Source organism: Lygodium microphyllum, chromosome 13 (genome assembly GCF_053477565.2).
Source record: "Lygodium microphyllum isolate KBCC chromosome 13, Lygodium_microphyllum_v1.1.10, whole genome shotgun sequence".
NCBI classification, from domain to species: Eukaryota; Viridiplantae; Streptophyta; class Polypodiopsida; order Schizaeales; family Lygodiaceae; genus Lygodium; species Lygodium microphyllum.
This window is the reverse complement of record NC_141147.1, coordinates 12,284,358-12,428,536: the sequence shown is the minus strand read 5'-3', so window position 1 is coordinate 12,428,536 and position 144,179 is coordinate 12,284,358. Positions and strand designations below refer to the sequence as shown.

The 144,179-nt window shown below is 42.2% G+C and overlaps 1 protein-coding gene and 1 non-coding gene across 2 annotated transcripts; one reads left to right on the top strand and one right to left on the bottom strand.

Annotated features, from left to right (window-relative positions):
• The first annotated feature begins 37,380 nt into the window (after positions 1 to 37,380).
• On the top strand, positions 37,381 to 86,505 carry LOC148026346 (uncharacterized). The gene is made up of 4 exons (XM_087690433.1): positions 37,381 to 37,704; positions 40,112 to 40,272; positions 56,662 to 56,802; positions 85,664 to 86,505. The coding sequence occupies exons 1-4, from the start codon at positions 37,606 to 37,608 to the stop codon at positions 86,091 to 86,093; spliced, it is 831 nt and encodes a 276-aa protein (XP_087546559.1). The 5' UTR covers positions 37,381 to 37,605; the 3' UTR covers positions 86,094 to 86,505.
• Positions 86,506 to 137,049: 50,544 nt separating this feature from the next.
• Positions 137,050 to 137,120, bottom strand: TRNAG-CCC (transfer RNA glycine (anticodon CCC)). The gene has a single exon. It is a non-coding gene; the product is annotated as a tRNA-Gly (tRNA).
• Between the last annotated feature and the right edge of the window lie 7,059 nt (positions 137,121 to 144,179).

Here is a 144,179-nt window from a genome sequence, read left to right as displayed (position 1 = left end):
AAGAGCGTCTACCGACAAAGAAGAACCTCAAGCTGAAGATCTTATTCGACGTACCATTGACGCAACTCTTGAAGCTCAAACCATTGGCAAGGAATCAAAGATAAGTAAAAGAAGTTTCAAATTCCGTACTTTCAATGGCATACGAGAAGGAAAAACTGTTCTAGCATTTATTAGTCAGTTTGATGACTATTTCCATGAGGAAACCTATGCAAAAAAAGATAAAATCAAATGTGTCACTAATCATTTAGTAGACAGAGCATCTCTTTGGTGGACTGTAGTACGCAAGAGCATAGAATGTCCTGATACTTGGGAGAATTTCAAGAAGAAGTTAATGCAGAATTTCCTTCCACCACAATTTCATGAGAAAGCTATTAAGCAATGGGATCTTCTCCAGCAACGGGATCGTGAGCCTATACTTCAGTATATAGAGCGTTTTTGGAATGCACTACTCCAGCTATGCATGCTTGAAGACGTTCTAGAAGCGACACACAAGCGCTTGTGAATGCTTCAGTTGATGTGTAGAGATAGCAGCAGTGGCGGAGGAAAGCATTGGAGGATAGCGAGTATTCGATCTATGGATTATATTTTGATAGGCGCCACACCTATATTTTGGCATGCCTATTTATTGAGGCATCGATTATTTATTATTATTTTGTATGCGCACGGGCGCATGGTTATGTTATTTCTATTTGGACATTGTATTGGGCGTGCCAGACTCTTTGGGCACCGTCCATTAGCTTTATTCCTATTTTTTGTGTAAAAACAAACTCAAAAGCTAAAAGCTTGATATATTTTTGTAAATTGGGCTATTATTGAGCATGATGATGAAATATACATAAAATACATGCTTTGTGAAGCGCTCACACAAGGCATGGGGGGAGATTGCACCCAATTGGTCTCTTGCTCTCGTCGTTCATGCTTTTTACCTTGTAACTTGTGCAAAAAGTAGAGTTCATTGTTCTTGGGGACCTTTCGACATTCACTACGCGAGCATACAGCGTCCGATCTGCACACCACTAGCCTACCATTGGATTCAAGATGATTTAGAGAACATCGATATAAATTCAAGTCATGGGAGGTCTCCTTATGCAAGATAATTATCTCTCTCTTGGAGACCTACTTGATGTAGTTCTTGGCCCTGTGTTCATGCTTGGACTTGAGGGTGAGATTATCTCATCTCTTTGATCTAGATAACACATATACAAATTCAAGACATGGAAGTTCTCATTGTGAAATATAGTTATCTCTCTCTTGTAGATCTTATTGGTATGTAGAGATTGGCCTTGTGCTCATGCTTGGACCTAAATATGATATTGTTTCCTCTCTTTGATGCACTCAAGCCTAGTACTAGAGGGAAGATGTTCCAAGTCTTGTTAGATATGTCTAGCCTAGCACTAAGTGCAAGATAGTTTATAGAACAATTATACAAATTCAAGGCATGGGAGCCTTCCTTGTGCAAGATAGTTACCTCTCTCTTGGAGATCCCCTTAGTGCAGACCTTGACCTTGTGCTCATGCCTAGACCTAAGGGTGAGATTGTTTCCTCTCTTTGATGTACTCAAGCGTGGCACTAGGGGCAAGATGTTCTAAGTCTGGCAAGAACAACAACACAAATTCAAGACATGGGAGTATTCTGAGTGTAAGATAGTTCTCTATCTCTTGGAGATCTCCTTGCTATAGCGCTTAGCCCTATGCTCATGCATGGACTTGAGGATTAGATTGTTTCCTGTCTTTGATAACTATCTTGCCCCTATAAAAATTTGGGATATGGGAGTCCTCCTTGTGCAAGATAATTATCTTTCTTTCTCTTGGAGATCTCTTTGGTGTGTAGAGCTTGTCTCCCGACACTCATTCTTGGACCTAAGGGAGAGATTTTTTCCTCTCTTTGATTCACCCAAGCTTGGAAACAGGGGCAAGATGTTCCAAATCTTGTTGGATATCTCTAGCCTTGGCAGTCAATGTAAGATAGTTTAGAGAAGATAGATACAAACTCATGGCATGGGAGTACTCCTTATGCAAGATAATTCTCTCTCTCTCTTGGAAATCTCCTTGGTGTAGAGCTTGGCCCATGATGAGATTGTTTCCACTCTTTGATGCACTCAAGTGTGAAACTAGGGGACAAGATGTTCCAAGTCTGGCAAGAACAACAATATAGATTCAAGACATAGTAGTTCTCCTTGTGCAAGATGGTTATCTCTCTCTTGGAGATCTCCTTGCTGTGTAGAGCTTGGCCATATGCTAATGCCTAGGCATGAGGATAAGATTGTTTCCTCTCTTTTATGCACCGGACAAGATGTTCCTGATCTTGATGGATATCTCTAGCCTGGCACTGTGAATACAAGATAGTTTAGAGAACACCAATACAAGTTTAGGACATGGGAGTCCTCCTTGTGCTTATCTCTCTCTTGGATATCTCCTTGGTATAGAGCTTGGCCTATGCTCAAGCTTGGACCTGAGGGTGAGATTGTTTTCTCTCTTTAGAGAATACTATGTTGGAGATCTCTTTTGTTTGTAGATCTTTCCCATATGCTCAAATCCAACCCTAAGTACAAGGTAATTCAAAATCTATCATGAAGACCTCTTGGGATATAAATATTGGCTATGTTGAATCTTGGAACTCTAAATGTACTTTGTGTTGGATATCTCTTTAGGGGGACCAGAGCTTGTGGCCCTATGCTCAAGCCTAGCAATGACGTTAAGAAAGCTTTACAGAACACCAATATCATTCTACTCTCTCATAATCCTACTCTCTTATAAGATAGTTTGACTCTCTTACACCCAAAGATCTTTCTTGTTGGATGTTGCCCATGTAGTCAAGCTTGGACCTAAGTACAAGATAGTTCAAACTCTATCTTATAGAGCTCTTTGGGTGCACAGCTTGGCCCTATGCTCAAGCTCGTTATTGAGGGCAAGATAATTCAAACTCTATCTGCACAACTTGGCCTTGTGCTCAAGCTTGGGCACTGAAGAAATTGAATATAGTTCTAATCTTAGATAACTCTTTTGGCCCTATGCTCAAGCCTATCACTATAGGCAAGATAGTTCCAAATCTCATTAGAGGCCTCTTTGGTCCACAACTTGTGGCCCTATGCTGAAGCCTAGCACTAAGGGTAAGATAGTTCTCCTAGAGCTCTCTTTGATGCACAACTTAGACCTATGGTCAAGCCACGCATTGAAGGCAAGATAGTTTAGATATAGTTATACTCTCTCATTGGGATCTCCTTTAGGAGTTGGATATCTCTTTGGAAGTAGAGCTTAGACTTGTGCTCAAGTCTAGTAATGAGCCAAGCATTGAGGGAAAGATACTTTGAACTCTATCTTAGAGAGCTCTTTGGGTGCACAACTTGGCCCTACGCTCAAGCTTGGCACTAAAAACATGAATATAGTTCAACTATCTCATGAAGGACTTGATGTCAAGATAGTTCCTTGTTTATCTCAGAGACCTCTTTTGGTCTAGAGCTTGGCCCTACTCTCAAGCTTTTCACTAAGGTCAAGATAATTCCAAACCTCATTAGACAAATGTTTGGTGCACAACTTGGCCTTGTGCTCAAGCTTAGCACTGAGGGTAAGATAGTTCTCCTGGAGCTCTCTATCAAGGTAGACTCCAATATAGTTGTATTGTCTCATTAAGGTAGTTTTGACTCTCTCTTAAACATCTCTTTAATGTAGAGCTCACTATTGTATCATTGCATCCACAATTAAAACATATCATTGTGGCCAAGCTCACTAAACTAGCTTTGAGATTGAAATTTGAAATTTGAAATTCAAAATTTCCTCCTAAGCATGAGGTATAACTCTAGCAAAGCATTTTCTCCTTTTATCATGATTATATTTTGTTGTTTTCCCTCTTCCACACCTTCCCACTAAGGTAAGACTTTCAAGACAAACTTCCACAAGTTCCCGACAAGGTTCGAATTTCAATACAAAGACAAAAAACAAGGAAAATTAAACCATGTGTGTGTTGCATGTTGAATCTTTTAATCTTTATGATGAATCTTTCAACTATAAATAAAAAGAAATCTATTGAGTTTATTTTTGTAGCAAAAAAAAATAGTAGTCTAGTTGGGAAAAAAATCCATTAAGTCGATTTGTGTTCCCAGAAAAATTGTAGTCGAGTTGTCTTGCTTAAACTTTGAAAGCTTGGTTGTGTGGTTGTTGGTAAAATTGTATAAAAGCACACAAATTTATAATTATTATTAATCCATATTATTAAATATTAATGATGAGAGAGAGAGAGAGAGAGAGAGAGAGAGATTGTGTGTGGTTAGACAAATATAGGGAGATAGAGAGAAAGTATGTGTGTCGAAGAATGTGAGAAACAAGAAGATATAGATTAATTAAATATACTCAAAGACAAAGAAAGAGAGATGTTCCCAGACAAAGAAAGAGAGAGATTCACAAAAAAAGAGTAGAGAGAGAGATTAACCTTTTGAGACTCAATAGACAAAGATTATGCATGTTTTGGAGGTTGAGATGATGAAGTCATAGGCTGGTGATAAGCTTGGAGACTCCTTGAAAATGCCCTTACGTTATCTTGTCAAAGCAGTAACGAGAGAGAAATTTGGTTAGTTTAGATAGTTTAGGTTAGTTCATAAAATTTAGGTTAGTTATGCTTCAAAAATCTTTAGGTTAGTTTTAATTATTAAAGAACAGATTTCGCACCTCAATTTATGATTTTGAAACTACTACCAAATATGCAATCTCAGTTATAATAGGATTGGCTTACTCAGTCTTTAGACCTTGAGGGAATAAAAATGTTCTATTTTGTTAGTTGTGTTGTTCGTGATGATCGAGGCGATTGAAGAAAAGCAAGTATTAATAATATAAATATATGGTTTCTTTTCATGACAAGTTTTTCTTTTGCAACACTATTTTCTCATATTTACCTTTGTTTTGGTTGTTGATGTGGTATGATCAATTAATAGCACTTAAATCAAAGTAATTTCTGCATATGTAGCATGACATGGCACAACATAGCGATATAGCATGTTGGCAACATAGCACAACGGTGAATACTTTTACTCATGACAATGACTAGTTTTGCCATGACATAGCGTGATGGCGATGACACTACAGTTTCATACTAATATATATTAGTATGAATATATTTGTGTGAAAAAATTAGTTTTTTATGAGACAAAGCATGATAGAAATCCCTTTGTCTTAATGGGGCTTTATTTGAAGTGTACAAGGCCTTATGAAATGGATGTGGCAATGGTCTTTGCACATATGCCGATGCATGTGTTAATAGAAGAGAACTAGCTAGCTTGTCAATGAAAAGTGCATTAAATTGCTAGCCCAGTCTTTGATAAGGAATAGGCTAAGTCAATAGCATCCTTTAACAATGAGAAATTTGTTATATGGAATCATAACCAAGGCCTTAGTGATTAGAAATAATCCTTGCTTTCTAAAATTTTGCGAAGAACTCAATGTGGCTTCATATATGATTGGAAGATACATGACTCTATCTTGACCCTAGTTGTGGCTTTAGAGTATGCATTAGTGAGGGGTGCGAAGTTTGTTCTCATATATATGGACTTAGGGATGGGTCTTTATTATTACGGCAATGTTCTCATATAGTTAGTATATTTCACATACAACTTCAAAGACTAGCCCCTTCACATGAACAGACCAAACCCAAGGTCAAAGACAAATGATAAAATACACAAGTTATTGGCACATATATAGCTAAATTTGAAAAATATGAGATTCTTATTGTGGTATTTCATGTATAGCCAAGTGGTTTTATAAGTGACTAGGGTCTTCATCATTGAGTAAAACTGTTAAGAAGCAACATTGAGTTGCATTTTGTAGAACCATTGAGGTGCATCCTCTAATGTTTAGAAGAGAGAACATTGAGGTCACTCCTTTAGCTTGAGAAGGCTAGAAGAACAAAATTTAACCATTATCTTATAAAAGCACAATGCATGGTCATGTGAATACCAAAGATTCCTAAACTAAATACACATTGTCAATATGCTTGAGTATAGTATGGCCAACATTGAGATGCATCTTATATCAAGATTTTATTACATTGTGTGGTATTGGAAGGGACAATATTGAGGTGCATATTATAGAAATCTTGATACATGACCCAACAGCTTGGTCCCATGGTCAAGCCAATGCCTATTGGGCCCTAAAATGGCTTGGACACTGGCTCTAGGACTATAGCCGATATGTCTCCTATGCTCACCAAACCACCCTCACGGCCTTGCAACTAGGAGCATCTGGAGGCTACACACTATTCGAGATAGATTACGTGTTTGTATCGATTTGCAATCCAGCAGTTCTTTTCCCTCCCAACTCCAACAGAGGGAGTATCCCAACATACAACTGATGAATACCTTGATTCACATGTACAAAAAGATCCCCCAATAGAGTGTTGTGGCTTCTATAGCTCTCCTACACCTCAAGGATTGGCCCTAGGATGCAATCTTATACGTAGAACATGAACATAGCAAAGTCCTCTCAGAATATAGATGTAATGATCCACGAGATTGTATATGGTCCTCACTTAATCCATTTCCCAAGATATCATACTACCCTATAGCAAAGGGGAATCTTACACTCTCAACGTTGGTCATCACCTAGACATATAATTGCAATGAATCCAAGAAATTATCTTTTGATACAATATTTAGATTGCATGTGTAAAGTGTATGCCATTCTATGCTAAAAAAAACTTAACTATAAACTAGCCAAAACAACCTCTTCATGGTTTCTTTCTACTAGCGTCGTGCTATGTTACTACAAAATAGCATCGGGCTAACCCGTGCTACTGAACCTCTTAAAACTTATATAAATTATTATTTTTATTTCTTTGATTTCTAAGACATGCAAAGTGTGATCCATCACCATACTCATCTTCATGCCATATGAACATCATTCGATGCCCAAAATCCAAGAACAACACCATTTTCCATTAAGTCCCGTGTTTCAAATTTTACAATTTAATTATTTTTCAATATGCGTAAAGAAAAATGAATAAATTTTTGACATTGTAGATATTAGCAAATATATTTCAATCATTTGCAATCATATTTCCATCATATGCATCAATGAATCATCTTAAAAATCAAATAAGAGTCTCTTACTCAAAAATTCGCATACGTACATCTCGTATTTCGAGAAAGTGGAGCCCTTGACGCTATTTTCTAGCCACATTGACACATCCAAATTACCCAATCTATTTGGCAATATGCTTCTGAACCATCATCCATCATCACTCTATCAAATCAATCCTCTCTCTCTCTCTCTCTCTCTCTCTCTCTCTCTCTCTCTCTCTCTCTCTCTCTCTCTCTCTCTCTCTCTCTCTCTCTCTCTCTCTCTCTCTCTCATATACAACCATATGAACAAGGAACAATGAGGAGAGAAAAATATTGAAAATAGATCTCTTCACATTTGCTACATCATTTTGCGTGAGGATTGAAGCGATGGAGAGTGAGAAAATGATGGAACTTAGGTCCCAAAGGGTAGAGGATCATGACAGTTTCAAAAATGACATTTTTTAATGGGAGAAAGGGGCACCAAAAGAACATGCCCCCTCCATATCATGAGTTTTTTGAGCTACAAGCTCTCCAAAATATGATTAAAGCCTTACCTCTAAAGTAACTAGTTCAAATTTTGATGTTCACACTTGGCTATAAGTGGTATCGACCCAGTTGAAGGGAAAAATAGTCTCAGAATCACAATTCGACTAGATGGGTGGCTTTCTCGTAACATTGAAATCTATGAACTAGCCTTTGTCACATGCTTTTCGGCTTTTGAATCGAGTAGTAGCTGCTTCATAATGTCAAACCTTATTGCCATTAAAGGGAAGGTCAAACAGACTTCGATCGATGAATGGATACTTGTATTGGATTCTTGACTTCAAAATACATCTAGAAAAATTCTAGCTCCTTGGTTCGTGATTATTTCATTTTTCACAAAAAATGCCTCTTTTGCAAGTCTCGGGCTACTTTTGTACTTGAATTTTGACTTTAAAAATCCGCTCATTGGCAACCATGGGATAGGGCGACTCATCCTATCAAATCCGCAAACTAATTTGCTCATAGATAAACCATAAAAAGCATAGATTTGCTACAAATAAAATACACAACAGAGCACAAACACAGCTCTCACCCTACCCCTGATTATATCAAGATATGAAGTCCACAAGAGATAGGCCAAGCACAGTCTGACAAAGATCCGAAGCTAGTCACTAACCAATTGCCCCAACACAGATCGGCTAAAAAGAACTATCGAAGAAGTCATCCTAACTGGACTATGAACTCCTACCTCAACGAGATCTCCTATAGCTTGGTCTATAAAAAGTCACATATTTTTCATTTGACCACATTTGTTTCCATTAATACTTTATACTCGAGGGTGTAAAATGAGGAAACTGAGCATATTGTGACCCAAGGAGAATAAGGCATTGGCCTTAGATCCTATCTCAATATCCAAGAACCTACCAAGCTCTCGCAATGCAATATTAAATCCTTTTCTTCCGCTCACTTTTGTTTTCACTCCAACCATCCTTGTTTATTTTTTGGCTAAATGCTAATCTTAGGAAGATAAGGCATCGGACTCATCCCCAAGAACCTACCAGGCCTTTGCAAGGCAATGATTATTTGCTCTTGGAATTTCCCTTCTTTGTGTTCTTATTTCAGGGGTTAGAACCCCTTTTTACACACCTCCATATTTTATATATTTTTACCATTTTTACACACCCTTGTATTTTATATATTTTAAATATACTAATTCGTTTTTCTCTTTTTTATTGGGCAGGCTTCCCTATCTACCTCACAACTGGCAAGAATTCCTAAAAATAGATGCCTAGTAGGCTAGTAGAATAGGGTCACAAAACCTACTCTCAAAAATAGTGCTTAGAGTGCCCGACAATGTCTTTACAGGAGGCGGACAACTGCTCAAACCTCCCCAGATAGACCTAACCTAACCTTGGGACTTCATGCCTCAAAATGATGGTCCCCCACAAAAGAAAAAAAATCCCCACATACATATACACATAAGCATAAAGGGAAAGACCTTGTAAAGGAAGGATATCACTTGGACTTGGCCACAAGAAGCTTCTATGCAGCAAGCGTCTCCTTCCAGGCGCTTCGTCAAATCTGTTTAGTGCAGCACTGAAATAAAAAACCATTTACTGCACCCACACCAAAAAAACAAATGGTCCCCTTGGCAAAATGAGATAATCCATTTCACTACAAAATAAGCAGTCCTCTTGGCCTAATAAAATCAAACAACTCTCCACAAGAACAAAGGGCCCTCTTGGCCTAATGAAATTAACCAATAAAGCATACCATTCAGCATCTTACTGAAAGCAAACCCTTGGACTATACATAAATCGTGTTGAAGCACAAAACCAGACTAAGGGGATGGGTTGCTCATGCTGTGCACTAAATGCATCAAATTATTAGCTAACCCCCTGCATAAATGACAAGGGGTGTTCGATGAATATATCGTTGAATGATTTGAATGCACCACTTGTCAAGGAATCAACTATGTTGTTGCTATTAACATGTCACTATCTCAAAGATCTCAAGGGCAATTGGTTAATCACTAACTACGAGTTTCCTTTCACCAATAACGGGTGAATACTACCACATCTAGCTAGATTTAACCCCATAAGCAAGGCCTTCTATTATGTCATGTTATTTGTAAAAGATATGCCTACATACACTCCCATTTTTAAAACCGTTCAATGATAGGGATCTTTTATGACAACCCCAACACTAAAACCGTTCAATGATAGGGATCTTTTATGACAACCCCAACACTCGCATGTTTAGCAGGTCCTCGAGAAGCTCCATCAAAATATAATGTATAAACCACATCTTCATTTATGTAGCCTTCCATAGCAATTAACTTACTCGTACTTATGATAATTAAAGTCTAACTGAGAGACAGGGTGTAAGATAGGTACAATCCCTTCTTCCTCACTCAACTCAATAGGGATGCTAGTAAGAACTTTACAATAGTGATGGCAGCAATAGACTTGAATGTCCCACATAAAAGATCCGTCTTTCCACTCAGTAATGTCATAAACCTTACTCCACCAGATCACTTTTCCTTGGTAGTAACATTACTCTAAATATGGATGCCCAAGATAAGAAATGATTTTTCCCATCCAATAGGCTTGATACCTTCTACAAGTTTAAGCTAGATCCTGAGTGAAGAACCTACAAATGCACCAAGTCCAACATCAGTCCCTATACATAATAGGGCTTGTTTTTATTGAAATTTACTTTAGTTTTGAACTCTACCCCTTGCAAATCCACTAAAAGGGCTATAGAGCAATTATTTCATATACAAATAATCTTATAAGGACCATCCTTCCAACTTGCCTAGGAATAGGTCACATGGGCATCATAATATAGTACCAATTAATCATTAGCAAATTTATACTTCTTAGTCCAAAGGTCGTGAAATATTTTAATCCAATTCTTCCTTAGTTCTTGATGTAACAAGGCTTGTAATCTAATCTCATCAAGATGTACAAGGGAAATTAGCCTTTCTTGCAATGCTTTCTCTTCTCCTAAGGAATGGTTTAGAGCAAACCTTATTGTAGGCAACTCAATCTCCAAAGGTAAGACACACTCTTTCCCATATACTAATTTAAAAGGGGTGTGGCTTATAGCTCTCTTAAATGTCATATTATAAACCTAAGTAGCCACATATAACTTCTTATCTCAATCACGCTTAGCTTTGGATACAGTCTTTGATAAAATCCCTATAAACTGCTTATTAGTACTCTCTACTTGCCCATTAGCTTGGGCATTATAAGGCATGGTCTTATTAGGTTCAATCTTCAGAGCTTCCATCAAAGCTTCAATCACTTTGTTCAAAAAATGTGTCCCACAGTCAGAACACAAGCTCCTTAGGTGGACCAACACGGCAAATAATTTGCTCCAAAATAAAAGTAGTTGATTCCTTGGCATTACCCTTCATCATAGGGGCTTCAAAGCACATTGTAAAATAGTCTATCACCACAATGATATAATGCTTTTATATAGTTGACGAAGGATGTATAGGTCCAACAAAATCAATGCCACACTTCTCAAATGGTAATATAGCTATATAAAGTATTAGTGGCCGCTTCCTATTCTCCCTATTATCATGCCTTTGATATGTATCACATCTCTTGATATACGTAAATGCATCCTGGAAAATGGATGGCTACCAATACCTGGCTCTCAATGCTCTTTGTATAGTTAATGGTCCAACAAAGTGTCCTCCACAAGCGGAGTCATGACACTCTTTCAAGATAAATGGAACCTCAGCAAGCATAACACATTGGTAATAAACATCGTCGACCCCTTGCCAATATAGTGTTCTTACAATCAAGGCAAATTTCAAGGCTTGTTGCCTAATTTTTTTATTTTTAGCCTTCAATAAAGTGGCTCTAGCCTCTCCTATAGATAGATAGTGCGTTATAGCAATCTACCAAGATGGAATAGATGCCATCTTATTTTTGAATAAATCCTCAAGGTCACTCCCTCCAACTAAGACTTCCTTTGGCTCCCCAAAATCTACAAGACATTCAACGATGCTCTGTGACTTTGGCAATTTACTCCTAATTTGTCAAACTCTTGCAAAGTGATCAGACACTCTGTTAGGTGGTCAAGTGGCTATAACTTATTTAACAATAGTCTCAGCCCTTTTGCCTTTGTATAAAATACCACATTTTCATAAAGATATAGTACATGAATTCTTCATTGCAAAGACCCTCCCAAGGCATAGTTTCTCCATATAAGTATATTTAATCTTAGATACCCCCAATTTGCAATTGGTAAATGCAATTAGATGAAAATTTAGGCTAAATAGCAGCTGATACTATACATCATAGTAGTTGCTGAAAATATATAAAATATCTCTCTTCTTTTAGGTGCTTTCAAAATATGAGCTTTTGCCAATTCTTGCTTCACATCCTCAAAGGATACTTGACATGGATCACTTCAAACAAACAGACAACTGAGGGACAGTACATTTGTCAATAGCAATGTCCTCTTAGCTAGTGCATTATTGAAGCATCAATGTTGTCCAAATAATGATAGAAGGCTATGCACTTCTTTAGGAGTACATGGTGGACTCATAGCGATGATAACCTTTATCTTTTTAGGATTAGTCACAATACCAACTGAGCTAACCACATGGCCCAACAGCAATCCGTAGGGCACTCCAAATACATTTCCTTGGATTGAGAGCAATTCAAAACTGCCTATACTGCTAGAAATATTTTCTTAGAATAATCAATTGTCTCTCCCTTGTGGTGGCTGCCCCCAGATCATCAATAAAGACTTTTAGCTCCTCTAGGGAAATATCACCAAAAGTTTTATTAGCCATATGTTTTTACCGAGACCCTATCGCATTGCATAGGCCAAAAGCCATAACATGATACACAATGGTACCAAATACAATGATAAATGTTGTTTTCAATTTGTCTTCCTCCACAATAGCTAGTTGGTTATACTTAGCAAAGCAATCCATAAACAAATAGATATCTCTATCCGCCACTAACTAATCTAGAATCTAATCAATGAATGGCAATAGATAATAATCTTTAATCATCTATTAAGCTCCCTAAAATCTACACAAATCCAGATTTGATTATTTTTCTTTTTTTTGATAACTACTAGTGAACACCACTCCATGTGTTGTACAAGGAATATCATGCTAGCCTTACACAATTTTTATAACTCAAATAGTTTGTCCCTTAGCTCAAAAGGTATACACATCACTTTTTGTCGAACATGACCGCTACTTGCCTTCTTCAAGGGAATAGTATGCATACCCCTCAGCTCATCATAACTCCAGGAAAAAATATTGCGGAATTATTGGATCAAGGATACGTAGTCATTCCTCTCTTCTAGACTATGCATAGATCCTAATTTAATTAGTCATGGCTCATCCAATGTCCTAAGATCTAGCTCAATGATATCTGCATCTCTGATTCTATCTTGAGCTTCTATCGGCTCATTCAGAGTCACTTGGTAGACATATTCTCTAGTGGATCCCTCTCTTGATTCATCGCTTGATGAAGTCTCATTGCTAGAAAGATCATCTAATGCATCTAATTATGTCAAAGATAAAGGTACACTCTCACTTTGAGGAGATTTAGGATATGCATCTACGATTACATGTCTGACACCTCTACCAAAAATCAAATGACATGCAGGTATATCAACTTGACAATCGAATTGCAATATCCATGGCCTTTCTAATAATACTTGATATCTTTGCTCCCCTACAAACCTAATAGCCCTAAAGTCCAAAATGCATTCCACATTAGTAATAGTCACGTGGACATTGGTAATGCAACCTTTGGGTTGTCTTAAATTGTCATCAACCATTTGAAGGATCGTGGAGGCATCCTTTTGGATTTCTAGTCCTAGCCTTTCCATCTATTCTGAACTCATAATGTTGACAGAGGATCTCGTATCCACAATTGTATGATTCACTAATATGCCATCAACATATGTTGTCACCCTTGGGCAATGCTTCTTAGCATGTTCAAACCAATTATCTCCCACATAGGCTATTCCCAAGGGTTCAATGATATACCTAGTGCAAATAATCTTCTTAAACTCTTTACACACTCATGGAGATAACTTGATTAGCTGTTGCAAGAGATTTACATTAGGCTTTACCTTGTAAGGAGAATTAGCTAAGTCAAATTCATGATAATTAGAAATGGTTCTCTTCTCCCACCAAACCATTCTCTCTCTTGGTCGCTAAACAAGCTTAGGTGCCTCTTTCTTGGCTTTTACCCTCTTCTTTGGCAACTCCTTATTGGAGTTAGCTTTGCCCCTAGTAGCTTTTAGAGGATCAGCTTCCACATCAAAATTAAGGACTTGCATCCCCTTATCATCTTGTTTAGGATTTACCTCAATAGGTTTTACATTATCTCTAACACCTTCTTTAACCTTCTATCATCTTGTAATGGCTCGTAAATTGGAAGCCTTAGTGGTGTTGACACATAAAGCTTTGATAAGGCTAACACCACTACCACTGGGCATCTCTCCTACGATAGCTTTTTCTCTCCATAATATTTGCTTGGGTCACTCATCTTGTTGAAGGTTATTCCCTTGTGCCAATGATTAATTAGACTTGGCTGCTTACTCCCTTTACTGAAGAGAATTGATCTTACTCTAGCAAGTACTAGCTAGATAGTTGGACTTCCAACATATGTCACATTTGATATTAGGGCAGTTTCTCAAAAAGTGTTGACCACTACACCACTTATAGCTAAATCTTGATGGACACCCTCTTTAGGACGTTGACTTCTTATCAAGTTTTACCTCTTCTTGAGGAATTTAATATCTATGGTTATTTATTTGTATTGTTCCATCATCATATCGATATAATGCTTCATCATATCCTTAACTTTGCCAAGAATATTTAACACACTAGACTCAAAACCATTATCGTCCGCTTACCATTCAGTAGAGCTAGCCTAACCACCTGATTAGGGATCAGTTACTCTACTGACTAGTTGGGATGACATTAGGGTTTGTCATTTGGCTTCCATCATTTAATGGAACCATTTGGCTAGCCATCGACATAGCAACATTAAGAGGAGCCAACATCATAGGCACATTGTGCATTATGCTTCTTCTTCTGTTTGAATTGGTCATAGGTGTACTAATCACACCTTGACTTCCATCAAGCAATGCCAATTTATTTCCAGGACCTAGACTCGAATTCAGGTTTACTCTAGATGCATAGGCCACTTGTAAGAGAAACTCTACCTCTTCTACTTGTGTAATAGCCATGTCTATATCAACAAGAGCAACACTACACAACTACACTTGGATATTGAAGTGTAATCCATGTAAAACATATTGCAATTGGGCAGTAGGTGGAATAGAAATAGAGGTTTGCAATTTGCAAAACACCTCTTTCAATTTTTTGGGCATACGCCCAAGAATTCTCATGAGGCTCTTAACGTGTCACATTCGAACCATGCAGCCAATACTGACCAACTCTCTTTGAAAGGCCACAAAGAATAAATCGATCATGGTTATGGTCCCATCTTTCAAGCGATGATACCACATTGTAGCTCTTCCTTTCAAAGTCATGTTGAAAAACATCATGAGATGTCATTTGTCTTGATTTCGACAATTGAACATTAATTTCTAGGACTCACTGATATGAAGTTCCACATCATTCTCTACTAACCAATTAAAGATAAATAGAGGAAAACCTAACATTAGTAAATCTAGCATTCCTATTGCAGGTATTACAATGGGTTGTGCTATCATGGCGATCGGGTTCACTTCTCCTCCCCCTAATGGCCCGACTAGGATATTACTTGGGTCAACAAGACCCCTCTTTTTCAAGGATATTAGACTATTATGCTTAGGAGAATATCTCCTAATGATCTTAGCTCATCGTATAGCCCTTTCGTCTCTTTCTTGCCATCGAATCTTGGCTTGATAGCATTTGTCAGGAAATAATGGATCTATGCTCTTCAGTATACATTGAACAATTGGTCCCTATTAACCAAGATTCGAAAACTGCCACTTATTAGCGGCTCTCGAAAATAGCACCACATGTCGAGACCTAAAATGGGCTCGACATAGGCTCTAGGGCTCTAGCCACGGGCCTCCTATGCTCACCAAACTATCCTCATGACCTTGCGGCTAGGAGCGTCTAGAGGCAACACACTACTCTAGATAGATCACACATTTGTATTGATTTGCAATCTAATGGTTTTTTTCCTTCCCAACTCCAACAGAGGGAGTATCTCAACATATAGGTGAGCAACACCTTGATTCACATACACAAAGAGCTCCCCCTAGCAGAGTGTTATGGCTTCTATGACTCTTATATACCCTAGGGATTGACCCCAGGATGCATTGTCTTACACATAGAATACGAAAGTAACAAAGTTCTCTCATAATATAGATGTAATGATCCAAGCGATTGTATATATTCCTAACTTAATCCATTTTCCAAGATATCCCACTACCCTACAGTAAAGGGGAATCTTACACTCTCAACATTAGTCGTCACCACCTAAACATACAATTGCAATGCATCCAAGTATTTATCTTCTAATATCATATTTAGATTGCATATGCAAAGTGTATGGCATTTTGTGCTCAAACAACTTAACTAAAAACTAGCCAATGTGAAGTGCACAAACAATCTTTTCATGATTTCTTTCTACTAGTGTTGTGCTACGTTGCTAAGGAACAACACTGAGCTAACCTGTGTTTCTGAACCTCTTAAAACTTATATAAATCGTGGCCTATATGCTAAGATATGCAAAGTAATTAGCAACTTAATCAAATATTCTTCCATTTTAGTCCCATATCTCCTACCGTTTATATTTAGATTGCTTACACAAATGTAGGGAGATTTCGTGATAATTTTTCATAAAAACAAGCTCTAAATAGTACTTTTAACATATAAATAAAGGAAAATGGAGGCAAACCTCATGCTTTACCTTCATTACATAATCACAAATTTGAGGACTTAATGAAGTTTCCCCCGAATAGGCTGCATCAAACTGTTGAATAAAGGTCAAAGCTTTCAACCTATCTTGTGCACCACTGAAAGACTCAAACTTCATTGCTTTTTCACCCTCATCATAGTCTTTTATTGCTCCTTTGGGTGTCAAGTTGTCATACATGGGCAGCTGCAAACCTTGTTTGCAAAGCAAGGATGCTAGGGTATGTTCACCACGTAACTATTTTTGACAAGTTAACTAATGAAGCAAAGGCATGGGTGTAAGCGCACAGAAAGCCAATACCCATTCTTGCATGGTACAAGGTACCATTGATTGCACTTGCCCACGTTATGTGGAAGGTAGGTAGTTCTTCAAGCTAACTTAACAATGTTTTTCCTTATGTATTTTTTCCTAATGCAAAGACATTGTTCTTAATTACCAAGTGCAAGACGAGTATGATATGGCAATGCAACCAATCGAATAGAAATGAGCACAGCTCTCTGACTCTAACTTTAGAACCAAATGGGGTGAGGCGTACTATAGTGTTAATGAAAATCTCGCCAAGAAAACTTGATGTTTGCCAATAATTGTAGACCCCAGCCTCGAAGAGAAGTGGTATCAATAAGTTGCTACCTCTTTATACCTGCCATTTATGTACTCAAACTACATTGGTCTAGAATAGCAATGTTTTTGTCAATGTAGAAATGTCTCATGCTTGGAGTGGGGCTCCAAGACGAGGTGTATTTAATGATGAGAGAGTATACACATTCACATTCTCAAAGCTAAACGAGACAGATCATGTAAGGATATTGAAGGCCATAGAGAGTTTTGACAGGAAATTTCGAACGTTGATGGACATGCTTGAACATAGGTTATTCTTGTTCGTCTAAATTATATGCATCATAAGTCTAAAGAATTGGTATTAAATGACAACTTTGATTTGAGTAGATGAAAATGCATCATTTCAAAGTTGGGTAAGACAAGACCTTTTGGGACATGTCGCAAGATGGCGGAAAGAGATTGCTTTTGAGTTGGGAGGACTACTATAACATTTGAGTGGGAGTAGAAAAGCTAGTGTTGATGCTTATAAAGCTAGTATTAAAAGGTAGAGCCCAATTGAAAGCACACAAGTGAAAAGAGTAAGAAAGCTAATGTTGACACTTCTAAGGCTAGATTTAAAATGTAGAGCCTAAGTGGAAGCACACAAGTGGAAGAAAGAGTATAACAAGAGCTATGAGAGAGAGAGAGAGAGAGAGTGTGTGTGTGTGTGTGGGGGGGGGGGGGGGAGGGGAACTCCAATGGTCACAATGTGTGACCAACCTTCCCTTTTTCAATAGTCATTGAAAGAATAAAGTGACAGTGATGGGCACCTACCACCTGTAGTATACAAGTGTGTGGGTACAATGCATAGTGAGTAAATGTGGGCAGCTAGGCACATATGCCTTTACCTCCAACAACGTCCCACTTAAAGGAAAATTTGCCTTAATGAGAAAAAAAGAGAGAAAAATACAACATGTACATAGAGTACAACAAGATAAGGAAGGACATCATCTCATCCTACACCTATTAATCTCCTAAGAAAGATATATCATTCCAATGGGAGACTTTTAGTGAGAAGATCTATAGGATTCATATCTATGGGTATCTTGACAAGCTCAATGGACTTGTCCTCTACCACCTCATTGACAAAGTGATAGTGTACCTCAATGTGCTTTGTCTTTGCATGGAATACTGAATTATGGGCCAACTGAATAGCACTCATCAAATCCAAATATAGTGTAGGAGTCATAGTCATACCAAGATTTGCAAGAAAATAGCCTAACCATAGGGCCTCCTTGCAAGCCTCATTGGTTGCAATGTACTCAACCTCGATAGTAGACAAGGCTATGTATTTCTAAACCTTGGACATCCAAGAGATAGCACCTCCAGTATAGGTAAAGACATATCCAGTGGTGGATTGACTACTGTCTGCATGTCTTGCATAATCTAAATGAGTGTAGCCTATGAGTCATGTATCCTGGTTGCCATAGCAAATGCACATATCTATTGTGCCTTTTAGTTATACCCTTCATGGCATGCCAATGTCACCTACCAAGTGTAGCCATATAGAATGCCACTACAAATGCTATGTGAGGACACGTGGCTATCATGACATACATAAAACTATCCACTACCAATACATATAGAACCTTGGTCATCTCGGCCATCTCATCATCTGATTGTGAACAATCCTCCTAGCTTACCTTCATATGAGAAGATAAAGGGCAACCAATATGCTTACCATCCTATGTATAAAACCACTCAAGTACTCTCTATGTATGTGCTCCTTCTAGGATAAGTAGAGAAGTCCCTAAGAGCAATTGTGTGTAATGCACATACCAAGTATGTGTAAGGCATGTCCCATATTCTTCATCTCAAAGCTCTTTTTAAGTTGAATCTTTAGAGTATCTAACTTAGCATGAGCACTCCCAATGATAAGCATATCATCAACATCAAGCACCAAAGTAATAAGGGTACCATCAAGCCTTCTTCATGTATAAACACAAATGCCTATCATTGCGGGAATACCCCTACAAATGCATGAAAGTATCAAACTTGTAGTAGCACTTGGTGCCTACATAAGCCCATAAGACTCTTCTTCAATTTGCACACTAGGTATTCCCTATCTTTTTATACAAAGCCCTTAAGGTATTGTTATATAAATCTCATCATGCAAGTCTCCATGTAAAAAAGCCATCTTAATGTACATCTAATAAAGATCCATATCCAACTAAGGAACCAAGGCCAAGACTATGTGTAGGATAGTCATCTTGACTACAAGAGAAAAGACTTTATTGAAGTCAACACCATGCTCCTTCTTAAAACCCTTTGCAACCAATCTAGCCTTATATGATGGCTTAGGGTGACCAAGAATACTCTTCAACTTGTACACCCACTTGCATGCCAATGCATGTTTCCCATTAGGCAAGAAAACTAAGTCCCATGTAAAATTCTTCTACAATGAATCAAACTTGGACTGCATAGCCCTCTCCTAAGAGTGAGAATCATCTCTACGCATTGCATCCTCATAGGTAAGTGGCTCAGCAAAATCTATCACCATTACATAATCCATAGAGGGCTCATAGCAATCAGGAGAATGTGAAGCTCTAGCAAAGTCTCTCAAAGCTAGTTGTGGAAAATGTGTGCCACTACAAGTAGGGAGTGAGCCTTGAAGTGGAAGCACGGAGTAGAAGCAAGAGCTATGGTGGAAGGAGCAAGAGCAAGAGCAAGAGAGAGAGAGAGAGAGAGAGAGAGAGAGAGAAAGAGAGAGAGAGAGAGAGAGAGTGTGTGTGTGTGTGTGTGTGTGTGTGGTGTAACGTGTCCATTTGTATCTACAGGACACGTCTTAGCAGCCCATCAGAAAGGGTGTCTAGAAAGCTCTGCCCGGCACTCCCATGGAATGTTACGAGGTTTGCAATCTAGGGCTTTCCACGTCTGCCATGTAGCGGAAGTATTCCGGCCGTTCCCACTTAGGATCGACCTGAATTGGGTTTTTCCTTATCGGTCATTTCCTAACGGCAACTGGCATCGGAACTAAGCGAACTACTTTACGCAGGACGCAAGGTCCAAAGCGGATTCACACTGCACTTGGTTCAAGGAGAATGGGAAACGAGAGGGAGGCAAAGCTCAACCTCACTGCCATAAGGCATAGTCCCATTCCGTTCCCCTAAAACAGCATAAATCGGGTTTAATCATAACTCTAGGTCAACGCTTTAGTTGTTTGTGTTTTTTGACAATCTTCCTGCTGTCCATCGTGAATTTGAGAAAAGTTCCCGGCCAACCGGGACCACCCATCCGTAGCACGGACCTATGGCCCATCCTCCGCACTTTCCTCGGGTTGTTTTAGTTATTTAATTACCTAACACATTAGTTGGACATGTAATAACCAACTTCTTTAATTAACCCATTAGGCACCGGTTCCCTCACGTAATCATATCACTTGACATAGAAAAACAATATCAGACAAGTCTCTTATTAACAGGTTATCATATTTATCTTTGAAATACAAAGAATCCAGCCCATAGGCTTATCCACAATCCACCCGAAAGCTATCCAGCAATCCACAGGGATTACCAATCCAAGTTTCTGCCCATAGACTAGTATAGGGGCCTCGAGATCCAATCCCGAGTCACGTTAGCCTCTTCTGCAGGGCCCGGAAGGTGAGGGATTTACGGCCAGCGCCCCCCTAGCACCCAAGCATCCTCTTGCTCCAAGTAGCGCTCAACGGAAAGACCTCTCGCGGTGGGTTCGGTCCACTTTCCCGGTGCAGTCAACAACCCCCTTGGTTAGGGTTAGGCAGGCAGTCGGGGGTAACTGAAGCTGCCACTCCCTTCAGGTCTTCAACTTGAAGTACAGATATTCATTTATCTTTTAAGTCATTGATCAAACAAAGCCAAACAGTGCTCTAAAATCTGTAGTAAGCACAAATATTTCCGTTGATCGTTTTTGTTGGCAAACTGCTAAGGAATGAATCCTTCCTTACAAATGCACCCAGCACTCGATCCGGGATGACTTGCAACTTGGCAAGATCCCCTATATCCTGGGTCAGGATGTACCCTATTAATCCAACTTGGTCAAACTTTAAGTTCATTGGGTACTTCAGTTTATCGGCTGGTCTTTAGTTTCTAATTAATCTTCTTTACTCAAGAAAGACCACTAAATTAGGATGATTATTCATCCTCTTGCAAGATAACTTGTGTAAGGACATGCCAACTTCATTGCGAGAACTTGGCCATCCCCTTGTGATCCAATCACAAGATCATATGACTCCGCACTTGTTGCGCAAGTGTTGCATCGAACTATGAGTCTATGGAGTCACGAACAATCTGTTTCAGGTTACTAGGCTGATGTCGTTAGACCTAGGGTTTCCAAGTTTCATCTTGTAAGATTCTTAGGGACAAACCCTAGCTCACTTTACAATTTCATTTCACTGTCCCTACATTTAGTGAATGTGGGCAAGTATTTAAGGTATAGGCATTTCTTGGAATTTAACTTATTCCGAACGAGTACTCCGCGGCTTAGGTGTTTTAGTTTTATGCCAATTTGGTTAACTCTAGAAGATAACTTCGAGATTACTTCCACATGATTCGTTGTCTATGCGTAAATTGATTTTTTTAAACCCTAACTTATCGGTTTGGGGTCAGGCATAGGTTAGGTTAATTTCAACTAATCTTCCCTTTTCTTTGCAAACAAAATTCATGCTAAATAAGCAACCTTTTTCTTACTAATTTATGCAGTTGACAACGATAATTTCATAGAGTTTATGCATCGTAAGAATCATTTCATGCTTTGCACTTTCCAAGATGATTCATTGCGATATGGGTTAATAGTGCGAGATGCAGTTTATACTTCTAGGCTTAACCGAAGTATACTATTTTAATGGATAATAATCTAGTCTTATAATTCATTTCAATGCATAAGCTATTTGCTAGAAATGCGTTTATACTTTCTTAATTTTCATGTTTCATTTAAAAGTATTGATGACTAAGTTCATTTGTCGTGAACAACTAGGACGAAAATATATCCTATTTCTAATAATTAACCTTGCATGATTGAATTACAACAATATCAAATACAAATTAGGAAGGAAAAACCTGGGCTTGGGGTGAGATGTCTGGGTGGATGCCCAGAGATGACCCTCCCACGGCTACACCTTGGACTTTCTTAGGAGGCATCGCAATTGTAGTCTTTCAGACGTGGAAGTAGCTTTACAATTCCTCTTTGGAATTCCACCGTCGCTCCCTTGCACGGTCCGTCAGAAGTAGTTTTAGAAGGCTCCTTCTTTAAAGTAGGGATTTCGAACGAAGGGGTGTTTCAAAATCTTTTGCCGAGAAGACCCATTAATGCCATGGGAGGGGCTTAATGGCCTTATAATTGCTCACACAAACGGGAAATAAATAAAATGTGGAATCCCTTACGAGGGTTTTTGAGTGGGAAAGGGAGGTGTTAAAAAAAAACTTTCAACACTCTTCTTCTCTTTTACGAGTGGGGGAAAAAGAACAAAGGCCCAAGGGTATTTTGCATAGGGCAAGGAACGGCCTAAGGGGTTGAACCACAGGGGGGAATGGGGAGTAATCCCTAAGTCCAAGGGAAAGGCCTTAAGGAAATTTATAAAGCACGGGGTTTTCAAAACCCACGGGAAGCATGGGAAGGATAAGGGGAAAAAGGGCTTATGAGCTTTAAACATGGGAGGGGGGGGGGGGGGGGGGGGGTTTCAATATGTCAGAAGGGAAGGGAGATAAGGGATTTTACACACGAGGGGGGGGGGGGGGGGGGGTTCAATATCCACAGGAAAGGGGGCTTAAGGGTTTATAAAACACGGAAAGGGGGCTAAGTGAACTTTAAAAGCACGGGGGAAAAGGGTGGTTTTCCAACATTCATGGGAAAGGGCCTAAGGGCTTGTGAGGGTTTTAAACACGGGGGGGGGGGGGGGGGGGGAGGGTGATAAGCCCAAAAGAAAGGGAGCTTAAAAGGATTTTTAAAACACGGGGGAGGGGATTTGATGAGGCACAGGAAGGGGGCTTAAGAAAGCCCCCTCTTGGAATATTCTGAGCTTCCAGAGCTTTCCACGGGGGGGGGGGGGGGGGGGGGGGTGGTAATAGGGCCGTCTGTCGACGGCGATTGACAGTTGGGGGCGCGGCAATAGGGCCATCTGTCGATGGCGATTGACAGTTGGGGGCGCAGCAGCTCCACGTCGGTGACAGGGCAGCAGCCTCCCTTCATCCTCGTTCAGGCGGCAGTAGGGAAAACTTCTCTCTCACATGGTGGTGGCACTGCACGGCGTTGTGGCGGCAGTGTCGTCCTCTCCATCTCTGGCCTCCCGTCCTCCTTCAGCCGTGTGGCCCCCCCTCCCCCTCAGTTATATAGGGGAGGGGATAAGATCCTCCCCCCTCTTACGTGTCGACGGGCATGCATCCCCCTTGCTCCAAGCTCCAGCAAGGAGCTTAGTGTCCCATGCTTCCCTCCCTCTCCCCCAGCTCGACAATTGGCTGGGGGAAGGAGGAAAAAAATTTGCCTTTATCTAATAAAAATGAATTATCCAAAGCCATATTCACACGTGATAGAATTAGATTGTTACATTCTCTCCCCCTTAAAGAAATCGAGATGTCCTCATCTTGAGATAAACTGGGGATATTGATGGTTGAGAGTGCTTTCATCTATCCAAGTGGCATCCTCCCCGGGATAATCTTTCCACTAGACGAGGCATTCTCTCAGTGTTCTGGATCTTAATTGTCTCTCCCTAACGTCTAAGATCCTGTCAGGCCTTAGTTCAAGGACTCCTTGATTGGGCATTACAACTTGTTGGTCATCGACTACATGGTTAGGATTAGGTACATATTTCTTCAATAGGCTAATATGGAATACATTGTGAACCTTTAGGCTCTCAGGGAGTTGCAATCTGTAAGCATTAGGTCCTAGGCATTTGAGGATCTCTGACCTTGGCTGGGTCCACTGAGATTCCTTCCGCTAATACTATGAATCCCAGGTATTCAATCTGGCGTTTGAAGAATGCACACTTTTTCATCTTAGCATACAGCTTATGTGACCTCATTGTCTCAAGGACAATCCGGAGTTGGGGTTCATGATCTTCTTCATGTTTAGAATAGAATAAAGTGTCGTCAAAGAAGACAAGCACGAAATCATCAAGATATGGCCTAAAGATATCTTGCATTAACCTGTTGAAGGTGGCAGGTGCATTCGTAAGCCCGAATGACATAACTAGGAACTCAAAGTGCCCATATCTTGTATTGAAGGCCGTCTTGGGGATATCTTCTTCCTTGATCCTTATCTGATAATAACCTGACATGAGCTCAATCTTGGAGAAGATCTTTGCACCCTGAAGATGATCAAGAAGCTCATCTATTCTAGAAATAGGGTACTTGTTCTTGACTGTTGATTGATTCAACCCTCGGTAATCAATACATAGTCGAAATGTCCCATCTTTCTTTTTCTGGAATAGTACTGGAGCTCCCCACGGTGAACTGCTAGGCCGGATGTAGCCCTGATCTAGTAGTTGCTTGAGTTGTTCCTTCAGCTCAATTGCTTCTAGTATGGATATTCTATAAGGTCTCTCTGCAATTGGCGCAGCTCATGGTACTAACCTAATCTCATGATCCACTTCTCTTTGAGGCGGGAGTTCTGTTAACTCTTCAGGGAATACGTCCGCATATTCCTTTAGCCAAGAAGGTCCTTCATTAGACTCTTACTTCTGATCTAACTTGTTGAGTTTGATCAAGTAGACAGGTAATCATTTTCTGACTCCTTTTACGATTTGAGATACTTTGGCCAATTGGATTCTTGGCACTCCAGCCTCACCTTGGGTTGTGACTAATTCCCTTTCAGAGTTTTAAAAGGAAACTTGACCCTTTCCACAATGAATGTGGGCGTCATTAGTGTTAAGCCAATCCATTCCGAGTAGACACTCATGGATACCTAAAATCATGACTCTGAATTTAACCAAAGTCTTCTTTCCTCCCAGGAAGAATTCCACCTTAGCAGTTTTCCTGGTACAAGTAACCTCACGACCATTTGCCAATTCCACAAGCAAGGTAGGTGCTTCTACTGTGGCTATTCCTAATCTTTTTGCACAAGCTGGTGAGATAAAGGAATGAGTACTGCCACAATCAATCAAGGTCTTGAAACTTTTACCTTGATAGTCCGACGGTGTCTAAATCACCGAGAACTAGCGATTCGGCCCTTTCTTGTGTAGAGCGGCATGGACTGTCACTCTTTCAAACTCTACTTCCATGGTCGGATCTTATTCTTCTTCTTCTTCTTCTTCTTCTTCTTCTTCTTCTTCGCACATTTGCCTATTGGCAACGCAGGCGGTTTTTCCTCTTTCTCACGTAGCGGCTCCTTGACCACGACCCGTTCCTTGGAAAGGTACTTGGCGGTGTCCCCCACCAAGCTTGGGAGATTGCCTCTTGAAGTGACCGGGTTTGTTGCAGTGGAAACAATGGAGGTTTCGGCCATTGCTTTGAGTAGGAACAAAGTTGTTGATGTTGTTAGTCCTTGCTTTTTTTCTTTGTCGCTGATTATGACCTTGAACTCTCTTCATTTAAGGTCTGAATGCTCCCCTGTTCGGGTCATTATAAGACCAAGTTTTGTTACCCCTTGGTCTAGATTGTACCTCCTGAATTATAGGCGCCACTTGAATGAGTGCATCCTGAAGATCTGATGGACGCATAGATTCGAGATGGGTATTTACTAGTGGATTTAAACCCGCACAAAATTTGGACACCTGCCGTGTCATGTCCATCTGCGGCGCATACTTAAGAAGTGAGACAAATTTGGAATAGTATGCGTCAAGAGTGAGTCCCAACTATTTTAGCTCGTAGAACTCATTCATTTTCTGCGTGCGATATGCAAGTGGTAGGTATCTTCCTTGCACGGCTTTCTTCAGCTTCTCCCAGGTAACGGATCCCTCTACGGTCCCTTGATCCCTACACCATTGCTTCCACCAAAGCCTAGCTTCGCCGGTGAGCTTTAACTTGGCGAGCATAGCCTAATTGGCGGGTGCAATACCGGCTGCTTCGAAGTAATCCTCCATGAATTCAATCCAAATTTTAGCATATCAGCTTGGACGAATCTGCCTCTCCCGTCAAACTCGGGTGGCTTAATATGTTTGAGAAGAAACTTCTTCTCCTGGATTACAGCAGTACTTGATGTAGGAGGCGAACTAGGAAACTGTACCTGGGATTGTGCCTGGATAAAGGTTTCTTAACGTTATTATACGATAATCGTTATTGATTATATTACATCTTCAATTCTGCTATCACGTAAGCAATGTAACTACTTAACTTTTTTATCAATTCTAATGCAGAATTAGACATTGATAGAAAGAAGTCTTATTTGTATTTATATGGGCATAGCCCTTTCGAAATACAACATTTCTTGCGATGATAAGCCAACCGTTACATTTAGTTTGGGGATAACAACGTTGTATTACATTTATCTACAGGAACTGTATAATAGTATGGTTTCGGGTCATGGATCTTCAGGAATCGATAATTCATTGGAAGTTCAGGATATCCTTTCCTTTGGAATCCATTCTTTTCATGGCGCCCTAACACTTTAATCCTGTCGGATGGAGATTACATTAGTTACTTCCTCATATACATATGAGTTCATCTCAACCCTCCGACCTCGAATATGTAAAGTTGAGTTTACGTGAGCTTCCACAAAAATGAACAGCTTCATGACTTTCAGGTCTTCCAACCACTTGATCCTTTTTAGGTTGGTTTGTAGATAAGCAAACCAGTGGGTGGCTATATAGTAGATTCCTGAAGCACCCATCCATCTTCGTTCCATGTACAAAGGTGATGGATTATAGATTTGCTCCAGGATGTTCATCATCCCAACCCTTTGTCGGTAATGCGGAGAATGCATTGCAGTCATAAACATGATTCGAAATACTAAGAACTTGTTCCACACTTCGTAATTCTGCAAGACAGCATTGAAGGTAAGGAAATGTTTGCAACATCAACATTTTCTTTACTTCATCTTATTAAGATTTCAAAAAAAAAATCCGTTGTTGGTTTGCTCTGATACCAACTGTAACGTGTCCACTTGTATCTTCAGGACACGTCTTAGTAGCCCATTGGAAAGGGTGTCTAGAAAGCTCTGCTCGGCACTCCCATGGAATGTTAAGGGGTTTGCAATCAAGGGCTTTCTGCGTTTGCCACGTAGCGGAAGTATTCCGGCCGTTCCCACTTAGGATCGACCTGAATTGGGGTTTTCCTTATTGGTCATTTCCTAACGGCAACTAGCGTCGTACCCAAGCAAATTACTTTATGCAGAAATGTCAGGTCCGAAGCGGATTCACGATGCACTTAGTTCAAGGAGAATGGGAAACGAAAGGGAGGCAAAGCTCAACCTCTCTGCCATAAGGCATAGTCCCATTCCGTTACCCTAAAACAGCGTAAATCGGGTTTAATCATAGCTCTAGGTCAACGCTTTAGTTGTTTGTGTTTTTTGACGATCTTCCTGCTGTCCATCGTGAATTTGAGAAAAGTTCCCGGCCAACCGGGACCACCCATCCGTAGGATGGACCTATGGCCCATCCTCCGCACTTTCCTCGGGTTGTTTTAGTTATTTAATTACCTAACACATTAGTTGGACATGTAACAACCAACTTCTTTAATTAACCCATTAGGCACCGGTTCCCTCACGTAATCATATCACTTGACATAGAAAAACAATATCAAACAAGTTCCTTATTAACAGGTTATCATATTTATCTTTGAAATACAAAGAGTCCAGCCCATAGGCTTATCCACAATCCGCCCGAAGGCTATCCAGCAATCCATAGGGATTACCAATCCAAGTTTTCACTCGTAGACTAGTATGCGGGCCTCGAGATCCAATCCCGAGTCACGTTAGCCTCTTGTGTAGGGCTCGGAAGGTGAGGGATTTACGGCCAAAGCCCCCCTAGCACCCAAGCATCCTCCTGCTCCAAGTAGCGCTCAATGAAGAGACTTCTCACGATGGGTTCGGTCCACTTTCCCGGCACGGTCAACAACCCCCTTGGTTAGGGTTAGGCAGGCAGTCGGGGGTAACTGAAGCTGCCACTCCCTTCAGGCCTTCAACCTGAAGTATAGATATTCATTTATCTTTTAATTCATTGATCAAACAAAGCCAAACAGTGCTCTAAAATCTGTAGCAAGCACAAACATTTCCGTTAATCGTTTTTGTTGGCAAACTGCTAAGGAATGAATCCTTCCTTATGAATGCACCCAGCACTCGATCCGGGATGACTTGCAACTTGGCAAGATCCCCTATATCCTGGGTCAGGGCGTACCCTATTAACCCAACTTGATCAAACCTTAAGTTCATTGGGTACTTCAGTTTATCGAATGGTCTTTAGTTTCCAATCAATCTTCTTTACTCAAGAAAGACCACTAAATTAGAATGATTATTCATCCTCTTGCAAGATAACTTGTGTAAGGACATGCCAACTTCATTGCAAGAACTTGGCCATCCCCTTGTGATCCAATCACAAGATCATATGACTCCGCACTTGTTGCGCAAGTGCTGCATCAAACTATGAGTCTATGAAGTCACGAACAATCTGTTTCAGGTTACTAGGTTGACATCGTTAGACCTAGGGTTTCCAAGTTTCATCTTGTAAGATTCCTAGGGACAAACCCTAGCTCACTTTACGATTTCATTTCACTGTCCCTACATTCAGTGAATGTGGGCAAGTATTTAAGATATAGGCGTTTCTTGGAATTTAACTTATTCCGAACGAGTACTCCGCGGCTTAGGTGTTTTAGTTTTATGTCAATTTGGTTAACTCTAGAAGATAATTTCGAGATTAGTTCCACATGATTCGTTCTCTATGCGTAAATTGATTTTTTTAAGCTTAACTTATCGGTTTGGGGTCAGGCATAGGTTAGGCATAGGTTAGGTTAATTTCAACTAATCTTCCCTTTTCTTTGCAAACAAAATTCATGCTAAATAAGCAACCTTTTTCTTGCTAATTTATGCAGTTGACAACGATAATTTCATAGAGTTTATGCATCGTAAGAATCGTTTCATGCTTTGCACTTTCCAAGATGATTCATTGCGATATGGGTTAATAGTGCGAGATGCAGTTTATACTTCTAGGCTTAACCGAAGTATACTATTTTAATGGATAATAATCTAGTCTTATAATTCATTTCAATGCATAAGCTATTTGCTAGAAATGTGTTTATACTTTCTTTATTTTCATGTTTCATTTAAAAGTATTGATGACTAAGTTCCTTTGTCGTGAACAACTAGGACGAAAATATATCCTATTTCTAAAAAATTAACCTTGCATGATTGAATTACAACAATATCAAATACAAATTAGGAAGGAGAAACCTGGGCTTGGGGTGAGATGTCCAGGTGGATGCCCGGAGATGACCCTCCCGCGGCTACACCTTGGACTTTCTTAGGAGGCATCACAATTGTAGTCTTTCGGATGTGGAAGTAGCTTTACAATTCCTCTTTGGAATTCCACCGTCGCTCCCTTGCACGGTCTGTCGAAAGTAGTTTTAGAAGGCTCCTTCCTTAAAGTAGGGATTTCGAATGAAGGGTTGCTTCAAAATCTTTTGCCGATAAGACCCATTAAAGCCATGGGAGGGGCTTAATGGCCTTATAATGGCTCGCACAAACAGGAAATAAATAAAATGTGGAATCCCTTACGAGGGTTTTTGAGTGGGAAAGGGAGGTGTTAAAAAAAAAACCTTCAACACTCTTCTTCTCTTTTACGAGTGGGGAAAAAGAACAAAGGCCCAAGGGTATTTTGCATAGGGCAAGGAACGGCCTAAGGGGTTGAACCACAGGGGGAAATGGGGAGTAATCCCTAAGTCCAAGGGAAAGGCCTTAAGGAAATTTATAAAGCACGGGGTTTTCAAAAACCATGGGAAGCATGGGAAGGCTAAGGGGAAAAAGGGCTTATGAGCTTTAAATACGAGGGGGGGGGGGTTTGAATATCTCGCAAGGGAAGGGAGATAAGGGATTTTATACACCGGGGGGGGGGGGGGGGGGGGGGGGGGTTCAATATCCACGGGAAAGGGGGCTTAAGGGTTTATAAAACATGGAAAAGGGGGCTTAAGGAAAGGGGGCTAAGTGAACTTTAAAAGCACAGGGGGAAAGGGTGGTTTTCCAACATTCAAGGGAAAGGGCCTAAGGGCTTGTGAGGGTTTTATACACCGGGGGGGAAGGGTGATAAACCCAAAATAAAGGGGGCTTAAAAGGATTTTTAGAACCCAAGGGATGGGTTTTGATGAGGCACATGAAGGGGGCTTAAGAAGGCCCCCCGCCTAGAAGCTTCTGAGCTTCCAGAGCTTTCCACGTGGGGGGGTAATAGGGTCATTTGTCGACAGTGATTTACAGTTGGGGGCGCGGCAATAGGGCCATCTGTCAGGCGATTGACAGTTGGGGGCGCGGCAGCTCCACGTTGGTGACAGGGCGGCAGCCTGCCTTCGTCCTCATTCAGGCGGCAGCAGGGAAAACTTCTCTCTCACATGGTGGCGGCACTGCACGGCGTTGTGGCGGCAGCGTCATCCTCTCCATCTCTGGCCTTCGGTCCTCCTTCGACTGTGCGCCCCCCCCCCCCCCCCCCCCCTTAGTTATATAAGGGAGGGGATAAGATCCTCCCCCCCTCTTACGTGTCGACGGGCATGCATCCCCCTTGCTCCAAGCTCCAGCAAGGAGCTTAGTGTCCCATGCTTCCCTCCCTCTCCCCCAACTCGATAGTCGGTTGGGGGAAGGAGGAAAAAAAATCTGCCTTTATCTAATACAAATGAATTATCCCAAAGCCCTATTCACACGTGATAGAATTAGATTGTTACAGAGAGAGAGAGAGAGAGAGAGAGAGAGAGAGAGAGAGAGAGAGAGAGAGAGAGAGAGAGAGAGAGAGAGAGAGAGAGAGAGAGAGAGAGAGAGAGAGAGAGAGGATGTGGGAACTCCAACAGTCACAATGTGTGATCAATCTTCCCTTTATTCAAATGTCATTGAAAGAATAAAGAATAAAGTGACATTGATGGGCACCCGCCACCTATAAGGTACATGTATGCGGGTAGCTAATACACAATATGGGTACTGTTAGTGTAACTAATACATGGGCAGCTATAGACAAAGGCACTTTTACCCCCAACAAGATATGCACATACATTCGAGGAAGAGCTAGATATGCACATTCAATTAGGGAGGAGCTAGATAAGATTTGAGCACACATTCCAAGTAGAGCCATTAACATTGTGGTACTTAAGCAGAATGATAAAAATTGAGTGCATGTGAATTATAAGAACATAAATAGTACTACAATGAGAGACAACTACCCACTCCCATACACATAACGAATGCTTAAGAATACGCCAGGCAAGAAATTTCATAGCTTTCTCACTGGGTTCTCAAGATATAAGGGCATGTTATAGACTCTCTTTGAACCCCCTAAATTGCTAGGTTTGGGTTATGCACGTATATTTTAGGGCATGTTGTATCAAGGAATGAAATAGTGATTAGTTTTTCCAAAGTTAAGAAATTTCTAGGCTTGGCTTAAGAAAAATATTAGGATATGCATCAAGCAATGGAAAAGTGATCAATTTTTCCAAAGTCAAGGAATTACTTGACTTGGGTTAGGCACAAATATATATTAGGACGTGTTTATTGAGGAATGGAATATTGATTGATTTTTCCAAAGTGATTGATCTTCTACCTCCAACAGACTTGAATGGAGTTTGATGCTTTCTTGACCATACCAAATATTGTAGGCATTTTGTTTTAAACCACACAATCATTGCAATACCTTTATATTTAGTTGCTTATGATCTTTGAGTAGACAATTGGGTGTCACCATGCATATGAAACTTTAAAGAGCTCTTATGGTTGCATCTATGTTAGGAGCCCCAAATTGGATGATAACTTTTCATATTTATGCTAGTGCATCAAAGATTACTATAGAAACAATTTTGTGCCAACTTGTGAGCACAATTGTGAGCTTCGCAAGTAAATGACACCTTGAAGCTGAAATGAATTATTCCACGACTGAGAACAAAGGGTCAAGAATGGTGTATACAGTAAAGAAGGTTTGTTATTATTGATTACAACTCCATTGACCTTTTTCATAGACCATTAGGTATTATTTATTAGTGAACTAGCCATGTGTGACAAGACATATTACTCCATGGCTAGCCTTTCTACTCAAGTTTGATTTCTCTTCAGTTGGTATAAACAAAAATAACACTACATGGCCAATGACAAGTCAAGAGTCATAAGTGGAGAACTTGTCGTGGCAAGAACAATGGATGATCTTCTGAATGCCCACTTGCTCTATATCACTCAAGAGGAAGAGATATTTAGGGTAGCTTTTACCCTCTATTGGGCCAAAAATAATGTACAAATTTTAGAAAAGAGACTTCTACAACACCTAGAAGAAAAGCTAGGCTTAAGCGACTTCTAATTAAGTATCAACTCCATCAAATGGTAAATGGACAATTGTAAAGGTTAGGGTAGGATAATCTCATAAGAAGATGTACTTATGAGTACAAAATGCATGATATGTTGCAAGAAGCATAGAGGAACATCATGTAATCATTCAACTATGACACATCACATAAAAAGTATGTTATGAACAATTGTGGTGGCCAACCTTGTTTAAAGATGTGGCTCATTTTGCGAAGCACTATGTTGAGTGCTAGCACACAAAAGTACCCACTTAAATTGATTGAATGGATTTATCCCCAATGATAGTCAACCCTTCCAAAAGTTGGAGATTGAATTCACTGGATTAATGAGTCCTCTAGCTCTTTCACAAGCATGTTATACCATATTCACTACTAATTATTTAAGTAGATGGGCTCAATCTACAACCACTCAAAAGAATGATGCCAAAACCATGGAAAAATTCTTGTGGGAGAAAATTGTTTCTTGATTTGGACATCCCATCAACATAGTGAGTGAGCTTGGAACTCACTTCATTAGTAAAGTGATTAGACATCTCCTCTCTATCTTCATGGTCATTAATCAAAATTCATCTACAAACTATTTGTGAGGAAATGGCCAAGTAGAGTTTGCAACAAAAAACCTTATCAATGTTAGAACCAATAAAATTTCTTCCTTTATGAGTGATCAGGATAATAAACTCATGGTAGCTTGTGGACATATTACATAGCCTACAAGACTACAATAGGCTAGAGTCCATTTCAATCAACCTATGGCATTAGTGTCACTATGCTTGTTAATTTCTTGATCCTTAGTCTATGAATAGTATGATCCTTAGTCTATGAATAGTATTATAGAATGGTGAAAAGGCAACAAAGCTTGAACCAACTTCCTTATAGAACTTTAGTGACTATATGAACCTATCTTTTAGCTACTCATGCTTTAACATTTGAAAAAGAGAGATAAAAGGCATGGTTTGATAAGCATGTAAAGCAAAAAGGCATTGAGAAAGGAATGTCATAAAGAGGAAATGAAGTTTAGATGCCTCAAACCATTATGTATTAGGCCTTAAGACTCATTGCTCTTACTGCTACTTACAAACCTCACAAAAAAAAAGTGTGTCTTTTGATGATGTTTTGGTTAGAGCTTTAGTTAAAAAACTTCAACCATTCATCAATCACATACTGTAATCATGGATATCATATAGGACTTTGGCACAGATGTGATTTTCTTTAGCTGTATTCAGACCATACTTTCTGCAGTTAATGAAGTTGAAAGTGGCATAAATATACAATCTCTACATATCTTGGTATGGCCAATGCTATCAAACATGTCATACAATTTTTATGAGTGTCCAATGTTCGTGTGTGCAGAAAATGAATTTGAGGTGGCATAGATTTGATTTGCAAGAATCACAATCTCTTTGCAATTGCTATGATTAATGTTCATCCAATTTGGCAAACACTACATACTCATGATATTGATTGTCATTATATCCATATTCATTGATTAAGCAAGTCATATGGTTTTTCTTATCAACGAGACAAATAAGGTTGAGCTTGAAACTTTGGAGTGGAAAGATAGGCCACTTAGATGAAATATGTATCTAGAAGTAGTAACCCACCAAAGCATCTTCAACATGAATCCTTGTGATGAAAGTGTAAGAAATCATTGTTTGAGTAGTGAATATAAGAGATAATGAACCCGAATGATGCACAATTGGTACCATGAGCATATCTTGGGATCAAAGTTATCACAAAGAGAGAGCATGCTCTTGATACTTTCATCAATAAAGACACCAATTTTATCTACTTATACATGATGCTTGGATGAAAATTGGTTAGATAAAACTTGTATCTACAAATGCTACAATTGGCCCATATGGGGGAAAGACATACTCCTTGCTAGGAAAATGCAAAGTTGTGATGAGTATTGAAACTAAAAGCATAGATGTACTATTCTTTGTCTTACCTATTTGAGGGATTTTGGGAAGGAGACCTTGCTTAGCACATATTTTAAATGACAATTGATGTGCAATGTCAAACACCATGCAATGAATTCTCTTTGTCCTACATAGTGTGAAGCTCATAACTAATGTGAGAAAAAGGGAGAAAATTTATGATTGAAAAAGTGAAGGGAAGAGCTCCTTCCACCCATACCATCCATTAGCAAAGGTGATAAATACTTATTCCCTAACCTAATTAAAGTCAACAAGAGAAATAGAAGATCATGATTCAAGTCTTGCAATCAAAAGTGGGTAACCAAAGATTGAGAAGATCCTCATATTTTTAAATCTCCATGATTAATTTCTAAATCGTTAATGTGAGCTTAAGGCTGCTACACTAAAGACTAATGACTTTGGCTACCCAAGCTTCAATAGAAAATCCCTTCTACATCCCAACTTCTTCTAACTCCAACAAAGCAAGTGGCACATATGAGAAAACAAAAATTGACAATAGTGCCAATGACCCTATAAGTTAAGCCAAAAAAAGAGAAAGCAACCAAGAAATCCATCAAACCTGTGGCTGCAAAAGACACCCACAACTAAGTCCAAACCCCTCTCATTGCAAAGTCCAAAGTAAGTGTCTACAAGTAAGGCACTCCTCAACCATGAATCAAAACAAATAGTGGCTCCCCATTGCTACTTGTTCCACATCCTTGGACCCAAAGGTCAACACAAATCCAACATAAATCTAGAGGAGTGACAACTATCAACCATTGCTAACTTTACCAAACCAAATTAGGTGACTTCTTCCAATGTAACCTTCACTTCTTACAAATCGAATTAGGTGACCTTCACTTCTTCCAACATGACCATGAATCCAAGACAACATTAGCCCCCAACTATTGTTACAATTATACCCACAAAGGAAGCCAAGGGATGAACAAACATAGACAAATCTACTCTACAAACTCATGAGCATATTGAGGTAACTAAACTTAAGTATTTTGAATAAGATTTACTAAATCTAAACATCCTCTTGGTTTGAAATCGAAGTTGAAAAATAGATTAATTGTTGAAATAGCAAAGAAGCTTGTTGAGAAAAATGGTCTAACCACAATTCAATGTTCTTAATAAATAGACAAAATGTTTAGTATGCTTGCTCGTAGCTATGGCCTAATAGATATAAAAGGTCTAGAATATGATAAAGCTAAAGCCATAGATGCACTACCAATGAAATGGGAGGAACACGAACATATCTTTAGCAAGCATCCTGCATGTTGGCCTTTATGAGAGCTCAATAGATGGTAGGACTACATGAAACAACTATTCCATCAAGCACACTACTCTTCATAACTCAAGCAAGCTCCCACTTAGTTAGCTCATAACTAATTGGTGTACTTTCTACTCTATCCAAGCTATGGAAGTATACAAGAATAGCTCTATGAGCAAGATGTAGTAGACTCACCCTTTTACTTCTATTTTTATTGTCTAGCTACTAACAAACAATAATGAATGGCCTCATGAACCTTGGTTGATCTCCTCAATCACTGTAATCTCCTTCTCTTCAATTCAATCATTGCTAATGCCACAAGTAAAGAGAGTGATGAAGAAGAAGAAGGGGGGCAACAAGAAGAGATGGAAGGATTCTCCCAAGCTCTCTCCCTCTGTCTCACCTCCGCTTGTTTATGCATTCACTCTCTCTTGCTAATGGCTATGGTGGAAGCAAGAAAAGAAGAAGATAGAAGTAAGAGCCCTCAAGTTTGCATGCACAAAATTGAGTTTTTAATTCATTTTTACATCTATTAGCCTTAATTGGCTAGTTTTAGCAATAACTATTTTCAATAGTTGTTATCCTTGTTAACTTTTGAAAGTTGTGCTTTTAGTGATATCTAGCGCCTTTGGTAGCTCCTCTAATCCTCTGCAATGGCTATTTCCAATAATTAACTAAATTTGGCTAATTATATGCTATGGATTGTTAAATATTTTTGTTTTTGATATAAAAAGGTGATCTTTATAGATCATGCCTTTAGGTTAGATAGAGTAGTTATGATGGTAGCAACTCGAAGCACAATGCATTGAGTTGAGGGGTGTGGGAGTTATCAAGGAGCTCTATTTTGGGGTATGGGGGCTACGAAAGTGGTCCTTGGTTTGGGGGTTTCATGAGGGCCAATGGCCCCCTTGATGGGGTCAGGGGTGCAACGCCCTTGACCTGACGCTAAAGGGAATATTCCTTGCTAACTAGGGAAGGCCTATAACATGGTTGGATAGTTTGACTAGACTACATTCTCAAGCTATAAATGAAAGACGCCTCCAAAGCTATCATCAATCTATCTTTCACCTAATCAAGGTCTTTCTAGTGAGTTTCCAACTAGCCTTAAGCTCTTCGCCTATCATTTGCCTAGGTTGCCATCTAAGCTTCACAATGGAAGCACACAGATTGACAGAGCTATATTTATATTAGTTTGTTTGAAAGTAAACAATGTTTTACTCTTCTTATATTTGCTATGTATTCTCTACTCCTTGTTTAGATTTTGTTTGTTGCGCCGTATAATTCTTTACACTCACATTGTTCATGGTTGGTGTACTTCTTTATGGGGGATTATGGATTAGCAAAGGCACCTTGTGGTGCACTCATCTTTGTCATAGAGGTGGTTTAATCACAACTATATGTAGATGGTGTAAGTTTTCAGTATGCAGATTTGATTGGATCCATCTTGCACATGTCTTGAGAGGGGCTTCTCTACTTGTGGGCTGCTGGAGACTCACGTGCCACTTCTAGCCTATATAAAGGTAACCCTATTTGGCACCCCACAAGTTATGTGCTAAACTCATTGCTGACTTACTCTTTGTTGGTGCTTTACTTGTGGCTCTAGCTTGTTGCGAGCCTTCTTGGTGGCTCAATTTGGGGTAACTCTTGTGTGATCTTTATTATTATTGAGTTACTTTCCATTTGTCCTCATTGGTCTTGTTTATGTTTTATATTGTCTTGGGACTAAGTGCATGATCATGTGATGTTCTAGAACACACACACATTCTCTCTCTCTCTCTCTCTCTCTCTCTCTCTCGTGGAAACACAGATCCACACTCTCTCTCCTCCTTGAAGCGCGCGCACACACACTCGCTCACAACTATACTTCCAACAACAATGAAGATCAAGGGGTCAATAGTTGTACACTTCAGTTGATGCACGGCGCTCCCATCACGCGTAGTTGCAAGAGAACATAACCACTAGAATCTAGCCACATTCTGTCATGGCTTCCTCTGAGGGGACTGGACGACAGGAAGACAAGTACATCCTGACACTCTCTGAGGTGGAAGCTTTCAAGCAGAATGGATACGTCCATCTAAGAGTTAGATCTCTTCCCTCTCTATGCCTGTCGTTTTTCTTTGTTTCTTTCTTCAGTCTCGCAAAACAAATAACCAGACGTCTACAATTAGAGTCGCGGATATTCTTACTCACAACTCAGTAGATGAATATGTCACTCTATAATGCTGAACTAAAAAGAGATTACAAGGTCTCAGTAGAGGGATATGTTACTGTATAGTGCTGAAGTAAAAAGAGAGAACAATGATGGCATCATGTTCATGATTGTTGGGACACCAATTCAGGAGAGCTTGATGTTATTCTATGATGCTGGATAGTAAAGAGATTGCAATGTCAAAATCTTGGTGGCATAGACGACTGTTGGGAAGCCAATCAAGGAGAGTTGTGTGTCAAAAGATGAGGCGTCCTATCATCTTCTGTAAGTATCACCCAGTTCTATCTCATTTCCCCTGGAATAGATATGAGATGACAACTTTTCCTTACACGACTGGAGATGATCTCAGAAAAATTCAGCTGTCTGCTGCCTCAACTTGGCTTCTGTGGCCGGAATTGGTGGGAGCTGCTTGCTGCCTCCACCATGAAAAAACACCGGAAGTTGTTATGTGCAAAGTAAACGACTAAACACTAAAGAAGCAAAGAAGGCAATGCATAATCAACAAAAGCAATTAAGAAGGTTGATAGAGTGGCAGCCCCTGCACATGACATGGTGTGCTTGCATTGAGGATGCTTGGAGTGGAAAAAGACCAAAACGATGGGAGATAAGTGCCAGCAGGCTGTTGGCATATATGACTCAATGACCTAAACCGGTGTGAAAATGTTGTATAGCCCAAATTTAGACCGAGTTTTACCAAAAATGGATTAAAAGGAACATGAATAGACAGAGCTCTCAATGTCCCTCTCACTTACTCAATATAGGGTACACAAACAATGACTGCTAACACCTGCTCTCAAATCTTGGGTGTGCTTGAACTTCGAATGAGTGCAAAAGAGGAAGAATCTATAGCAATGAAAGAGCTTAATGAGAGAAAACGTAGAGAATGTGAGAACACAACTAACATATAACTCAGACAAAAACGCAAATGAAGAAGAGAATAGAGTATGTGCTCAAGGAGCGGAGGACTGCCAACAGTCACAATCGCTTGTGAAAGTGGGCTGAGGGAGGGCATTTGAGATTTTCATCCCCAGGAATGGATCTCGAGTGCAGCAAACCACCAATGCTAGAAGCAGCATGCTTGATCTGAAAGACAGCATAATAAGCTGAAAATGCAAGGGTCTTTAGCTTGGAGAGCAGTTTGGAACAGCTACGCAGCACTAATGTGATTTTGGACTGTAGGCCAGAAGTAGCAGCAGCAAAATGGATGGCCTGGAGGCTGGAGAGAGGGGTGGGAGGCTTTAATGCAGAAAATGCAGCCAGCAGGATGATGGGTGGCAGCTATGGATGCAGGGTGGCAGTTCTCAGATCAGACACAAGGTTGGAGTGGCAAGGCAGCAGCTCCTAGTGATGGGAGAGGATATCCGATCACAGAGAGAAAGTTGGCAATGAGATGATGATGTTGAGAAGATATGTTGGGCATGAGGATTGAAACAACAAGGTGATGTAGGATGATTGGTACTAAAGAGGTAGAATGAGGGATGAAAGTGGGAGTGATCAATGATTCCCTTTTATAGAACTTTGTAAGCCAGCTGTCCTATCAAAGTTCTAGATTGTTGTATTGAAGAAATAATTCTTTGTGGGACTGCTGTAAGGGCTAGAAGAACGCTAGACAGACAAAAGTGGGAGAGTGACTAAAATAGAGAGGGACACAATATCTCAACAAAATCCTAGCCTTATGAGGAAGGTTCCAAAATAAAGGTGGAGATTGAAGGACCTGAACACCTTTAGGTCTACAATGTGAACACTCGGACCAATGGGTGGGAACTGTGAACACTCAGACCAATGGGTGGGAACCTTCAACTTAAATCCATAATGGCATGAACAGAGTAAGATAAGTGACCTCCAAGGAAGGAGAGGTATGGACTCCCAAGTCCCACCAACTCGTGATAAACAATGTCATTACTTGTTCTTTGTGTTCAAAGGGAAGTGTAACTTTGATCATACATGTGGTTACATTACTTGCATTCATTTAGAAGACAAAAGTGTTAACTGGTTTTGGGTATTCACATAACTAGATTCGTTGTGTAGATTCAAATTTTCATTTGTTTCACTGCAGTTGGCTGCATGACATGTAGCTTCAAACTGGTCACTTTATCTATATTGATGAATGAAGTTAATATTGTACACAATTATGCACAAAAGAGAGTTCTAGTATGGATTGTACTGCTGCATATGTATTTTACCTTCAAGTTCCCTGATATGTTGTTACTTTTATGGTTAGCAAGCAGTGATTTAGAGCCTTACCTTCTGCTTTACTTCAACTGCTGGCTGCATGTAGGGAGTTCTAAATGAGGAGGAAATAGCTGCCTTAGAGGAGGAGTATATGAAGTTCTTACGGCGTGAAGTTCGAGTAGAAGGTCGAGATTTTTGTGACATGTCTGGTGATTATGCAAGGCCAGTTGAGGAGTTCTCCATCATAAATATAATGCTACCATCAAGGTCTGTTTCAAATCTCATTGTATTGTTGATTTGTTTCTTAAGCTGTTTTCATGGGAGGAAGGCAGTTTTATTTGCACCTTTAAAGAATGGAGTTTTTCATGTGCATATGATGTCAGAGTCTGGTTGTGTACATCTCCACTTGGGAGTCTTGCTTCTGCCAGCTTTCCACCTCTGCCCTCTTTGCCTTATCCTTCATTTGCTATAGCTTGAAGCTCCAACTAGCCCAAGAGTTCTGCCCCAACTCTACTTCATTGAGGCACCAGCAAATTGACAACAGAAAATGAAACCTCGACAATAAAGTGAAAGAGGATCTCAAAGCCTAAGTTGTGTTACCATACCATGCAGACATTCAGAGCTGCCATGGTTATAGCCTATAGTAAAAGAGAGTGTGTGTGTAAAAGATCAAAAACTTGGATCAAACACACATACACTTGTAGAAGTAATCAGTTATCAGCACAAATGATGTTACTTTGTTGGGATCAAGACAACATATTCTAAATGGGTTGCTTTCTGATAGCCTCAAAGTAAATGAACTGACTAAAAGTATGTGACACACCCAGCCAAAAAAACCTAGCTATTCATAACACATAAAACACATAAATGTACAAAGAAGTTTTAGCAATCATGTCATTTCTTGTCTCTTCTTTCTCCCATTGTCAACCCATAGCAAGGTAGGTCTTGATTGAGGGACCCCAATGTGTTTCATGAGAGCATGAAACACATGTTTCTTTGTGAGAGCAAGAGCACTTTGGTTGTCAACCCATAGCAAGTAGGGTCCTCATTGAGGGAAACCAATCTCCCCAAGCATGTGATGTTACTACACTGCATTTCCTTAATGGTAGCCTTCTTGTCTTCTTGCAGGACACCAAGAAGAAGGACACGAAGGATTCTAGAGCGGTGGCTGCACCCTCATCAGCTGCTTTTCTACACTTAGCAGTCATTGAGAGCTCTACATCGAAGACTTTTGATGCTGCGATGACAGCTCCCCATGCTCAAGAGTGGATTGTGGACAGTGATGCCTCACGGCACATGACTCCTTCTTCCGATGGTGTTACCCATTTGCAACCTTTGCGTGGGCAGATTCTCATTGGAGGCAGCTCTTCTGTGTCTATTGCTACGTGGGGTGAGATGCAGCTTATTCCATATGGATGTAGTGGTACCCACACTTGCGAGGTGTTGTATGTGCCCTGCTTGGGGTATTATTTGCTTTCGATCCATAAGATTTGTGCTCTTGGTCTCTTGGTGGAGTTTGACAGTGATACTGTTCGAGTCCTTGATTGTGGATCGAGGAAGGTTCTCTCTGTAGGGTATGAGGAGGATGGCATCTACAAGTTGAAGTCTTCCACAGCTTTTACCTCTCTTCTTCTTATCTCTCAGACACAGTCTGAGCTTTGGCATGCTTTGTTTGGCCACTTGAACCATGAGTACCTTCGGAAGGCATCGCGAGGACCGTTTGTCTGAGGTTTGCCGGATATAGTGGTGAGCCATCAGCCATATGTCTCTTACATTCATGGGAAATTGCATCAGGATGTGATTCTCAACAAAGCTTCGAGGTGGTCTACTTCACCCATGGAGCTTGTATCTACGGATCTTTGTGGCCTGATGAGGACCGAGTCCTTGAAGGGGAGCTTGTACTTCATGTTGATCGTAGATGACTACAGCAAGATGACTTGGGCCTATTTTTTGACTTTGAAGTCGGAGGCTTTCTCTCACTGCAAGGATTGCCTTCTCTTTGAGGAGAACCGTTCTGGCCGGTGACTGAAGACCTTGCGTTCAGACAAGGGAGGTGAATTTATATTTAATGAGTTTGCTCACTTTTATGCAGATAGGGGCATTCACCAGGAGTTTGCTAATACCAACACTTCCAAAGAGTGGCATTTTGGAGCGGAAGAACCGAAGTGTGATCGAGATGGCGTGCACCATGATGGAGCACCGACAGGCATCTCAGTTTCTGTGGGCCAAGGCAGTGGCTACTGCAATTCACATCCTCAATCGATCTCCCACTTCGGCCGTTGACAGGATGATACCTTTTGAGGCTTATTTTGGAACTAAGCCTAATGTCTCTTATTTCCGGATCTTTGGGTGTGACACTTATATGCACATCCTGAAGAGACAGCGTGACAAGTTTGAGGCGGCTTCCCGATGACAGGTTTTTGTTGGTTACAGCTCCCAGTCCCAAGGTTATTGTCTGTTTGATCTCGTTAAGCGGGATGTCTACATGAGCCGAGATGTGCGGTTCGTGGAAGTTCCGGCCACAGCAGGGGGTGAGGAGCATCCCGTTCTTGGAGATCTAGGGGAGAGTTGGGCTCCCAAGACAGTACCTTTGGAGCCAAAGTCTTTTGATGGAGATTCTTTTTTTGATTCAGAGTCTTCACTTCCACCGGCCACCCCCGAGGAGCTTCCGCTGGTGGATTTTCTGGAGTCTTCAGCAGATGGAGAGCGACGAGGAGAGGTCTTGCATCCTCCTCACTGGGCCCGTGACACCCTCCGAGATTCGGGGATCGAGGCGGTCCCTAAGGAGTGGGAACCGTAGGATGGACCGCGTGTCAGAGTGCAGCGGTGTAGAAGCGTAGGACTGAGAGAGAGAACGCAGAGAGAGAAGAGAGAGAAAGAGACAGTGGAAGATGATGATCTGCTGTATAAAGTGTGCTGAATACAAAGATATGCAGATATATACACGGGCGCTGTGCGCTGGACTGCGTGTCTCCACCTCGACGATGCAACCTGATGTTCACCTCGAAGTCCGCTGCAGTCTGCACTGTCTCCTGTCTGAAATCTGCAAACAGAGACGGAATCTGCGCGTGTCACCGGTCTGTAATCTGCGAGCAGAGAAGTGTGGGAGACTGGTGGGAATGTCAGCTATTTATAGCGAGAATCTGCCAGAAAATAGGGCGCCAGAAATACCCTGTCGGCTGCATTAAATTCAGCCGACTGCCTGCACAGGTCGGACTGCCACGTGGCAGTCCGACTGCACAGCAGTCCGACTGCACACCTGTCTGACTGCACTCTGCCACCGTACCTGCTCTGCTGCCCCTGATCATGCTGTGATCTCTAACACCCCCTCTCAGAGCCTGGGCAGGGCAGAAGCCTGAGGGATCTGGAATGTCTCCGAAGTAGAGCCTGGGGAAGTGCCTTCGTAAACAAATCCGCAAGATTGTCCTCCGTCTTGCAGTACTCCACAGTGATGGTCTCATCCAGAAGCTTCTCTTGGATGAAGTGGTACTGGATCTCTATGTGCTTCGTCCGGGCATGAAAAACAGGGTTCCGTGCCAAGGCAATGCAACTCTCATTGTCACACTGCAGCAAAGTAGGACGAGTCTGGGGGTACCCAAGCTCCTCCAATAATCTCCGAAGCCACACAGCCTCACATGTGGTGGAAGACGTAGCCCGATACTCCGCCTCAGTAGACGAAAGGGCTACCGTGGGCTGCTTCTTGCTACTCCATGAAATAACACCTGCACCCAAGGTAAAACAGTAACCTGTAGTAGACCGCCTGTGGTCCACATCACCGGCCCAATCCGAGTCGCTCCAACCTGCAAGTACAAGATCTGAACCATCTGTCCCTGCGGGGTAATGAATCCCTAAATCAGACGTCCCCCTCAAATACCGAAGTATCCTCTGAGCAGCCTGCCAATGCACCGTCTTAGGTTCACTCATGAACCCTGCCAAGAGCCCAACAACAAAACATAGATCAACCCTAGTGTTGAGAAGCCAAATCAAGGACCCAATCAGCTGACGATAGCGGGAAGCATCCGCCAAAGGAGAAGCTGAATGGGAAGTGGCCTTCCAGTTCGGATCCATAGGAGTAGAAAGGGCCCGACAATCCTCCATCTGAAAAGGCACCAAGAGCTCCTGTACATATCTGTGTTGAGAGATGAAGATCCCCCTCTTAGACTGATAAATCTCATGGCCCAAAAAGAAATGGAGTAGACCCAAGTCCGTCATCTCGAACGTCCGATGTAAAGCTGACTTCGTCTCTTGGACGTGCTGTGCATCATCACCTGTGACAATCAAATCATCAACATATAAGACAAAAAGCACACAACCATCCTCGGAAGTGTGAACATAAAGCTGCGGATCGGCCTTGGAACGTTGATATCCCAACTGAGACTGGAGGAACGAATCAATCTTCTCGTTCCATGCACGCGGAGTCTGCTTGAGGCCATACAAGGCCTTCTTCAACCTGTAGACTTTCCCATCTGAAGATCCAAAGCCAGGAGGCTGCTCAACATAGATCTCCTCCTTCAAATCACCATTGAGGAAGGCCGACTTCACATCCAACTGGTAAACAGTCCATCTCCTATGGCCAGCCAAGGCAAGAACAGCTCTAATGGTCGCCATACGAGCTGTGGGGGCAAAAGTATCATGACAGTCAATCCCTGGGCGCTGTGCAAAACCTTTAGCAACAATACGAGCCTTGTGCTTATTCAAAGAACCGTCGCTAAGGTATTTGGTCTTGAAGACCCACTTGACGCCAATCACCTTTTTATTCGGGGGGCGGGGCACGAGTGACCAAGTGCCATTCCTCTCAATAGCCTCCAACTCGGCTTCCATAGCTTTCTTCCATGGTGCGGACTGTAAAGCCTCCTTCACGGAGGTGGGCTCTCGATCCTGCATAACACGGGTCATCAAACAATAGTTAGAGCAAACAAGCTTCGTAGAATGTGCCTGGTGCCGTCGTGACCGCCGCGGACCATCCTGCGGTCCCCACTCCTCAGGAACCCCCTCGATCCCTGAATCACGGAGTGTGTCACGGGCCCAGCAAGGAGGAGGCCGAAACTCCCCTCGTCTCTCTCCATCAACAAAAGACTTTGGAATATCCACCGGTGGTAACTCCTCTGAGGTGACCGGTGGAACAGTAGACTCTGTGTCAGAAACAGAATCATAATCAAAAGGCACGGGCTCCAATGGAACTGTAGAAGGAGTCCAACTCTCCCCTGGATCTCCAAGAACGGGATGCTCCTCACCCGTTGATATAGCCGGAACCTCCACAAACCGCACATCGCGGCTAGTGTACACATCCCGCTTGACGGGATCATACAATCGATAGCCTTGGGAATGGGAGCTGTAGCCAACAAATACCTGTCTTCGGGAAGCTGCTTCAAATTTATCACGGTGAGCCTTGGGAATGTGAACATAGGCATCACACCCAAAGACCCGGAAGTAAGAAACATCGGCCTTCGTCCCAAAATAAGCCTCAAACGGGGTCATCCCTTCCACGGCCGAAGTAGGGGATCAATTAAGGATGTGGACTGCAGTAGCCACATCCTCGGCCCATAGAACCTGAGGGGTTTGTCGGAGCTCCATCATGGTGCGCGCCATCTCGATCACACTGCGGTTCTTCCGTTCAAGAATGCCATTTTCTTGAGGAGTGTTGGTATTGGCAAACTCCTGGTGAATTCCTTTATCTGCACAAAACCGAGCAAACTCATTAGAAACAAATTCACCGCCCTTGTCGGATCGCAAGGTCTTCAATTTCCGGCCCGATCAGTTCTCCTCAAAGAGAAGCCAATCCTTGAAGTGTGAGAAAGCTTCTGACTTTAATGCCAAAAAATAGGCCCATGTCATCCTGCTGTAGTCCTCTACGATCAGCATGAAGTACGAGCTCCCACGGAAGGACTCATTCCTCATAGGGCCACATAGATCCGTAGATACAAGCTCCATTGGTGAAGTAGACCGCCGCGAAGCTGTGTGGGGAATGGCATCCCTATGCTGCTTCCCCTGAATGCAGGAGACACATGGCTGCTGGCTCACCACTATATCCGGCAACCCTTGAACAAGCTGTCCACGTGACGCCCTCCGAAGATAATCATAGTTTAGGTGACTAAACCGAGCATGCCATAACTCTGATTGTGACTGAGAGGTAAGAAGAAGAGTAGAGAGGACGGTGGAAGACTTCAGTTTATAAATGCCGTTCTCCTCATACCCGGATGATAGAACCTTCCTCGATCTACGATCAAGGACTCGCACCGTAGTACTGTCAAACTCCACCAAAAGGCCAAGGGAGCAAATCTTATGAACTGACAGGAGATGGTACCCTAAGCCTGGTACATGCAAAACCTCTGAGGTATGGGTACCATCTCGTCCATCGGGAATAAGCTGCATCTTACCCCGACCTGCAATAGATACTGAAGAGCTGTCTCCAATGAGAATCTGCCCACGCGAAGGTCGCAATTGGGCAACACCATCTGATGAAGGAGTCATGTGCCGTGAGGCACCACTATCAACGATCCACTCTCGAGCCTGGGGAGCCGTCATTGCAGCATCAGAAGCATTTGGTGAAGCGTCCTCAATGACAGCTAGATGAAGAAATGCAGCTGATGAGGGTGCAGCCACCGCTCCAAAATCCTTGGTGTCCTTCTTGTCTTTGTCAGGGCAATCCTTCTTCCAATGGCCAGTCTTTCCACAAATATGGCATGTGGAGTCTTTGCCCTTGTCCTTCTCCTTGTCCTTCTTGGACTTGTTATCCCCCTTCTTCTTCTTTTGGTCCTTCCCCTTCTTCTGAGAGGCTTGACCTGTCAGCGCCTCCGACTTGGAAGCATTCTGTCCATTTAACTGTTCCTCTTGGTCCAAGACCATAGGAACCAACTCTTCCCACCGAAGAGTAGACTCTCGCCCCGAAGCAATAAGGGCAGAGTAAAATGTACCGAATCGTGGCGGCAACTGGGACAAAAGTGTGATCGCCATGTCTTCGGAGGAAATCGGCTTCCCTGCATTCTGAACCTGCATCTGAAGCTGCCTTAGCTTGTTAATGTGCTCCCGCAGCGAAGAAGACTTGTTTACGGACAAGGTCCGCATCTGTACCTCCAAAGAAACCCGCTTCATAAGGGTCATCCGATTGTACATTTGATCAAGCTCCAGCCATATCTTCCGAGCCACCGTCAAGTGCTCGATGTGAGCGATCACGGCTGTAGTACATGATAGAAAGAGAAAGGAACGAATCCTGGCATTCAGTTTGTCCCAATGAGACTGAGCCTTGGCCAACTCCGCACGAGCATCGGAAGAGAGTTTGGACTCATCTCTTACTGAGGGCCGGTCGATCTCCTCCTGTACCAGCTCCGCCAAATCATAGGACTCAAGGATGGCCAACATCATGACGCGCCAAATGCGGTAGTTGTCGCCGTCGAGCTTCTGATCTGCAGGAAGAGCCGGTAAGACAGGCGCCTTCTGGTCCATAATCGACTGGAACTCCAAGTCAATCTCTGTAGACATCTTCACCTTTAATGCCTTCACAAACGCAAAAGCAGCCCCCTCTGACTGGGAAAACTCAGCCTGCTAAGGCTCTTCCGCATCTTGAATCTTCTTCACCCGCCGGAGGCGATGAAAAAGCAAAACCTGCACTTGTAGGCTGAAAACTCAAACTTCCTCCGCGTCAAACAGTAGTAAACAATAGCAAATCCACCACCTGGACTCCTTTCCTGCGCGCCCACACTTGCTTCAGCCTTGTTCCAAGGCACAGCCCTCTCGCTGCCCTTAAACGCAAAAAACGCAAATTTGTGTCACGATGGAAACTCCTCTTCAGGTTGATTCTGCTCTCAGTCAGCCCTCTAACACTGCTCTGATACCATGTCAGAGTGCAGCGGTGCGGAAGCGTAGGATTGAGAGAGAGAGAACGCAGAGAGAGGAGAGAGAGAAAGAGACAGTGGAAGATGATGATCTGCTGTATAAAGTGTGCTGAATACAAAGATATGCAGATATATACACGGGCGCAGTGTGCTGGACTGCGTGTCTCCACCTCGACGATGCAACCTGCTGTTCCCCTCGAAGTCCGCTGCAGTCTGCATTGTCTCCTGTCTGAAATCTGCGAATAGAGACGGAATCTGCGCGTGTCACCGGTTTGTAATCTGCGAGCAGAGAAGTGTGGGAGACTGCTGGGAATGTCGGCTATTTATAGCCAGAATCTGCCAGAAAATAGGGCGCCAGAAATACCCTGTCTAATGCAGCGGACTGCCGCACAGGTCGGACTGCCACGTGGCAGTCCGACTGTGCAGTCCGACTGCACACCTGTCTGATTGCACTCTGCCACCGTACCTGCCCTGCTGCCCCTGATCAGGCTGTGATCTCTAACACCGCGGAGGTCACGGAGGAACCGGGCACATTCTTCGGAGCTTGTTTGCTCCAACTATTGTTTGTTGACCTATGTTATGCAGGATCGTGAGTCCACTTCAGTGAAGGAAGCTTTGCAGTCTGATCATTGGCGGAAGGCTATGGAAGCCGAGTTGGTGGCTATTGAGAGAAATGGCACTTGGTCTCTTGTGCCTCGTCCCTCTCACAAGAAGGTGATTGGTATTAAGTGGGTCTTCAAGACCAAGTACCTTAGCGATGGTTCTTTAGACAAGCACAAGGCTTGCCTTGTTACTAAAGGTTTTACTCAGCGCCCAGGCATTGATTTCCATGATACTTTTGCCCCCAATGCTCGTATGGCGACTGTTCGAGCTGTTCTTGCCTTGGCTAGCTATAGGAAATGGCCTGTCTATCAGTTGGATGTGAAGTCGGCCTTTCTGAATGGTGACTTGCAGGAGGAGATCTATGTTGAGCAGCCTCCTGGCTTTGGATCCTCGGATGGAAAAGTTTACAGGTTGAAGAAGGCCTTGTATGGCCTCAAGCAGGCCCTGCGTGCATGGAATGAGAAGATTGACTCGTTTCTTTAGTCGAAGTTGGGATATTGGCGTTCCAAGGCTGATCCGTAGCTTTATGTGCACACTTCCGAGGTTGGTCGTGTGTTGTTTGTGTTGTATGTTGATGATTTGATTCTAACAGGGGATCATGCACAGAAGGTCCGAGAGACCAAGACAGCTTTACATCAGACATTCGAGATGACGGATTGGGGCTTCTTCATTTCTTCTTGGGTCACGAGATTTATCAGTCTTAGAGGGGATTTTCATCTCTCAACAGAGGTACATTCAGGAGCTCTTGGTGACTTTTGAGATGGAGACTTGTCGGCCCATTACTACTCCTATGGATCCGAACTGGAAGGCCATTTCACACTCAGATTTTCCCGTGATGGATGCTTCCCGCTACGGTCAGTTGATTGGATCCTTGATTTGGCTTCTCAACACGTGTTGATCTTTGTTTTGTTGTGGGTCTTTTGGCGGGGTTCTTGACTGAATCCAAATAGGTGCATTGGTAGGCTGCCCTGAGAATTCTTCGGTATTTGAGGGGGACCTCTGACTTAGGGATTTCTTATCCAGCAGGTACAGATGCTTTAGATCTGGTTCTTGCAGGTTGGAGTGACTCGGATTGGGGTAGTGATGTGGATCACTGACGGTCTACTACAGGTTACTTTTTTTATCTTGGGTACAGGTGTTATCTCTTGGAGTAGCAAGAAGCAACCCATGGTAGCCCTTTCTTCTACTGAGGTGGAGTATCGGGCTGTGTCTTCCACCACATGTGAGGTTGTGTGGCTTCGGAGATTGTTGGAGGAGCTTGGCTGCCCCTAGACTTGTCCTACTCTTCTGCGGTGCGACAATGAGAGTTGCATTGCCTTGGTGCGGAATCGTGTATTCCATGCTCGGACGAAGCACATTGAGATCCAGTATCACTTCATTCAGGAGAAGCTTCTGGATGGGATCATTGATGTGGAGTACTGCATGACGGAGGATAATCTTGCAGAAATGTTCAGAAAGGCACTTCCCCAGGCTCTTCTTCGGCAGCATTCCAGATCCCTCAGTCTTTTGCCCCGTTTAGGATATGAGAGGGGGTGTTAGACAGTCATTTCTTGGACAGTCGGAGGGCAGTGCCACGTCAGTATAGTACGACAGCAGGCAGACACATCAGCACAATACAGCAGGATGCCACGTCAGCAGGGCAGACAGGTGCCACGTGGCAGAGGTACAGTCGGGACTGCAGTTTTGTGCAGTTGGACAGTTTTGCTACATGGGGCTGGTATTTCCTATTTTTTGTCTATTTATAGCCAGTTTGTGGCACACTCTAGGATATTCATTATTCAGATTTTTTTGTGCGTTTACACTGTCTCCTTTTCTCTCTCTCTCTCCTCTCCGTGTTCACTCGCTCTTAGTCTTTGTCCTATGCTTCCGCATTGCTGCACTTTGACAAGACCAACTCCAGCACTGAAGATGTCCGCCTAGAGGCAACCACCTAGAGGCAACCTGTGGGTGAGGTTGCCTATGCTGCTTGCCCCTCAAGGCTCAAGCAGCTAGGACATAAAGTGTGAAGAGGAGGAAAAGCAGGAAGTCCATCCACCATCCTCCTTCGAGAAGCCTGCTGAATCGCATCAAGGTTTAGATGCCCATAACGAGCATGCGGAAGAAGCCCAAGCTCGTGGGAAGCCCTTGCGGCTAAGGCTGTGAGCTTGTAGAGCCCACCCTCCTCTATACCTGTCCAAAGAGAAATACCTGTAGAAACATCCTCCACAGTAACTGCATCCTGGGTAAAAATGACACGTGTACCTAGCTGTGTAAGACCATGGACAGGTACAAAAAGAACTTTGGCGGAAGAAGGCTGCCTGTTTGCGAACAAAGGTAAAGTCCCTATGTCTCTAACAGGAACTGTAGAGTTATCACGAATGGTAATAGTACCTCTTCGAACGAATGTCCTGAAGCCAATCCTTGCAGAAGGTTATGTGAGAAGATGCTCTGCTGTCTACGAGCCAAGGCTTCTCCTGAGTGGTAGAAGCTAGGGCTGTATCCTCCTCAACAAAAACATGCACAAATGCAGACTTTGTTGTGGTTGGGGCTGCTTGGGAGTCTTTCTCCTGTGGCTTCAAATGGGGGTACTTCTGCCAGCACTCGTCCCCTCGGGATGAGTGCCCTTCCCAGTATGGGCATTTTGGCGGCTTCTCCTTCGAATCCTTCTTGTCCTCCTTGTCCATGGCCTTCTCGTTCGGTTGTTTCTTCTTCTTCTTCTTGCTATCTCCCTAGACCTGTAGTAAAAGCCTTGGGGGAAGCAGAATCACCGATCCCCACCTCTCGAAGTGGGTCATCATGTTCCAAGACAAGTGGTGAAAGATCCTCCCAGAAGAGTTTCTCGCGGGTTCGTGAGGTGATGAGGCTGGTGTAGAAGACATCAAACCGGGGTGAGGGCAGCTGAGTCAAGAGAATCATCGCCATATCCTCGGAAGAGATCACCCGACCTAGAGAGGCAAGCTCACCTCTCATATCCTCCATCGTCGTGATGTGCTCCTTTATAGAAGAAGAATCATCAAAACTGAACATCGGCAATTTCTTCTCCAAAGAGATCTTGTAAGCAAATGTCTTGTGCTGATACAAAGATGCAAGCTTCTTCCATACTTCCACCGCGGTCTTGAACCGGTGAACACGAACAAGAACAGAGTCATGAAGACTCTCCCACTAGGGGACGGTTGATGGGTAAAGAGATCAGCTCCCATAGGTTGAACGTATCAAGGATGCATTCCACCTTGCACGACCAACGGGAATAGTTGGAACCATCCAGCTTGTCCTCCTTAGGAAAGGAAGCGAGTATGGGCACCTGTATCGAGGGAATCATGGAAGGCATGCGGACATCTGAAGTAGTCTTTGCCGATGGAACCTTCACAATAGAGGGAACCCTCTAAGATGCATGGACTGAAGAAGGACGGGTACGAGGAGACTCCTCCCGTCATCGATCACAAAACTCCTGATAATCCCGTCTCCGCTCAGAGGAGTGATGAGAGAGAAGCTCGTCCTCTGAGTCATCGAAGCTTGAAAACTGGTAAGACATCTTCCAAATCTGCAGTGCCTTCGCCCTTGCTGATGTGGACGACCTTCTGTTGGCTGCAGCAAACACAAAAAAAAAGCCTGTCACCTACTCCCCTTGATGCTGCAAAACAGTAAAACGCAGGTGTGGAAGGCTGCGTTTCAGCCTGGACAGCATTGCCAGGGGCTGGAAAGGAGGGAAGAAAGGCTGCACTGGATGGTGTCCTCCTCTGCAGTGGAAGCTCTCCTCTGTGCTCTCAGTTAGGCGATGATACTATGTGAGAGTGCGCAACGGAAGAAGGAACACACACACACACACACACACACACACACACAAAACAGAAAATGAAGGAAGAAGTACTGTAGTGACTGAAATGAATGCTGAATACAAAACTGTGGACTGATCAGTCCCTGCATGCAGCTTGGAGCGTCGATGAGGGCACCAGATCAGGCTAGAAACAATGGCAGCACCAATGTCGGAGTGGGAACAGAGGAGTGTGTGCTGAAATCTGTAGGAGAGTGAGTGAGAATGACTGGGGGGGCAGCTATAAATAGCCCCTCATCAATAAAACTGGCCGACCTGCCCAAATATGGGTCAACTATACATGGACTCATTTTTGGCTGAGTGCCACCCGCACACAAAATCAGGAACACAAGAAATGCCAGAGCTCCTCTGTCACCTGCCAGACTTTGATAGGAGCTCACAACCAAGAGATGATAGACTAGCAATGAAAGAAGACAGGCTAATAGGTCAGTTGCGTTGCTTTTGGGAGGACAAGCTATACAAACAGAAATAGTCGTAGATCATGCAACAAGCTCGAATTCACACAATGTTGGAGTTGTGGACCACCAATGTCTGCAATTGAAGTGCTTAGAGAAGCTTTGGAAGTAGAGAAATAAATCTCTAGAAGGAAGCTTGAAGAGATTTGGCTTATATAAAGAGATATAAGAGCTCCAAGCAGGGTAGATGCAGGTTGGCTATGGCTGCCAAGAAGAAAAGAGTGGAGTTGGAGTGAGAAATGAACACCATGGCTCTGGTACCATGTTGAAATGCATGGAACTTTAGCATGGCTTTGGTGGATGGAAGAGAAAGAGAAGACTCATGATAACATTGACTTAGAGATAATGACTATCACACAAGTGAATTAGGTTCCAAGATGGAAGCTTGGACTCATAAATACAATCTTGTTTGTGTAGACAATGACACTGACTGAAAGGACAAAAAGTACAATGACATTGCTCATTCAAATGATAGACAAGTACAATGCTTTATAGTCTTTTGGATAGCACTTTCCATCACTGTGCTTATGGGATTCAGTAAACTTGCATATCCTTAGTCCAATTGCTCCATGTAAAGAGGCTACTCTAGGAGTGATTGTCTAAATTCTCAACAAGATTTTTTGCCAAATGAAATGGTACTGTATCTCAATGTGCTTTGACGTCGCATAGAATATAGGATTCTATGCAAAAGCAATGCAACTCTCATTGTCTCAGTATAGTGTAGTAGGACCTCTGACTGAGGACAACCAAGATCTTCTAATAACCGTTGAAGCCACATTGTCTCACGTGGTAGAAGACGCCGCTTGATACTCTGCCTCTATAGATGATAGGGCAACAGTGGGCTGCTTCTTGCTACTCCAAGAGATAGCACCGGCACCCAAAGTGTAACAATATCCTATTGTTGACCTCCTATGGTCAACATCTTCAATCCAATCTGAATTTGTTCTGCCTTATAGAACCAAGGTGAATTTCTTGTACCTGTTGGATAATAACTACCTAGGTTAGGGGTCCCCCTCAGGAACTGTAAAATCCTCATAGTAGCCTACCAATAAACTAGCTTGGGTCTCTCATGAATCTTGCAAGCAAACCTACAAGAAAATAGAAATCAATCCGAGTGTTAAGGAGCCATATCATCAATGACCCAATCAACATTCAGTAGTGGGTAGCATTTGCTGTGCATGAATTCACATGGGCCGTAGCCTTCTAGTTCGAATCTATGGGAGTAGAAAGGGCCTTACAACCCTCTGTCTTAAAAGTAGTCAAAAGCTCTTGCACATACCATTGTTGGGAGATAAAAATCCCCCTTAAGGTTTGCCAGATCTGATGACCTAGAAAGTGTGAGAGTGTGGTTTGAACCATCGAGTTTGTCTTCTTTGGGTAATGAAGGTAAGACGGTCGGGCACTTGTATGGAACGTATCAAGGACAGTATCTTTATTGAGGACGGAGCCTCTTTGTGAAAGATGTATAGAAGGGGAACGGGTGTGGATGGGGGACTCCTCATGCCGACTATAATTGCAATAATTGCATCTCCGCTCTGAAGAGTGTCTGGAAAGAAACTCCTCCTGTGAGTCATCAAAGCTTGTGAATTGGAAGGACATATTCGAACTTGCAATCACCCAGAAAGCTGTGTTTGACAGAGAAACTATGAGAGTGAGCAACGGAAGGGAAACATAAACACAGAGACAAAGGAACATAGAGAGATTGCAAGAAAAGAAGAATGAGATTTGGATTGAACAAGAAAGAATGCTAATACAAATGGGAAAGCGGAAGGAGACTGATCAATCTCTCCCTGCATGCAACCCATAGCATTAGTGAGTGCACTAGATCAAGCTAATGACGATGGCAGCACCAAGCACAGAGGAGATGGAGTGTCGGAGTGTGCATCTACTGGAGAGGAAGAAGACTGAATGAGATAATCTGCCAAGTGTGGGATGGGCAGGCTATAGAGCTCCTATGTCTCAGTCAGACTCTGACAGAAGCTCACAACTAGGAGATGACAGACCAACATGACTAACACAGGCAGGCTAACAGAAAGAAGTGGAGAAAGCCCATATTTGTCATCTCGAACATCTCATAGAGTGCCTTCTTTCTTTGCTTGACCTTTTGGGCATGATCACTTATCAAGATGAGATCATCCACATAAAGCACAAGCAACGTATGCCCTCTAGTGGAGGTGTGGAGTCTAGACATACAATTGGGGATGGGAAGAGAAATGCCGATATCCTAACTTTTCTCGGAGGAATGATTCTATCTTCTTGTTTCAAGCACATGGTCAGTTTACAGAGATTATGTGAGCTGAAATTGATTTGTGAAGGCATTTACATGTACTTGGTCTTTGGTGGCTGCTTTATGGTTAGAAGATAGCTGGAATACTTGGGATAACTTGCAAAAAGTTCATATGCCTTTGGGAGTGCTAAAACATCATTTTTGCATCAATTTTATGCTGGTTTGATATATGGATAGCCTTTGCTTGGCTTTGCGAGGCACTCCTTTGCAGTCTGTTGATCTTGTCTGAGCTTGCAGCTGGGTAATACCTTGCTATTCTTGGTGTGTAGATGTACTTTTGTCATTATGGCTTCTTCATTGAGTTTAGATAATGCATTGCTCATTATTGAAAAGCTTGATGGAACAAACCTTTTATATTGGAAAGAGCAAATATATTATGTATTGGTCCAGAAGAAGCAAGTGAGGCCGATCAAATGAAGCAAGTGAAGCCAATCAAATGAAGTGGGATTAAGCTTGAGGACATGAATCCAAATGTATGGGAGGAAGTCAATGAGTTGGCACACTCCACTATTATGTTAACACTTGAATTCCATCTATTGCTGCTGACATCCTTCCTTTTGCTCCCTTTCCAAGTTGCATTTTCATCATCAGGTTTTTGCCCTTCATCTGCCACATCCTTTGGAGCAATTGCCTACACACACTCTCCCCTTCATGGTGGCTGTGTTTTGGCTGCTAGCTGCTACACCCTCTGACAGAGGCTGTAGGCAGTACATTGCTGCATTTTGTCATGCTTAGCCTCAACACTATTGTGTATCGATATCCAATCTATTGCAATGCTGTGTTCAGCCCTCTCCATCAGCTTTATTCTTTGGCATTGGTTTCCTGCACTCTGGATCCATTCTTAGGGGAGAACAATCTTCGGCACTATCCCTTAACTCACTCCCATGAGAGATAGTGGTTATATTGGACAGCCTCCACTCCTTGAGCACCCTTCGTTTGTATCTCTTCATTTAATCATTCATTCATTAGCATCCATTCATTTGATTTCTTATTCTTCCCCATATTTTGCATTTTGCATTCTTGTTTAATCACTGTGTTAGTTGTGTTCACACATTCTCTATGTTTTCTCAGCAAACCTCGGGATATCTTCATGGGAAAGCCATAGTTTGTCAGTATTGACCCTCTTTATGCCAACATAAACTAACATTTCACTAATACTTATACTCTGCATGCCTACAACACATTGTATCACACAAGAGCATTATGCTATGACTAATGCTCTATCGCGCTTGTCAGTTCTCTCATTCTCCTTTCAATTGCTATAGTAGCTGCAACTTTTACAATGTAGATATTTGAAGGGCCCTCTTATTGAACATCCCACTATGCTCTAGGTAGCATCTTGTCCTTTTAATCCATAGAGCCCAGTTTATTGGGATATGATTTGGTCAATGCTTTTAGGGTTGCTAAGTAATGTGTTTCTGTTACCGCTTGTTTAGTTTCTTAGAAGTTTAACTAAGTGCTTAAGGTTTTATTTAGCCACTCTAACCACAGCAAGGATCCTTCTCCAAAAATTAGAAATATATATTTACATACTGATGTTAGAAACTTCAATTATGGTAGTTACTTTTCTAAATTGAGATGGTTGTGAATAGGTTCAATGTAACACTTCAATTATACAAATTTCACAGATTTTGAGTCTTATAAATTGTTTGTTTTTGCCTTGTAAAGGTACAATCCAAGTTTGAGAGGTAATATTTATGAAAAGCGAGCTGCATCTATTGCAGCACAACTTTGTGGACCAGAGATGGTGTTTGACTATGATCAACTCCTAGCTAAACCACCCAAAAAAATGGATGGGGTCTTTTCTTGGTGAGTATTAATCTTGACCTTTATTTTGGTTTCATTCTGTTTGCAGGACTCATAGATTTATTTCAGTCATGTACCTTTGTAGAGTTAGACATGTGAGCTTGAAAAGGGTAAAATGCTCTTTGAAAGCGAAGTATGCTTGCAGTTTTTGGATGGTTATGTGTTAGATAAAGAAGGGTATAAATAGTTAGGATTTTTACTAAATCAATACATGTGGCCCGTAGAACATATCCTTTCTCAGCACTATTATGATTTCACTAACACACAAAGAAATCCCTCAAGGTAGAAACTTCCAAGTTTTATGCAACCAGAAGCAATGGAAAAAACAAGTCAAGATATGGATCAAGTTGATGGGGCTCCCTTAGTCCAGTGGAAAGAAATCAGAACATAAGAAAAACAAAACCAGCTTGACATTATTGACGGTGGGCTACTGTAGTAGATGATGAATTACTGATGCTTGTAATGGCATTGGGAGGTAAAAACAAGCTGGTTTCTTGATGCCCAAATGGTCCAGAGAGCATATTTAAGTGATGCAAGCTGCATATAGACCTAGTAGAAGTCTGCCAAAAATCTGTCCAAAGCCAGCTGCTGTGACATTTGAAAGAGGATATCCTTCCTATTAGGACATAATTACTGAAAATGATAAACTGTCTTGTTGAGATGTCGGCTGGTTAATGCATCTTTTTGCAAGTAGAACCTTATTAGAAGAGTACTAGGTATATATCTCCATAGTAAAAGCTCTTTGCTTGAGCAAGAGCTTGCACTTCAAGGTTTTTCTCAGATTTTTATTCTATCACATCAATAATTTTTGCAAATGCCATTTGCCATTGCATTACTGAAAAGGAATGTTTATTAAGATGATATCCATTGGCTTTAAGGATCTTACATAGTAGAACCTTGATAAATCAAGAATGACCACCCTGTTTAAGAAGTCAATGAAGTGTCTACCATTTTGGGGATAATTTGTTATTGGTGTGGAAGGCTAAATCATAATCGGATGTGTGTTTACTCAGAGTTCCTCTTCTTCTATTTCTTTTAGTTGCACACGTTTGCATTGAGCATTGAAGCCTTGGCGAAGCGCTTATTGACTTGAGCTGTTTTTTGGTTCGGTTAGAAGGCATTCACTTCTTGGCTTTGCCAAGTGGGTCTTCCACAAGTCGCTCACTTAGGTCTAGTTAGTCCTTGTAGAGTGTCGATGGTAATGGCCCTTGTCTTGATGGATTCCTTTATGACGTCAAGAATTCAGTGCATAGCTTGTGGTCAAATGAGCTTGTGGTTGATGTCAGAGTCAAATGAGCTTACATGTTGATTGAACCCACAATGATCTGCCAACTCTTTGATTCTAGGTGCTTTTGTCAAAGTGCAGAAAATGCGGCAGCATATGATGTCAGAATTGGTGCAGCAATGGAAGCATAGACAAGCGCTGAAATAAACTGCTGTACACAAGACAGAAGAGAAAGAAAGAACACAGAAGAACACTGCAAAGGAAGAGAACTTAGAGATGTGCTTAGGAAATGGAATCCATCTACCAAACATGAGAAAGTCGCGTACAACAGTGAGTCATTGGCTGCGTGGGCATTGGTACCGGCTCCTCTCTCCAATAGGAAGTCCACCAGTGAATGATGATGATGGCTATATAGGAGGAGGAGCCTAACAATAAATAGGCTCAAAATAGACCATAACCAGCAGCTGGTTGGCCAGCATTTTAATGCTGGCCAAGTGGCATAAAATGCCAAAAACCACATGAAATGAACACAATAAAAATACCTAAAATATTGACAAACGTGTCCAACACAATTGGCATACATAGACTCGCACGAGCTAACAATCCTGCTAGCACCTCTCTCAAATCATGGGTGATCTGATATAGTACAATGATACAATGATAATGACTCATCACAATCCATACAACAAAGAACCACTAGAGCAGAACCATGGATACCCAAGAAGTCGGTGGTCAAGCCGCCAACAATGCCTTGGAGAGAATTTGATGTCAATGTTGATCGTAGTAGCTCTTGAAAATAGAGAAGAACCACAGCATGTCTTTGTGTCCATCATCAATGTCTCGCAGTAGCATACAATACCATCTTGTCTAAAATGCCTTTAAACATATGTGGCCATGGATTCCCTACCTTTGGCCAAGACCGCCAAAGTGTCCCCTCATGTGAGCCCAAGAAAAGGAGCAAAGCTTGCTCTTTGTCAAATATCAGCCCATCATGAACCTGGATGTCAATCCCAACTCCAGGGTTTGAACCTGCCAGACTTTGGTCGATGCATCAGGGACATCCCTCTCTGGAACCTATACACCTATATCCTAACTCTAGGTTTGTGTGAAGAAAATTGCGAGGGTTTATACTAAGGAAACACAAAGTGTACTGTAAACGCCCCGAACAACGTAGTATGCTTAACAATTATGATATTCGCTTGTTTTCAAGATTTAATATAAAAGAGAATGAACACTTAAAGCTGAAAATGAAAATTACTCACAAAATTACAGCCATGAAAATGTAAAAGTAATGGAGACAAGATTGAGGGTTGAAGATGGGCAACCCCCCCCGAAGGAATGCATTTCTGCTCAACCCAAGTCCCTTAGGGAAGAGCTCAGTTACAATCAACCTGAGAGTGAGAAGAAGTAATTCTCACTCTCACAAGATCATGCAAAGATGTACAAACACACATGCATTATCTATTATGCAATGATAAGAACTGATTTCTTTACAGTATGAGAGAAGAAAAAGGGAAATTCAGCCTTTCTCCATCATTGATCAGCAGTACATGGATAGGGCTTGCTTCTTGTAGCTAAAATGGAAGAAAAAGCTCGAGAAGGAGGTGTTGTGATGAATTTACAGGCTTGCTGTCCTGTAAACAGCGGTGATAGAAGAGGGAATATGGAGGAATTTGATAATGAAGAAGTGGGGGATGATGATGGGGATGGATGGGGCCAGTTTCTGGCTATCTGTGGGTGCTGTACATGAGTTTACAGCAAAGAAAAATGATGATCAATGAAGAAAAACGAGCTCTTATTTATAGGAGAGGGGAGAGCTAGTACAAAAGGGGAAAGTGGAGTAGCACAAGACAAGTGTCCAGCCACATGTCATGAGATGTGACAAGTGGTGGGACACTTGGAAACTTGTGTGACAAGTGTCTTGACACTTGTCTCTTCTCTATGGCCTTCCTTTTTGGGTTGAATACTGTCAAGAATAGAAACAACCAAATTTAGTAAGCACAGTCAGAGTACAGAACTTACTATTTTTAGAATGACATCCCTATTTTTTAGGACTAGCATTTTTAGGCTAATTCGAGGCTCCTAAATTTTAGGGACCTCCTAAAATTTAGGGATCTCCTAAAATTTAGGGACCCCCCCAATATGGGTGTCATATGAAAGCTTTTTCCGTGTACATCGCAAAAATGGTATCCGAATCTTCATGTGACTTTCCTATGCAAAGAAATGTGCATTTCAAGCTTTCAGCCCACACATGCACATTATACAAGCATTTCATGATCATGCCATCTTGTTGATTGTAACTGTCTGTTCTAGTGGATCTAGCCCACACTTCAAGGCATCAATCCTTTCTGTGTGCGAGTCTAACCCTGATATGCGTGAGTTCTAGTCACAGGCGCCCAATCGGGTCATATAGGTGGAAGTGTGAACTATCTTTTCTCTAACCCACCGCGTGGGTCCACCATAACCTCTGACCACTCATCAATGGCCAGCTCCAATGCACTTTTCTTTATATCTAATTAGTGCAAAGGAAATAAATTTAATAAATCATTATATAGACAAATTAATGAAAAAGGATACAAATTCTGTTTCTATAGAGTTGTGACAGCCCTCTGGCTTTTATTCAGCTGTCCTCAGCTGAAAAGCTTCTTGATATTGCTGTAGAATATTTGGGTAATCCTTCATGAATTTTTCATCTACCCACTGTGCATCTATGGTGGGTAGATTCTTGAATTTTAGCAAGAATTTTCGTGTCACAAGGCCACTTCTCGTGGTTCGATCCTTGAGAAACAAAATCTTTTCAGGTTCTAAGAGTTGCTCTGTTTCTTCAACTTCTGGGGGATCTTCAGTAATGGGTTCCTTTGGTTCTGGTCCTATGTAAGGTTTTAGCAAACTTACATGAAAAGCGTTGTGTATTTTCCAATGAGCAGGAAGCTCAAGTCGATAAGAAACTTCATTTATTTTCTCAATCACTTTGAAGGGTCCAAAGTATCTACTGGAGAGCTTTGGAAAAGATGAATTTTGACTAGAACCTTGTTTGAGCCTGCTTTTATCAAACTTTAGCAAGACATATTGACCTTTTTCAAAAGCCAAAGGTCTTCTTCGTTTATCTGCTTGCTTCTTTTGTCGCTCTTGCGCAACTTTGATAGTGGCTCGAACTTGATCCATTGTTGTTTTTAAATTTGAAGCAAACTCATCAGCAGCAAAAATCTTATCTTTAGTGCGAATAATTGGAGGAGGAATCACTTTACCCTGTACTATTTCATTTGGAGCTTTCCCTGTGGATGAGTGCACTGTATTGTTGTAAGCAAACTCCAATAATGGAAGATATTTCTCCCATTGTGACTTATGTTCACTAACATAAGCTTTCAACATATCCAAAAGAGTGAGATTCATCACCTCTGTTTGGCCGTCAGTTTGAGGATGAAAAGCTGAGGAGAACTTTAAAGTGGTTCCCAAATTCTCAAATAAAGCACGCCAAAAGTTACTTGTGAATTTGGAGTCTCTATCTGAAATGATCTCAGAAGGCATACCATGTAATCTGAAGATATGTTGAATGAAAAGTCTTGCAGCTTGTGCGGATTTCAATGTTTTATGACATGGAATAAAATGTGATTGTTTGCTGAATCTATCAATTATGACCCAAATCATATCATGACCTTGAGGTGTTCTTGGAATACCTGAGATGAAATCCATTGTGATAGATTCCCATGGATCTTTGGGCACTGGAAGAGGTTGCAACAATCCTGGAATCTTTTGCCTATCATATTTGGATTTTTTGCATACCAGACAAGCCTCGATGAAGTTATGTGTATCTTTTCGTAATGTTGGCCAATAAAAGTAGCGCTCAATTGCACTTAGAGTGGCTGCCCTCCCTCTATGCCCTGCATAAGGGGGTTCATGACTTTCTTTAAGCACCTTTTGTCGAACAGGAAGAGTGACACAAAGGCGATTGTTCATGAGAAGGTAACCGTCTTTGATGGAATAATCTGGATGAGAACCTCCTTGCTGTAAATTTGACCAAACTGCTGCAAAATCAGTATCTTCATCATAAGTATTCTTCATCGTTTGAAAATCTTCATGATGAGCCACTGTAATAGTTGCAATGCGAGGCACTCTAGAAAGTGCATCAGCAACTACATTTTGTTTCCCTGGAGTGTACATAATTTGAAAATGAAACATAGACAAGAAATTTTCCCATCTTGCATATTTCTCCTGCAAATGCTTTTGAGTCTTGAAATACTTCAAGCTTTGATGATCGGTTTTAATAAGGAATTCATTGCCTAAAAGATAATGTTTCCATATCTTTAAAGCATGAACCACTGCTAAGAGCTCCTTTTCATAAATGTCATACCTTTTCTCCACATCATTTAGACGGCGGCTTTCAAAGGCTACGGCATGGCCTTCTTGATTTAGCACTGCACCAATACAATCACCACAAGCATCTGCTTCCACCACAAATGGTTTTACCAGATCTGGAATGATAAGAACAGGTCCAGAAGTAAGAGCTGTTTTCAGCCTTGTGAAGGCTGCCTTCTCTTTTTCCTTCCATTGGAAAGAGATCTTCTTCTTTGTAAGGTCATGAAGTGGAGAAGCCATATGTGCAAAATGCTTGATGAAGCTGCGGTAATAAGAACATAAGCCAAGAAACGATCGCACCTCATGTACATCACGAAGATGAGGCCATTCTTGGATTATCCTGATCTTTTCAGGATCCATCTGAATCCCTTCAGAAGAGATGACATGCCCAAGGTAATTTATTTTATGCATAAAAAACTCACTCTTTTTACCATTTACCAAGAGTTGATTTTGTTGTAGTAATTGTAGAACAATTTCCAAGTGTTGATGATGCTCCTCTTCATTCTTGCTAAAGATAAGAATATCATCAAAGAAAGTACCGACATATTGTCGATGCTCTCTAAAGATGCGCTCCATCATTCGATTAAAGGTGGCTGGTGCATTGGTTAATCCGAAAGGAACCACCAAGAATTCATAAAGACCGTATGAAGTGCGGAAAGCAGTTTTGTGTACATCTTGTGGTATTACCCTAATTTGATGATAACCACTCTTTAGATCAATGCGGCTGAAAACCTTTGAGCCTCCTAGACGATCCAAAATGTCGTCAATTCTGGGAGTAGGAAACCGATTCTTCACAGTGATTTTGTTGAGGGCTCGATAATCAATGCACATCCTGAATGTGCCATCTTTCTTTTGAACAAGAAGAACCGGTGAACAAAATGGTGAGCTACTTGGCCTAATTAGCCCATGGTTGAGTAGGTCTTCGACTTGCTTTTTGATTTCTTCTTGTTGAGGACGGCTCACACGGTATGGTGCTATATTAGGAGGAGAACTACCCGGGATAATATCAATATGATGGTCTTCTGGCCTTTCTGGGGGAAGTTGATAAGGAAGATCTTCCAAAAAACAATCTTTATACTTTTCCAAGAGTTGAAGTTGCTCTTGGTTTTCAGCATTCATATTATCTTTTACATCAGTGACATAAAGCAGACAACATTGAACACAATTCTTAATTGCTCTAGAGACTTGCATATGGCTTACCATAGGTATGGTGTCTCCAAAAACTCTAGCTTGGATCTCGTACTTTTTGCCTTTGTTGGTGAGTTCTACCTTCTTTTTCTGAGAGAAGATGGTTGAATCTACTCTATGATTCCAGGGCATGCCAAGAATCACATCGCAACCATCGAGGTCTCCGATACAGAAGGTATCTTCGTCACTGTAGCCTTGAATTTGAAACTTGAGCTTGCCAATGTAGGGTATCACAGTCTTCACTGTGTCACCTTCATCAGCATTTAAAGCTTGGCGAACTTCTGCCAGAGTGTCCATCTCTTCATTCTTTAATCCAAGCTCTTTAGCTAATTGCAAGGAAATAATATTTTCATTCGCCCCAAGATCTATCAAGAATAGTGCTTGCTTACCTTGCAATTGTCCCCAAGCTTTTAATAATTTGCGCGTCTCTGGAGTGTGAGTTGTGTTTGCAACTACATCACTGATAGCATTGATTTTCACTGGCGACTTAGGCTTGTTGTCAGAAACCTTGCTTTGTCCCTTGTTTGGACATTGCTTCGCTATGTGGCCTGTTTGTCCACATTTAAAGCACTTCCCTTCTTTCATGAAGCGTTGCTTTTCTTCTTCGGAAAATTGCTTTGCTTGTGGGTATAGATTGGAGCGAAATTGAGGAGCATTAGGAGGTGCATAGGGCTTCATCTTCTTTTGATTTGATGGTGGCTGCTTTTGCCACTGTTTTTGTCCTTCATTTGGGGCTGAATACTCCTCATCATCAGCTACTCTCTTCTTATCATTCTTTTGGAATGATTTGTTGCCATTGTGCTCCATTTCCCATGTCTCAGCATGGTCAATGAGTTCCCTGAGACTAGAACAATGATAATGATTAAGAGCAGTACGAAGTTTAAAATGCAAACCTCCTTGAAACTTCCTAAGCTTTTCCGAACTGCTGATCTTCTTGAAATGTTGGACCTTCAAAAGTAGCTCCCAAAATCTCTTGGTATAGTCACCAAGTGACTCATTTTTCTTTTGCCAAAGCCGATCCCATTCCATTTTTACATCTCTTTTGAAATGAACAGGAAGAAATTGGCTTTGTACAAAGGACCGCCATGATTTTGGGGCAGCATGATCATATTCCAACCCCGTCCACCAAGTATGGGCTAAGTCGGTTAAATGTAAAGCTGCAAACTTAATCTTTTCTTTTTCTTTATACTTGTCACGACCATACAAAATTTGAAATTGACGAATAAACTTCAGAAGAAGATCAGGATTTCGGGAACCATCATACATACTGAACTTGATCTTCTTTTCAAGTTGAGATAGTGACTTAGTCTTCTTCTTCTTCTTATGCCTTCGTCCATGCTCGGATATTGAGGTTGAAGATGATGAAGTGCTTGATGGGGATGAAGATGGAGACGAGGGTGAAGAATGTCGACGCCTTTGACGATGATGAGGTCTTCCACGAGAAGGGTGTGACTCTTCATTACTAGAAGAGGATCCATCAGAATAGGCGCCAGATGACTTTGAAGAAGAGGATGAGCTTCGACACAATCTCTTTCTTTGTCTTGAAGTAGAATGGGACTGCCTCTTAGAAGTAGTTGAACTTCTTGATCGGCTCCTTTCATTGGTATGGCTTTGTCTCCTTGAAGTAGATGGGCTTCTTTCCTTGAATTCTTTGGGATTCTCAACTTTTTCTAGTTTGAGAAGTTGCTCACGAATTTGCTGATTCTCCTCTCTAAGACTTTGAATGGCTTGAAGGATAGCACTCGATTGATCCATTGAGACTAAAGAAAAAAATATGCTCAAGCACTCAATGCAAGGGCTGAAAACAAACAAACTTATAGTTGTAAGCACTACCAGTGTTGGGGGTGAGGACCGAGCCAAAGCTCTGATACCACTGTAAACGCCCCGAACAACGTAGTATGCTTAACAATTATGATATTCGCTTGTTTTCAAGATTTAATATAAAAGAGAATGAACACTTAAAGCTGAAAATGAAAATTACTCACAAAATTACAGCCATGAAAATGTAAAAGTAATGGAGACAAGATTGAGGGTTGAAGATGGGCAACCTCCCCCGAAGGAATGCATTTCTGCTCAACCCAAGTCCCTTAGGGAAGAGCTCAGTTACAATTAACCTGAGAGTGAGAAGAAGTAATTCTCACTCTCACAAGATCTTGCAAAGATGTACAAACAGACATGCATTATCTATTATGCAATGATAAGAACTGATTTCTTTACAGTATGAGAGAAGAAAAAGGGAAATTCAGCCTTTCTCCATCGTTGATCAGCAGTACATGGATAGGGCTTGCTTCTTGTAGCTAAAATGGAAGAAAAAGCTCGAGAAGGAGGTGTTGTGATGAATTTATAGGCTTGCTGTCCTGTAAACAGCGGTGATAGAAGAGGGAATATGGAGGAATTTGATAATGAAGAAGTGGGGGATGATGATGGGGATGGATGGGGCCAGTTTCTGGCTATCTGTGGGTGCTGTACATGAGTTTACAGCAAAGAAAAATGATGATCAATGAAGAAAAACGAACTCTTATTTATAGGAGAGGGGAGAGCTAGTACAAAAGGGGAAAGTGGAGTAGCACAAGACAAGTGTCCAGCCACATGTCATGAGATGTGACAAGTGGTGGGACACTTGGAAACTTGTGTGACAAGTGTCTTGACACTTGTCTCTTCTCTATGGCCTTCCTTTTTGGGTTGAATACTGTCAAGAATAGAAACAACCAAATTTAGTAAGCACAGTCAGAGTACAGAACTTACTATTTTTAGAATGACATCCCTATTTTTTAGGACTAGCATTTTTAGGCTAATTCGAGGCTCCTAAATTTTAGGGACCTCCTAAAATTTAGGGATCTCCTAAAATTTAGGGACCCCCCCAATATGGGTGTTATATGAAAGCTTTTTCCGTGTACATCGCAAAAATGATATCCGAATCTTCATGTGACTTTCCTATGCAAAGAAATGTGCATTTCAAGCTTTCAGCCCACACATGCACATTATACAAGCATTTCATGATCATGCCATCTTGTTGATTGTAACTGTCTGTTCTAGTGGATCTAGCCCACACTTCAAGGCATCAATCCTTTCCGTGTGCGAGTCTAACCCTGATATGCGTGAGTTCTAGTCACAGGCGCCCAATCGGGTCATATAGGTGGAAGTGTGAACTATCTTTTCTCTAACCCACCGCGTGGGTCCACCATAACCTCTGACCACTCATCAATGGCCAGCTCCAATGCACTTTTCTTTATATCTAATTAGTGCAAAGGAAATAAATTTAATAAATCATTATATAGACAAATTAATGAAAAAGAATACAAATTCTGTTTCTATAGAGTTGTAACATGTACGACCACGATAGAAACACAAAGAGACAGACACAGATTGAAAGAAAAACTCAAACTTAGAAACTCAAACACAAACAAAAGAAGGGAGAGAAGAACACAACTTTGAAGTAGTGAATGAATACTGTAAATGAATGTTAGAGTGTACAGATACTCAAGGGCAGAGCAACGTGTCAGAGAGTGATGTCCACTGAAGATGGATCCCAAGTTTGTGACCACCAGTCGGAGTGTAGGATGGAGAAGATGCAGGAAATGTAGGTGTCAGGAGGACCTGGAGCACAAAACGCAAGCTAGATAGGTGTGGAAGAGGGCTGGCAGATGTTGCCTAATGAGGAGAAGTTGTTGCCTGGAGAGAACACACCAAACACAAGCTGTAGATGCAATCGCCAGCTGCCACTAGGTGATGAAGAGGTTCAAACGCAACAGGAGGAGGTCGCCTGATGAGGGAGATGGGCTGCCAGTTGTCGCCTACACACTAGAGGTGCAAACGCAGCAGAGGGAAGGTGTGGCAGCAGTCGCTCGGATTGGACAGCCACGTGTGTGTGGATTGATGGCTGAAATCTGTACTCAAGGGTGAGAAACCTGCACAGACGGGATGGGGCTTAATGGGGGCAACTTGTCTATTTGTAGATGTTGAAGGGTGCCCCAAGGAATTAGGGTTTTTGGGGGACCACTGAAACTCTTTTGGACCGCTCCCCTTTTTAGGGTTTTTCATTAATCAAGTGTGTTTTGGGGCTGTTTAAGAATGCTAATCAGCTGAAAAGCGTGTTTTAGCTCATTTAGCTCAACACCCCCTCTTATGCCTAAAACTGAACCGAAAGGTTAGGCCAACCACTTTGATTTTTACCTTCCCCAAGGCGTTTCATCCCAAAGCGTCCATGGCATCGGACAAAGGGTGTATGTCGGTTGCCCAGTGGCCCACCAAGACTACAGAGGCGATGATTATCTTACCAAGGGAGTCCAAGTAGTCACCCCAGAGAGGACAGGGCATCAAACAAAGGGTGCATGTCGACTACCCAATGGCCTACTAAGCCCTACAAAGGCGGATGGAACCACATTGAACTTTTTTTAAAAAAAAGCAAGAGTTAAATTTAATGGGATGCAGCCGATTAAGTAACAGTGACCCAGAAGACTAGAGTAGGGAGGGTATACCCAATACATTACAAAATAGTACAAGCTTACCCATCCACTTGAGAGTATCAATGATGAGGGAAAAAAAGGTGATGAGGTATCCATGTGATGGAATATGGTGGTGTGGGGACAATAGCCGCTGGTGGAAATAGCTTAGTATCTACTCAAGTGGTGCTCTGCACAATGAGATACAAAGTATGCTACATGCTGAAGAATGCTTATGTAGCAGGTGCCACTTGGACAGTGTTCCTTGTAGGGAAATTGTTCACTTGCCCAAGCGCCCTAGTACAAAGATGATGAAATCATGCAATGCAAAGGGGAAAGGTACAAAAGGGGGAGGGGGGGAGTTGATGTTGAAGACAAAGTGTTGAAACTTGTAGAATACCAAGAAGGGTAGGAACCCCTCTCAACTTGGATGTAGATGCCAAAGGAGGAAGAGGAGCCTAATGTTAGTTGTCGTGTAGTGTTGAGAACCATGATGAATGGAAGAAGATGATGATGAAAAGGATGAATCATCCTGTTGGAAGAGCAAGGTAGAAGTTACCACCATGATAGTATCAAGAGAGATGTTGCATGATCCGTCTTGGAAGGGGAAGCCTCCATGCTGGAAGAAGAGCAAACACTCCTAGAATGAGGAAACCATGATAAGAATGGTGCATATCCCACATCTTCAGCCCAGGAAGGACCAAAGCAAACTTGCAAGTTAGCCTGATTGAAAACATAAAACCTTGCAAAAGAGATAAGAATCTGCAAGCACAGAGGTCAATAGTGAGATGTTCCAAAGCAAAACATAACAGAAAGAAAAAGCTAATTGAAAGTACAATGCAATGAATGTGTATGTGTGTGAGTAAATGCAATGGAAGATATAAGAATGGAAAAGCTAAGGACAAGGAATCCTATGGGCCCAACTCTAAGAGTACAAAAAAATGGATGCTAGATTGACTGAGGGTATCCTAAGGAACCTAGAGACATGCTAGTCTAAGAGTGTGGTCACCATCGCGTACGCCCAATTAGCAGATCTCTACTAATGAAACGCCTGATGAGGTGGAGAGGGAGGTGAGATGGATGCATGAAGTGCAATGGGATTGGAACTTGCAGACCAATCAGACAATCCCTCAAGGGTAGTGAAAGAGATTGTCTTCTGAGGTTGTTCGCATGCCACATGTCCAGCAGCAACGACTGGTGTTGAGGGAGTAGATAAAGTAGAAGCGCGAGGCGTAGCCTCACTGGATTGTGTAGTCGCAACGGTCTGTTGAGGCTTTTTAGCTGGGAGACCTTGGGCCTTAGAGCGACACTCCTTGTCTACATGGTCGGATCTCTGGTAGTGTGTGTAAAACTGATTTTTCTTAGGGAGTTACTGCCAGATAGGTCTTGATTCTTTGGTTCCATGTGAGGAAGAGATGTCATCCTTGGATTGGCTAGCCTTCGCATCTTGTGAGTTCTTGCCACTGTTAGTTTTTCCTCCCGAAGAAGAGGCAACCAACCCCCTCTACTCTGGATAAGGCTATGATGAGGGTTTCTTGTGAACTTGATCGTATAGCCTCGCATAACATAAGAAGTGACACTTAAACTCATAGAAGGTCGGCACTCTAGGTTGTGAGATGATGTGCTGGATGAAATTGAAGTATTTTTCAGGCAATTTATTAAAAAAGAATGCAACCTGACTTCGGAGAGCTAGTAGTGGCAAACTCGGCGAGGAACCGCTTATATTTAGCCAACTTGACTTTTAGATCATCCCCTTCCTTAATACAAAACTCTTGAAGCTCAAAGTCGAGATTTATGTGCTGAGTGCAATCTCTGGCCGCATAGTGGTTGAGAAGGTGACTCCAACACTCTGACGCGATCGAGAAGTGCTATAACTGAGAGTGAAACTCAGAAAGCAATCCCTGCATCAGCTCAACATCGGTTGTGGCATTGCGGGCTCTCCATTGACGGATGTAGTCAGGGTGATCTAGTCGAGGGTCTAACATAGGCTCTAGACCAACAACAAGGTTCCAAAGACCTTGAGACTCAAGCACTTGTTGCATCAAATTTGACCAAGTGGTAAAATTCGACTTGTTAAAATGAGTCTTCTCTGTGAAGGCATTTTTGGCCGTAGCAACAGGAGTGGTAGTGCTAGGTGATGGATAATGGGAAAAAGTGTAATGTGGGTAGGATGGGCGAGTGGATTACACTTGGCTAGCCTCACCAACTGGTTCGAATGTGGTAGTAAAACCGGTAGGAGGAGTGTAAACATCAACATACTTGTTACGATAGTACTCCTTAAAATCCTCCTCTGTAATATGTGTGAAATCTGGAATAGGAGTAGAAAAAAAAGGTGACGGTGAAGGTGGAGTGTCGTCCTCCTCACTGAGTCCATAATGCTGTCTTAGGGTCTCCAGTGATGGAGAAGCCTGATAGAATATCATAGAAACTAGAGAAGGTGTCTGTGACATTGTGATTCGGTTACGAGTCGTATTGTGTGCCTCGTGCAAAACCAAGCTCTTCACAATATCAAGAGGATACTCTTCACAAGAGCACCGGCTCTGATACCATGTGAAGAAAACTGCTAGGGTTTGTACTAAGGAAACACAGTGTACGACCATGACAAAAACACAAAGAGACAAACACAAACACAGAAAGCAAAACTCAAACCCTAAATGCAAAACCCAAAACTAAAACTTAGAAACTCAAACACAAACAAAAGAAGGGAGAGAAGAACACAACTCTGAAGTGAATGAATACTATAAATGAATGTAAGAGTGTACAGATACTTAAGGGTAGAGCAAAGTGTCGGAGAGTGACCACTAGTCGGATTGTAGGATGGAGAAGATGCAGCAAATGCAGGTGTTGGGAGGACCTGGAAGCACCAAACCCAAGCTAGATAGGTGTGAAAGAGGGCTGGCAGCTGTCGCTTGATGAGGAGTTGTCGCTTGGAGAGAAGACACTAAACACAAGTTGTAGATGTAGTCGCCAGCTTTGCCGCTAGGTGATGAAGAGGTCCAGGTGCGGTTAATAGTTTTTTGTTTTAGTCTTGTGCTAGACAAATTTAGCGGAACTTGGGGGAGCCTTTGCTCCACCGAAGCTTCTTGTGGCCCAATCCAGGTGATCTCTTCCATTTTACAAGTATCTTGTTTTTATATGTTTGTGTACTTGAGGGGAATTTTTTCTTGTTGGGGACCGGCAATCAAGGCATGAAGTCCCAGGTTTAGGTTAGGTCTATCCGAGGGAGGTTTGAGTAGTTGTCTACCTCATGTTAGGCATTGTCAGGCATTAAAAGACCTGTTTTAGAAGGCAGTTCTAGTGCCCTTGTTCTGCTAACCTGCTAGGCGGCGGTCCTAGGAGTCCCTGCTACTAAGCCTGTCCAAATATTACAGAAGAGCAAGTTCTGAATCTATCTCAAGATGAAAATTACAAAGGTATGTAAAAAGGGGTTCTAACCCCTTAATCAGAAAGGAAAAAAAAAGAAAAAGGAAGAAAATTCCTACAAGCAGTTGATTATTGCCTTGTGAAGGCCTAGTAGGTTCCTGGGAAGGATGCCTTGTCTTCCTAGGGTAGCAGTGTGCAGTAGTCGCTCGGACTAGACAGCTATGTGTGTGTGGACTGATGGCTGAAATTTGTACTCAAGGGTGAGAAACTTGCACAGACAGGATGGGGCTGAATGGAGGCAGCCTGTCTATTTATAGATGTTAAAGGGTGCCCCAAAGAATTAGGATTTTTGGGAGACCATTGAAACTCTCTCAGACTTCTTCCCTTTTTAGAGTTTTTCATTAATTAAGTGTGTTTTGGGGTTGTTTAAGAATGCTAATCAGCTGAAAAGTATGTTTTAGGTCATTTAGCTCAGTAGTTTGAACTTGCTAGACTTCAAGGGATGTCCCTCTCTAGAACCTGTGCACCTATATACCTGTATAGATGAGGCTTGGCTACCCCATCTCATCACCCTCTCACATTTCCTCTCTAGCACTGGAGAGTTGTGAGGGATGACCATATCACCTGGATTGGAAAGCAGCAGAGGAAGGGGCAGTCAAGCCCTTCCCTCGATTTGAAAAAGTAGATCCCTTCCGCGCCTTGGAATTTTCCGTGGTCAAAGAATTGGAGTCACAGTCCGAGGAAGAGGATGACTCATCAGAAAAGTCCACATCTTACTTTTTCTTCTCCTTTCTGTGAGGTTGCTAACTCCTCGTAGTCCTTCCACAAATGTCCCTTCTTACCATAGCGACAACATCGGGCCTTTGATTTCTTCTTCCTGTCACCCCTCTCTGAAGCTGTAAAGGCCTCATTAGAACCTCCATAATGAGATGGAAGCCTCCTCTGTAAATGCAAAGATGCCTCATGCTCAAGTAGGATTGAGGACAATGTGTGATGCTCACATGTGTAGATGATGTTTGTGCCCACAAAGCATTCGCCACTCCATCAAATTCCTCGGGAAGCTTGTAAAGTACTATTCCCACGAGATGTGTCTCTGGAAGGGTAGATTGCATGTGTCAAAGCTGGTTCTGTACTCTTGTAACACAGAGCAAAAATGATTGAATAGTGTCCTTAGACTCAAACTTCATCTACTGAAGCTAGCCATGAAGGGTCACTACATGCATGGTGGAAGGTGCCTCGTATAACATTTGAAGCTTTGACCATACTTTTGGAGAGGCCTTGCAAGAGGTAATTGCCAGTAGAACTTCTTTAGAAATACATTGAAGAAGACTAAAATAGACACAGTTATCATCCGAATCCCATGTAAGCACAACTTCCTCATGGCTTTCCTCATTAAAATCTTTCAGAAGAGGAAAACGACTTTGAGGATGAGGAATGACTCCACATACAATGTATTAGATCCACTTTTGCACAAACCAGGCTTTCATCATGGCACTCCATGGAAGATAGTCAGGTCCATGTAACTTATAAGTTATCATCTATAGAAGTGCACAGAGGAGCCATTTGGAGAGGATAAGAAAAGAAGATAGAAGGACATCGCCTGTCTTAGAAAGCAGTAGAGGAAGGAGCTACCAAGCCCTTTCCTCGATCTGGAGGATCGGGGTCGGAGTCTAAGGAAGAGGATGACTCGTTGGAGAAGTCGGAGGATCAAAGTTGGAGTCGAAGGAGGAGGATGACTCGTTGGAGAAGGCTATATCCTGCTTCTTCTACTTCTCCTTCTTGCGTGAGGCTACTAACTCCTTGCACTGCAGTGGATGAGAGACAAGCTAGATCAGGCAGCAATAGGTTGCCTAATCAAAAGAGATAAATTAGACCTGTAATCAGCAGAAAAAACAGCAGTGGGAACCTATATCCTATGCTCTGATAGTGGATGCAGCAATGGAAGCATATACATATGCTGAAATAAACTGCTAAACACAAGACAGAAGAGAAAGGAAAGAGAGAACATAAGAACACTGCAAAATAAGAGAACTCAGAATGCTCGGAAAATGGAATCCATATACCAAGACTTTGAGTGTTGGATTTCACTCACGCCTATGCTCACACAAGAGTGTTAGTGATCTGCACATAGGACACTAGGGCACTTTTTATTCTCCATAAGAGAGGTTTTCCCTCTAGTCACATTATTCCTCATCTATGTATTTATGTTACACATTTTGGTCACTTACCGCACATTACACTCATCTGTGTGTGAACAATCTTTAAGTCACTTACACAACCCTAAAGTCTAAGGGTTGTACTTTTTACTTTGTACCTCATATTTTCAATCAATCAAGCCTGTCAAGCTGTGACCACACTCACTCTCTCCCTACTGTTGAGCACACTCTCCCAAGCTGAGTTGCTGCTATCCATCACCAACAAGTGGTATCAGAGCAGGTTCGTGACCAGCCATGCCCGCTAGTCTGCCAGTTTTGCAGCCCTATTGTGCACCAGCTCAACACGAGCTCCGCCTGCCTGCTCAGCCACCTTGGCCACTTTGCAGCTGTCTGCAGTGCCCGCTAGTTGAGCTCCAGCTGGTTTGTGACTTGCAGCAACCTCAGGTCACCGCTCGCTAGCCCAGGTAGCTGCACCGCCCTATGCATGGTGACACCAGCAACTCAGCCTGCCCTGTTGCCACTCTGCAGTTTGCTGCTGTCTGCAATCTGCTGTCCAGCCTCGCTCACCAGTAGCACCTCTGACTGCCAGTTTTGGACAGCTCCACCAGCTGTTCTGCCAGCTGTTTCCGACAGCTCCGCCCTGCTATATTTTATAATTTTATTCAGAATATTAGAGCCAAAGCAAAGGGCTTTTGCAAGGAAAGGTCAATTTCTGCTTCAGTAAGTGCTTTGCACAAATTGCAGAAATTTGCAGGTGTTTGGGTCAGCAAATTTGGTGCTTTTGTATTTTTGACAGACATTGGTATATGTATTGAGGTTTTAGTCTTTAATTGACTGAAATCTTGCACATCAGATGGTTAAATTTTAGGGCTTTTGTGTTTTTAGTGCTACTGAGCACTCTTATTGCATTGGACAGTGTGTTGCTTGCTAAAATCTGAAAAATTTCAGCACATTGAGGCAATTGTGGTCAAGTTGACATGATTTGGTTGATTATAGCTTGGCATTTGCTGTAATTTCTGGAAATTTGCAGATTTCCAGTTCAAGCCAGCTTTTGCTATTGCTCTTTTGCATTTGAAAGTATGACATTTATCATAGCAAATCAAGGATAGAGTGATGTCTTCACTTATGTATCAAAAGAGGATAGATTGATGGCAACAACTATTCTTTGTGGTCCTTCATGATGAAGAATGTGCTTGTTGCAAAAAATCTTTGGGATTATGTCAATGGGAAAGAGGTGCGTCTTGGTGATTTGGCTCCTGCAACTCCTCCACAAGGAGGTCGTGGTCAAAGGCAAGCTGCCATTCAGCTATCACCCCAAAGAATAGCTGCATAGAAGGCTTGGGACACTAGGGATGCCCAAGCATTGTCACTTATTGCATTGGTAGTTTAGCGGTCTATAATCCCACATATCCATTCTGTTGCTACTTCACGAGTAGCATGGCTTACACTCGAGCATATATTTGCTGGAAAAAATGATATTTGTATTTCTTTTTTGAAGGAACTTGAAAATGTGAAGATGAAATAAGATGATGCTATGCAAGATCACCTTAATAAAATTTAGGACTTACGCGAGCAGTTGATGAATGTAGATGAGTATTATTTTGATGCTCAAATGATCTCTATGACTTTGAACTCTTTGCCGTTTTATTTGGCCTTTCGTACCGCATTGAATCTTACAATGTGGGTTTTCACGCAACCACTTACTTTTCTTGAGTTGGTTAGCTTATTGTTGTAAGAAGAGCAAACAAGAAAGAATAGTGGGGTGGATGTTGTAGCTTCTGAACAAACTTTTATGGCAAGAGAGAAAGGGAAGGACAATTAGTCCAAGAATGCTCTGCAGAGTTTTGGATGTTCTGGAACTCCATAGAACAACAAGAAGCAGTGGGGTACATGAGCCAAGAAGAGCAAGTGCCATTATTGTAAAAAGCTAGGTCATCATATCACAGAATGCAAGAAACGCTCTGCTAAGGAGAAAAAAGAGTCTAGGATGGCAATTTCAAATGCACCTTCTATTGTTGTTGGTATAGAGTTTGCGTCCTTTGTCATTGACCGTGACTACGGTTTTTATATTTGTAGTTACGATTCTTCTTGGAAAGATGGAGCATTCAACTCTATAGAGGATGCTAGCACTTGGTTCTTTGATAGTGGTGCTTCTAAGCACATTACATCCCGCAGGGATTTGTTTACTTCTGTTGTGTTGTTGCAGCTCCTGTTGACAAATTAGTGCAATGTACCAACAATGCATCTTATCTTGTTAGAGGTGTTGAAGAGATTGTTTTGAAAGCAATTGATGGCTCTACTCTTCATTTGCTGGATGCTTTATATATGCTAGGGATAAAGAAGAATTTGCCGTCCATTTTTTCTTTAGTAAAATGTGGAATACAAGTCACTTTTGATGGAATTTTTGACTTTGGTACTCATTGGCACATTATTTCATGGACTTTATGAGTTAGATGCTCACTCGGTTGATCAATTAGTTTATTTGACATCTACTCTTACTCTTGCTATGTCTCAGGTAGAGTTATGGCATGCTTATATAGGGCATGTGAATTATGACAGTTTGATGCTTATGCAGCATACTCAGATGTTGAAAGGCTTACCTCTCTTGAAGTGACCTCCTAAGCACATTTGTGAGGGATGCATTTTGGAAAAATTGCATCAGTTTTCTTTTCCTTGTGATGTTGCCTTTAAAGCTACAGCCGGGTTTTGCAGATTGTGCATTTAGATGTATGTGGATCCATGCAGACAAAGTCATTGGGTGGATGTTATTACTTTGTCACCTTCATTGATGACTTTACACGTTTTTGTTGGGTTTATTTATTAATTCAAAAGTCAGAAGTGTATGATGCATTTTTGGCTTTTACTGCACTTGTGGAAAATCAATTTGGCTATTAGATTAAGACTCTATTTGGACTGGGGGGGGAACATGTATTCCTTGCTGAATAATTTTTTGAAGCAAAAGGCATTGCACATCAATATACTACTGTATATACTCCATAGTAGAATGGGGTTGCAGAAAAGAAGAATCAGTCACTCATGGAGATGGCCACATGTATACTGAAAGCTAAAAAATTGCCACATGGATTTTGGATAAAAATAGTTGTGTGTGCTTGCCACATTTTGAATAGGTGCCTTACTAAGGCATTGAAAAATATAATGCCTTTTGAGGCTTGGACCAAGTGTAAACTTTTAGTTGGTCACTTTCATACTTTTGGGTGTCTTGCATATGCTCATATTGCTGAAGTATTGGGAAAAAAAGTTGGACAATAAGACTATCAAGTGGATATTTGTGGGGTGCAATAGTGAAAGAAAAGGGTGTAGATTGTACGATCTTGTTTCTAAGAAAGTTTTTGTTAGTAGAGACGTGATTTTTGATGAAACATCAGAATTATCTCTAGCTAGTTATGACACATATCAGGCTGCAAAAGATGTGTTTGAAGGGTTGCTACCTATTTCTTTTGATGATATAGTCGGAGCTTTATTAAATGAACAAAGTGTTTAGCCAGTTGCTCCATTAAATAATGTAAAAATTCAGCCTATGCCTGATCTGAATATTCAGCAAGATGTTGAACATGAGGTTCATCAAGAGCATGTACATCATCAGGAGGCTACACATATACGTAGATGGTACTTGTAGAATCTACAAGACAGTCATTTGGATGCTCCTCTTGCTGGTCGTACTCAAAGGCTGTCTTGCTAATCCCATGTTTGATTATTTATGATCATGCTAATACAATGGAGTTTGTTATGGCAGCACACACACTTGATGATGACGAGCTTGATTCTTTTGAGGATGTACAACAATGTGCATTGGATGGCAGCAATACAAGCTGAATATGATTCTATAATGAAGAATCAAACATGGGATATAGTTACATTGCGTGTTGGAAAGAAATCCATTGGTACTAAATGGGTCTATTAGCTGAAATGAAAAGTGGATGGATTCATTGATAAGTACAAGGCCAAGCTTGTGGCAAAAGGCTATGCGCAAAAGAAGGGCATTGATTATGAGGAGACATTTGCTCCTACATCTCGTATGACCACTATCATGTGCATGGTTGCATTGTTGGATTGTGCACCAACTTGACATTAAAACGGCATTTTTACACGGTGAACTTCAAGAATAAGTGTATGTTCAGGAGCCCATGGATTTTGCAATTAAAGGATTTGAACACTTCGTATGCAAGCTGAAGAAGGCTTTGTATGGTTTGAAACTGATGCCTTCTTACTCAGCCAAGGATTTATTAACAGCCCATCAGAGTCTACTCTTTACGTATGCAAAGAGGGGGGATCCTTGCTAGTCATTTATCTTTATGTGTATGATCTTCTACTCACAAGGGCCACATGTTAGTCAAATTTTAGCATTCAAGAAAAAATTGTAACAAAATTTTGATATGTTAGATATGGGGTCTTTGCATTACTATTTGGGCATTCAATTTATTCATGATACTAGAGGCATTGGATTGTCATAGTCAAGATATATTGGTAAACTCCTTGAGAGATTTGGCTTTCAGGATTGCAAGCCAGTAAGTACACTGATGGAGACTGGACTTAAGTTGTCTTTGCATGATGACACTGATATATTTGACATCCATACATATGCTCCAGCAGTTGGTTGCCTCATTTCTTTATACAACACAAGGCTATACATTCCGTTTGTAATTTTAGCCTTGAGCAGATACATGCATAGCCCATGCATATCACATTGGTAAGTTGTGAAGTGTGTTTTTTGTTACTTGTAGGGCACTAGGACTCTTGGATTGCTTTATGCCAAGGGGGGGACCGCTACAACTATGTGCTTACAGTGATTTCGATTGGATTGGAGATTTTGATTCTCGTCACTCTACAAGTGAAAATTGTTTCTTTTTTGGCTCTTCTTGCATTTCTTGGCTTAGCAAGAAACAATCCACTATTGTCACATCATCTTGTGAAGCTGAATACAAGGCAACTTTCACTACTACAGTTGAATGTGTATGGCTGAGATGTTTGTTGGTTGATCTTGATGTATCTATCACGGAGCCTACTCCTTTGTTTATTGATAATCAAAGTGCCATTGCAGTGGCACGGAACTCAGTGTTTTATCCACGTATGAAACACATTGAGATATAATATCACTTTTGTCAGAGAGAGGCTACATGTAGGGAATATCAACCTTGTCTACTATCCTATCAACAACAATGTGGCAGACATCTTCACCAAAGCTCTTCCTCGCAAAAAATTTAAAGCATTTTGCAATGCTTTAAATTTGATTTTCTTTGGTGGTTGGATGATTCTTGTTTGCTGATACCTTATCACTCTAGGGGGGTTTGTTGGATTTTACTCAGGCCTATGCTTACGTAGGAGTGTCAGTGATCCACACGTAGGACACTGGGGCACTTTTTACTCTCTGTAAGAGTGGTTTTCTCCCCCAGTCACATTATTCCTCATTTGTGTATTTATGTTATACATTTTGGTCACTTACTGCACATTAGACACATCTATGTGTAAACACACTTTAAGTCACACAACCCTAAAGTCTAAGGGCTGTACTTTGTACTTTGTACCTCGTATTTCCAATCAACCAAGCGTGTTGAGTTGTGACCACACATACACTCTCTCTATTGTTAAGTACACTCTGAAGCTGAGTTCCTGCTGTCCATCACCAACATTGAGACATTATAGAACCAATGTGAGTCATTGGCTGTGAAGGCACTGGCATTGGCTTCTCTCTCCACAAGAACCTGTCAGATGATGAATGAATGAGGAGGAGGAGAGATTGACAATAAATAGGCCAAATATTAGCCATAAATATGGGCTGGTTGGCCAACATTAATAAATGCTGGCCGACTGGCCTATAATGCCATAAAACACATAAGAAAAGGCTAAACAAAATGCCTAAATATCAAGGTGCCCAACCTCATGAATCACATGTATAGACTCATCCATGAACTAACATATTTGCTAACATCCTTGGCCCCTAGTGCTTCAAATGAGGATTCTTAAGATCGTGAGGAGCTTCTTCATCACCGGTCCACATATCAACATTGGAACTCTTTCTGTCACCCTTGGATCGACATCTTCTTTGGCCTTAGACCAGCAAGCACTGCTAGTTGCACACTCTTGTCTTCGTCACTGTCTCTATTGCTGTCATCATTTTCTAGCTTGATCCTGTGCCCTCATTGACAATTTGGGTTGTGTGTAGGGATTGATTAGTTTGCCATTGTATTCAGTATTCATTTCAAATTCAATGTAGATTTCTCTTTTCTTCCTGTTGTTTCTTCTCTTCTCTTTTTCTCTCCGTGTTTGTATTTCTCTTTTGTTGCACACTGTCTGACTGTTAGCTGAGTTAAAAGACTGGACCAGTTGACGGCTGCAGATGTTAGATACACTCAATTCCACATCCTCGTAAGGTGCCACCAATGATCCATGGTGCTCTTAAGTTATAAGGTCCCCATTATGAGGAGAAGCCATATGTGAGCATGGACATTGGTTGGATCGTGACTTGTATGTCAGATGAGTTCTAAGTAACCGGATGGCAAAAAGGTGAGCTTTGTGAATCTGGCCTTTGGGTTAGATAGAGTAGTTATGTTGGTAGCAACTCGAGGCACATGGTAAAGGGAGTATTGCCTAGTAGACTAGGGAAGGTTCATAACATGATCGGATAAGCTGACCAGACTACCTTCTTGAGTTATAAAAGGAAGACTCTTCTAAAGCCATCATCAATATATCCTTCACCCAATCAGAAGCTTATGGGTGGATAGAGGCATCTTTATATTAGTTCATTTGAAATTAAAGCAGTTTTTATTCTTCTTATATTTGTTGTGTGTTTTCTACTCGTTGCTTAGATTTTGTCCGCCGTATAATTTCTACATGGTATTAGAGCCCATGGGGCTCTGAGATGTGAAGAGTACGTGAGAGGCAAGGGCTTCAACAATGAAGAGGAGAAATGTCGTTTGCTGCATCAGGTAGCGGTGTTGGTGCATCAAATGGTGCTGTTGCTATAGTGACAATTCAAACACTAAGGATTTTCTACCAGCCTTTAGTGAAGGCAAGTTAGATGGTACAAACTACACATTGTGGAAGTTTAAAATTACAACTATCCTTGATTTTTATGAGCTTCTGGTGGAGACAGTGCTGGGAGAACCACAACCTGCCCGCGATCCATCAAATTCGAGTGTCATGATTTTTCCAAATGCAAATCTTCTATGAGCTTGGAAACGAAGGAATGTAGATGCATTGTGTGCCTTAGTTACAAGCTCTTTTGACAGTGTTTTGATCTTAATTCAGCATGCAACTAAGGCATGAGAGGCTTGGAACGTACTGAGGAGTCAGTGTAAAAGGCGAAATCAAACAAGGATTCAGAACTTGGAGGATCAACTAGTAGCAGAGAAGTTTGCTGAAGAAGAGACAACTGAAGCATTCATCACTCAGATCAAGAATCTGCGCAACCAGATGATTGGCACTAGGATACAAAAGACTAGTGAGAAGCTAGCTCGGAGGTGTCTTTGGATTTGTCCACCAAAGTTTGATGGATTATTGACGGCTCTAAATACTCAAATGAGACTCCAAGCTTTGACATTTGAGGAATTTTGTGCATGATTAATGGAGTAGGAGTTGTGGCTTGAAGCCCGAGAAGGTAGTAGCAGTGGAGATGTTGCATTTTCTGCCAATGCGAAAGGCAAAGGTGGTTCCTTTACCAATGGTGACAAAAAGAAGAAGGGTGGTAAGAAAAAGTTTTAAGGAGAGTGCTTCTACTGCAAGAAGAAAGGACATGCAATTTTAGATTGTCGTGTCAAGAATATAGATGAAAAGAATGGCACCGTGAAGACTAAAGGGAAGGAGACAGCCAATCCGGTTGAAGCAGCGTTGGAGTTATTCATGGCCACCATTGAGGAAGTGTGTTTCTCAGCGCAAGAAATATGTACTATTGACTCGTGGGTATTGAATAGTGGCGCCTCCCGTCACATGACCAATAAGAAAGGTCTATATAGTTCTATGAAGCCTGTGCAAGAATCCATCACTGTGACAGTTGGGAATGATATAAAATGCGTTGTCGAAGCCACATGTGCTATTTCCTTTGTTATTGCAAATGGTGAGCTCAGAAATCCTTCAAATGTATTGTATGTTCCAAAGATTAAGAGAAATCTACTATCAATTGCTTCTATAACTAATCTTGGCGATGAGGTGAGGTTCACTAAGATAGGTGCACAAATTATTGACAGTGTTGGCAAAGTTGTCGACAACAGAGAAAGAAGGAACAATTTGTAAGAGCTAAGTGCTCTTACAGCTACCGCTGGTGTGGGTACAAGTAAACTTTGGCATGAAAAATTTGGTCACATTGGTTTTGTAGTGTTATAATCAAGGTATGGTTACTCACCTACCTGCAGTAACTGAAATGAAGGAACCATGTGAAGCTTGTATGATGGGGAAGCAACAGAAAAAGACATTTCCATCAGAAAGCAATAATAGAGTGAAGGCTTCTCTAGAGTTGGTGCATGTTGACTTATACAGTAAAATGCCTACACAAGCCTTGGGAGGATCTTCTTATTTTATGTTGATCATCGATGACTATAGTAGAAAGATGTGGGTGTGCTTCCTTCATGATAAGGCTCAAGCTTTTGGTAAGTTTAAAGAATGGCTAAAACTTGTTAAGAATGAAACATGGCAAAGTGTGAAGAAGTTTAGAATAGATGGTGGTGGTGAGTTCAACTCAAAGGAGTTTGAAGACTTTTGCAAGAGCAAAGGGACTAAGTGTCAATTGACAACACCTCATACACTTGAGCAAAATGGCGTTAAATGTCGAAATCACACTATTGTGGAAATGGCAAGGTGCATGCTTAAGGGCAAGGGATTACCTAACTTGTTTTAGGCAGAAGATGTTAATACTATAGTCTATATTTTCAATCGAAGTTTGTGTACACGAAGGCTCTCAAGGGCAAAACTCCTCATCAGGCCTATTCTGGTAAGATACCATCGGTCTCACATTTTAAAACTTTTGGATGTGAATGTTATGCATATGTTTCAAAGGATAAGAGAAACAAGTTAAATCTAAAAAGCACAAAATGTATCTTCTTGGGTTATAGTGATGAGCAAAAGGCTTACAAATTGTATGACCAAGAGGCAAAGAAGATCATAGTGAGCTGTGATGTGGTATTCAAGGAGCAGTCACATACAGTGGAGGAGGATAATATAAGTTCTTCCACTTTATCATCCAACGAAGAAGTAGCCCACTATGAACTTATCCCAAGAGTTATTCCTACCCTTAAGGAGGAGGAAGCATTATCTTCGGATGATAATGAAAAATTTCACCAACTTGCAATCATGCTATTGGAAAAACCATTGTTGGGATGGGTGAAGCAGCTCTATGATCGCAATAATCCTATGCCTACCACAAGTCAAGAAAAGACAGATGGATCAATGAGGTTTGTGAGAATAGAGGAGCAAAGACAGATGGATCAAGGAGGTTTGTGAGAATAGAGGAGCAAAGAATGGCTTCCATTCACATAGTCAATATGGCCTTGATGGCTGAGATTATAAGAGAAATAAAGGAGCTAGCAGACTTGGAAGAAGAACTTTCCGATCTAGCATGAAAGTAGCTATGAAAGTTGAGTATGATAGTATAATGAAGAATGATACCTGGGAGCTAGTGGATCAGCCAGAAAGATTATTGGCACGAATTGGGTCTGGAAGGTAAAGTACAAGGCTGATGGCAACTTAGAAAAGTACAAAGCCAGGTTAGTTGCACAAGGATTTTCGGTAATCCTATGCCTACCACAAGTCAAGAAAGACAGATGGATCAAGGAGGTTTGTGAGAATAGAGGAGCAAAGACAGATGGATCAAGGAGGTTTGTGAGAATAGAGGAGCAAAGAATGGCTTCCATTCACATAGTCAATATGGCCTTGATGGCTGAGATTATAAGAGAAATAAAGGAGCCAGCAGACTTGGAAGAAGAACTTTCCGATCTAGCATGAAAGTAGCTATGAAAGTTGAGTATGATAGTATAATGAAGAATGATACTTGGGAGCTAGTGGATCAGCCAGAAAGATTATTGGCATGAATTGGGTCTGGAAGGTAAAGTACAAGGCTGATGGCAACTTAGAAAAGTACAAAGCCAGGTTAGTTACACAAGGATTTTCGGAAGTGAAAGGCTTTGATTTTCAAGAATCATTTGCTCCAACTACTAGAATGACTACTATTCACATAGTACTAGTAGTGACTGCTCCTAAGAAGTAGCCAGTTCACCAAATAGATGTTAGATTAGCCTTCTTGAATGGAGACCTCAAGGAGGAGGGGTATGTGACTCAGCCATTGAGGTTTGAGGCCCCCCATTTTAAGAACAAAGTTTGTAAGCTGAAGAAGACATTGTATGGGATGAAACAAGCCCCTAGAGTATGATACTGGTAGATAGATAAATTCTTTTTAGGCTTGAATTTCAAAAGATGTGCCTCAAATACTAGCTTGTATGTTTACGCGAATGGTGAAAAGTCTGTAGTGATTGTCCTGTATGTGGATGACTTTTTTATTATGGGTGACTATGAATATGATCCATTAGATTGAAAGGCTTTGAGCTCTGAGTTTGAAATGACAGACTTGGGCTTGTTGCACTATTGTTTGGGGATTAAAGTCTAGTAGGAGCTTAGCAAAATCTTCATCTCTCAAAAGAAGTATGCATTGGAGATCTTAAGAGTATTTGGCATGACCGAGTGTAAGGAGATAGCTACACCTATAGATATGCTAGAGAAATTACATGGCACAATGGGACATAATCTAAGCAAGGAGTAGAGAATACACAACAAATATGAGAAGAACAAAAACTACTTTAATTTCAAACGAACTAATACAAAGATAAGCTCTCTCTACCCATGCACTTCCACTGCAAAGCTTAGATAGTGATCCAAACAGATGATAGGCAAAGAGCTTAAGGATAGCTGGAAGAACTCTGATTGGGTGAATGATAGATTGATGATGACTTTAGGAGTGTCTTTCTTTTATAGCTCGGGAAGGTAGTTTAGTCGGCCTGTCCAACCATATTATGAATCTTCCCTAGTCGGCTAGGGAATATTTCCTTTACAGTTGGGCACCTCGAAACTCAATGCATTGTGCCTCCAGTTACTACTATAGCATAACTACTCTATCTAACCCAAAGGCTAGATCCACAAAGGGCACATTTTTGCCATCTGATCACTTTGCCTCAATTGGTTGCTTCTTATTGATCCAAGAGAATATTCTTGAACCTAAAGAGAAATAATATCTAAAAACTCATTTCTCGGAATTATTGTTACCTGCCCAATTTGAGTCACAATTCCCCATAAGAGCACTTCTGGAACTGTATGTGATACCATAGTCAAGATTTCCCTTCAAGTATCTCGGCATCCACATCCTAGCTTTCCAATTTGTTGGAGAACCTACTCAGAACACCAACAACAAAACTGATATTTGGCCTGGTGTTACACAAGTAGATGAGGCTGCCAATTGACTGCTTGTACTTGCCAATGTCTACTAGGGTTGATGTATCCTCAACGGATAACTTCACATAGATAGATCCATTCATGAGCTGTCATGGTGCACAGGTTTTTTCTGGTGAGCTCCTGACATGAGGTTGAAGGTAGATTGTAGCATATGCACCAGTGTGAGTAGTTCAATGAAGCTGGCAATTGGGCTGGTTCTTTATGACAATCAAATAATGTGGCTGCCAGCTTGGCCTGCATTTATTGGAAGTGCACTAGCCTTTGCAGACATTAGGGCTTCTTGAAATTGCTTACTTCCCTGTCTAAATGAATCAAAAAGTGTCTGTATCAGTGAGTAGGCATTGAATTTGAAGTGAATTGGGCTGCAGAGAAGCCAGCTGTTGCTTCCAGCCGACACTAACAGCAGAGAAGGTCCTTGTAGAATGCAACCAAGATACGGATGCCCCCTGACATCAAACAACCAAGCAGTCCAAGAAAAAGGGACTGTTGAGCTTTATGTGAGTTGAATTAGCAGATCTAAAGTCACATTTGCCTAACCCACAACGTGCGGTTGTTTGTCGTCCAACTATTAAATATTCAAGCTTCCATTTTTAGTTTTCGTTGCTATGCTGATGATCTACTTCCATCTACTTGCAGGATTCAGTCTGGAGAGTGGCTCTAAATATGTTCGTTTTTGCCATTGACAGGCACCAAGACTTGGCATATTGGCCGTTTACGAAGGATACACGAACAGCTTCATTTTGGCTTGCACTTGACGATTCGACCATTGAGAATGGATGTTTGCGGTTTGTTGCGGGCTCTCATTTAGAGAAACAACTAAGGCATCATGGACCTCTTCATGGAGATAGGGATAAGTCTCACACTCTAGCAGCACAATTATGTGAAACAGATGTTGAAAATCCAGTTGAAATCAATCGAGGGGATGTAACTGTTCATCATGAGCGGACATTACATGGCTCAGGTGCAAACCACAGCTCCAGCAGTTGGCGCAGAGCATGGGTTTTAGCCTACAGGTCTAAATCAACTGTTGAAGAGGAGCGAAGAATAGGCTTTACACATTCACATAATGATTCCTTACAAGTTTTGAACAGGGTTGGCATTGATGATCTGTCCTGAGGAGAGGCTCCTACTGAGCCTCTTCTGTGATTGGTTTGGTCTGTTATACTACACTTTCTTCTGCAATTCTCTTCTATGGTTTGAGATGCCGAGACAAGACACCCTGCCAACAATGTACATGCTTTAGGTCACCAAGTATTGTGTATCAAATATATTTAGACTTGAAGATTGGTTCTGCATTTAAGTCGTCTGTTGATTGAGATGTGGGAAGGTCTGTCACCTTAAAACATCTGCTTTATCATGTAAAGACTTGTAGATTGGGTCTGAAATAAAGGCATATGCTCATTGGGATTTGTGAAGGCTTGTCAGTTGTAAATGTCTGCCTGGCCATGATAAATTATCAATCTTCCTTGTGTAATCAAGGGCTTTCCAGAGGAAGTGTCTCCATCTACAAGCCTCTCTTCTAATATGAACCTACTGTTAGCTTAGGATAAGGCTTGGAGCAACGTTCTTGCAGCTCACCAACACAGTTCTTCTGCTCTCCACTTTCTGGATGGGGTTAGATGTCACATTTGAATGATCCTGCTCTCATATGAATATGCAGGGTTGCTTGGAAAGCCCAAGTGAGACATACGTGTCTCTCTTCAAGTTTCAGAGGTGTAGCAAGATGGTTTAGGTCAGTATGTTGTGATGATTGTTTGATATCTATTTAAGTTTTCGTTTTGTGAGCACTTTGGTGGTCAAGTATGAGGTGGTTTGGCTAGTGGTTGCATTTGTTACTTTAGTTCTCTATGATTGTGATCTTTGAGTTTCCACTCATGCAAATTTGTGACTCTCTACTCTGAATTTTCTAATTATTTATTTTTGTCTTTTGATATTCAAATACTCGATGACAAGATATGACTCCTTAAATATTGTATTAGGAAAAAAATGAACTTACAAATGGGTCCTTTAGCCCTTCTCTCTCTCCTCCTTAAAACAAGGAAAAGAGGAGGAAGAATAGTAAAATAATCCTATTCTCTCTCTACTTTTGCAATCTCGTTTTGCATTTTTTATATTATTTACAAAGATATACTCAGATTCTTTCTCTCTCCTCATTCAAGAAATCTTTTTCAATCAAATTTTATATTAAAAAAGGAGTTAGTTACGAGAGTGTGGTGCTTCGTTATCAATGCAAAATGATTAGTAGATATGAGGTAATTGATTTTTTAATCGAAAATAAGAAAAATGAAAATTTGAAAGTTTTTTAAAAGATATTTTAGGGATTTTTTATATTTTGGCTTTTGGTCAAAAAACAAACAAATTGGTCAAATTTCGTATTTTTTGAAAATATTTTTGGAGATAAAATAAAAATATCTAAAACATGAAAAGTCTTGGACATTCTTATCCTTTGAGTTATTTTTCTCTATATCTATATTTTCTCATGGTTCTACTGTGACCTCTTCTTTGTGTTTATGTAACTTTTATTAGCAAAGTGAATTACTTATATTCTCTTATCTCTCGGTATATTTGTGTGTCTCTCTGAGCATCTCTACTCTATCTCTTGTGACAACCAAGTAGGCTTTCCGTTTCTATTGATAGTAAAATGAATACATGAAAGGAGTTGCATATTGAGGTAGAGATTGAATACATCCCACTATTTAAAAAAACCCAGTGCACTAGTGTCAATTCTCAGGTTTTGTAGGGTTATATATAAATGGGATTGAAACATGTGGACTTATGGGTTGATGGGAGAATCTACTAAATTGATCCCTTAAACAATAGACTTTCAACTTTCTTACGAATTACAAATTTACTGAAGTATGTGTGCAAGAGTGAAAATGGGTTGCTCGATTAAACTAGATAGCTCAATACTCAGGCGTTCAAAGTATTTATAACTTGCCAAGCAACCATAAAGAATTGTCATGATGTGATTGTTGCACATCTTCATATACAATAGCTCATAAGACAAGCGATACAGCTGAATGACACTATAATTCAACAAAACAATCAAATTATTTTAATGCAAGACATTATCCATGACATTGATATCTCATATGAGAAGGCAAAGGCACAATTGGACGACCTGAGAAAGATCAACAACAAGCTAACTCAGGAGCGTAAACGAAAGAAGAAGCTAATCAATGAGTTACTTGTAAATAGCAGCCAGTGGAAGCGACATATCAAAGCATGTAAGGTAGCTCAAAATGGGAACCTAGATGAGGGTGAGGTTGGATCATATATTAGTAGATTGTTGAAGGTAAGTACATTGGAAAACGCTTTGAGCAATCTTAAGTTTAAAGCTGTCAAGGAAAAGGTGATTGAGTGTACATTAAAAGATGTGTCAAATGAGTTCTCAGCTATGGATGCACAATTCATTTGTGATCAGGGCCAGTATTAGCACAACAACTTACTTAAAGATGTTTAAAGGTGTGAAGGTTGGGTTTGGTCGTGTGTTGAAGAGAAATAGAATTGTGTCTCGTCCTCAACCTTCAAAGTTAACAGAGGTCCAACAAAAACTTAATACAAAGATTTTGGAGCTGATATAAGAGATCCCATGCATGTTCAATGCATGAAAACACTAAAGATTGGGACAAAAAATGCATATGAGGTGAAGTTCACTGAACTCAATAATTACTATTTAGATTCGATTTGTACAAGGTGCAGTCAGAAATAGTAATGTACTACAATGTCTGTTGAGGAATGTAATGGTAAATTGCAGTTTGTTATAAAATTAAATGAAAGTGAGGTCGTTAAAGAAGTAAAGCTTGAAAGAGTTAGTGTAACTCTCATGAATAGAGCTTTACAATTTGACAAGAACAACCCAAGAAAATTTAGTGTTCAATCTGAGCGCCATGTGTGGTGGCTTATTGCATTTGAAGTTCTTATAGAAACATTTGAGGTACTGCAGTTGTTTTTTATGCATACAAGCATTCCAAGCATAATCGATCATCAAGAACATGGTGAGATGCTCTCGGTTGAAGGGTATGGTCAATACCTGGTTGAATGGCATCTTGCAGGAGACTTGAAAAATTTAAAATGCATGTGTGGAATCTCCAATGGTGCAAATACAAAGAATCTATGCCTATATTGCTTGATAGAGAGAGTGGAAGGAAAGGACGGAAATAAAAACTGGCAAAGAGTGACAAGTGTTGCACCGACGTGCAATAGAGAAGATCCCACTTGAAAGCCTATCTTCAACATTCCATTGGATTGTATTCGCATTTGTTCATTGCATGCTTTTGTCATAATCATGGAGAAACTTGTATATGAATACATTTGCTTTGCTTATAGAATGTAACCAGAAAAAGAAGCCATTGCAACGTGTAGGAATGTGAAGTGAGTGCTATTAGAAATTGGGCTATACAAGCATTAAGTGACGATTGAAAAAAATGAGAAGAGATCAGGAAAATCTGGTAACTGCCAAAAAAGCCTTGCTTTGAGGAGAAAAGGCTAGGAAGTTTCTCTTAGCATGCATCAATGAGAAAGGAAATGTTATGGTTCTAGGCCATATGACTATGATGGGTGGAAAAAGTTATATTTTGCAGTTCTTGATCGAAGTAATGGAGGAAAAACAAGGTTGTGATCAAAGCTAAGGTTTGGATAAGTCTTAACAAATTGGCTCACTTATTTCATAAGATAGTATTTAATAATGAATATAAGCAAGAATTTATTGATGCTATGCATAGTTTCTACGAAAATATGGTGGAAGCATGGGACAAAAGCTCTATCACACATTACATGGTGCGTACTAAGTTAATATTTTAAAATTGTATGAATTGTATGAACTATTGAGCATAGTTTTACTCATGTGTGATATGTGTATTTGTAGCATATCCTTGAGGCACATGGGCCATACTTTGCAGAAAAGGGAAGCATTAGAGTTTGGTCCACACAAGGGATGGAAAATTCACATTGGATAGTGCGTGGTGCATACTAAAGAAAAATTGATTATGGTGGAGGGGTGAATGGTAGCAATCCAATGATCCAATTGCTATCTTGGTGGTATAGGATTATAGTAGTAGATGAAGCTAAACTCTCGCAAACGAGAGCAAATAAAAGTGCTGATGAATCGGCTGCAGACATGATGGAATTACATCGTGTTACTAAAAGAGTGCATTATGAAGCCTCAAGTGCCAAAGAAAACCATGCCAAGGAACTAGAAACAAGGCTTTGACAAGGCAACAAATGGATTCGAAGAGAGCTAAGATAGTAAGATGAACAATGTGTTGCAATTCATACTTTAAGAAAGAAAGAGAGTGTGCATCTATGTGAATGAGTCTTATAGTTTAGGGTTATATAAAAGAGGGTTTCACTTTCTATTTTATTCATTGAGTTCTCACATCTCTTGTGCAGAAGGAAAGATGGCTAGGCCTAAGGTAGTTGCAAATAAGCTTCCACTCAGAGCCCCACCCCGTGGAGCATCTACTAGCTTAGATGTACCCCCTTCTCAACCTAACCCAGCTTCCTCAAGCCGCCCTCACAAGGATTCTCCTCAGCATCTCCACAAGAAATGCAAGTAGAAGCCAGGTACAATGGCCCTGAGAGAAATCAAGAGGTATCAATGCTCTTTTGATCTCATCATTGCGAAGGTGAGCTTCTCGAGACTTATTCGAGAGATTATGTAAGACCTCTACTGTACAAAAAGCAGGAAGTGGTTTTTGGCACAAGGTTAGAATAGACCTGATCGCTTCACAAAAGAATGTCTTCATGCTTTACAGTGTGTTGTAGAGACATTTTTAGTTGACTTGATGACTGATGCTTAGTGTTGTGCAATACATGCGAAGCGCATCACTATAACTCCCAATGACTTAACTTGTAAGAAATCTTTAAGTAGTGAAGGATGCATTCATTCTAATGGAATGAACACAATTTGTAATGTTATCTTTTTTGGCATAGTGTTCTCCTCGTGCATTGGACATATGACTATGTCCTAGTGCAGAACTATTTTATGCGACCTTAAAATATGAATTAAATTTTTACTCTTGTTCTTTGCTCTCAACTTTGACGGTACATCTTCGCTGTATTTTCAAGTTACCTTTAGTTTTTGCTAGCACTGTCAATTTCAATAGGGAAAACATGCAAAAATTTACCATTTCTAATTGCAGACTTTACTCCTGATACCTCTGTATAGTTTATGTGGTGCGAAGTTTCTAAGGGCCAGTAGTTGCGATGTTTCTCGATTATCAATCCATCTATAATTTTGGTGTGGGATAATTTTTAAAATACTAAACTATATTGGAATTGCGACGAAACTTCATACGTGCACTCATTAAGTGGCCAAGAGTCGAAATTATTTTTTTTGAAAAAAAAAGCATGTAGATCCCTGCATTAATCAGGTTTTGGGATTTAAATGGATTAAAAGTTCATTCTTCTTCTCATTTTCACATCTTTCTTTCTTTGTTTTCTCCATTCTCACACCCTCAACCTCTGTCTCTTCTTCATCTTTTCCTCCTTGAGCTTGCATAGCACACACCAAGCAAGCATGTTGCCGTTTCAGCCCCACGGGAAGGCCTCACGCCAAGGCCCACCATCTGGAGCACAAGGTGGAGCCTTCTCTAGTGCACTAGCAGGTGCTCCCCATAGAGCACAACGACTACCACATAAGAAGAGAAGATGGAAATTAGGCACTATCGCCCTTCAGGAGATAATGAGAATCTAGTGCGGATACGAGCTTCTCATCCCGAAAAGATCTTTTCATAAGGTTCGAGAAGTCATGCAAGACTTGGAGCTGAAAGGGATGGGACGATTTTGGGAGCGAGTGTGGGATGGCCCACTAGCAGGAAGGTGGATTGCTGCAGCTATGGAGGCCATGCAGACAATTGCATAGAGGTTTCTCATCGACTTGTTTGATGATACATATCTAGTGGCCATCCATGCAAAGCGCGTCACAATCACAGATAAAGACATGAACTTTATCGTTCTGCTTCAACACGGCAAGGGGACTCCTCCATAGGTTATGAGATTAATGATGCAAGATTTTGTAATGAGTGTTATAGCACCATAGCATCTTGGAAGGCAAAAAATTTTGTATACACTTTTTTTATATTCCCGTCGGCGACGGTCGTGCTGGAGGGGGAGAGGGGAATAGAAGGGCCAGCAAGCTCCTCGCTGGAGCTTGCTCAGCCTTAATGCCATGTGCGCTGACACGAAGGAGAGGAATCATTCCCCCCTCCCCCTATTTAACCAGGGGGGTCCGCGGGCTGTTATAAGGAGGAAAGGGCAGAGATTGTGAAGACGATGCTGCCGCCAAACGTGAGAGAGAGCTTGAGGGAGGGTTAAGCCAATGCCACTGCCGCCTCTGCACGGGACGAGGGCTGCTGAACGTCGCTGATGTTTGCCAAGGCCAGGACGGCGTCGCCTCTGCTGTGAGGCCGCCTAGCCGTCCACCGCCGCCAATTCGGCGTTGAAGATTCCCCCCCCTCTCCTGCCACGTAAGAAGCCATAGAAGCTTCTGAGGGGAAGCTTCTAAGGGGGCTTTATAAGCCCCCTTCCCACCCCCCCCCCCCCCCCCCCCCCCGCCCGTGCTTTTAAAGTTCACTTAAGCCCCCTTTTCCGTGTTTTATAAACCCTTAAAGCCCCCCCTTTCCCATGGGTGTTAGAACCCCCGTGTTTTATTCCTTAAGCCTATCCCTTAGGCTTTAAAACCCTTCCCCCCCCCCGATTTTAACCCCCTATAAGCCCCTTTTCCTTGGGCTTCAAAACCACTCACCCCTCCCCCTCGTGTTTAAAGCTCATAAGCCCTTTTTCCCCCTTAGCCTTCCCATGCTTCCCGTGGGTTTTGAAACCACCCCCCACCCCCCCGTTTTATAAATTTCCTTAAGCCCTTTTCCTTGAACTTTGGGATTACTTCCCATTTTCCCCCGTGGTTAAACCCCTTAGGCCGTTCCTTGCCTATGCAAAATACCCTTGGGGCTTTTGTTCTTTTTCCCCACTCGTAAAAGAGAAGAAGAGTGTTGAAGGTTTTTTTAAACACCTCCCTTTCCCACTCAAAAAGCCTCGAGGGAGCCTTCTAAAACTACTTTTGACGGACGGTGCAAGCTATTGCAAAAAGGGAGCGACAGTGGGATTCCAAAGAAGAGTTGTAAAGCTATTTTCACGACGAAAAAACTACAATTGCGATGCCTCCTAAGAAAGTCCAAGGCGTAGCCGCGGAAGGGTCATCTCTTGGCATCCACGTGGACATCTCACCCTAAGCCCAAGTTTTCCTTCCTAAATTTTATTTGATATTGTTGTAATTCAATCATGCAAGGTTAATTGTTAGAAATATGATATATTTTTGTCCTAGTTGTTCACGACGAAGGAACTTAGTCATTAATACATTTAATGGAACATGCAAAATAAAGAAAGCATAAATGCATTTCTAGCAAATAGCTTTATGCATTGAAATGAATTATAAGCTAGATTATTATCCATTAAAATAGTATACTTCGTTTAAGCCTAGAAGTATAAACTGTATCTCGTACTATTAATCCATATCCTCTTTGCAATGAATCATCATGGAAAGTGCAAGCATGAAGGATTCTTACGATGCATAAACTCTAGGAAAATATCGTTTGGCAACTGCATAAATTATCAAGTAAAAGGTTGCTTGTTTAGCATGAATTTTGTTTGCGAAGTGTAGGAAGATTATTTGGAATTAACCTAACCTCAAATCAATAAAGTTTAGGGTTAAAATATCAATTTACGCATTGACAACAAGTCATGTAGAAATGATCTCGTAATTATTCTCTAGAGTTAAACAAATTGGCATAAACCTAAAAACACCTAAACCGCAGAATACTCGTTCGAAATAAGTTAAATTCCAAGAAACGCCTATACCTTAAATACTTGCCCACATTCACTGAATGTAGGGATAGTGAAATGTAATCGTAAAGTGAGCTAGGGTTTGTCCCTAAGAATCTTAGAAGATGAATCTTGGAAACCCTAGGTCTAACGACGCCAGCCTAGTAACCTGAAACAGATTGTTTCGTGACTCCATTGTCTCATAGTTTGATGCGACACTTGTGCAACAAGTGCGAAGTCATACGATCTTGTGATTGGATCACAAGGGAATGGCCAAATTCTTGCAACGAGGATGGCAAGTCTTTACGCAAGTTATCTTGCAAGAGGATGAATAATCATCCTAATTTAGTATCGTTCTTGAGTAAAGAAGATTGATTGGAAACTAAAGACCAGCTGATAAACTGAAATAACTGATGAACTTAAGGTTTGACCAAGTCGGGTTAAGAGGGTACGCCCTAACCCAGGATATAGGGAATCTTGCCAAGTTGCAAGTCATCCCGGATCAAGTGCTGGTTGCATTTGAAAGGAAGGATTCATTCCTTAGCAGTTTGTCAACAAAAACGATCAATGGAAATGTTTGTGCTTGCTACAAATTTTAGAGCATTGTTTGGCTTTGTTTGATCAATGAATTAAAAGATAAATGGATATCTATACTTCAGGTTGAAGGCCTGGAGGAGAGGCAGCTTCAGTTGCCCCCGACTGCCTGCCTGACCCTAACCAAGGGGGTTGTTGACCGCACTGGAAAAGTGGACTGAACCCACCGTGAGAGGTCTTTCCGTTGAGCGCTACTTGGAGCAGGAGGACGCTTGGGTGCCAGGGGGGGCTCTGGCCGTAAATCCCTCGCCTTCCGGGCCCTACACAAGAGGCTAACGTGACTCGGGATTGGATCTCGAGGCCCGCATACTAGTCTACGGGCAGAAACTTGGATTAGTGATCCCTGTGGATTGCTGGATAGCCTTCGGGCGGATTGTGGATAAGCCTACGGGCTGGACTCTTTGTATTTCAAAGATAATTATGATAACCTGTTAATAAGGAACTTGTGTGATATTGTTTTTTCTATGTCAAGTGATAAGATTACGTGAAGGAACCAGTGCCTAATGGGTTAATTAAAGAAGTTGGTTGTTACATGTCCAACTAATATGTTAGGTAATTAAATAACTAAAACAACCCGAGGAAAGTGCGGAGGATGGGCCATAGGTCCGTCCTACAGATGGGTGGTCCCGGTTGGTCGGGAACTTTTCTCAAATCACGATGGATAACAGGAAGATTGTCAAAGAACACGAATAACAAAAGCGTTGACCTAGAGTTATGATTGAATCCGATTTACGCTGTTTTAGGGGAGCGGAATGAGACTTTTCCTTATGGCAGAGAGGTTGAGCTTTGCATCCCTCTCGTTTCCCATTATCCTTGAACCAAGTGCAGTGTGAATCCGCTTCAGACCTGGCGTTTATGCGTAAAATAGTTCGCTTGGGTCCGACACTAGTTGCCGTTAGGAAATGACCAATAAGGGAAACCCTAATTCAGGTCGATCCTAAGTGGGAACGGCCGGAATACTTCCGCTATGTGGCAGACGCGGAAATCCCTAGATCGCAAACCCCGTAACATTCCATAGGAGAGCCGGGCGGAGCTTTCTAGACACCCTTTCCGATGGACTGCTAAGACGTGTCTTGAAGATACAAGTGGACACGTTTAAGATATATATATATATATATATATATATACATACATACATACATAATATCTCATGCGATGTGTACTGAATTCAAATAATTGAGTAAAGTTGTTTTGTTTTGTTTCTTGAAACGCACGACTCTTAATTTTTGTTTAACGTACACACGCATCAAAAGTAGTAATATATACATATACGAGTTACGTTATTGCTTATGCACAATTGCAAATGCAGTACTATACATTGACATAATTAAATTGAATTATGTTAACGTATGCAAATGCTTTATTCACATACCACACATTATCGTCACACTTACACGAATCACACATTTATTCAATAAATATTTATTTATAGAGACAGTAAAATATCTTATATTCATCAAGAAAAATACATGCAATGGATGATAGTGATGACAAATACAAAAAGTTGATGGCCAATAAAAACTCTCATTCGTTCCTTGGTTTTTTCATCGGTGGAAAGGAGGGTCTAGCTTCCGATGAAAATAGAAGTTCATTCTTTGCTTCAAAAATGATACGCTCCCCCTTTAGCTCTTTCTCCAAGAGAAGCGAATTTGACACTTTAGCAAGGTCACCTAGTGTAGCAAGCACACACATTGCTCCACTACGCATTTGGTCAAACAAGCAAAGAAGCTTTGATCACTTGATTAGCACCATCTTCTCCAAGCTAGATGTCATAGGTATCGCTAAAAAATGTCCAAATTTGATCAAAGCTTGAATTTTCATGATTGTTTCTTGTCCTAGTAGTGAGCACTTCTTATGAAAGACCACCAAGTTTGCAACAAGGTCACCAACGTACTCCTTTAGAGTTGAATCCTTTCGTCGATCCGCATGCCGAGCTCCTTCTTACCTTGATGCAAACTCATCTTTATACAATATATCTTGAATGACAAAGTCAAATCAAACAATATATTTAGCAACTAACCTAGAGTTATCAGAAAGTGACGAAACTTGACGGTAGGGTGCATCGGGTCCTCCGGAGTCCACCGGTGAAATCTTGGTAACAAATGATGCATGCAGTTATCCTGTGCGAAGTTTGAGTTTTGTCGCATAAAAATATATGGTAGTTAGAAATCTCACCTTCTTCAAATCGTCTTGTATCTTCATTTCCTCGTGTGTCAGCGAGTCATCTCTTTGGACAGAGGGATCTACAAACTCCTTGGTAGGAAGTTGGGGCCTTGGTATGAACATATCATGCTGTAGTGCTTCAAATTCAAAATTTGACACAAGGTAATATTCTTTAACCAAGGTAATATGCTTCTGTGCTGCTATGATGGCACTCACTGTATCTAAGCTTGTGTCATTATATCTTCCAATCTCTGCCATCGTCGGATGCACATCCATGTAATCATAATCGATAAGGTCTTCCATCGAATCCGTGATATGACGGAAAACAACTCTTCTTCCTTCATTTCCAAGTATTGTAGCACATCTGATAGAAGTAATCATTGTACACCATCTACTTCAATGGGCGTCAAGGAGGCAAGGTTGGGTTTGTCGACTTGTGGCTGTTTTGAAGAAAATGGCACCATGAGAGCCAACCCTTGCTCTACCACCACTTGATGTTCCTCTTCAACATTTATGAGCTCTTTAATTGGTTATTCTCTAGTGTATGTGATAGCAACAACATGTGGAGTTATATCTTCATCACTCTTCTCCTCTAGGGGTGTATTCAATGCAAGGAGGTAAATTGCCAATGCACAATCACACTTTACGAGATCCAAAGGTGTTGTACCTGGTGCATTGCCCATGGAAACAATGTATACTTTGTGCGAAGAATCCACGTGGGCTAGACACCTCTTCACCACTTTTTGGTGATTCTTCCCTACTGAAAATACCATGAGCTATTCCAGAGGCACCCAAGTCATATCAGATCCCTCGATGGAGTATGTGCACGTAGCAATTGTACTCACAAGTCTTCCAAAACTTGAAGGGGAGGATCCAAAGATGAGAGCACGCTTTCAAGGTTGAAGTTCTTAGAGAAAACTTGAAATATCTCATCACCCTAGGTGGCAAAGATAGTCTCATGGATCCACTCATCAAAGTGTGCGTAAGCATCCATTGTAGCAGGTAGGAGGGATGTGGTGGATATAAAGAGATGAAGAGAGAAAGTGTGAAATGAACCAATGAAACAAGACTTAAACTAGTTCTACCTTAAAAACCTTAAGCTTTAAACCATTAAGGGTTGTTCGCATACAATATTTAGTTATGGCTTTACTTACGTCTTTGTAAAGTTTACATGCATATGTAAATGTGTTAATGTGAAAAGTGTACAGTAAGTGCATGATTTTACATAAATATCATAATTTTTAAATATTACAAGTTTGTAAGTGACAATATTCTATTGATAAAAAAATCCAAAAATTTACAAGTGTTGGATATTACAACTTGTGGTGTTGGGATTTCTAGGGAGACTCTACAATTTCTAAAATATGTGGAGCCACAGACTTTCCATTGGTAATAGTATCCTCAACTTGGCTTGGAATTTTTCTACCATCTAGTTTAAAATAGAAGCTAATAGGTGGATTCTGCATTAACTTTGTAATTTCGTGGCACATTATACTCAAGGGCCAATCATCCTCCATTTGCAATACTTGGGGCTTGCGACCCTCATAAATGACAGTAACATCCATATCTACACTTTCATGCATATCTTGATCAATGCACAACCATTTGCCCTTGAGCATCCTCCATCTATGATACTTGAACACTAGGCATAAAGTCTGTCGTGTGACAAAGTACCTGTAATTGGAAAGAAAAGTTAGCCGATCCATCCTAACGTAAGATAATAGCTAACTAAGAGAGAAAAATTTTACTTGAAAGCCATGTCTCTTGTTGTGACTCGACACTCCACCATGTCAGGAATGTGAGTCATTTTTGATGTCCAAGTTTTGCCTAGAATCCTTGTTACATAATCCTCCGATGCACTTTTTATGACATACGTGCTTTTGGTATATCTTAAAATACACCTAGCTTTGTCTAATGGGACTTCTCTTATGCTTAGGGATGTTTTATATGTTCCCATGCTCAGTAAGAGCTTGATTTCTGTCAGTTAGTTGCATGATGCAAGTTACTCCGTTTCTCTTCAGGATAGGTCATGGAAGATCTGTCGTGGTTGCTTGGTTTTGGCCAGAGGTTCTATATTTGGTTCTCATTACCCAGTGCATGTCTCTCATGTGGGAGATTCTATGGTTGCAATTATCTGGATACCACATGCATTGTTATGGTATGATCGCTTAGGCCATATGCACCACATAGAGATGGAGATCTTGTCTTGTTCACACTCATTGCTACCTCCTATGTCACTTATAGATCTTGATGCTTGCCTTGATTGTATTCTTGGTCCTTGCAGAGCCCCCTTGGCTTATGGCGATTGTATGAGGCATGCTCCTCTAGATCTTGTCCATTGTGCACTATATGGACCTATGCCTTTCCAGTCACTTAGTGGAGTGTCGTACTTTGTGACCTTTGTTGATCATGCTATCCACCGTGTTTGGGATTTTTCCTTGGTGCAGATTGAGGATGCTGCAGTTATGCTTGACGGGTTTATGGATTCTGCTGGTAGCAGGCCTAGGTGCTTGCAGATGGATTATGAGAGTCATGCTCATCTCTTACCAACAATATGACATTGATTTCTTGTGCCCACGGTATTATGGGATTGCTCATGGCATGTGCTTGACCTTACAGGCAAACGTTGCTTGGAAGGCCAAATTATGACCCATGGGACCTTTCTAGATATACAATGATTCTCCTTCCCCATGGTAGGAAAGGGGTAACTTCGGTGAAAGAATGATCTATGCAGCATGGTTCTCCCGAAAGCGTAACATGCAGGTGATGAGAGCCCCTAACTTTGATATAGGAGTCGTGGTAAAAAAAACTAGTGAAGTGGCCCTTGTAAAGGGATATCAAAGTCAGCCCGTATGTGTGCATATGTTGGGCATGTCATAAGCATGTGCTCCTCTGATTCTACACTCTGTAGTCCACACAGCTTGCATAACCTCGTCTCTCTTGCTTGTCCACTCTATGCACATGTCTCGATCAATAAAGTGTGTGACCGAGTTTGAAGTCATGCAATACTTCATCTAAATACCAATGAGAGCAGGTTGGCTATGTATGGCTGCGTGTGTACCTCTGCCTGCATGTAGGATTCTCAACATGAAGGATAGATATGCATATTGTAATAAGAAAGTTTTCCATTTTCTCCCTTACTTTGATGCTTTGCTTGATATGCTTGTAAGAAGTCTGATTGAAATGTGTATATGCATATATCTTCGCATGCCATATCTAGATATCTATCCATTCCCCACCTTTTAAACCATTTTCGCATATCGAGCATCCATCTTGTTGAAAGCACTTTACTTTTCCATGTTTTTTGTAGGCGTGTGCTAGCATCCTATTCCCGTTTGGAGAGCCTATTGTCATCCATTTGACGTACTCGACTAGCATATCTCAGTACTCCAATCCTAGTATGTATCTTAATTGGCTGACAGCCAGTTTCTAAAAGCATAAGTACATATGGTGTGGTACTTTTAATGCCCAAATGTCTATGAATAAAATCTTTTTGCAGCTTCTCAATGTCGTTCCATGCAAATGAGGAGATGCTTCCCCCCCACACTTCCACTCCATATAATACCGTCTGTAGAATATATGCATAAAAAATCATACAATATATTTTCCAGCATTTAGTATCTGTATGATTGCAGTCGTTTTCAAAGTGATAATACTTGCTTTTCCCTGTCACTAATTGTCGCTCCACACATGTATGTCATCTGTGGTCTGCAGGTATCTCAATCCCCAAGTATTTGAAAGTGTTGGGGGTAAAGGCGCCTCTGCATAGTCGCTCGTGTATTACTACACTGGCAATACCTGCCACTGCACATTGCAGGTGGCGGGTGCCCATCACAGTCACTTATTCTTTATTCTTTTAGTGGCAGTTTGAATAAAGGAAGGGCCGGGCACACATTGTGGTCATTGGAGTTCCCACTTTTGAGTCTCTCTCTCTCTTGGCTCTTGCTCTCCATCCGCCATAGTTCTCACCGCCAAGCTTATTCCTCTTGGGTTCCACTTCCCTTTCAAGTGGTATCAGAGCAAAGGCATTGGAGCTTGCTCGGCATTCTCTTTAGCCCAGATTTGAAGAGCTTCAACACGAGCTTTAATGGCAGCCATGGCACCTTCATTTGCAAGTATGTTTTGATCTCCCGCCTCCTCCGCGAGCTTCCGAACCTTCATCGGCTTCTTCACGGGTTGCATTGGAGTCCCCTTGACATTGCAAGTGCCCCTGAGGCCTATTGAAGGCCCCCTAGCCCCCAGGAACAACCAGCACAAATTTTGGTGTATTTTTAGGGGGCTGGGCTGACCTGCTCCTAGCATTTCCCTGATCTTCCTTGTCTTCCTGGCATTCTTGGCAATCTTCTCGAGCATTGTTGGACTCCCCGTCATTAGTTCTTGGCTCTCGGTGATCAATTTGAGTGCTTTCCCCTTCAGCCCTTTGCTATATACACAGTCCCAGGATTGTCAAAATAGGGCAGCACTTGACATTTACTGTTTGATGCTTCTTGGCATTGCCCGTTTGATGCCTATTGATGCCCGGTGATGCCCGGATGCTATGTCTGTTTTGGGACTGATTTGGAGCAGATTTGAGCACCGTTTGAGCTTCATTTAACAGTAGATTGCTTGCTATAATACAGTGGACTGAAGCTCATTTACTTGGTGTATGCATTGGTTCATGGATACGGGGTGTTTTACTGAAGGTGTAAATGATCATACCAATGTATTTGGCGGTTATCAAATTCCTCTTCTTGGTTCCAGAATGCTTTTGAGCTTGTATTAAGCTCCGACTTGTTATTCTTCACTGGCATTTGGCTTCAGTTGGCATGCTTTGGACCGGTCTATGCCTATTGTCACTGCTTGACATTTAGGCCTCTTGTATTTATGCTTTGGTCAGATATGGATACCACTTGGTTTGCCCATGCTTGACAGTTACTTGGAGCTTCATCTTCAGATATATTTGAGCATTTTGGATCTACTGGGCATTACATTTTTTTATCAGTTACATGCTCTTTGAGTGCTTTGAGTGCTTTCAGGCCAAATCTCAGTAGGGTATATCCGGAGCATAAATCCCAAGCTATCTCAGACCCTATTTATGCTCTTTGAGTGCTTTCAGGTCTGAGATAGCTTGGGATTTATACTCCGGATATACCGTACTGAGATTTGGCATGTCTGATGCTATGTATTTGATGTATTAGAGCGTTGCTTGCTCTCTTTGCATCTGACTTCACTTCTAGTGGGAGCCTCTTGGTATATTCGGATGTACACAGAGTCTTATTTAGAGATGAGCTTGAGCTTGTAGGACAATTACATGCATTTGCTCTCTTGAGAGCTTTATGTCTGTAGTTTGTCTGTAGTGGGCTGATTTGATACACCTATTGGGGCAGACACCTATCTCTCTCACAGGTTTGTCAGTTTTGTATGCATCTTGGATGGTTATGTATTGAGCTTCTTGCTCTATCAGTTATGCTTGTGCTTGGTCTCTTCTCTTACCCCGAGACCCATTACATGCATGACTTCTAGACCTACGAGATGTCTCTTGCATGATAGGTTATTGGTTTGACAGTTCTTGGTATCTTCTTGCCCCTAGAAACTCACTGTTGGATGTATCTTGCTACCTGGCAGTTGCAATGACATATGTATCAGTGATTGCTTCATTTTGGGATAGTTTTATATACTGATGTCATTTATTACAACAAGCTGAAATCTGTAGATTTTGAGCACTTCTATGAGGATAATGCTTACTATTTGATGTTATCTTGGTCATATTTGGTGGACATGTGTTTCTCTTGGTGAAATCCACCCTTTCAGCCAATTTTAGTAGTGGTTTTAGTGCATTTTTTGCTAATTACAGCAACCTACAATTTTACTTTTTTGCATTGATTTGGACAATATGGCTGGTCATCTGAAAGGTACAGCTCTCTTTAACATTGCCAAGTTGGATGGTACCAACTATGGGTATTGGAAGTCCCAAATATGGCAGGTTTTGGTGCAAAAACTGCAGATTAAACCCTTGCGTTTCAAGGGCATTAAACTTGAGGATGTGGATGATGATGTTTGGATGGAAGTTGATGAGCCTACAATTTTTTTTTCACTCTCAGAAGAGGTCCATCATAATGTTATTGGAGATGGGAATCAGAGTGCTTGGGATTTATGGGAGAAGATTCAGGAGCTCTATGCGCAACAGAGTCCTGCGTCACAGATGTATTGGCTAAAGCAGTTAATGAACCTTCGCATGAAGGAGGGGACCTCCCTTTTATCTCATTTCAATCAGTTTCATGCTATCATGAAGAGTTTGTTGTCACAGGGCATTGAGTTCAAAGTCAACTTGCACCCGTTGTTTCTGCTTGACACCTTGCCTGAATCATGGGATGTCTTCTTTACTGCCATATGCATAAATAAGCTTGATGGACTGAAAATCATAGATATTGAGAGTGCTTTATTGACTGAGAAAATCAACATGAGAAACAATGATGCTTCCCGCTCTTCACATGCATTGACCGTTAGAGGTGGCAGACATGGCAGGCATGATAATGATCATAAGGGTAGGGATTCTCAGAAGTCCAGGTCCAAGTCACGTGGTCGCAGTAAGTCCCGTGGACGGAAGTCTGATCTTACTTATCATTATTGTGGGAAAGCAGGATATATTAGGCCGTAGTGCCATAAAATGTGCGATGATAAGCGCAAGGAAAAGGGAAAAGAAAAAGTGCAGGAAAAGTCTTCTGAGCGCAGTATTGTACCTGCAAAGTCTAGTGTGAAGATAGAAGAGGTTAATGTCATGCAGGCCACTAATTCAGATGATGATTACATACTTGCAGCTTCTTCATGTGATGCCTTTTACAGACTTCTGAGATACATTCTATGTATGCATAGTGCTAGCTCTTGGATTCGGGTGCGTCCTTTCATGTGACACCTTGTAGAGATTGGTTTCATACCTATCGTACCATATCTGGTTCTGTGCGTCTTGGTGATGACAGGTCTCTTGACATTGTGGGCATTGAAGATGTTAGGCTGCAGTTTCCTTTCGACAGTTCTTTTGTTTTACATGATGTACTCCATGTAGTTGCATTGACTTGCAGCCTTATGTCAGCTGGACAGCTTGATGATGCAGAGTATTTTGTGTCTTTTGGAGACTCTACATGGAAGATTACTCGTGGTAGGCTTGTGCTTGCAAGAGGTGCCAAGTATGGCAGCCTCTATCCCTTACTTGTATGTAGAGCTACACTGGATCATATTTTGTATGTGGGTTTTATTCCCCGTGTATCCCTTTGGTATGCTCGTTTGGGGCATATGTCTTTTAAAGGAATGAAAATGCTCCATGCTTTGCAGTATCTTTTGCCTTTTGACTCTTCGCATTTTGATTCTTGTGATCACTATTTGTATGGCAGGCAGACTAGAAATATGCATAAAAAGTCTGGTAAGAAACGCATGGGTGAGCCCTTGGCTCTTGTGCACTCAGATGTATGTGGGCCCATGCCCTGTCAGTCACTTGGTCGGGCAAAGTACTTTGTTACTTTCATAGATGATTACTCACGTAAGGTTTGGGCTTATCCCATAAAGGGAAAATCTGATGTCTTAGACACATTTCAGCGTTGGCTTGCATTCGCAGAGAACCAGTTTGGGAAAAGGCTCAAATGCCTAAGGTCAGATAATGGGGGTGAGTATGTATCACGTGCTTTTGAGCAGTTTTGTGATGAGCAGGATATTAAGCATTAGTTGATCGCCCCTTATACCCCTCCCTAGAATGGTATGGCTGAACGCATGAATATGACCATTCAAGAAAGGGTCCGTAGTATGCTTAGCCAGGCTGGCTTATCGCAGCTACAGTGCTTCTCATTAACAGGTCGCCTAGTAGTGGCATTGACTTTCAGGTTGCAGAGGAGATATGGGCAGGCAAGCCCCCCTCTTATGATCATTTGCGTGTCTTTGGATGTGAGACATTCTGCCATGTGCCCAAGGACAAACGCAATAAGCTGGATCCTAAAAGTGTCAAATGCATTTTCATTGGCTATGGAGATGCAGAGAGATGGGTTACTGTCTATGGGATCTGCAGGCGCGAAAAGTGATCCGCAGCCATGATGTCATCTTTCATGAGGAAAAAATGCATATGCAGCTTGAGAAAGTGGTTGAGGTACGCAGAGTTATCTTTTAGGAGGAGCCACCTGCTCCCGTTCAGCCCACTCCATGGCCAACTAGACAGTATGCAGCATCACCTGATGCTCATGGCCCATATGCTAGACATGCTGATGTTAGATAGGATGTTGGTCAAGTAGCAGAGCCTGGGTTGAGGTGTTCTACTAGAGATAGACGACCTCCTGACCATTTTGTGCCCTCTATGGATTATGCACTGGTTACTGATGCAGGAGAGCCTCTCACTTATGACGAGACTATGCACAGGGGTGATTGTCACTCTTGGGAGAGGGCTATGCAATCTGAGCTTGACTCATTGCATAAGAATCAAACTTGGGATTTGGTTTCCTTGCCTTAGGGTAAGAAGGCTTTGCCATGCAAGTGGGTGTACAAGCTGAAAAATACCCTTGGACACCCAAGTCGGCATACAAGGCTTGATTGGTTGCTAAGGGTTTTAACCAAAAGCATCGTGTTGATTTTGATGCAGTCTTTTCTCCTATGATCAAGACGACCACCCTACGCTTAGTCTTGGCCTTGGTTGCACAGCTTGACTTGGACTTGTACCAGATGGATGTCAAGACAGTTTTTTTACATAGGGACTTGCATGATGAGATTTACATGAAGCAGCCTAAGGGCTTTACAGCCCTTGGCAAGGAACACCCAGTGTGCAAGCTAAAGAATAGTCTAAATGGCTTGAGCCAAGCACCCAGGGAATGGCACCATAAGTTTGATGCACTCATGCCATCACAGGGCTACAACCGCAGTGCTATAGATCCGTGCTTGTATATGAAGAAAGCCCATGATGGTTCTTTAGTGATTTTTGTACTCTATGTGGATGACATGCTTTTAGCAGGGACAACTCATAAGGAGCTAGATGCTCTTAAGGCTCAGCTCAAGAAAAGCTTTGAGATGAAATATCTGGGACAAGCCTCTCATATACTTGGTATGCACATTACACGTGATCGATCTCAAGGACTACTCTATCTGTCATAGAGGGAGTACATTCATAAAGTCCTTGAGCGCTTTCGCATGCAGGATGTTAAGCTTATTGACTGTCCATTACCTTCTTATGTGAAGGTTTCACAGGCCAATCCCGCAAAAACAGATGAGTAGAGGGCCGAGATGGCCAAGATTCCCTATGCATCAACCGTGGGCAGTCTTATGTATGCTATGATAGCCACCCATCCAGATATTGCTTTTGGAGTTAGGGTTGTGGCACGTTATATGGCTACACCTGGCAAGAAACATTGGGATGCCATGAAGGGTATCATGAGGTAACTGAATGGCACAACAGATATGTGTCTTTGTTATGGCAGCTAGGATACATGAGTCGTGGGGTACACTAACTATGATTATGCAGGGCATGCTGTGGGAGCGCCAAGACCCTCGGACCGCTTATTGTTTCAAGCGTTCCAAGCGAGCTCTCATGGCTATCTCTCACCTAGCCATCCTACAAATGCAGTGAACTTACCTTGATGCTCAATCGAGTATCCTCCTCTCTCTCACACTCCAGTAGCTCCACGATTCTCGATGCTAGCTCAAGCATCCTCAAGCCTCCTCCATCTCCAAGCTCCATCCTCCATAGCTGCGTGCGCAAGAGAAGAGAAGAGAAGAGAAGAGAAGTAGGGGAGAGGAGATGGTGAAGAGCTTCACCCTCTTGATCCCTCACTCTCACACACACTCACTCCCTCACACTCTCACACTCCCTCTCTCAAGAGCATACACAAGCAAGAAGGAGAGAAGAAGAGAGGAAGAAGAAGACTAGTTTTGCCACACCAAAGAATGAGCCCTTCATTCACTTTTCAACCTTATATACAAAACCCTACTTCCCTTTTGGGCGGTCATCCCCTTTTTCCCTTTTTTACATGGCCGGTCCTAGCCTAGGCCTTGTTTTCCATTGTCCTTTTATCTTCCTTGTTTCCTTTTCACTGCCCTTCTATATTTACAAATTGCACGGGTGAGAGCTCAGCACTCTTTTACAAGATTTTAGGGTGTGCTTTTTATGCGCCTTTCCCTTTTTGTGTTTGCCTTGGCCTTTTAAGGTTGTCCTTGCACTTTTGGCCTTTTCTCCTTTTTTTTTCTTCCGTCGGGCTACCTTTTTTCCGCCTTTGCCCTGTGTCTTTTCCACTTTCTTTCACTCTCTTCGTGTTGGGGTTAACATTACCCCCCTCCTAGACGAGTGCCAGTCCCATGGCACTCATTGGCGTAGGTAGCAGGTGGTAGCATGCACTGAAGACTCGGGGGACAGGGACGCCTGGGGCATGTACTGGTGACCGGTTCGCGTAGGGGTTTGTTGGGGATGCTGCGTAGGATGATCTTTCCGGCTTGTTGGATGCTGGGTGGGCAATTAGCATTGGACGTTGATGAAGAACGAATGCCACTTGTGCTGTGGTCGTCAACACCTGCAATTGAAAACCTGTCAGGTGGTCTCTCCCTAAGGGTAGTGCTAGCCTTCTGTATTATGCACAAGACATTTTTTAGTAGTTTGGGAGACAGGTTGAACTCTAAGCAAGCTGAGAGTATTGTCCTACACTTGAGGACCCAAACAGTGAATTAGTTCTGTGTAGGTATTATGTGAGTGTGGTGCTTGTGCATACTTAGATATTACTTAGCTAGAAGGTTGGTCGACGTGGGGCCTTGTAGAGCAAAAATGTGGTAATGAGAAGATGAAGTACACCTTTGACGCTTGCTTGAAGACGTCGTTAGGGGTTTGCCATTGTCGTCAAAGCTTTGCTTTCTTTCTTTCTTTAAAAAAAAAAAAGAGGTGGGTACATGGAGGCAGCGGTACAAGGGATAACGGGAGTTATACTCTTCATCATCCGAATGGTGGGTAAGGGTGGGCGGAGGGCGGGGGGCCTTGTTAAGGAATTTTTGACTTAGCAAGTAGCCCTTAATGTGGAGGCGGGTTTTGAGGGTGGTGGTGGAGAGAAAGAGGTGGTTGCACTGTGTGAATTTGCTGTCATTCATGTCTTCCAGCAGTGCACCACAGAAGGATGGCAAAAGAGCAGCACACATCATGAGACGAGTCATGGTGGTGCTGTCTATGGCATTGGGGTCAAAATAGAGGGGTGGAAGGTGGCGTTCTTGGGGTGCAGGTTCCTGGTGTACTAGGATTCTAATTAACCTAAGGTAGTTACAGGTGGTGATGAATGCTGGGTCGGGGCAAGATGTGAATTCGTTAAGGAATTTATCTATAGAGCTATACAAGTCGGGAAGGGTGAAGAGAAGAGCGTTCCTATGGGAAGTGGTATTGGCATTATAAATGACGGGAAGTCGAACCTACCGTGGATGGACAGGTTAAAGTCCACTCCTACCCTTCGAGGATACGGCATAAAGGTGGGGTCGTTCCTCTCTAAAGGGAGGGTGTTGCAAAACGCCATCCATGCTTCCAAGTTGACATAAAAAATGCGCCGCCTCCAGGTGGGTTGGCAATTATAGCCTTCCACTGTGCGAGGTACTTGGAGGACTTTGTCTTGCCAAAACTCGCGGTCCTTGGCTCCCCAAGCAGTTGGGTGGGCCTCACGCTCTGCTAACCATTTGGCCTTGAGCCGGGCCCCCATGGCAATGACATCCTCCACCAATTGAATGGGCAGCACCCTATTCAAGGCGGTGGGAAACTCGAAGCGTAGATCGAAGGGGTCTCGGCTATACTCCTGCTGTTCCCAGATAATCATTTCAGCACGGTATTCAGCGGGGGAGTCTTGGGTGCGCAGCGGGAAAGGGGCAGGCTGTTTTTGGGCAGGTCTGGCCTTTTCCACCATCTCCTTCCTTCGGGTGGTGTGGGCCGCTCTTCGCTCGGCAGCTGTGTCATGGGGTGGCACTTCGGTTTGTTGGGGTTGAGGGGGTGGTGGGACATATTCCTCTCCTTGAGGCCCTAGGTCAAGCTCTGGCTCACCCCCTTCCGCTTGCTCGTCCTCCTGTGTTTTCTGCTCAGTGAACCCAAGGTCGTCCATCTCCTATGTTGTCAGTCCTACTTGTGCCAGATATTTTCTTTGTTCTTCTAGGCTCTGCGGCGGGCCTCCTAGCTGTAGTGGTATGTGCAGGCCTGCCGTGAGGGCCCTACGCGCAATGATTAGCTTTCTCTGTAGCTGATCATTGGCCTCATCTGTTTCTGATTGGGTGGTGTGGAGCAGCGTGTTGATAAAAGTGCGCTGCTGAGCTATCATAGCGAGCTTGGCTGCCTCTGCCTGGTTTTCAACCATCACCTTGTCTCCCTCGGTGTTGGCTAGCTGGCATGCTAAGTCCCGCACTCTCTGCTCGTTATGATTGGACCATTCTTTTGCCCGTCTCTCCATATCTTCCAAGCTTTCCCCTTGTTGGAGGGTCATTGCCATAAATTGTTGTTGCTGGGCTTCAAGCTCATGGCGTAAGCGGGACTGCTCTCGGTGCTCCTCTGCGATCTGCTCGTTGAGTTGGTCTAGCCTTGCCTGCAACCTGTGCACCTGTTCTGCCCTTAACTGATCCAGCTCTGCAACATCTTGTCTAATTTTCTCAAGCTGACTCTGCGCCTCCAAGTTGGCTGCAGATAACTGGTCATTCTTGCGCTGAAGGTGGGCAGTTGTCTCCCTCTCCCTAGTGAGACGCTCCATTAGGATTTTCCTTCTTTCCTCCCAGGCAGCGTCGCGCTCCTTCAGGGCTTTTAGTTCCTCTGCCTCCTTGGTGTTGGCCTCCTCCCTAAGCAGAGTGATTTCCTTTTGATATTCTGTTATCTGCCTCACTCTGTCCAGTTGGAGGGCGACTTGTGATTCGCGTTCCGCTGCCAGCTCCTCCATCGCTATCCTCCTTTCTTGCCTGGTCGTTTGCAATTGTGCGAGCAGCTCCTTCACGTAGTCATCATAGTGGCATGCTGGAGGTGGGGAGTGGGACATGATCGTAGCGGTGGCAATCTCCTCCACTTTTTGTCTTTTCACTTCTGGCCCTGGCTCCAGCTCGGCCGTCACTGCCCTTTTGGCACCTGAAACTGGGGTGGCCCCGACCGCTTTCCTTGCCAACTCTCTTTCCACCAAGAATTGCAACCAGGTGACCACGTTGCTTTCATCGATCTTTGGGGTGTGCCCCAGGGCAGCGGTGGTAGGGGGTGTCACCCTGAGGGGGGTGGCTTGCATGGGTGGTACGAGGAGAGGGGAGACTGGCCTGACTGGGTCTTTTCGTTTCCCTTCTGCAAGAGGCAGCTGCACAGGTTCCGGCATACCAGTGTTGGGGCAGGGTGCTTCAGGTTGGTATGGACTGCCTGCTCCTTCCACGTCTTTTCTCCGCTGTTCCTCGATGGAGCGACGGGTCGCCAACTCCAATTCTTCTTCTTCCCTCCTCCTTAGCTCCTCCTCAGCCCTCTTTCTTCTTTTCTCCTCTTCCCTTACCAACTCTCTTCGGGCCCATTCGAGCTCTTCCTTCTCTTTTCTCCTTCGCTCCTCCTCTCTCTTTTCGTGCAAGGCTTTAGTCCGTTGCTCCGCCTTCCTTTTTGGTGCAGCCTAGGGTTCTCCCTCCTCGTCGGTGTCTGTTTCTATTTCATCAGACTGCTCTTCCGCCTGAGGCTGGGACTGCGACGACGATTCGCCACCTTTTCTGCCATCTCCCTATTTGTTCTCTCTCGCTCGTCCCTGCCCTATTGCCTCGTGGATGATCGTAGTGAGGGCACCTCTAAAACCTATGGTGGAGGCCTTGGAGGATGAGGCTTTGCGGGTTGATCGAGGTGAAGGGGATTCTACTGCTACGGCCCTTCCTCTTGTTGCCAGGGCCTTTGCCGAGGCCTCAATTGTCCTTCTCACGAACCTGTTGAGGTTCACCTCATCCAGTGCCTGAGCAACGATGCTTTCGAGTAGAGGCACATTGATCCTGGACATGATGCTATTATACCGCTGACTCGAAAATAGGGTATGCATCATTTTTGCCTACAGTTGAATCTCTGGATCAGGGATGTCTGCCAGGTTGACTCCGTCGTTGGTGTGGACCTTCACTTTGTCCATTCCCAACATGGCATAGACGTCCCTTTTTGGTTTCTTCTCCACCTTGTTCGGAAGCCCCAGTGCCCTTTCTATCAGTTCAGGGGCCAGTTCAACCTGCACTTGTCTGGTGGCTTCCCTGTCCCGCACTGTGACGGTGCCCCTGTTTTTGTTGAAGGTGCGCAGGAACTCGGCGCACAGGGTGTAGTTTATCCTCTGGCCCACTGCGTCCAGATACCTTTGTAAGTGGCATTGCTCTATGATCCGTCGTACCGTTGGTTCCTCAATAACCACGTCTTCCAAGTTGAATATGTGACGGAACTTCAGCTGATTGAATGCTCTGGTTTCCACAGTAAGGCTGTACCACACCTATTCTTCCTCCGAGAAAGGGAGTTTGCCAGCTTTGTCTTGACCTGCCATGGTCGCCACCTGTACATTCAGTTAATTAACTTTTTAGTATTTTTGGCAACCAATTCGTTGGACGACCATAGCAAATTTTATCATTCATAACTGTGATTTTTCCTTTCAAACTTCTATCACCTATTTCTGTATGGCATTTCAATTTGGAGCCTTTTCATGCTTGGTTCACTTTTTAGTTTTAACTTTCATACTTGGTTTACTTTTTAGTTTTAACCCCGTTTACTGCCCCATCCCCCTTGTGGAAAAGAAAAATCCATCCCAGGATTGGAGGTTGTGGGCCCAAGGCGTTCATGTTTATTTATGTCGGAGCCAATCGTAGAAGTTGGGGTTATATTCTAAGTGTGCAGAGTAGTCCAGGTCACAGGGTCGAATGCCTACGTGGGTGATGTATGTGAGGACATCGGTGAGGAAATCACTGGAGTTGACTCGACTTGCGATGTGGAGCTCTTCTTCTATCAAGATGCGGTCGAGATAGGGGTGCCCTAAGATATGATCATCCATGGTCCGACCTCGAAGAGTAGTTAACACTCGATATGAGGTGGGCGCGACGTATGTGGGATCATACTCGGCCGTTTTGGTGGCTCGGCGTTGTTCGGCGTTGGTCATTATGCGGCATCCCTCAACTGCCCATTTCAATCGAAGAGTGTACCACTGCTTCAAAAAGGGTGATTCCGTGTCCGTCAGGTGGGACAACCTTGCTGTTTCTTGGCTAGTGAGGCCGAACGTCGTGCGTGGGACAAATGATGGGATGAGGCGTTGCTTAATGACTTGCTCTTTGGAGACCTCGCGAGCAAGCAGCTCAGCGGCAGAGCAAGAAGCTTGTGCAAAGGCGAATTCAAAATTCTCCCAAGAGCAAGGCATAGTGCGCATGTCAGTTGCATGGGGTTCTGCTAATAGTCCCAAGTCCAGGCGGTCATAGTTGAGGGCCAGTGCAACAAAGGTGGCATCGAGCTGTTTGATGCAGTCCACGACATCATCCCCCGTGTCCTCCGTGAGGTCAGCGGCCAGCGTTAGGAATGACTTCCGTTCATAGGAAGGTTTAAGGCCGGTGGGTGGTTGGGGTTTGCTGGAGCTGGAGGTTCTGACAGTATAGAGCTGCACAGCTGGGGGCTTGTTTGAGTCAGCAACCCGGGCGTTGGTTGGACGGATGGGTCAGGTTTGATCTTAGGGGCTATGCTACTGCGGTTAGTAGGGTTGCTGAGCTGCGAGTTGGGTTGGTTGGGTAATGCCTCCTGTGGTGATGGCCGTTGCTTGGGTCATTGGGCGTGTGTGACGCCTGTGGGTTGACTCGCAAAGGAGTTGGATGACTAGGGTGGACCCTGCGATTCGTGGTCTTGAGGTGTCAGGGACAAGGCCTTGAGGTAGACATAGAACCAGGGCCTGTGTCAGTTGGGATTTTGGGGATCCACAGCGAGGCATTCCCCTCATAGTAGCCTTGTGCACGCAGGAGGACTTTAGGGACCCATAATTGTTTAATCACGCGGCGCTTGTGATGATGGCGTCTTGGTTTCCTAGGTTTAGGTTTGTAGGTGTTCCATGGACACGCGCGTCTGGTTCTAGGACGGTCTCGAGGCTTCTTAGGCACCCATTGCAAGCGAGTCTGTTGGGGTTTTGCTTTGGGTGTGGCGGGCCACGGTGCGTGGGGATCTGGGTGTAGTAGACATGCACGGCCCTCCTCCTTAGTCCTAGGTGCAGCAATTTCTATCGGTGGCCCCGTGAGCGGTGCTGGGGTTACGAGGCCCTTGTTGAAAGTCGTGACAATAGGCACACTCCCGATTGTTAGGTGGATGCGTTGCGACTCATAATCAACATTGCAACGGGTCTGCTTTTTAAAAGTTCGCCCGAGCAATGACTCTGTGCTTGCATTCCTAGCATCGGGTAAGACATAAAATAGCATGGGAATAGTTTCAGTCTCGATAGAAATAGCAACTCTGCACGTGCCGAGGATCGGGTAGGATTGGGCCCCGTATGGGTTCAATCTGGCTGTTGTGGGATGAAGCATTGGTGCGCCAAGTTGGGTCCAATGCTCATGCATCAAAATGTAAAAATCCACCCCCTCGTCAATCAGGGCGTTGAAGGAGCACGTCTGCTTGGCCGTGACCGTGATGCGGAGGTAGGCGGGTTCTACAGGCTCCTCCTCATTCTCGCAGATTTCCGTAAGTGTGGCTACTCGTATTTTAATGGGTGTTTCCACCATTGGTTGTTCATGCAGCGGATGAGTGGGCGGATAGTACTTCTTGATTCGACTGCCGTTGAAGAAGCCCATTCCCTCACCATCCAGTGTTTCCAGCTCGACACTACCAGTTCGGCTGATTGTACGGACTTTAAAGGGTCCGACACCTCTGAATTTCATCTTTTGCTTGTGTCATTTAACTGAGTAGAGGAGCACTCGGTCACCCGGCTCAAACTCTCGTTTCTTGACATGTTTGTCAAACCAGCTTTTGCGTCTGGCTTTCTCACAGATAAGCGCATGGGTGGCTAGGAGACGAACCTCTGACAGGCTTTCTAGCTCGACCAAGCATTGCGTCCATGCTTCCCTCCCTTTCCATCGTTCTTGGAGTGCTATCCGCAGGTTAGGGACGAAGAATTCTAATGGGAGAATAGCTTCAGTCCCATAGGTTAGCCTAAAAGGCGTTTGTCCGACAGCCGTCTTATAAGCTGTTCGGTAGGCCCACAAGGCTGCCATCAACTTGTTATCCCAGTCACTTCGTGAGGCTGAGACTACTTTGGTTAGGACAGTGATGAGAATTTTGTTGGTTGATTCAGCCTAGCCATTAGCCTGAGGGTAGTATGGTGAGGATTTGCGATGGATGATGAGGAAGGTGGATAGGAGATGCACTATCACTTCGTTGATGAAGTGCGTTCCCTGATCGCTAACCAGTTCGATGGGGCAACCAAAACGCGAGATTACTTGCTCCCATAAAAACTTGGCGGTTGTCCTAGCGTCGTTTTTCCGCGTGGCCCTCGCCTCCGCCCATTTGGTGAGGTAATCCGTGGCCACCATGATGTATCTAGCCTGTGAATATTATGCCGCGGGGCTGATGGGTCCTATGAAGTCAATCCCCCATTTTTCGAAAGGTTGGCGAGCGATAACCGGGGTTAACTCCATCTGATCTTTACGGACCGGGACCTTTGTCCGTTGACACTCGTCGCAATGTTTGACAAATTGTGAGGCATCGCGGAAGAGTGTGGGCCACCATAGCTGGGACTGCAACACCTTTCGTGCTGTCGTGTCCCCGCTAAAGTGCTCCTACAATACTATTGTGCGCCTCTGAGAGCACATCGTGCATCTCATGCTCACATACACATCTATGTAGCAGACTGTCTTGCCCCAGCCTTTAGAGCTGGCCTGCAATCAACTGATAGGGCTGGATTTTCAGGATTAAGCGCCTAAGCCGTGCCTGTTCTATTGGTTGTTCGGGCAGCCGATGCTCGAGCACTTGGACTATGTCGTCTGCCCAGTATGGTGTTAGATCGGCCCTGAATAGGTCTTTTTCACTGGATACGTGGAATAAGTGGCTGTCTGGTAACTCATCCACGATGCCTTGTCCAGCAGCTTCTCCTGTGGGTATATGGGACAGATGGTCAGCCATGTAGTGTTGTTTTCCCTTCCGTACCACCACTGAGAAGTCAAACTCCAGGAGCAGGAGAAGCCATCGGGCTATACGTCCTATAGCGCAAGGTTTGTTGACTAGATAGAGCAGGGCTTGATGGTCTACGAAGAAGGTGAAGGGGGTGGCCAGTAGGTAATGCCGGAACTTCTTCACGGCGAATACCATGGCTAATCCCTCCCTTTCCATTGTCAAATAATTAATCTCTGTCTCAATGAGCTGCCTGCTAGCAAAACTCACTGGGTAATCTAAGTTATGCTCACCAGGTTGGCACAGCACTGCCCCCACGGCAAACTTAGAGGCGTCGATGTGTACGTGAAAAGTCATAGTCCAATCTGGGGATCGTAGGATAGGTGCCGTTGTTAGGGCTTTTTTGAGTTCCTCGTAGGCTCGTTGGCATGCTTCAGTCCACTCGAAGACAATTAGCAGTTTGTACAATGGCCTAGCGATCGGCGTGTAGTTCAGTACAAACCGCCGATAGTATCCTGTGTGGCCTAAGAAGCATTGAACTCCCCTGTAATTACTTGGAGGTGGAAGGTCCACGATGACCTTGACCTTTGAGAAGTCCGTGGCAATGCCATTCTTGGACACCACGTGTCCCAAGATGCATCCGTGCTTCACCCAAAACTGACATTTCAGGGGGTTGAGGGAGAGACGGTATAAACGACAACGTTCAAAGACCGCGCGGAGTTTTTCGAGATGTTGGGTCCAGGCCGAATGGACACATAGGTCATCGACGAAGACCTCTAACTCCTTGCAAAGCATGTCCTTGAATATGGTGCACATGAGGCGTTGAAAGGTGGCGGGGGCATTGGTTAGCCCGAATGGCATAACTACGTATGCAAAGACGCCCCACTCAGTGGCGAAGACACGTCTTGACCTCCCTAAGTGTGTCCTACCCTTGATGCACCCTAAATGTGTAAATTGGGGGAACAAAAGGGGCTAGGGGGTTAGGCATGGAGCTGATTGACCGAGGCCACCAAATGCACCTAGCTTGAGGACCCCTAATTGTAGTGATTGTGGCACTCATCAAAAGTGAGATGTATTGCTCATTTTCTCTTTTGATTTTATTTTTCTTTTCTCTTTTCTTTTTCTATTTCTTTGTCTCTTTTCTTTGTCTCTTTTGTTTTTTAAAGGTATGCGAAGAACCAGTCCTCATGTTCATGGTCGTGGGGGGGAGAGGAAGAGGTTGGGGGACTTGAGGGACTTGCTAAGAAAGTGCTCACCTTGCATGTAGCCCTTTAGATTTAAGCATATGTTTAGAGGGGTTGTGTAAAAGAATGGATGCTTACATCTAGTGAATCGTCTATCATTCATATCATCTAGTAGAGCCACGCAAAAAGATGGGAGAAGTATGACTTGCATCATGAGTCTAGCCATTGTGCAACTGTCTATGCCATGTAAAAAGATGGGAGAAATATGACTTGCATCATGAGTCTAGCCATTGTGCAACTGTCTATGCTAGCATTCAAGTCAAAAAAGGGGGTGTGGTAGGCGATATACCTGAGTGGTAGGATCCTGTTTAAGCAACACCCTAAGTAATCCTGTATCAGGGAAAGAGGAGAAATCACTAAGGAAGTGGGAGATGGAGGGCCTAAGGTAATCAATAGAGAATGTGAGGGCTTCACCTAGTTTACTGGCATTTACATATTATATCTTGGGAAAGTCATAGTGGCCATGGATGTTGGAATTAAAATCCACTCCTACCCATCTTGGATATGGCATGTAGGTTGGGTCATCTCTCTCATAGGGTAGGGTGCTGCAAAAACACATCCATGCATCCATGTTTACATTCCAAATTCTTCTCCCCCACTTGGATTGTGCTTCATACCCTTCACAGTCCTAGGCACTTCCATGACCTTATCTTCCCAAAAATTTGGTGATTCTGTCCTCCACAGTGTTGGGTTCTTTTCTCTTTCTTTGTTCCATCGATCCCCAAGTCTTTTTCCCATGTTTATCACCTCTTCCGCCACTCTAAGGGGGATAGTGTTTGGCTCATTGCTGGTGGGAATTGGAAAACTCAAAGGGTTGGTATTTATTTTCACTCTGTTTCCACACAGCAAGTTGTATGTTCCAATTTATAGGAAAGCACTCTTCTCTTTGTGGGATAGGGATTTCTGGAACTGCTAGGGGTTGCACCCTTAGCCTTCTTTATGCCTACTCCAACATCTTCTTTCTCTTTCTTCTGGCTTTGACTTTCCTTTTTGGAGTTGGATCTTCTTGTGGAACTTCCTATTGTGCTTTTGATTGTGGAGGGCTTGGTTGTGGAACTTGTTCTTCTTCTTATTGTCTCGCCTCAAAATTCATCTCTTCTTTAGTATGTGGCACCTATTGCTCTTCTCCTCTTGTGGCCTCCAGCGGTCTTTGTTCCTCCTCATACCCTAGCAATTCTACTTCTTAGCTATCAACCCTACCCTTAACAAGTTTTCTCTTTGTTATTGTTGGCTTAGATAGGTTTTTTTTTCTTATTTTTGGGCACACAAGCCATGCCTTATAGCTCTAGGGGATTTCTTTCCAATTGTCTTCCTCTTCCTTGGCCTTGAGTTCTTCCTTCAAATCATGTATCTCCTTTTGGTATCTTGCTACTTGGTGTGTCTTCTCTAATTGGAATGCTACCAATGCTTCCTTTTCAGCCTCCAATACCTCAACCAAAGCTATATTCTTTTCTTCCTTTGCTTTTTCCAACTGTGTAAGGAGCTCCTTGACATACTCATCATACCCCATCGATGGTGGCACTACTGTAGGTATCAATGTTGTTGATGCCTCTACCTTCTACTTCTTAGGATCTTGCCATGATTCAGTATCCACAACTATAAATCTCTTCATTCTCGTGTTGGAGATCCTCCACTTGAGTCTGGGGCTATTTCTTGCACTCTACCCACCGGATACTTCACCCAAGCTATTAGATTACTTTCATTCATCGTTTTTGTGGTGCCTTGGGTGGTTGTTGTAGTTGCAATTTGTTGGGACAATGAGAACTTTGGGATTGGATGTGGGTGACACCCAGTCCGTGTGCTCAATTTTGTAAATGAATCCGGCTCTCATCAGCTTGTCAATTTCCTCCTTGACAGCATGAGCGTGCTTTGGACGCCTTAGGTGGATGGGTAAGTCTCCCTTGGTGCGTCTGGTCATGGGTGGCCTAGGGATTTCTGGGTCATCATTTGAAGTAACTTCAGATTTAGAGTCGAATTCCCCATTTTCACTAGAGGAGGTGGTCTCCCCTGGCGGCCGCAGTTCGGATGGTGATTCGGTTCTAAGCATTGCTGCCATTCCTGGTTGGGTCAGGCCGGCTTGCTTAAAATCCACAGCTCCCATCTGTTCCAACCAAGCACGATCACATTTCGCACACATGACTCCTTGGTCCATTCTAAGGGCCGGTCTCGTCTGCGGCTTAGCATCTGCCCGGATTTGCTCAATCTCTCGCCCTTCGGTGTCATATTCTATGGTCTCCATCTCACCCTCACTTCCTTCATCGAAGGGTTGGCAATCTTCGTATTCGTCACAGGAATCTGCCTCGCTAGACTGCTCATCGTCCCCCAAGGCCTGCTCTGCCTCGTCTTGTTGGTCGGGGACCAACGCCCAGTTGTACCTGAGGTTCAGTTCGTGTACCCTGGTCCACTTCCACTCGGGTTCTTCCAAGAAGTCTTGGAGAGGCTTGAGATTGGCGGCTGCGTTGCGTGCCAATCGGTCCGTTAAGTGCCCTAGTATTCCCTGGAGTTCTCTCCTGTTAGTAGGCACTTGGAAAGCGACAGGCTTAGGCCCTTCATGGAGGCTTGCTGCTATCATGTAGACAGGTGTAGGCAGTGTTTCTCTTGGCTTGCCAACTGTTTTGACAGCCGGCTCGTATGCCTCATGATCTGAGAACGGCAGGTCGAGTGTAGCGAGAACATGCATCCAATCCTGCTCGTCCTCTAGGCAAGGGATATACTTAGTTAAAGACCCATAGGGTTCCTTGTCCTGGGTGTTTCCCTTGAGTAGAGTAGAGGTGGCGTCTAGGTTGACTGGCGAGGTCTTCCAAGTGTCCATCTCTATTCTCACAGTGTTAGTTCGGTTGCCCAGGAAGATCAGGCTATTATCCCAGTTTTTGATAACTCTAGCATTGCGCATCCAGGGTCGACCCAATAAGATATCATAGTCCACTCCCTTCATGACGATAAAGTCGACAGAGAACTGGACTCCTGCAATCTTCACTGGCCAATTCTTCAAGACCCCGAATGGTTTCACTCGCATACTGTTTGCTAGCGTGACGTTAAACTGAGCAGCTTCGACAGGCGGGTTTCCCCACTTTTGTAACACTGCATGGCTAAGCACACTAACCCCAGCTCCTGTGTCTACAATCCCCTTTCTCATTGCATCTCCCAGGGCTAGGACTGGCAGGACTGCGTGCATCTCCGAGCCCTCCCAGAAGGCGTTGACGTGCAAGGATTTAGGGCCGGAGTGTAGCGTCAAACTTGGTAAGTGCGTTTTCGCATCCTAGTCTTGAGCATCTGCTGGAGCTTGCTCATGTGGTCTCTCGACCCAATGCTTGAGGTCCTGCCATAGGGCAGAGTGTTGCCTGAGCAGCTCTCCCAGGCCAACCGTTATAGGGGTTGTCACTAGTGTGGTTAGGAGATTGCTAAACACTCGTCCTTCCCTTTGTTCAGACTGTCCGGGCCAATGGCCACGGCTGTCCTGCGGGTCTGTTACGTCTAGGCTTTGCCTTGACGGCACAGCCTGTGGCATAGCAGCCTCGGCAGACTTAGGTTGGGGTAGTGATAGCGGCGCACTCATGCTGGAGAGATCATCAATCTCATCCTCCATGATGGGTTCGACATCCTTGAGGTGCTGTTGAGCCTTTCTCACCCATTCCTTCACCTTTTCTATGGCTTCCAATTGCCACTTGGGATGTGGGTATTCCTCTACCTTAGCTCTTTCCTTTTGGCCTGTTTTAGGGGCTGAAGTCTCTACGTCTGCGTCTGAGACTTTCTTTCCCTGAGGTAAGGTCGTAACGCTGTCGGTTTTTAGTGCGACCTTAACCTCTGATCTTTTCTTTTTCCGCCTACGGCTCTTCTTTCCTACTAAGGTCGTGTCGAGATTGCTAGGTCTTGGTAGAGAGACACTGGCCTACTTCGTTTGTGCTCGGGTCATCACTCGTAGGGGGATAGGTGTGGTCTCCCCATCGGAGTTTTCAACACCAAACAGTCCCAGCGGGACGGACGGCAAATTAGCTGAACCAGAAGGCGGCTTCCATTTTGGGCAGTCTACAAAAAGATGGGTGATTCCGCACTCCGCGCACCTTTGGTCAGCTTTGTCCCTACTTTGCTGCTCTCTTTCTGGGCAGCGTGACGAGACGTGACCGGGATGTCCACACGTCCAACAAGTGACCGGATCCTATGGCTGCCCTCCCAGGCCTCTACCCCGTCCTCGTCCTAATGCCATCACTGGCATCGGTCGGTAATCCATGAGGATTGCATTGCCCTCATCGTCATGCGAGACGTAAGGGTATATGTAGGTTTCTTCGTCACTGGGCTCCTCTACGTAGTGCACGGGAGCATCGCTCGGTGGGTGGGTCACATAGGGACCAGGCGGTCTAGGAATATCGGTAGGATTTATGTCCAGCCTAGGGACCACTGGCTTCATGTCATTAGGCGCTGGTAGGGCTAGCGGGGGTCCCCTTCCGAAGAATGGCTGTGGCCTGTTAGCCAAGTAAAGCTGGCCGTAGGGTTGCGTATATGGTAGTCTTCGTGGTAGTCTACAGTGTGCGGCATCGTGGCCGAACCTTCCACAGTTAGCGCAGGGTCTTGACCTAGGGTCCTGACATTCTGTTGGCAGGTGGTTTCCTCCACAGTACACGCACTGGACGTGTGGACGCGTCGGTCGCCTCAACATGTCTTGTATTTTGGCCAGCTCCGTCTTCACCTCGGCCAAGCCGTGGTCCGTCTCGGTGGCCTTTCCCTTATCTTGGGACGATGCGTTGGATCGCTTGCTAGAGGTTGGTGTTTGCTCTAAACTCCGTGGGTTGATTTCTTCTAGGTTTGGGCTCCTGGAGCTCCGCTCTTTTAGCTGGTCATCAACCCTAATGGCTTCCTCAAAAACCCTAGCCACCACGTCCCATTGCAAGCTTGAGTTGCCTGTTAGTGCCTTGTACAATTCTTCATCCGGAATCCCGCTGATGAATACGGTTGACACTGCCCTGTCAGTCGGTCTTTCACCTAAGGGGATTCTCTTAAGGAGGCTTCTCACGTGGATCACATAGTCGCGGATGCCCTCCCTCTCCTTCTGCTTGACGTTCATCAGGTGCACTAGCAGGTTGTCAGAGTATTCGGGTTCGGAAAACCTCTTGACAAAAAGGTCCTTGACGTTATTGAAGTTGACTCGTTCTAGAGCATCTAGGCTCGTATACCACGTCCTACCCTTATCGCTTAAGCAAAGTCCGAATGCTTGTGAACGTTGGGCCTGGTCGTTGAGGCCATTGGCTTCGCAGACTTGCTCAAACTGCTCGACAAAGCTATATGGGTCGTCCGGTGGGCTGGTACTTGTCTAGTTGCTTGGCGACAATAGGTATTTTGGCTTGGCTCTTTGAGCCCTGGTTTGCCCCTAGCCCTGCAAGCAGCGAGGTTGCTAGCGTAGTGGCATTCTGCTCCACCGCGGTGTTATCGAGCAGCCGTTTCATGAGGAGCTCGCCCAGCGTCACTTCTTCCTCTAGTGCTCTTTCCTGGTCTGTCCGGTTTCGGCTAGCCAAGTTCAGCACTCGCTGCACCTCATGCAGCTCCATGCTCTGCCTTAGACTCCTGGCTTGTTGGTCCCTGTTGTACTCGGCTATGCCATGCAATGCCTTGCGGGCTAGCCTCCTCTCATCCTCTAGGTCCGCAATGATTGCCTCTGCCGTCCTGCCACGGTGTTCGTACCTGGCATGCGCATCGTAACTGCTCACCATTTGTTGTATGGCTTCTGCAAATGCGCTAACATCTAGCTCCCCTGTAAACCGATGATCTGAGCCTCCCTCTGTCATGGTTGGATTCTTGCACTTGGTCGTAAGTCAGATCCTTGTCGTTGTCGCTCCTTGCTTGATCCTACCTGGCGCTCCGCACGTTTGCATACACCTTGGGTCTTCTCCTATTGGTGGGATTTTTTGGGCGATTTATCTGAGTGAGTTCTTTTTAATTTTTAAATGCAATGCTCAACTTATGGTCACTTGTGAGTGCGTTGTTCCTCGTGCACTTGTGCTCAATCAGGCTTTCGGCTTTCCTAAGTGTTCTTCAAGTGCAGAAATTCAACACAGGTGCTGTGAGTGACTCCCCGACGTCTCACCCACTCTTGCTCGTTTTGGGCCTGACAGGCTTTGCTACTCTAGTCCTGGCCGCTCTACAAGTCCCAGGGTCCTATGCTGCTTCCTGTCACTCACGTGGGGGTGGGTCGCTGGGGGAGTGCCCCAGTGTGTCCCTGGATGGGTCATGTTTTGTTTTGGTTTGACTCTGGGAATCGGACGTCCGATTTACCAGTGGTCCGATTTACCAGTGGTCCGATTGTGGGAATCAGACCAGGCATGTCAGGGCTGAGTGGTAGTCTTAAGGTCCGCGTGTCCGATTCTCAAGAATTGGATGGGCAGGTGTTCGAGGAATCGGCCAAGAGGGTCCGATTCTGGGCGGTCCGATCGGACCGGGTGATCCGATTCCTAGTGGTCCGATTATGGATGGGTCCGATTCTGGGAATCGGACTGGACAGGTGGTCCGACTGGTGACGTGTATTACTTCGTCCGATCGGACAGGGTGGGTCCGAGTCAGAGCGTCCGAGTGGTCTGAGTGTTTGAGTCGGACAAGTTGCTCCAACCATCCGATTTTAAAAATCGGACGGTTGGTCTGAGTGCCATGTGGCACGTCCGATCGGACTAGTTAGTCCGAGCCTAGTGATCGGACGAGTCGTTCCGATCGGAGGGTTGTCCGAGTGGTCCGAGTCTGGGAATCGGACACTGGGTCGGACGTCCGATTCCGCTGGTCCGATGAGTTGCGCACATAGATTTGCTCGATTTTCACTAGATGTTTTATCCTATTGGTCATGCGATTAACCAGCGACGGAGTTGAAGTGGTGCGGAGGAGATCGGTTACCTGGGAGTCGCCGAATGTAATGTCCTCCTAGCTCTGGTCGATCGGACGGCTGCCCAGTTCGCTCACTCTCTATCTCTCTCGCTCTCCGTTGGTTGGAAATGGGGTCCTCTTGCCCTCCTAGAGTTTATATCTTGCTAGTTCTGCCCTGCACACTACAGATTCCTTCCCTGGCGTTTCCTATGCCGTTACCTTTGCATTTACTCCATTTTTTCCTTTCGTTTCCTGTGGTTTTCCCCCTGTTTCACAGTAGCAGCCCTCTGCCTCTTCATGTGTGATTTTCTACTGCTAATCTATCCTAAACACATCCTGAATCGAAAGCAAAACACTGAACTAATTTCTCCATGTTTTCCAGTCATTAATAACCAGATTATTCCAAAATACTTACCTGTTCTGAAGATCAAAAACACCTGACTTCCTACCTATCTCAAGCTCCGTTTCAGGGTGAATACCCTACTTCGATGCTCGATATGAGGCGCGCGAGTGCTCGAGCTTGAATCCGTTGGTCCCGGTAACGAAACCAAAATGTGGGAGCTTTCACTCAACCGCCAAGACCCTCGGACCGCTTATTGTTTCAAGCGTTCCAAGCGAGCTCTCATGGTTATCTCTCACCTAGCCGATGTGCCGTCGATCCTACAAATGCAGTGAACTTACCTTGATGCTCGATCGAGTACCCTTCTCTCTCTCACACTCAGGTAGCTCCACGATTCTCGATGCTAGCTCAAGTATCCTCAAGCCTCCTCCATCTCCAAGCTCCATCCTCCATAGCCGCGCGCGCAAGAGAAGAGAAGAGAAGAGAAGAGAAGTAGGGGAGAGGAGATGGTGAAGAGCTTCACCCTCTTGATCCCTCACTCTCACACACACTCACTCCCTCACACTCTCACACTCCCTCTCTCAAGAGCATACAAGCAAGAAGGAGAGAAGAAGAGAGGAAGAAGAAGACTAGTTTTGCCACACCAAAGAATGAGCTCTTCATTCACTTTTCAACCTTATATACAAAACCCTACTTCCCTTTTGGGCGGTCATCCCCTTTTTCCCTTTTTTACATGGCCGGTCCTAGCCTAGGCCTTGTTTTTCATTGTCCTTTTATCTTCCTTGTTTCCTTTTCACTACCCTTCTATATTTACAAATTGCACGGGTGAGAGCCCGGCACTCTTTTACAAGATTTTAGGGTGCGCTTTTTATGCGCCTTTCCCTTTTCGTGTTTGCCTTGGCCTTTTAAGGTTGTCCTTATGCTTTTGGCATTTTCTCCTTTTTTTTCTTCCGTCGGGCTACCTTTTTTCCGCCTTTTCCCTGCGTCTTTTCCACTTTCTTTCGCTCTCTTCGTGTTGGGGTTAACACATGCAGATAGTAGAAAGTCCACTTCTGGCTATGTGTTTACTTATGCTGGAGGGGCTATCTCTTGGATGTCCAAGGTGCAGAAGTGTATGACCCTTTCTACTACAGAGGCCGAGTATATTGCAGCCATAGAGGCTTGCAAGGAGGCAATCTGGTTAGGCCGTTTGATTGCAGACCTTGGAATGGCAAATGCTATGCCTACACTACATTCAGATTCTATGAGTGCCATTCAGTTGGCCAAGAATCCGGTCTTCCATGCGAAGACGAAACATATTGAGGTGAGGTATCACTTCATTCACGAGGTCGTTGAGGACAGGTTTGTTGACCTTGTCAAGATTCCGACTGAGCAGAATCCTACAGACTTGGTCACAAAGAGCCTCACTACCAAGCGCTTTGCCTTCCTCAAGAGATTGATGGGCATTGAATGAGATGGCGTCTTTTTCCTAATCCTGTTGTACATGTGTATATGTTGTACTGTCTTTTATTTTTTCTCTCTCACTGGGGTAGATTCACCTTTAAGTGGGAGGTTGTTGGGGGTAAAGGCACCTCCGCCTAGCCGCCTGTGTATTACTACACTGACAATACCCACCACTGCACATTGCAGGAGGCGGGCATCCATCACAGTCACTTATTCTTTATTCTTTTAGCAACAGTTTGAATAAAGGAAGGCCCGGCCACACATTGTGGTCGTTCAAGTTCCCACTTTTGAGTCTCTCTCTCTCTCTCTTGGCTCTTGCTCTCCATCCGCCATAGCTCTCACCGCCAAGCTTCTTCCTCCTGGGTTCCACTTCCCTTTTAGAAAGTAGATACTACCTCTATAGATTGTCCCGCATAATGTACTTTTGGTGGGGTCTTTGATTGCTTGGTGCACACATATATTAGCTTTGTTTTTTATACATTCACCATCAAACCACTATCTTGACAAAACCGTTCAAGAATCCCCATGAATTGCTGCATACGTTCCCCAGTATATGTAAAGAAGACCACATCATCTGTATAAAGCAAGTGCAAGATGGCAAACATACCAATATGTGGGCTTTTGGCTTCCTCTTCATTCATAGCCATGAGAAGTATTTCCTCTATGCATAAACCAAATAATGTAGAGGAGAGTGGGCAACCTTGTTTGACTCCTATATTACTCTCAAATACTTGTGACAGCTCGTTGCGACCTTTGAGATGGCACACCACTCATTGATATATCCTGTAAATTTGCATGCATAGATCATTTGGGACCCTTAATTCTTGCATTCATTGCCATAAGCAACAATACAAGGTTACTCCCTCAAGTCAACTCTCATCCATAAGCACACGTAAAGTAACCAAATGGTCTATGGTGTTATGACCAGGGCAAAAACTTGCTTGTCCATAAGCTCGTTTATTATTACTTTCTGCCCATTTACTCAATTGCACTTCCAAGATAGTGTTGAATAGCTTTTCCATGGCTAAATTGACCATAATCGTGTGGTAGTTTTTGAGAAAATTGCAATCTCTTCCCTTATACAATGGTTGTATCCAATTCTCTTGCTATTCTTGGGGAAAACCATATGCAAAAGCATGATACATAATCAGTCTCGTCTCCTTTGTTGTCCATTTTAACATCTCCGCATTCAACTGCAAAGTATCACATGCTTTTCCATTAGCCATCTTATTGAGGGCTACCTCCAATGTTTCTAAAGTGAACAGAGCACTAAATGGTTGTATATGTACATCACATTTGATGGGCTATACCCCTTTATGCATGTAAAGTTCTGTAACATACGATAGCATGTCAGCATCTGTAAAATCCCCCATAACGTTTGACCGTTTGGTTTGCAAATTTTTCCATGCTTTCCTTGGAAATTTCTCAAACCCGCTAGCATCTTCACTTTCTTTGGCCACTACATATCGTCATCGCTTTTTACACGTGAGAGCATTATATCGTTTTCCCACCTCACTTCATTCTTGTCCCTTAAGGAGGATTTTCAACTTTCTACGTGTAGTCTTACATTCATCATCAAACCATTTCTTGGATGGCAATACTTTGACATTTTTGTGACTGCTCTTTGGTTTCCCAAAAACCTCTATAGCTGTATTTAACATTGCATCTCTGAGATCAGCCCATGTGCTCCTAGTAAGATTGCTCATAAGACTATACAAGTGACTAGCATATCTTGTTTCTTGTCTACATCAATACGGAAAGCACCAAAATGTGTTGAACCCATTCAATATGGTGGGGTCCCTATAGAACTAGCAACCCTTGAAAACAACATGATGTCTTTACAAGCTCTTTTGATAGAGGTCACAAACATGTAGGGGACCGTTGACCAACTATACATTGAATGATTCTACTATATGTCTCAATTGAGAAGCTAATAGCAATTTTTTCCCTTTTGGAAGGTGAGAAGGGGGAAAATCAAGGAAATGAAAGGGAGATGTGGCGATTGTTGCCATATTTTGATAGTGATGTGTGTGAACACACTTAGGACCACTGAGGCGGAATGTTCTTTCCTCTTTAGGAGACTTTTTCCCCCTAGCATTGTATATATGCATATTCAATTTTAGGGCATACTTCCTTTTTGTAAATCTCCTCTATGGATATCTCTCAATACACTTTGAGTTATACTCTCTCAAGCTTCTTCTTCCCTAAATCGTATACTTAGGATTCCTGATATTCTAAATCCAATAATTAGCAGTAGAGCTTGCTTTGACCTATTGGGCAGAGTCGCCAATGCCCTTTGCTTGATTTCCTTAGATTGGGACGAGATTTGATGAAAGTTTCTAGGTTGACAAATACTACGAGAGAACTTGTCACGGCCTAGTGTTGTCTGATTTTTTTATTCAAGGGGTTTGTTTCAACCTCCATTTGTGCTACGACTAATACTGCACTGGTTATTTTGTCCTTTTATGAATAATTTGATATCAGTGAACTCCACACCTAAGAGCCCTTAGAGTCTCCTTTGTATTGTGCTACATAGCACAGGTTCATTTTTTGCATATTTTCCTCTATACATGAAATTTTTGCATTAAGTACAATCAATGCCCATTGTTAGTAACAACAATGTATTCTGCATGTTGGTTGTTGAGAATAAGTTGAATGGAACAGCCTATCCACTATGGGGTTATATGATGAGCCATATATTGGTTGAAAAGGGTCTTTGGAACATTGTGCATGGTATTGATGGTGTTTCAAAAACTACAAGTCCAATAGAAACAATAGAAATAGGTGTTGTTGAGGATGGTACATGTTCTAATTTTCCTCTAGTTTTTAATGCTAGAGCACTACTACTACTATTGACTAAATTCATTGAAATGGGAGAGATGCATAAGCTCATGTTTTGACTACATTGTTTGTTAAACAACGTAACACAATTCTATATATTCTCTCATGTAAGATACCTAAGGATGCTTGGGATTCACTTGCATGTTTATATCAAGGAAGAGATAATGCTCACCATATTTATACTCACCATTATTACATCTCTACATAGTCTATTATATCTCACCAATATTACATCTCTACATAGTCTATTTATATCAAGGATGTAATAGGCACATGTTTCTATCAAGGAAGAGATAACACAATTCTATATATTCTCTCATGTAAGATATAAATGGTGAGCCACGAAGCATGATACATCTCTGCATAGTCTATTTACTTCTCTTGAGTTTGGCCCCTAAGGACAATGTTATGACATGTGTCAATAACTTGTCTTATATTGTTAAAGGAGTTAGAAAAATTGTGTTGGCTACTATTAATGGTAATAATTTTACAATTATGGATGCTTTATATATACCAAAGATCAAGAAATATTTGATGTCAGCTTTTATACTTGCCAACATTGGCTAGATTGTGAAATATGTTGATGATAGATGTACAATTCATGATCTCTCTTGTGGTGATATAATATTGCATTTTATTCAATATGACATGGGTTGTATACATTTAATAACGATGGAAAATGTATGGAAGACATGGCATGTGCAGTTCCAGAGTTGCAGGTGGTTTCAGATCCAAAACTTTGGCTTATACATTTTGGTCATCTAAATTTTGCTAGTTTGCCATGATGCCAGAAATTTGGTATGGTGTCTTCATTTTTTACTCACAAAACCACTTTGAAAAAACATTTATGAAGGTTGCGTATTGGGTAAAATGTAGCGTGCTTCATTTCCAAAAGATGAGCAGTTCACAAGTTATAACTTGTATATAATGATAAAATGTGGTCCCATGCAAATACCCTCTTTTGGCAACCACTTTTACTTCATGATGTTCATTGATGAATACTTTAGGCATGCATGGTATATGATTTTAAAGTTAAGTCTAAAGTGTTTTTATGCTTCAAGTAGTTTATTAGCATTTGCAATCTCATAGATGAGCAAGTTTATGTATAGCCCAAATATTGATAAGAAAATGAAGCGGATCTTTCACTACTTGAGTTGTACTCAGTATCTTGGTCTATTTTATACCAAGAGAGAATAATTATGACTAGATTTATATGTTTTTTTGGATTTTTAATTTGTTTGATTATAAGGATACTCTTGTATCCACCACAAGTGGTTTTTGCTTCATGGTTGGTAGGTCATACATATCATGGTCAAGCAAGATGTAGCCCATTGCGGCCACTTCTAATTATGAAGTTGAGTACAATACAACTTTCAAAGCTATGGTTGAATATGTTTGACTTAGACTCCTATTGGTTGGTTTGGTTGTTAGACAACCACCTACCACCATAATCCTTACTAATAGTACAAGCACATTGGTAGTTGCAAGGAGTGTAGTATTCCATGTATGTATTGAGCACATTGAGATGCACTATCACTATTCAAGAAGAGGTTCTTTATAAGAGAGATCAACTTGGCTTATGTGCCAATACATGACATTCTTATAGATCTTTTCACAAAGGCTTTGCCTAGTGAGAAGTTTGAAGTTTTTTGCAGAGCTTTAGGCTTATTCTCCTTTGTTGATTGATCTAGTTCACCAAGCACGGCACTTAGCTATACATGAGTGCCAAATCTTGTTCACAACGTCACTCCTAAGGGGATGAATACACTTAGAATCATTGGGGAAAATGTTTTTCCTCTTTAGAAGGTCCCCTTGGCCTTGTATAAATGCCTATTTACTTTTAGGGCATACTTAGTCTTGTAAATATTCTCTATTAATGTCTGTCAATACACATCGAGTTATACTCTCTCAAGCCTTTTCTTCTCTAAGTTGTGTACTTGCATTCTTGCAACCCTAAATCCAATAATAAATAGTGATAGGAATGGTAGCTATTGTCTTTATTGGCATTGAAGCCATTAAAATCACATTAACTCCCATATTCAAACCTCTTGATACATGGGAGTTCTCCATCCAATTGGATTCGTCAAGGGAAACGCCCTCTTGACAATGTGGTAGTGAAGGGAGCTTTCTCATAGGGGTTTTAGGTGTGAAACTGTTTCTAGGGTGGATTCATGTTTTTAATTTTAAGTTGAAACCACATAGGGGTTTTTAAAAACCTCCCTTTTTTGAAAAATACATTAAAAAATATCGTTTGTATCTAAAACCAACCCAAACTTTTGCCACGCTTATGACCACACTCGAGTATGTGCAACTACTTGCTTCCACTCTGCGATGTTTGTGAAAATAACTTTGAACCTTAAAAGACCATGAATTAAGGTGTAAATGCTCAAGAAGAACCAAAACTTGGTTGATTTGGTCCTCTCTTTCTTCTATATCTAAATGGCAATTGGTTAATTCAATCCTCTTTATCTATAATGGAACTTTCATGTCTTCAAGGCCACTTGGATAATTTAGTCATTTGCTTCTTCTTTTGCATCAACAACTTGGAATTATGCAAGATTCATGCCTTTGATCTACTAGCTTTTGGAGATATTACACTTGAAAGAATATTATCTTGGAAGACAAGATCTACTTGTGTGTGGATATCAAGCTTTGTTAGTCTTCATCCATTTGGTGCTTGCATGAGATAATGCAAGGGCCTACCTTGGAACAACCTTTTGAGGTAGGAACTCCCAACATGATGAGAGGTTTTTAGTTTAATACATATCCCTACCTTGGAAGAGCCTTTTTAAACTCGAAACTGGCGCTAGAATGCAAACACCAAAGAGATACTTGAAACAAACTACGAATTGTCAATGCAAGCTCAAAATTACAAAACTGAACATATGTGAATTGTAGTTGAGGATTATTGAACCAAAACATTAAGAGTCATCATAATCATGGAAGGTAAGAGCTAGCAAAAACATGTTTTTCACTACATGAAAATGTTATTGCATGGAATCAATAAAACTCAAATTCAAGAAAATGTATGTAGAATTTGAAGCATAACATGTATGAAAAAGGTGGAGTAGCTATGTTTGTTGAAATTTATTCTCAAAACGATCATGAATGTCATATTGAGATTTGAAGAAAAATTAAATTTCTTCGTACATAATAGTTTAAGAGATCAGCATTTCATCAACAAGAAGTGACGAAGAAAAAATAGTTTGTAAGAATCATAGGAGATGGTTGAATATACTAATTAATTTAAAAAATCCACACTTTGAATTTTATTGACCATGTCATGGAACAAATTACACTCATATATTTATAGAAGACCAAGAATACCTTCATCTTCTACAAGAATTACAACTTGTTAAGTTTCAAGTTTGACAATGTCATGCATGTAGCTAATGTTTTTTCATGAAACAAGTTACATCAATGATAAGATCAATGTCAAAGAGATTAGAGGAGCTATATACAAATTCAAAAATGTGAACTTAAATTATTTTACTACTTGAAACAAGAGCAATTTGACCAAGAAGGATATCTTATTTGATAAAGTTTGGAAAAATTTACATGTTACACTTACAAAAGGGGTTTCTTATTGTACTTTGAAAAAAACCATGAGTTTCTAAAGGGAGAGGTGTCGTTATATTACCATCTACCATATAAGTAGAGGGATTTTTTAAATATTTCTTGAACAAATGTGATATGTAGGGTTTCTCAATAGGTGCACCCCTAGAGTATACATCTAGCTTCCTAATACTTTATAGCTATAAGCATTGGTCTACAAACTACAACAAGTATTCTTCACATACAATTTTCCCTAATAGAAATAAGACTTGCTATGTATGTTTCTAGGATAATAAGCCTCAAGTAGGCCATTTTGAACCACTAGTGAAAATTCAATGAGGAAATGGCACAAAAGGTTCTGAAAGGCATCCATAAATAGAGAAAGCAATTTCAATCAAGTTTTAAAACTCAGCATTGAAAATATGAGTCAATACAAAACTAAACTTTTAAGAAAAAGAATATAAATATCATCAAGATTTCACAAAAGATATAGACAAATGGCTATTAGAAAATGTTAACAACAAGAATTTGCAAATAATTGAGAGCATGAAGAGTGTATGTAAATAATACTTTTTTGTTTGCAAATAATAGTTTACTATTTGAGTAGTTCCTTATAACTTTGAATCATTTGAATTGTTTACTTGTTTATTTATAGTTTTGTTTAGGTGTAGCTATGCTACATATAATGATCTTTGAATCACAAATTATTGAGGCTTGACCTTACATATGATACTATTATTATTACTAATGTATATACACCTTTCATGCTTCTAATTGGAATGGCAAAATAATTTTCACCTCAACATCTAAACATGACTTTAAGAATTGCACATATAACATAATACATTGCATATCTACCTTTTAAAAAAGACAAACATAAATAGAAAAAATAACACTAACTACATATGCTAGTGGAATGGAAAAACCACATAATGAATGCATAGAACAATCTAAACGATATAAAACTATACAAGCAAATCCTAATCAATCTGCTCTGTTTGTTAATCTAACACTGTTTCAGGCTCTATTTTTGACATGTAACTGCTACACATGTCATTTTGTCTTTTTCTACAATTCTGCACAGGTTGTTCAGAAACTACAAATAGGTTAAGGATTACAATGTCCATTGTAGAAATGCTATATATCGGTTACTAAGCACTAGTAACTAATGGACATGACTACTTGAAACAAGCAAATTGAAGTTACATGTTGTCTAATATAGGTTGCAAACTACATAGATTATCATTCTATCCATGCATATTTGCTCATGGATGAGTGTATCATAGTGATTTCCAAGAGATCAGTCTTCTCATGTACTTTTAAACTTTCGATGCTATTATCTTGCTATGTTTGTGAGGAAGCAAAGATGTTGTAATACTATTTATATTTTAACTATATCTAGTAATTTTCACAATGTTTGGATAGTGATAAATGTATTATTATTAAGCAATGGTTCATTCTCTATCTTCTCTTAGTTTTAGTTATATTGAGTAGGTATTGTAGAAAGTCTACATATTTCATGATGTATCTCATGAAAAAGTTGTTTGAGTTGTAGATGAAGTAGGGCTCTATTATCGCCTCCTATCTTAATGAATTCAATAAAAGTTGAAGTTCAAAGATGAGGTTAATGCAATTTTTTTGTTGTGCTCCTAAGGGATGATATGTAGGAAATTGATGGATAAGGAAAAAATGGTCAATCATTGGCAACTCATGAAGAAAGAGGCAAAAAATAGAATAAAGGGAAGAACTAGGATTGTGAATGGTTGTGTAGTAAATCCAGGTCCAAGAAAGACATTGAATACTTTCATTGTGGTGAAAACAAGGATTGTTACAAATGGAAGTGAGAGAGGAAAGAAAGATGAAGGAGAATATGGATGATGCCAAGAAAGAAGGTAAAGGAAAGGTAAATATTGAAAAAATCAATGCAGTAACTGTGTATAATGATGATGGCGAAGTGCTATTTACTTGTATTCTTCTTACATATGTGCTACTTGCAGTAAATAAACAATTGGCTCAAGATTGGATACTCCATTTTTTGTGTATCTTTTCATGTGAATCCTCATAAGGAGTGGTTCTATTCATATAGCAGCAATGGGCATGGATCAATCCATCTTGGAAATGACCATGTATGTGATACAGTTAGTGTAGGTGATGTGCAACTTGCTTTTCATAATGTATCTACTTTAACCCTTTAGAATGTACTCCATGTACCTAAGCTTACTAAGAGCTTGATATCTATTGGTCGATTGGATGACTTGAGATACTCTATTGCTTTTAGGAGTCAGTCAATGGAAAGTCCACAAGGGATTATTTATTGTTGCGAAGTGCTATTTATTTGTATTCTTCTTGCATATGTGCTACTTGCAGTAAATAAACAATTGGCTCAAGATTGGATACTCCATTTTGTGTATCTTTTCATGTGAATCCTCATAAGGAGTGGTTCTATTCATATAGTAGTAATGGGCATGGATCAATCCATCTTGGAAATGACCATGTGTGTGATATAGTTAGTGTAGGTGATGTGTAATTTGCTTTTCATAATGGATCCACTTTAGCCATTTAGAATGTACTCCATGTACCTAAGCTTACTAAGAGCTTGGTATCTATTGGTCGATTGGATGACTTGAGATACTCTATTACTTTTAGGAGTCAGACATGGAAAGTCCACAAGGGATTATTTATTGTTGCTATAGGAGCAAAATCTGGCACTTTGTATGCTTTTCATATATCTTCTATAAAAAATTATATAATTGTAGTAAACTGAGCAAGTAAATGTATATTTATGGCATCATATTTTGCAAAAGCTATGTTTTAAAGAGAGGGAGTGCAATATGATGACTGCTATGATTTTTATTTATTAATTTTCACAATCAATGTTGCACAATAATAACTACTTAACGATTCCCTTCTTGAATGGTATGTGCATTGCAAAAGCAAGTTAGTTAAGCTCTATTAACCTCATTAAAATCCATTTCAAACATGGAGCCCATCGAGACCATGAGAAATGAATATGCTCAATAATATTCTCTTGCATGGTAGTGAGAGGAAGAGAGAAGGTGGCTCTCATGGCAATCTACATGCAACAACGAACAAAATGCATGTCTCACAGAGAACGTCGCCCTTTTCCCTCTTCGATCCCTTCTCATAGAAGACTACCATAATGTTTGAGGAAAATGAATGGGCATGAGGTGACAACACTCTAGCTAATGATTCTTTCAAGTGTTCTCCTTGCATGATTATTTCGTTATGCATTGGTCAAGGGTAGGATAGTGTAAGGCGAGTACTGTCTTAAGTTTTATTAGCTAGTAAACCAACTACCCATTCTTGGTGAGGTTATATTTTGCAAAAGCTATGTTTTAAAGAGAGGGAGTGCAATATGATGATTGCTATGATTTTTATTTATTAATTTTCACAATCAATGTTGCACAATAATAACTACTTAACAATTCCCTTCTTGAATGGTATGTGCATTGCACAAGCAAGTTAGTTAAGCTCTATTGATCTCATCAAAATCCATTTCAAACATGGAGCCCATCGAGACCATGAGAAATGAATATGCTCAATAATATTCTCTTGCATGGTAGTGAGAGGAAGAGAGAAGGTGGCTCTCATGGCAATCTACATGCAACAACGAACAAAATGCATGTCTCACAGAGAACGTCGCCCTTTTCCCTCTTCGATCCCTTCTCATAGAAGACTACCATAATGTTTGAGGAAAATGAATGGGCATGAGGTGACAACACTCTAGCTAATGATTCTTTCAAGTGTTCTCCTTGCATTATTATTTCGTTATGCATTGGTCAAGGGTAGGATAGTGTAAGGCGAGTACTGTCTTAAGTCTTATTAGCTAGTAAACCAACTACCCATTCTTGGTGAGGTTATATTTTGCAGAAGCTATGTTTTAAAGAGAGGGAGTGCAATATGATGACTGCTATGATTTTTATTTATTAATTTTCACAATCAATGTTGCACAATAATAACTACTTAACAATTCCCTTCTTGAATGGTATGTGCATTGCAAAAGCAAGTTAGTTAAGCTCTATTAACCTCATTAAAATCCATTTCAAACATGGAGCCCATCGAGACCATGAGAAATGAATATGCTCAATAATATTCTCTTGCATGGTAGTGAGAGGAAGAGAGAAGGTGGCTCTCATGGCAATCTACATGCAACAACGAACAAAATGCATGTCTCACAGAGAACGTCGCCCTTTTCCCTCTTCGATCCCTTCTCATAGAAGACTACCATAATGTTTGAGGAAAACGAATGGGCATGAGGTGACAACACTCTAGCTAATGATTCTTTCAAGTGTTCTCCTTGCATGATTATTTCGTTATGCATTGGTCAAGGGTAGGATAGTGTAAGGCGAGTACTGTCTTAAGTTTTATTAGCTAGTAAACCAACTACCCATTCTTGGTGAGGTTATATTTTGCAAAAGCTATGTTTTAAAGAGAGGGAGTGCAATATGATGACTGCTATGATTTTTATTTATTAATTTTCACAATCAATGTTGCACAATAATAACTACTTAACAATTCCCTTCTTGAATGGTCTGTGCATTGCACAAGCAAGTTAGTTAAGCTCTATTGATCTCATCAAAATCCATTTCAAACATGGAGCCCATCGAGACCATGAGAAATGAATATGCTCAATCATATTCTCTTGCATGGTAGTGAGAGGAAGAGAGAAGGTGGCTCTCATGGCAATCTACATGCAACAACGAACAAAATGCATGTCTCACAGAGAACGTCGCCCTTTTCCCTCTTCGATCCGTTCTCATAGCAGACTACCATAATGTTTGAGGAAAATGAATGGGCATGAGGTGACAACACTCTAGCTAATGATTCTTTCAAGTGTTCTCCTTGCATTATTATTTCGTTATGCATTGGTCAAGGGTAGGATATTGTAAGGCGAGTACTGTCTTAAGTTTTACATATAGGTTAGATTGGTGGACCAAGAAACAATATTGGTCGGAGGCCACAAAGCAGTTGCTAGGGGCGCGCTCTACAAACGCTTGAAGTATGGGGCTAGCCAAGGTACGAAGCTCGTAAGAAATAACGATCGAGAGTTTTTCCTTCACAAGCGCCCCTCATAACTCTTGACGATTGGGAAGCCTCAAGGACATGGATTGCCAAAAGGAAAAGGAGTCAAACGTGCAACCATGAAAGGGGAAAACGGTTTGGGCCCCTCTATTATATACTCGGATAATGCCATCCCTCTTTTTAAAAGAAAACATGGGACAACGTCACTGTCCGATCGCAATTATGGTATAAGGTCGATGGAAGAAGGTGGAGATGCATGAGTTGGAGTCATAAAAGTTAAGATCACAGGGGCACCCTCCTTAACTTTCAAAACATTGCACGGAGCAATCTAGCACCTAGCCTCCTATGAAGGTATGGCTAAATGTAAAGTGGATTCTACAAGATAGAGGAAATGGTAAAACCTACGAGCGTCGAATTGCAATGACCATGCAGGCTATTCTCGTAGCGTGTGCTACCAGAGGGTTCCACCTTTGCTAACACGGATATGCGAGAGTGCTATGACTGGCTAACAAGATCGGCTCAATGCGGTATACGATACACAAGCTATGGCTTTGCTCATGTAAAATGTGATAAGGCCCTAGGAATGTCTCTGCCACCATGTATAGACGCTCAGTACATTTGGCATCTTGTCCGCAACAACAGGAACACATGCAAGGAGGTTGGATGTGGGTGTACGATTTCAGTAAAACCTTTATGGTTTGTGTTGTTCATCAAAAAGGTTGCATCATACACAATTGTAAAAATGCTTTATGGTGGTGTTGTTCAACAAATAAGTTGCATCATACACGATTGGAATGTCCACGCAGAAGCAAATTCTCTGAGCCACAGGAACTTCACGTCGCAATCAAAATGAAGTTATCTCCACAACACCATCGACGATTTCACCACACCTCCCCTCCTTCTTTGCAAGCGGACGAAGGCGGCATCCCATCCGCGAGCCAACGGGAATGCTCGCTAGTAAAGGGCATCATCGAACGGCAAGGCAAGGAGGATCTCTCTCTCTCAGACAAGCATATATCCTCCTCCTAGTCATCTACGAGGTCTTCGGTCCATGCATTCATATCATATCCGGATCAGCAAAAGCCCCGGGCCCCATTCTACAGGGGCTTCGGAAAAAGGGGTTTGAGGTGGTGGTCTGGCTGCGCAGCCGGGGAATCGAACCCCGGTCAGTACCGTGGGAGGGTACTATGATACCACTACACCAGCTGCGCCTGAGTTGAATTTTCTCCGCCTGTTTTTTTTCATAATTTATTCAATAGCAGATTCAGGCCTCCGCCACAAACACATTTTCTGTCCGACAGCTTTTAACACCCCTTTGACTGCTTTAGTCTTCACAGCCTAGGGGGGTTACACCCTTGAAGCATCCACACAAATAAATGTCTGCTGCATGCTGTCTCCATCTTGTTCCTAACCAGCCACGCGTTGTGCGAAGAAGAAAAGGCACACAGCCCGATGATAAGAGAGAGGGTGGTGGAACAATCTTGTCAGGAGCGCATTGACGGCAAAAAAGTTCAGGACAGTAGATTCGAAGCTCGAGAGCAGGTGTTCGTTCACATAGTCTACCGCACCTTACATGCTTCATGTTCTCCCAACAGCTTTTCGCCATGCCTCTGCGTGCAATCCATTCAGCCCCCATAGCACCACACCTCACAGCTCTAATACTACTGAAGCCTTAAAGCGGGATAGAAGTTGCCGCCTACAACATACATAATATGCGGTTAGCCTTTGGTGACATACTCCATCGATTTTACATCTGACACATTGCGCCCAGAACTAAATTTGACGAGATGTCCAATATTTCATATGACTGCCAAGCCTATGGAAATACCTTTCATCCTTCTTACGAGTCTAGCTACGTAATAAGCAGCTAGCGTTCCTGGCGCGCTTCGCGCGCAGGGAACGCTATCCCGCTTGCAGGGTGCGAGGGAAGTGAAGCTGCCATGCTATCGCACGGCAGCTTCACATCCCTATCGCACAGTGGATAATGCTATCACAAAAACATCGCATGCTTTACTCTCCTCTATATCGCACGGCAGCTTTACTTCCCTATCGCACAATGGATAATGCTATCACAAAAACATCGCATGCTTTACTCTCCTTTACTCACAACCCCTCTATCTCTCATCCCATTTACACCTCCTCCCTCTATCCACACTCACTCAATCACTCCCAAATCAATTGCATTCAATGGAGTCGAATGCACTATGTCTGGAACATCTCTCTCTCTCTCTCTCTCTCTCTCTCTCTCTCTCATGTATAAAAGGCCAAATATGCATTTGCATCAAGGAGTACATAGACTCATATATACATGCAATGACCATGCACCAAACTTATAGACTTGTATCTATACTTGCTCTACAAAACAATTAGAAACAACTTGTATCCTTGGATGTTACAATGAGAAATAACATTCCTACGGTGAAACGAACCACAAATAAAAGATATATGAGCCACACCACAAATTTAATTTTGTCCAAGCATTGTATGCAAAGATATATGAGCCACACCACAACTTTAAGGTTGTCCAAGCATTGTATGCAAACTCCCAGTATTAATAACCCACACAGGTGAAGCAAAGCTCGAAACCAAAGTTTCTTCTAGAGACTGCACCAATAACCTTGCACCACAATTTCAAGTATCAACAAACCACAAAGTGTCACTCCTTGATTGTGCCTATGCATCTACATCCAAATGTTACAAAAAAATTTACAGTTCCCATAGGGTCTAACCAAAACGAAGCTTTTCTTTCTTTGAGAAATAATTGGAAAATTTTCCACTCTCCAACATAGCATGGCCAGGCAAAGCAAGTCCGATCGCCACTCTTCGTCTTGTTGATGGTACAGGGGACATAATAGTATTTCCGCTCTCCAATATAGTATGGCCAGGCGAAGCAAGTCCAATCGCCACTTAACATTAAAATAACAACACCTGCTATGCGCAATAGCTAGAAGTAGCTCTTCATGATCATTCGACGTTACAATCAGAAATAACATTGCTACACTGAAAGGAACCACAAAGTGTAAGCATATCCAAGTATCAAATACAGATAGGTGAAGTAAAGCCCAAAACCAAACCTTGCTTCAGAGCCGAAAACTTTATACCATAAATCCAAGTATCAACAAACCATGAAGTACCACTTCTTGATTACACCTATGATAAGTAGATATAGATACATATCTACATCCAAACGCTACAAAGATGTTGAAACTTTTCATCGGGCCTAACCAAAATGAAGCTTTCTTTTCTTTGAGGAATCACTGGGAAAAATTCCATTATCCAACACAGCATGCTCAGGAGAAGCAAGTCCCATTGCCACTCTTCGTCTCGGTGATGGTACAGGGGACATGATAGTCTTTCCTCTCTTTCTTGCACCTAAAATTTTAAAAGCTCACAACGTAAATATGAACATATCCAACAATTGACAAAGATCACTTAACATTGGAATAACAATACCTGGCTTAACACTTGCAAACCCCTTGGCAGGCATTGTCACAGCTTGATGTAGCGTCACAAAACAACTGAGGTCCTTAAATTCATACGCCGACCACCCCCTTGGTATTCTATCAGTGTGAGATCGCCGAAACCTCTTGTCTTGCTCAGCTTCACCCATATGCACTCGAAAGCATTGAGTATACCCACAATGCACCACCTCAATAAAGACTGGAAGTAAAATCTCTATGTTGACATCATCATACAAATGCTCAATGACCCTTGTAAGCGTTCTTCTTATAATATCATCCGTTGTCACTGCGCGCAAGTTACACAGCAGTTCCTTCTGATACTCAGAAGCTGGATAATAACCCCAGCTTGGAGTAGGCATCTGCAAAAGTCAAGCAAACACTTATATACAGTGCAGGGAATATATACTCAATTACCATTGAGTATATGCCAACCGAATACAGCTTTGAGGCTATCTCACCTACACACCAAGCAAGGACTACGAAGCCATCAAAATTCAATAGATACATCTCTTTAAAAATGCAATCATATCTTCCACTCTCCAAAAAACTCATCTCCGTATGCATCTTTGCAAAAAAGCAATGGACCTCATTGCATCTTTTGAAGTACCTCCTTGTACACAATGTTCGTCGTGACATTCACAGTGCTTCCATCCTCATCTAATAACACCCTCACACCACATGAGGATTTCACCCTTGAAAATGCAATATACAACTGTCCATGTGTAAATACTGGTGTCTTTAAGTAAAGACCAACAACAGACAATGTCTGGCCTTGCGACTTATTGATTGTCATAGAAAAGGCCAATCAAATAGGAAATTGCCTCCGCCTCATAGCAAACGGAAACTGCAAGGTGCTAGGAATAAAAGTGATCCTAGGAATAAAAACTCGCTCCCCTACATTTGTCCCTGTTATTATTTCAGCATCTATCACTTTTTTATTGAATGCCTTACACATCAACCGTGTACCATTACACAAACCTTTTGCTGGATTTAAGTTCCTAAGCAGAATAATAGGTGCATTCATTTTTAGCAACAATAGATGGGGAGGAAATCCACCTCCAAGATCCAGTGTATTTAAATACTCTACAAAGTATAAAAATGAGCTATCACATGTCTCTGCAATTGAATCCGCACTATAGTACTATATAACTTCTCCTGGCATCTATTGCAATGCACAATGATTCAAAGAAGCCACCTCTGTATTCCGTGCTGCAAGTATAGCACGCTCACTAAAATATGCCCCAAAGTCTCTCACCACGGATACTTCACCGTACACACTATTAACCAAGGTTTCTATAGAGCACCCTTTCAATACCATGCTAGATGGAATATGTAACTTATCACAATTCTCCGTAATACCCACTCCATCCCCTATCCCTTGAATCCAACCAACAAATCCATTATCCATTACACCACCAACGGTTGACATCCTCATATTCCCAGATAACCTTAGAACCTTAACATACTGCCATAAATGAGAGCAACATAGTACCACATTAGCAATATCTTCATGGGAGCCCTTCATCACGACGGGCAAGATTTGCCTAAAATCACCCCCAAGCAAAGTAACCTTTCCACCAAATGGTTTATTACAGCTCATAATATCTCTTAAAGTTCTATCAACAGCTTCAAATGCAAACCTGTGCATCATGGGAGCCTCATCCCATAAAATAAGGCTCGATTGTCTGAAAAGTTGAGCAAGATCACTCTGAATAGGAATATTACAAGTGGATCGATTACATAGATCCAATGGAATTTTAAATCTCGAGTGAGTAGTACGACCGCCCTGCAGAAGCAAAGTAGTAATGCCAGATGATGCCGTTGCCAATGCTATATGACCATCACTACGCAACCTAGCAAGCAAACACTTGTAAAGAAACATCTTTCCAGACCCACCGGGACCATCCAAAAAAAAAAACATCCCCAAAGTTTCCACCAATGGCATCCATAACTGCATTATATGCAACCCTCTGTCCATCATTCAACATTGCCTCCATACAAACACAAACTCTACATTGCTCCAGTATATCATATGTATATTCATCTTCTAAAAGAGGGTTAGCACACAACTGAGAATCTGTTCGATGAGGTTCTGGCAATCCATCAAAGTCAGACAATCTTCGCCCATACTGTCGCAAAAGATCCTGAAGATGCAATAAAGCCCTCTTTGATGCCTCTTGTTGTAGAACTGCAGAAGATATATGCACATGCTCTAGCTGTAACTTATACAAAATATCCTCCACCATCGGTGACATAAACCTATCCCAAAGCTGACCAGGCTGTGCAGGCTCACAGAAGACCAAAATTGCAACAAACAAAGCACGCAACTGGGCACCAACTTGTACAGATGCAGCCTCTTCCAAGCACACAACACACTCATCATCACCGTCTAACATGCCCTTTGCAATGCAGGCTTCCTTAAAGGTGTTGTACACCACGTTGCCAACAGTACGCAAATCATCAAAATACATACATCCTCGAGACACTGTCAAGAGCATTCGCAAGTAATAACGCTCACCAGATGTGGGCAGCACAAAGTATATTCAACCACACGTATTTCCACGCTTTCTCTTCGTCCATACCTTTCGTTGTGCATTCCACACCCAATACATCGGGAAGTCTTGATACCGTATAGCTCTAGCCTCTGGATGAACACTATTGCACACAAACCATTCCGTAAGAGTAGTTTTCCTGATATCTTCATTCTGCATAACATGTGATATATTGTCTGTATCTTGAAACACCACATAATTCTCACCAGGCAAGTGCACCTGCAACCGCTGTATATCAGGCTTCTCATTGTGCAATGCATAGTCATATATTCGCCAACACGCTTCCAAAGTAGAAACATACCGTGCATCTAAATAACTCTCGATCTCATCTACTTTACGAAAGGTCGTACCATTTAACCCTGAGTTTCCAACAGAAAATTTAATCGTTGCACGATCATGTCCCTTGTATATATACTTATACAAATACTTGACAGCTGCCACCGTTGAGCATACCTCAACATTTATATGTGCATTGTATTTTTTACTCAAGTACGGATTGTATGGAACAATCCATCGATTATCAATAGTATTACCCTTTATTGTGACTGTCTTTCCATCATCTCGTCTTCTATAAACAGGATAGCCAGAGCTATCAACAGTTGTTACATTCACAAACCTCTGAGGGAATTTTTTTAGTGCATCGACCATTGCACATGCAAGGGCTCTTGGGATTCATTACACTGCAAGGACCATGGACATTGCATTTTGAGATAGTTTCAAACAAAACTGAAAACTTTTCTCTATCAGGAAACTCATCACAAACAAATCTATCATAATGGCATGCTTCAGAGGGTTTAAAAGGGTGCTCCAAAATTAGCAAAGTATGAGAATGTGGTAGCCCCCGCTTTTGAAACTCAATCACACTAACATAGCCTGCAACATTTCCAAACAGATTCCTTTTCAACAATGTATGCATCATATCAGCATGTTTTTTATGAAATACCCGAGCAATCAAATCCGGACGATCATAAGCAGTTTGTCCAGGCATCGTTATAAACAGATCAGGTTTTCCCTTATTTCGCACTATAGCCATGGCATCCTGATACAACTGATACATGTGGCCCACCAGTAAAAGAAGACGGCAAAACCACCCTTTTACCAATAGAGGCACCAATAATCCCCATCGGCCCATCATCCATCACTCCCACCATATCTGCTAAGCCCTTATAAACTTCCAAGCGTAAAACTGATTGATTTTGACGACACCAAGCTAACCTACATTGCTCTATACTACAATAAGCATCAACAATAAATTGTTGCAACAATCGGCCACCCCGCAACATGCACACCTCAGTGTCCTCACGCACTTGTAGTCGAAATGCATAAAATTGCATCTGAGTAACACAGTCCTTATTAGATAATCCATGTATATTAATTGGAACATTAACACCACTATAAGGTACCTTTACATGCCAACCATCATCACCCATAGGAAAAAGAAGGACGTATAGCATTGGCATATATGCCCTATGCAAGTTTGAAATAGCAATACATCGTCCATCCCAACTATAAACATGTATGTCTCGACGATCAAGAGTATTCTCATCGCCTTGTCCTGGCATGATAGCCGCAACCTCAGTTGCCATTGGAACTGAGTATTGTCTATTAGCATGTTGAACCCCAAAAATAGTCATTCTCAAATCATGCAAGGGATTATTTTGCAATTGCATACCCACGGATCTAAAAGCTTCTGCATATGCATTGTGTTGATGCATCATAGACTGAAGCTCCCCAAGCAAGTTTGGCAATAAATTAGGCATAACATCCAACCGATTAGATAACTCATGCTCAGTATCATAAACATAAAGTTGTGCAAATCTTGTCATTTCCTGTCGTTGCACATTAGGAATCAAAGAGCCTATACGATGATAAATGGAGCCATGCACTCTAAAGGTATAAGAATTTCCCACAACAGGCAAAAGCTCATCAACATTGGCACCAAGTGACACAAATGCAAGAGCACTATTATATGCTCGTATATTATTTTTAAATACTCTGCTTTGAGGATGCATACCATGCAACAAATCATGCAATAGTTGTGGTGGATATTGCAACTGTGGCAACATTACTTTTCCATTTCGACAACAATGTTTACCGAACAAAAATGACCCCTACACTTGAGCCTCACATCTCCACAATTTAGCCGAACATCGCTCACACATCTCAGAAAGACTCCCCATGGAATGCACAATCGGGTCTTGAAATAGCAATATTGTAGTTGCAGGATGAATATCCATTGCAGGCAAAGCATGTAAAA

Bases quoted from the DNA above. Each gene is read 5' to 3' on its own strand.
- LOC148026346 (XM_087690433.1), top strand. From the start codon at position 37,606: ATGGCTTCCTCTGAGGGGACTGGACGACAGGAAGACAAGTACATCCTG. The intron at 37,705-40,111 runs GTTAGATCTCTT...GGCTGCATGTAG, and splicing joins ATGGATACGTCCATCTAAGA to GGAGTTCTAAATGAGGAGGA. The intron at 56,803-85,663 runs GTGAGTATTAAT...TGCCATTGACAG, and splicing joins ATGGATGGGGTCTTTTCTTG to GCACCAAGACTTGGCATATT.